Source organism: Mustela lutreola, chromosome 1 (genome assembly GCF_030435805.1).
Source record: "Mustela lutreola isolate mMusLut2 chromosome 1, mMusLut2.pri, whole genome shotgun sequence".
Classification (NCBI taxonomy): Eukaryota; Metazoa; Chordata; class Mammalia; order Carnivora; family Mustelidae; genus Mustela; species Mustela lutreola.
This window is the reverse complement of record NC_081290.1, coordinates 279,444,203-279,579,616: the sequence shown is the minus strand read 5'-3', so window position 1 is coordinate 279,579,616 and position 135,414 is coordinate 279,444,203. Positions and strand designations below refer to the sequence as shown.

General features: G+C 37.7%; 3 protein-coding genes and 1 long non-coding RNA gene across 6 annotated transcripts; all 4 read right to left on the bottom strand.

Annotated features, from left to right (window-relative positions):
• Positions 1-6,489: 6,489 nt before the first annotated feature.
• Positions 6,490-14,001, bottom strand: LOC131822715 (uncharacterized). The gene is made up of 3 exons (XR_009350293.1): positions 13,948-14,001; positions 12,768-12,911; positions 6,490-6,551 (listed from the first exon to the last, which is right to left on the bottom strand). It is a non-coding gene; the product is annotated as an uncharacterized LOC131822715 (long non-coding RNA).
• A 15,208-nt stretch (positions 14,002-29,209) lies between these two features.
• LOC131822714 (membrane-spanning 4-domains subfamily A member 5-like) lies at positions 29,210-55,398 on the bottom strand. Its single transcript, XM_059159007.1, has 7 exons — positions 55,191-55,398; positions 53,478-53,531; positions 49,057-49,200; positions 42,575-42,631; positions 34,695-34,814; positions 32,221-32,338; positions 29,210-29,359 (listed from the first exon to the last, which is right to left on the bottom strand). Exons 2-6 carry the CDS (start codon positions 53,523-53,525, stop codon positions 32,231-32,233), a joined length of 477 nt encoding a protein of 158 aa, XP_059014990.1. The 5' UTR covers positions 53,526-53,531; positions 55,191-55,398; the 3' UTR covers positions 29,210-29,359; positions 32,221-32,230.
• A 16,263-nt stretch (positions 55,399-71,661) lies between these two features.
• MS4A13 (membrane spanning 4-domains A13) lies at positions 71,662-91,344 on the bottom strand. Of its 3 annotated transcripts, none has more exons than XM_059143630.1 (7): positions 91,320-91,344; positions 88,946-89,064; positions 87,043-87,157; positions 82,922-82,965; positions 81,900-82,019; positions 77,139-77,234; positions 71,662-72,312 (listed from the first exon to the last, which is right to left on the bottom strand). In XM_059143630.1, the coding sequence occupies exons 2-7, from the start codon at positions 88,997-88,999 to the stop codon at positions 72,253-72,255; spliced, it is 489 nt and encodes a 162-aa protein (XP_058999613.1). In that variant the 5' UTR covers positions 89,000-89,064; positions 91,320-91,344; the 3' UTR covers positions 71,662-72,252. The 3 variants fall into 3 exon arrangements, with proteins under 3 accessions (XP_058999613.1, XP_058999594.1, XP_058999603.1); XM_059143611.1 differs by lacking the exon at positions 87,043-87,157 and adding an exon at positions 86,454-86,594 and having other exon boundaries at positions 82,922-82,978; XM_059143620.1 differs by lacking the exon at positions 87,043-87,157 and adding an exon at positions 86,454-86,594 and having other exon boundaries at positions 82,922-82,978; positions 88,946-89,061.
• Positions 91,345-95,136: 3,792 nt separating this feature from the next.
• On the bottom strand, positions 95,137-117,800 carry MS4A12 (membrane spanning 4-domains A12). Its single transcript, XM_059143599.1, has 7 exons — positions 117,662-117,800; positions 108,824-109,103; positions 105,212-105,349; positions 104,552-104,608; positions 102,905-103,021; positions 98,149-98,259; positions 95,137-97,961 (listed from the first exon to the last, which is right to left on the bottom strand). The coding sequence occupies exons 2-7, from the start codon at positions 109,085-109,087 to the stop codon at positions 97,860-97,862; spliced, it is 789 nt and encodes a 262-aa protein (XP_058999582.1). The 5' UTR covers positions 109,088-109,103; positions 117,662-117,800; the 3' UTR covers positions 95,137-97,859.
• Positions 117,801-135,414: the final 17,614 nt, after the last annotated feature.

The window sequence follows — 135,414 nt, the reverse complement described above, 5'->3', positions numbered from 1 at the left end:
CCAACCTCAGTCCTGTTTATCAGCTGAGGGGAGGAATGGGTGAACCCCTCTGGAAAGACTGAACATCACTTGATATTGCTATGCTTTTCTATACACAATTTCTGGCACTCAATAAAAAATTACTAGATAGGTTAAAAGACAGGATCCTATTTTTTTTTTTTAAGACTAGGAAAATCCAATAGAAATAGTCTTATAAGTAATTCAGTTATTGGGATTATTGATACAATTTTTAAAACAGCTATTAATATGTTCAAGAAAATAGGAATGAATGGAGCAGACAGATAAAAAGATAGAGAATTTCACAGAAAAATTAGAACCTAAAAACAGAATTGAATGGAAGCTCTAGATTTGAAGAATATAGTAACTGAAAGAGAAAACTCCATAACTGCATATTAGACACAGAACTAAACAGCATCAGTGACCTGGAGGAAAGGGCAATAGAAAATGATGAAACAAAAGTAGAGTGAGAAAAAATAATAAAAGAAAAAGGAAAAAAAATTGTGAGAAACATGTGGGGATAGTGAAAATATTTAATCTACCTTTAGCTGGAGTCCCAAAAGTAGAGAAGGGGAAGGCAACTTGGCAAAAGCAATATTTGAAGACAAAAAGGCCAACAATTTCCCAAAGTTGATGAAAAGTATTAATTCAGATTCAAGTCCTTATAGATAAATACCTTTGGCTAATCCCAGATAAAATGGATACAAAGCAAAATACATCTAGGTACAGCATAGTGAATTTGTTGGAAACTGAAGGTAAAGGGAACATTGTAAAAGTAGTGTGAGAAAAACAGGCACATCATGTTAAAGGAGCATAGCTAAGGCTCACAGAAACTTCATAATGTCGAAGATGGAATGAAGGTGGAACACAATGACTGACATTTAAAAAGTGCTGAAATAAAATAAAATGTCAATCTAAAATCCATATGCAGTGAAAGATACTTTCAAAGCAAAAGTAGTGTAAGGTTGTTTTTCAGACTGACAAACGCTGAGGGAATATATTGTTCATAATATTTGTGTTGAAAGAAATAATACTAAGGGAAGTTTCTCAGCTAGAGGGAAGGGAATTCCAATCTGAAATGCTGAAATGCAAGAAGAAATGAAAAGAAACAAAGGGTAGATAAGTGAATCTGTCTAAATAAATAGGATGCATTACTTTGTAGAGTATTGCATAGATGTCGATGTAGATGTAGATATAGAGAATTCCATCTTTGATGGGATTCTTGCATATTATCTTATCCTAAATCAGGACTTGCTGCTCACACTCTCTCTTCTGATTTTTACCCTCAGCCTTTGTAGCCTAAGCATTTGTTCCTCCTGCCATATCCTCTAAACAATTTTGGATTCTGAGCTAAGCTATCTGGGTTCAAAGTTCAACTCTATCACATAAAATGTACATCTAAATCTAGGTCTTTAAGAGACAATCTACAGGAACAGAGATTTTGCAAGTAATACTATGTCATTGAATTCACATCTTTCAATACTTACTATGAATGTACAGGGACTAAATGTTCTAGTCAAAAGACATAGGGTATCAGAATGGATTTAAAATAAAAGACCCATCAATATGTTGCTTATAAGAGACTCTTTTAGATCCAAAAATACCTCCACAGTGAAAGTGAGGGGGTAAAGAGCCATTTATCATGCTAATGGACATCAAAACAAAGGATAGAGTTGCCATCCTTGTCAAAATACCAGAAAAGTGTATTTCAAAACAAAGACTGTAATAAGAGATGAAGAAGGACACTATATCATAACAAAAGGGTCTGTCCAACAAGAAGATCTAACAATTGTAAATATTTATGCCTCTAATGTGGGAAAAGCCAAATATATAACCAATTAATAACAAATTAAAGAAACACATTGATAATAATACAATAATAGCAGGGACTGTTAACATCCCATTTATAGCAATGGGCAGATCGCCTAAGCAGAAGATCAACAAGGAAACAAGGACTTTGAATGACACACTGGATCAGATGGACTTAACAGATATATTCAAAGCATTTCATCACAAAACAGCAAAATACACATTCTTCTTGAAAACATATGGAACATTCTCCAGAATAGATCACATACTAGGTCACAAATCAGATCTCAACCAGTACAAAAATACTGAAGTCATCATACCATGCATAGTTTCAGACCACAATGCTATGAAACTTGAAGTCAACCACAAGAAAAAATTTGGAAGGACCACAAATACATGGAAATTAAAGAACATCTTACTAAAGAATGAATGGGTCAACCAGGAAATTGAAGAAGAATTTTAAAAATACATGGAAGTAAATGAAAATGAAAACATGACAGTTCAGAATCTTTGGGATGCAGCAAAGACAGTCCTAAGAAAGAAGTATATAGCAAGACAGGCCTTCCTCAAGAAGCAAGAAAAGTCTCAAATATACAACCTCATCTTACACCTAAAGGAGCTGGAAAAAGAATAGCAAGTAAAGCCTAAATCCACAGGAGAAGAGAAATAAAGATTAAAGCAGAAATCAATGATATAGAAATTAAAAAAAAAAAACAGTAGAACAGATCACTGAAACTAGTAGATGATTCTTTGAAAGAATAAGACTGATAAACTCCTGGACAAACTTATCAAAAAGAAAAGAGAAAGGACTTAAATAAATAAAAACATGAATGAAAGAGGACAGACCATGACCAACACCAAAGAAATACAAACAATTAAGAGAATATTATGAGCAACTATAAGCCAAAAAAGTAGGCATTCTGAAAGAAATGGTAAATTCCTAGAAACATATAAACTACAAAACCCCAAACAGGAAGAAATAGAAAAATTGAACAGACCCATAACAAGCAAAGAAACTGAAGCAGTAGCCAAAAATCTCCAACCAAACAAGAGTCTGGGGCCAGAGGACTTCCCTATGGTATTCTATCAAACATTTAAAGAAGAAATAATACCTGTTCTTCTGAAAATGTTTCAAAACATAGAAATGGAAGGAAAACTTCCAAACTCTTCTTATGAGGCCAGCATAACCTTGATCCCCAAACCAGATAAAGACCCCACTAAAAAGGAGAATTGCAGACCAATTACCCTTGATGACCATGGCTGCAAAAATTCTCACCAAGATACTAGCTAATAGGATCCAATAGTACAATAAAAGGATTACTCACCACGACCAAGTGGTATTTATTCCTCAGCTGTAGGGGTGGTTCAACATCTGCAAATCAATCAATGTAATACAACACATTAATAAAAGAAAGGACAAGAACCATATAATCCTCTCGATGCAGGAAAAGCATTTGACAAAATACAGTATCCTTTCTTGATAAAAACCCTCTGCCCTGTAGGGATAGAGGGAACATACCTCAATATCATATAAGCCATATACAAGAGACCTATAGCAAATATCATCATCACTGGAGAAAAACTGAAAGCTTTTCCCCTAAGGTCAGAAACACAAAACACAACAAAGACGTTCCCTCTCACCACTGTTCTTCAACATAGTACTGGAAGTTGTAGCATAAGCAACGAAACAACAAAAATAAATAAAAGGCATCCAAATCAGTAAAAAACTCACAAAGTTTCAATCTATGAAGTCTACATGATACTCTATGGAGAAAACATAAAGCGTCCACCAAAACATTGCTAAAACTTATACAGGAATTCAGCAAAGTCATAAGATATAAAATCAATGCACAGAAGTCAGTTGCCTTTCTCTACACTAATAATGAGACAAAAGAAAGAGATATCAAGGAATTGATCCCATTTACAATGCACCAAAAACTATAAGATACCTAGGAATAAACCCAATCAAAGAGGTAAAGGATCTGTACTCTGAAAACTATAGAACACTTGGGGCACCTGGGTGGCTCAGTTGGTTGGCTCAGGTCATGATCCCAAGGTCCTAGGCTCCAGTCCAGATCAGGCTCCTTGCTCAGCAGAGTTTACTTATCCCTCTCCCTCTGCCCCTCCCTGCTCTTCCTGCTCTCTCACTTTCTTTTTTATTCTCTCTCTCTCTCAAATAAGTAAATAAAAATCTTAAAAAAAAAAAAACCCAAACTATATAACACTAATGAAAGAAATTGAAGAAGACACAAAGAAATGGAAAAATATTTCATACTCATGGACTGAAAGAATGAACATCATTAAAATGTCTATGCTACCCAAAGCAATCTACACATTCAGTGCAATCCCCACCAGCATTTTTCACAGGGCTGGAACAAACAATCCTAAAATTTGTATGCAACTAGAAAATACCCCGAATAGCCAAAGTAATGTGGAAAAAGAAAACCAAAGCTGGAGGCGTCACAATTCTGGACTTCCAAGCTGTATTACAAAACCGTGACCACCATACAGTATGGTACTGGAACAAAAACAAACACATAGATCAATGGAGCAGAACAGAGAAAACAGAAATGGACCCTTAACTCTATGGTCAACTAATCTTTGACAAAGCAGGAAAGAATATCCAATGGAAAAAAGACAGTTTCTTCAAGAAACAGTGTTGGGAAAATTGGACAGTCACATGCAGAAGAATGAAGCTGGACCACTTTCTTAAACCATACACAAAAATAAACTCAAAATGACAAGAATCCATCAAAATCCTAGAGCAGAACACAGGCAGCAACTTTTTTGACCTCGGCCACAGCAATTTCTTACTAGGCACCTCTCCAAGGGCAACGGAGACAAATGCAAAAATGAAGTATTGGGAGCTCATCAGGATAAAAAGCTTTTGCACAGCAAAGAAAACAGTCAACAAAACTAAAAGAAACCTGCTGAATGGGAGAAGATATTCACAAATGACAGATCAGATAAAGGGCTAGTTTCCAAGATATGTAAAGAAAATATCAAAATCAACATCCCCTGCCCCCAAAACAAATAATCCAATCAAGAAATGGGTAGAAGATATGAAAAGATATTTCTGCAAAGAAGACATCCAAATGGCCAAGAGACATATGAAAAATCACTAAACATCACTCCACATCAGGGAAATACAAATAAAAACCACAGTGAGAATGGCTAAAATTAATAAGTCAGGAAACAACAGATGTTGGTGAGGATATGGAGAAAGGGGTACCCTCTTACACTTTTGGGGGGAAAGCAAACTGGTGCCGTCACTGTGGAAAACAGTATGGAGATTCCTCAAAAAGTTAAAAATAGAACTACCCTATGGCTCAGCATTTGCACTACTGGGTATTTATCCAAAGGATACAAACAGTGATTTGAAGGACACATGCACCCCAATGTTTATAGCAACATATGTTATATGATGTAATGGATAATGTAATCCATTTTGGAGGGTAGTTGGGTAATGGGCATTAAGGAAGGCACATGATGTAACGAGCACTGGGTGTTATATGCAACTGATGAATCACTGAATTCTCCCTCTGAAATTAATAATACAGTATATGTTAACTAAATGAAATTTAAAAAAATTTTAAAAATCTAGATTTAAAGATAAATAAAGATTTAAAGATAGATTTTAATCTATCTTTAGAGACAGCTTTTTTTTTTTATTTATTTATGTTAATCACCACACAGTACATCATAGTTTTTGATATAGTGTTCCATGGCTCATTGTTTGTGTATAACACCCAGTGCTCTGTGCAATCTGTGCCCTCCTTAATACCCATCGCCCGGCTAACCAGCCCCCCAACCCTTGGTTTGTTTCTGAGAGTCCATAGTCTCTCATGATTCATCTCTCCTTCTGATTCCCCACCCCTTCATTTTTCCCTTCCTTCTCCCAATGTTCTCCATGCTATTCCTTATGTTCCACAAATAAGTGAGAAAAGAAGGGCCACATGAACCCCAATGTTCAGAGCAGCAATGTTCATGAGAGCCAGACTGTGGAAAGAGCTGAAATGCCCTTCAACAGATGAATGGATAAAGAAGATGTGGTCCATATATACAATGGAATATTACTCAGCTACCAGAAAGGATGAATACCCAACTTTTGCATCAACATGGATGGAACTGGAGGGGATCTTGCTAAGTGAAAAAAGGCAAGCATAGAAATTCAATTATCTTTAGAGATGGTTGTTGATACTCTTGGTATATAACATAATCCACCCTGATAGGCTTTGTTGTGAGGTAATAGAGAAAAACTCTGAGTAAGGCATCTGGGACATAGAAACCATTTAAAACATCTTAACACTGTTTTAATCACATTTTTTTCCTTACACTGCTTCAAAGTATCCATTTACAAGTTTTCTATCATATTTGATATTTAATTTGAAAAAAATAACATAGCCTATTTAAATTTTCACTTCTGATTTCCTGGATTGCTTCATGCATTCTGTGTTATTTTAATGTTTTATGATTTGTCTCCCTTAATGTTTTATGAAATTAACAAAGGATTTTATTGGGGTCCATCCATTTAAAAAGATTGTGAAGTATTATAAGGCAATATTTTACATTTTAGTATTTTGAATAAATTTCTACTATTTAAGAGGCAGTGATATCCTCTCCTTACCGGTATCCTTGTTTTTGACAAGTTAAATTTTTATCCTTGAAATTGCCTCAATTATTCTTACCAATTTTGGGGAACGTGTCTTCTCTGCTTCTATTGAAAAAATTCCTGATATGATAAACTGAGGAAAAAAAGAGGCACCCGTAAGCAACTTTGTTATTACCTAAGAAATTCCTCTTGACAACTTTTAATTAATTAATAACAAGTTTAATGAAAGGTGTATAAAATGTAACATTACGTTAACTTCATTACTGCTAAATTTAGAATCCATAACAATTTTATTACATTAGAAAATAATTCATAAGTTAGATATTTTTCACTTCTTTGGATTTCCCAAGTATCCACAATGATTGCCGAGAAGGTATATCTAATAACACATTAAATGAGTTATTTGTAGATAATTTTCTAAAAACTGAATCATAAGAAGACTTAATTTTTCAAAGCAAAATGATATTTAATATGGGGATATGAGACCATTTAAATAGGTTTGATGAGGTGTGAGGTAAAAATCCCCGAATTTCTAAAATTCCTAAATGTTTCCTGTCCTTCAGCTCCTTCACTTCCCTGGTGATGTTCTGGCGGTCTCTACTTTGCGAGTGTAATGCAGTTGTAATGCCAAATACCCAGAGTTAGCTCAGACTTCACAAGGTAAGGGCACAGTTTCCAATAAGACTGTGTTCACTTCAGACCCCAGCCATAAGCTTGGGGATTTCCAGACCACCTGGACTTGTGACCAACTGGCTACAAATACAAGTTTCCCCACTACCCACCTCAGGTTTGAGAATTTGCTAGAGTGACTTATAGAACCCAGGAAAGTGCTATACTTAAAATTACAGTGTTATCAGAAAAGGTACACATCAGGACCAGTCGAATGAAGAGATGCCGAGGGTGAGGTCTAGAATGGTCTGAAGCATGAAGCTTCTATGCTCTCAGCATGCATCACCCTCCTGGCACATCAAAGTATATCATCAACCAGGAAACCTACCTAAGCCTCAGTTTCTGCAATTTCATTATGGGGTTACATTAGGTTTCTGTGGTTGGTCTTTCTGGCACAACCAGCTCTTGAACACTCAGGTATGGTGCAAGGGGCCCAGGAATAACCAAGACACTCATATCACTTGGGAAATTTCCCAGGATTCAGGGAGTCAAAGCCAGCCAAATTCTCTATACATCAGAGGGCTCTCTCCCCACTTTTGTCCCAATTATTTTTCGGATTCCTCAAAGAGTAAAGTAGTTTTTAATATTTTTAAAAAGTCCTCCTCTTTCTTGAGGAACCTGGGTTAATTTCTTTCTCTTTTCTCTTCTTTTTCCTTTCCTTTCCTTTCCTCTTTCCTTTTTTTTTTCTCATCCAAAGAGCAATTGAAGTTTGAAAATAATTTGGCTGAAACACCAAAATTCCCATTGTAGTCCTATGGTAGTCCCTGGAAAATCACGTAGTAATAAATCCATGGTTTTCTATTAAAGAGATAGAGGGAGGGAACCATTATTGGGTTAATGTTACACTTGTATTTAGGATGGAATAAAGGAATATTTTTTAATGTGATTTATGTCATGGAGGATAGATACAATTTTACCGGTTTCATTTAGAACTTCTTGTCGATTTTTAAGAAGTTTTTAATTTAAATTCAACTTAGTTAACATATACTGTATTACTAGTTTCATAGGGAGAGTCCAATGTTTCATCAGTTGTATATAACATGCCCATCACCAATTACCCTATGCCTCCAACCCTCTCCCCTCTAGTAACCCTCAATTTTTTCCCTATAGTTAACAGTCTCTTAAGGTTTTCTTCCCTCTCTGTTTTCATCTTATTTTATTTTTCCTTCCCTTCACCTATGTCTCTCTATTTTGTTTCTTAAAATCCATTTATGAATGAAATTTTATGGTGTTTGTCTTTCTCTGACTGACTTATTTCACTTAGCATAATATGCTCTAGTTCCATCCAGGTCATTGCAAGTTTATTTGTATTTTTAAGAGTCTTTGTCTTTCAGAGATGTATGCTGAAATATTTATACATAAAATTATGTGATGTCTAGGAACTGCTTCAGAATAATCTGAGTAAAACAGGGAAAGTGAATGGAAGCAAGACTAAATATGAGCTGATAATTGTCTAAACTAGATACCAAGGAGTCAATATATTCTTCTATTTTTTAATGTTTGAAATTTTCCATAATAAAAGGCTTGGCATGCTAAAAAATAAAGAAACTTCTTGTTGAGTGCATGAGCTTTTATTACTAGAAAATACACACTGTTGCAGTGAGCCCACTCACATGAATGTTTTATAGAATGCTAGTGGAAACTATTTATTAACAAAAATATCATTTAAAAGGCATTTAATCTGCAGTTTAATTTTTGAAATGTAAGAAACACCCCAAAGTCACCTATCCTGAATATCTTATTATTTTCTGGCATTGGTTGGAAAGACAGTTGTTTCTGAAAATCTTTTGCACAGTGAAGGAAACAATCAATAAAACAAAAAGAGAGCCTACTGAATGGGAGAAGTTATTTGCAAATGATATATCCAAGAAGGAGCTAATATCTAAAATATATAACGAACTTACACAAATCAACACCAAAAAACAAGTAATCCAATTAAAAATGGGCAGAAGACATGAACAGATATTGTCCCAAAGAAGAAATTCAGATGGCCAATAGACAAGAAATGATGCTCAACATCACTCATCATTAGGGGAATGCAAATCAAAATCACAATGAGATATAACTTCACACCTATCAGAAAGACTAAAATAAAAAACAAAAGAAACAATAAGTGTTGGTGAAGATGTAGAGAAAAAGGAACCCTTGTGCATTGTTGGTGGAAACGCAAGCTGGTGCAGCCACTGTGGAAGACAGTATATAGGTTCTTCAGAAAATTAAAAATAGAATTAGTATATGGTCCTATAATTCCACAACTGGGAATTTATCCAAAGAATATGAAAAACACTAATTTGGAAAGATGTATGCACCCCTACATTTATTGCAGCATTATTCACAATAGCCAAGATATGGAAGCAACCCAAGTGTTCAACCATAGATGAATGAGGTAAAGAAGTGGTGTGTAACATATAATGGAATATAACTCAGCCATTCAAAAGGTGAAATCTTTCAATTTGCAACAACATGGGTGGATCTAGAGGGCATAATGCTAAGCAAAATAAGTCAGTCAGAGAAAGACAAATATCGTATGATTTCACATCACAAAGGATGTGGAATTTAAGAAAGCAAAATGAAGAAAGGTGAGGAAAAACAAAAAAACAAACTCTTAACTATAGAGAATGAACTGGTAGCTATCAGAGGGGAGGTGGGTGGGCGGGGGGTGGGTGAAATAGGTGAAGGGGATTAAAAGTACCTTTATTGTGATGAGCAGTGAGTAATGTATTGAATTGTTGAATTATTATATTGTGCGCCTGAAACTAATATAACACTGTATGTTAATTATACTTGATTAAAAATAATTTTTAAAAAGATAGTTGTTGTGTATAGTTGTGCATCGAGAATGGTTTTTTCCCCTCCTCCCATTGGTATAGACTGCATGTATGCATGCAGCCTTTCTAAAAAAAGACTATCCACAGTCAGTACTGAGGGCAGTCATGCACGCTCCTTCCTCAGAAACATGGGGCCTTTGACCATCAGAGACTTTCATGTCTTATCAAAATATGAAGAAAATAAAATGGTATGATATGATAGAGGATACCTTGGGGGTTGAATTTGAAGAGGTTTTTCAAAAAGGTCTCTCAGAGAAGGTGACATTGAAGCTGACAATAAGCATCAAAACTTGGGGTATGATCGTCCCCAGGAGAAAAGAAACTGCTCCTGCAAAGGACTTAACCTCAGTGCAAGGGCTCTTCCCTCTGCGAATTCTCCCATTGTTAATGGCCAGATGCTGTAAGTACCTATGGTCCATGTTTCCCTAATAACTCTCAAACATGTTGAAAAAAATTACACACCTATTCATTTGCCTTTTTATTTATATAACCCTCTTAGTTCAAAATTGAATTTAGAAAAACTGCATAAATGCAGGCATTAGGTTTAAAAATTAATAAATAAAGACACTAGGGATAAAAAAGAGTACATAATCAGCTGAGGCCAGGGGTAATTTTAGTCCATGAAATTCTGAGTCTCTGAACAATCAAAGGACTGGACGCAACTTGTCTTTACTCTTGACTCTTAGCTAGTGGCGGCTTTCTTACTGTGTGGTAACATAATAATAGGGCATGAAATTATATGTAAATCAAGCATGGCTCACCGCATTGGGTGAGCAATGCTCTCAATCTCCTCTTGATAATCACCATAACTCTGAGGATAGCTCAGTTAATCACTATATCAGGACAAAAGCATATACTGCACTTGCTCCATTAGCTAACACCACATTATTTTTCTTTTTTGCAGGAAAACTCAATGAAAGAGTTTTCTAAACTTAGGCTCTGTCTTCTGATTCTTTTTAAAAATAATTTCAATCAGGTTTTTAGTGCCCACCTGACAATGAACCTCTTCTTGTCAAGATCACTCACGACCTCAATGTTGCAAGAGCCAATGGCAATTTTAGCTCTTATCTCATCCAACTTGACCTATCTATAGTCATTAAGAGTTGACAGCTCCCTCTTTGACTCTGCCTTCTTCATTTGGCTTCTAGGATGGTATACTCTCCTGTTTTACTCCTCAGTTTTCTTTGTTTGTCCCTCTTCTTCAATCTGAATTCCTAATGCTGGAGATGCCACCGAATCAGACAGCCTGAGTACGCCATAGTCCTCCTCTCCACAAATAAGATAATTTCTTGCTAGAACAACTTCTTGCTAGAATTTTCATCTTGTATCAATGCATGTCATCAGTATGCCAATGACCTTATATTTATAGTTTTTTCCTGAAACTCCAGACTTATGTATATAAGCAGGACACTTGGTATTTCTAATGTCTAAGACATCTTTGATACCTAAAAGGGATTTCAAACCCTACATACCCCAAATTGAACACGTGAAATTCTAACCCCTTTAACTCAGAGACTTATCCATCTCAGTCAATGATAAATTTATTCTTTTAATTGCTTGACTCACTATTTTGAAGACTCATTTATTCCCCCCACCCCCACATCCCATATCCAAGCCATCAGGAAATCTCTGGGGCTCTAATATAAAAATATATCCAGAATTAACTTTTCCTTGTATTACCTCTCTGGTTTGAGCCACTCTACTCTCTCACCTGCTTAACTATAGTCATATCTTTTAAAAGGCTCTTTGCTTGAGCCTTTGCTCCTTTACAATCTTTGGATGGTTCTTTAATATTTAAGTTAGGTCATGTCATTCCTCCGTTCAACACCCTGCAATGGCTCTCAGTGTTATTTGGAGTAATATTACATCTAATGACTGCAGGTCCTTAGATTAACATACTTCCTATCATATAACTGACCTCTTTTCCTACTAATCTCTCTTAGCTCAATTTTCTCCATCCAAACTGGCCATTTGTTCAGTAAATGGTCCATACTTGCTCTCAGCCTAGGGTCCTCTCCTTGTACACTCTTTCTTTTGATATCCCTTGTGGCTTCTCACTTCATCTCCTTCAAGTCTTTGTTCAAATGTCTTTTCTCAATGAAGCTTGAATATCCTATAAAAATTGCAAACTTATACCTTTTTATCCTCCTCTACATTATTTTTCCCACAATACTTTTCTTCTTTTGATACATTATCATTTGCTAGAAGGCAAACTTTACAAGGGTAGAGAATCTTGGTCTCTTTTGTTCACTACTGTAACTGACATACTTAGAACAGAGCTTAGCCTCCATGAGGTAATGAATATTTGCCAAGTGAGTGAAAAATATTCCTGTGAGATAGGCAGGTATTTTTTAGAAGTTTGTGGGAAAACAGAAGGAGATGGAACATTTTAAACCATGCTGTAAGACAATATACATCCCTTGGAAATCCTTGTTGAAGTCTTCCAAATTCCTCTTGGGTCAATAGCCTCTTGCTCTTTCTTTACCTTTTTGCCAAACTATTTTCAAAGTCCATTCTATTGCCCCAACCATTAAGTTCTGGCTCTCAGCTTGCCTATATTATTGGCAAACATGAGTCTTATAAGTAAACATTTACTACCTATCTCAAATGCCCTTGGAGGAAACTTACCATCCTTGTCCCTAATATTCATTCAAGTAAATAGAATTTTTGTATAGAAGAATTTTATAAATAAACTTATCATCTTAAAATAGCTTTAGTAGAATGAGTTTCTTGACAGCAAGAATTGTATATTTTCAACAGGTGGCATCTCTACATTATTGCCTGGCTGCAGAAACTGGCACAAATCCATTGAATAAATGAATGCATGATCATCAGTGAGATAATTTACTCACAAACAAGAATGCCCAAAATGGGTATCCTGACATCAACGTTAAAGGCAGATAATTTATTGAAACTGATTCAAATTCTCTGACATATAAGTATATCCAGAAATATCCCAGAACACAGTGGATCAGACCAATCATTACTTGGGCAGCCTGTAAGAAAAGAATGTCATAATCAGTTACCCAGACATATAAAATTTCAAGAGAGTTACAAATCGGATGATAGAAAGGGCATGGGTGGAGTACAGCTTCTGTGTTTCTGAATCATAGGGGGTCTCTGCCACTACTCCTGTTTAGCTCTAGAAATTACAAAAACTGGGGAGAAGCCAAGATAATGGAGAAAGGTAGCAGCCAAATAGTGCTTGAAATCTCTATAGGTACCTCATACAGGGGTTGGTTATTCATGAGGATTTCCTAGCAATTTGTGGAGGTGTGGTTGCTTTCAAGTAAATCAAAGTGTCTAGGGACTTATTTATGAATGAAGATACGTAGTGCCCTCTAGTTCTGAGAGAACGGTAGTCTCTGCAGGCCTTCTGCCTCTTCTTGTCTTTATGCTCAGTACTAGTTCTTTTTTTCTGATACATTTCTACCATCTCCACTCCTCTCAACCTGATAATGTGACAGTGATTTTCTTCCATTAGCAATTTTGACTTTTGGCACCATGAGAGGATCACTTGCAACCATGCCTGCTGAATCCTAAGATTCTGGTCCCAGGGGTCTTTGGCATTTTCCTAAACCAAGATTTAACTTAGTCCTGGTTTTTAATCTGACTCAAGAGCCCACTAGGTAAGGTATATGATAAAGATGTAGCATGCTAGGTGTGGTTGGGGTGGAGGAGTAGGAGTAGTGCTCCAGAATATCACCTTCCCCAAGATAAATGTACAAGAAGTGTGCCAAGAATGCAATGCTGTGAGATCATCAATGTCTACAAAGCTCTGTGATCTAGATTATCTCTTGAATATACCCCTGACCTCATCATCTTCTTTAGGACCACACAGTGTCAGATTTACTTTAAATCATAAACATACATAGACAAAAGAAAATTATAGGGGTAGGCTTGCTGGAACTCATTCCATCAATTTTCTTTCATTAGGATGTTGAGGCAGAGGAGTCACTGTCGTCTTTTAAAAATATTTGGAACTTGCAATATCAAGGTAGTTTATCCACTTAAGTAGCACTTAGTCCTTACCCCCATCATTCTGGTTTCTTCTTTCAATACAATGTGAGACGATGTCTTATGACCTAAAATATAGAATAAACATAGAGAGAATGAATGGAACATATTTTTAGAGCAAAATATAAAAGAATAAATAGTGACTGCTGGATAAGACACTTAAAAGTTATTGAGAAATTTATTCTTGCATTTTCTAATTTTTCACAATGAAACAATTCTCTGAAATAATTTAAAATAAACCCATTGATATGCTCTCTTGAACATAGCTAATGACCTCTTTAAAAAACTCTAATGCTCCTATTAGATTTTATCCATCATTTATGAACTTTAAAGTCACTCTGAGAATCCTTAGGATTCTTAGAGGCAGACAACAGAATTTAATCTGGCCGGTTTAAGCAAAACAGATATCAGTGAGTTCAAAGAATCACTGGTAAAGCGAAGTTTGTGAGCCAATGCCCAGAGAGAAACCACTGATCTCGACTGAGGAAAAGGTGTCCTTGCTACTTTCCACCCCAGCACTCTAGGGCAGACGGTCAAACCTTCCTGCCTTCCTGGGCCAACACCTGTGTAGGCAACATTGAAGCTCAGTGTAGGGTCTATTTTGTTGTTCTCTTCCAAATTGAACTCTAGTGCAAGAGTAAGTGATTTGCAGACTAGACCACATGACCACCCTCTGACGACAGGGGAGGCTGGAGAATATAACTTCTTTGGATTCAACTTTGAAAAGGTAGCTTTCACAATTTAGCAATGAATAATAATAATAAAAAAAAAGATGTTCAAAGATATGGTACTCACCTCTTGAGTTTAGTACAGGTTAGCATGAGCAATTCTAGCATGCCTCCAAATTAATCCAGCTCATGGGAAGTGTCTAGAAACAACCCATCAAACACTGTAGTGGCTTCTGCCATCTTTATGGCTCATTCAGGCGGGAGACTGAGCTTTGTCTGCCTGCATCTGCCTGACAACTCGAGCAGGTGCTTCTCTTGAGCCCTCCATGACCCCCAATTGTCTAATGGTCGAAATTGAAAATCCCCACCCCTCAACTACAACTTGCTAAAGAATAAAAAAAATACAAAACAATAATCCAAGAGACACAGCTGAGGAACTTAAATCCTTAAGTCCACTCTCTAAACATTTCTAAACTGGGAATCAAATGTGGAAACACCTGTTCAGAATCTTTCACTGGCTCCTTGTTGCCCTCAGGCCTCAGTGAACATGCTTTTATGTGGCACATTAGAGTTGAGTAGGATTTGCCTCAATGTCCTTCTCCCCATCTAGTCCGCCATCCATTCTTGGCCACTGACATTATTATCATGTGGCTTAACTCAGGTTTTTAAAGTGTCTTCCCACATACATCTTTGCTGCTGTTAAAACCTCACAGTGTTGAAATGTCTGGCTCTAGCAATGTATTTTTAAACTGTTGGAACTTGAGAGTTGTTTGCTAAATCCATCTGCCAATAAGATTAAATTTCTATCTATTGATCAACCACACAACCATATTATGTATAAGTGGGCAGATTTGTTGACATCAGTCATGTCACATATGTTTGGGAAGTCAGCCTTAAAGCATAGATTCTCTGGCATTTATTGAGTTAATTTTATCGGAAAAATAGAGTCATTCTCCAGAGCATGGGATCCAAGAAAAAAAGAACAGGCTGCTCGGGACATATGGATGTTAGGTATGGACAATGAGCTCTGGTTTTGATGTTAAGGGTCAGACTGAATTTCTATGGGCAGGGCATAAGGATTGCAGAAAGTGATTCCCAGAAGAGTCACTTCTCACATGGAGAACTCTCTGTGGCTTGCTCCAGGTGAGAAAAGGAAGAATTTACTTATTTAATCATGATTAAAGATTCTTCCAAGTAATACTTGCCAACCCAGCCAGGAAAGGATACACAAACAGAGAAACTCTTAACTCACAGTTCTTGAAAATCAATCATTCCTATTATGAATATGATGTTTATACATTTTCTGTAGCAAAATCTAGTGCACATCTCCTACTAAGCCACAAAGAATATGAGAATATGAGCAAAAGGTGGAGGGCAGGAGTCAATATTGCCACTACTTGTTCCATGACCCTGGGATCCCCAAGTCACTACACTCTATGTTCTCCTTCTGTAAATTAGCCAATCTACCTTCATCTGAGAGGATGCTGTGTGTGTAAAACAGGTCAGTTATTGGAGACACACAATGGAAGAAGGGGTAGTGAAAGGAATACACAGAAAGTAGAATAGTGTATTAATTGGGGTTCTTCCCAACTGTGTTTGGGAAGCACTCTGACTAAGGGGTCATTGGAATACCTGCCCCCTAGGGTAGTTTTATTCTTAGCAACGTGACAACGTGGTTAAGGCTCCCTACACTCACGTGTAGGCTTCTTGGTTCGTATTATCCCATGTGGTGACCTTGGTTCAGGTTCTTGCAGCTCCAACATCTGGATGCGCCGTGTCCTCGATTCAGGGTTTCGCAGCTCCGACATATGGACTGGCGCTACTTCCTCGGTTGAGGCCCTCATCCTCCGTTGCAAGATTCCAACTCTGCGGTTGTGGCCGAGAGCTCGGCGTCAGGGGTCACTGCGCGAGGAACCCCACGTGGACGCCCACAGCGTGGTGAGATCCCTGCAGTTTCACGAAGGCTGCAGGTTACCACGATGAGGGCGGGGTAGTGGGATGACAGCAATGCTGTGCCTCATTGGTTGTGTCAACATCATACTCTGTCTTTGGTGGTTGTGGTTGAAGTTGCCCACAGACTGATCCTGCGATGCTCCTAGCCCTAACTGCAGAGATCCCTCCTTGGAAGAAGCCTCATCATCAGAAGCCCCCTACAACCAAGAATCTTCTATAAGATGTGGTGCATACAATTTCTATGGTTCTCAGTTTATTCTTTTGTAAAGTGTAGATAATATCAGCATGAGTACCTCACAGGCTCATCACATACAGCATTGAAGACAAAGTTGTTTTACAGACATATTCCATTGTTAGAAACATATAGAATGTGTGTGTGTGTGTGTGTGTGTGTGTGTGTATTTTCATGCTGGACCCGATAGATTATTTTTTTATGCTCAGTGTTTAACAACTGTCCTAATACATGATAGGAACAAATCAATGACTACCAAGTCTGGCCTAAATTGTTAAATTATTTGCATCACATGGCTAATATTGAATAGCAGAGGGGACTAATATTTGTCAAATTCCTTTGTGTGGTGTTTTATTGGTTAATTAATTCAAGAAGGTTTCACTGTGCATTGGTATGTGCCAGGCACTGTTCTCAATGCGAGGGATACAGCAATGAAGAAAACAGTTGAAGTACCGTGCCCAGTTGGGGTCATGTATTAAGAAGGGGGGAACCAATAATAAGCAAGATCTATAAGGAAAACTTATACTGTAAAAGTGACCGAGCTAAAGAGAACAATCAAGTACAGAGGGAAACAGGGTATGTGTATAGACGGAAATGTAATGTAGGGCATTCACAAAAGTCCTCCTTACGAACAGGACAGTTGATCAAAAGCTCCAAGAAAGTGAAGGAGAGAACATTGTAAATATCTGGGAAGAGAAAGTGCCCAGGATAAAGAAAGGCAGCAGGACAAGTGTCTGACGCTGCTCAAGGAAGACGGTGTGGCTAGAAGAGGGAGGGAGGAAAGGAAGCCAGATTATACAGGGCCTTATTAGGAGTTTGGCTTTACCTGTGAGAAGGATGAGATACTATTGAAAGTTTTACATTTAATATTTTATCACAGAAAATTTCAAATATGTAGGAAAAAAATATGATGCTCTCACAGACCCATCACCCAGCCTCAGCAATTATACTTTGCAACCTTCTTTTCCATTAATTACCCTTCTTGTTTATTTTTTTCTGGTCCAGGCAACCTATAATTTCACCTTTAAATATTTCAGTGTGTGTTCTAATAGTTGAGTTTTTTAAAAAGAAAATATCATCATTAAACCCAATAAAATTAATAGTTTCTTAATCTTATCTAGTATCTAATTCATACTGAAATTCACTGATTGTCTTAAAAATGTCTTTTTGGGGGTGCCTGGGTGGCTCAGTGGGTTAAAGCCTCTGCCTTCGGCTCAGGTCATGATCCCAGGGTTCTGGGATCGAGCCCCACATCGGGCTCTCTGCTCAGCAGGGAGCCTGCTTCCTCCTCTCTCTCTGCCTGCTTCTCTGCCTACTTGTGATCTCTGTCTGTCAAATAAATAAATAAAATCTTTAAAAAAATGTCTTTTTGTAGTTGGTTACTTTGAATCACTATTCAAATAAGGTCTATTTACTGCATCTGGTTGCTTTATGTTTTAAGTCTTCTAAAAACTTTCAGTTTTCCTCCTTTTTAAAATGCTGTGTATTTACTGAAAAAAGTAGCTAGATCATTTGGCCCTTGTAATTTCCCACATTCTGAATTTATCTAATTGCTTCTATGTGGTGTCATTTAACTTGTTTCTCTATTCTTCATATATCCTATAAACTAGGAGTCATATATAGTGGCTTCACTAGATTTACATTCAGATTTTCTGGCAAAATGCTGGATAGCTGGAGCTATGTACTTCCTTTGTATCATCATGGGAGACAGTTGATTGACTGATTGCCTTGCTTTAGTGATAAAAATTGACGAGTGCAATTAGGTTCTGTCTCGATTTACCCACTACACATTTGCTCATCAATTTAAAAAAGTTTTTCATTTTAATTAAAAAATTAACATATAATGTATTATTTGTTTCAGGGGTAATCTATTGAGATATTTACTTAGATCTATATACCATTGGAGATTCCACAATCATGGTTTTCTTAATCTTATTATTTTCCTTAAGTTATTGTCTGATAGTCTTCTGAAAAGAGTAAATTCCTTTGAGGAATTATTTGATTCTCCAAAAGTAGTGTGTATAAGAAAGTCAAAGGTCAAAGGCATTCTGGAATGGCATAGTAAGGACATGCAAAAATCTGCTTCTCCATAAAAGCAATGAAGACACTGGAAAAAAATTGTCAAAATCAACTTTACAGAATTCTGGAAATTAATCAAAGACTTGCAACAATCTGAGAAGTGTTTATTCAAGAAAAATGGATGACTTTTGGTAATAACCTTTGTGGTATTTTATTTTTATTATTATTTTTTTAATTTTTTATTTTTTATAAACATATATTTTTATCCCCAGGGGTACAGGTCTGTGAATCACCAGGTTTACACACTTCACAGCACTCACCAAAGCACATACCCTCCCCAATGTCCATAATCCCACCCCCTTCTCCCAAACCCCCTCCCCCCAGCAACCCTCAGTTTGATTTGTGAGATTAAGAGTCACTTATGGTTTGTCTCCCCCCAATCCCATCTTGTTTCATTTATTCTTCTCCTACCCACTTAAGCCCCCATGTTGCATCATCACTTCCTCATATCAGGGAGATCATATGATAGTTGTCTACCTTTGTGGTATTTTAATTTGACCTATTTCTGCTCTCATCTTCCTGGTAGCTTTTAAAAACACAGTTTCAGAATGATGATGACTGTGAAAACCAACAGCCAAACAGCCATTAGAGAGGGCAAAACAGATTCAGAATTCTCTCAAAAGTCCCCCTCTCATAGAATTGCCACTATTTGATCAGTATGTCACCTCCTTAGAAAAACCCTATTCACAGTGCTTATCTTTATTTGACCCGATGCAGAGCTTGTTCAATGAGAAAAGCCCTATTCCAGGGTGTTTGTGAAACCAATAGGTGGCTTTTTAAAAACTGTCAATACCAGCCACCTGGAAGCAATACAAGTAATAATATCAGCAAAACAGATTGGATAAAAAACTTAAAAGTGAAAATCTAGGATACTGTAAAGCTCTGACATATCCCTTGACATCTAGCAAGCCCCATGCATGTACAGGGTTATGCAGTGCCAAGGAAAGACCTAAAAAGGCTCTAATCTCTGGATGGCTTTGAGGCTGTGTGTGAATAAGAAGTGAAGGCTAAGGCAGAGTTTTAAGATCCCAAAATGTTGAAGGCATTCTCTGATAACTTGCAGATCCCTTCAATAAGGAGTGGGAAACCTGTAGCTTCAAGCAACTTAAGTATATCTCACTCCAGTCATCAGCTGAGCACTAAGTTAATCAAGCAGAATTTCAATGATTACACATGACAAATACAGACTTTACAAAATTAACCCTAGAAAGCCACTGAACAACAGCAACAACAAATACTAGAACTCTGATAAAAACCCTCAGGAGCTGATTTCCCAAGTTGTCTCGTTATATTGTTTAGAATGTCCAGTTTTCAATGAAAAAATATAACATACAAAGAAACTGGGAAATACGGGCCATAGATGGGGGTGGGGAGGCAATAATAGAAAGAGTTCCTGAGGATGATAAGTCCAATAGAAAATAGAAAAGAAAATAGAAAAGACTTAAATCAGCTATTGTGAATTTATTCAAAGAGCTAAAGAAAACAATACCTAAAGAGTAAAAGGAAAAGTATGAGAACAACATCTCACAAAATAGAGAATATCAATAAAGATACTGAAATTATAAAAATAGACACAACTAGAAACCCTGTAATGGAAAAGTACAATAAATTAAATGAAAAATTCCCCAGAGAAACTCAACAGTAAATTTGAGCAGGCGAAAGAAAGAATTAGAAAACGTAATGTTGGGTTAATTGAAATTATTCAGTCCGATGAGGAGAAACAAAAATAATACAGAAAAATGTACAGAGTCTCAGTGATCTGTATAATATCCAACATACCAATATAGGCATAATGGGAAAGTGAGAAGGAAGGAGAAAGAAAGGGGCATAAAGAATAGTTGAAAAGGTAATAGCCAAAAATTTCCCAAGTTTGATGAAAAATATTAATCCAAGAAGCACAACAAATTCCAAGTAGAGTAAACTCAAGGGGGTCAATATCTAGACACATCAAAGTCAAAACGTTGAAAGCCATCACAGAAAGAGAATCTTGAAAGTAGCAAGAGGAAAAGCAAGTTATGTTCAAGAAATTTTCAGTAAGATTAACATCTGATTTATCTTAAAAACAAGCAAACAAACAAATAAAAACATCTAACTTATCATAAAACATGGAGGTCAGCAGACACTGGAATGGTATCCTCAAAGTCCTGAAAGAAAAGGAATATCAAAATGAATTCTATATACAGCAAAACTAAAAGTAACTTTAAAAATTCCCAGGCATATAAAAACTAAAAGAATTCACTGTTACCAGACCTTCCCTACAAGAAACACTAAAGGGAGTCCTTCATGCTGAAAGAAAAAACACTAGATATTAAGTCAGCTCTACATAAAGAAATAAAAAGCTATTTATAAAGGTTATTATATGACTAAATATAAACTCAATGTAAATATATATATATTTCTAACTCTTATTCTCTTATTTTATTTAAAAGACAATTGTATAAAGCAATAATGAAGAGGAGGGAGAATATCCCAACTCATTCTGTAAAGCCAGTATTATCCTGATACTAAAGCCAAAGACATGACAAAAAAAAAAAAAAAAGAAAAGAAAACTAAAGACCAACATGCCCTATGAATATATACACAAATCCTCAACAAAACAAATCCAGCAACATATAGAAGGGATTATGTACTATGATCAAGCAGGTTTTATCCTAGGAATTCAAGGTTGTTTGATGTCTGAAAATCAATCAAAATAATACACTTGTTCATTGAATAAAGCACAAAAAGCAAATGATCATCGTAACAGATAAAAAAAGCTTTTGAAACAAACACAAACAAACATTCATGATAAAAATACTAAATAAGATAGGGATAGAAGAAAAACTCTTCAACCTGATGAAAGGCATCTATGAAAAATCCACAACTAACATCATTCTTAATGGAGAAAGACTAAATTATTTCTCCTTAAGAGATGAAGATGACAAGGATGGTTATTCTCCCCTCTTCTATTCAAAGTCATACTGAAGGTTCTAGCCAGGCAAATTAGGCAATAGAAAGAAATAAAAAGCATCAGATTAACTAAGAAAGAAGTAAAATTACCTTTGTTCACAGATGACATTATAATGTACATAGAAAATTCTAAAAAATCCACAAAAATTATTAAAACTAATAAGTTCAGCAAACTGGCAGGAAACACATCAATACATAAAATTAACTGCATTTATATACATACATTATGGATCAGAAGACTTACTATTTATAAGGATAGTAATCCTCACATTGATAATCATTATCAAAATCTCAACTGAATTTCTTGCAGAAACTGACAAGCCAGTCCTAAATTAGGGAAATACAAGGGACCCAAAATAGCTTAAATGGTTTTGAAAAAAAGAAAGGTTCATAGTCTTCTTGATTTCAGTTCCTACTAAAAAGCTACAGTAATCAGGACAGTGTGATAATGGCATAAAGATGGACGTAAAAATCCATGGTACAAAATTGAGATTCCAGAAATAAACCCTTACATTTATGGTTTTTGGTAATGCTATTCAGATAATTCAATGGAAGAAAGTATAGGCTTTTCAACAAATGCTGGGAAAACTGGATATCTAAGTGTAAAAAAATGAAGTTTGATTCCTATCCCACAACATATATAAAGTTAATTCAAAATTGACCAAGGACCTAAATGGTAGTGCTAAAACTCTAAAATGTCTAGAATAAAGCATAAGTACAAATATCCATGACCTTGAATTGGGTAACAGATTCTTAGATATGACACTAAGTGCACAAGTGATAAAAGAAAAAAAAATAGATAAATTTGACTTCATCCAAATTAAGAACTTTTATGTAGCAAAGTACACCAACAAGAGAGAAAAAAGACAGCCCACCTAATGGAAGAAAATATTTGCAAATAATATATCGGATAAGGGACTTGCATTGAGAATATGTAAAGAACTCTTACAACTGAACAATAAAAAAGGAAATCTAATTAAAAATTTGGCAAAGGTGCATGAAAAGGTGCTCAATATCACTAATCATCAAGGAAATGCCTATCAAAACCACATGAGATATCAGCTCATATCTGTTAGAATGACTGTTATCAAAAATACAAGAAATATTTTTTCATGTGTCTGATAGCCATTTGTATGTCTTCATTGGAGAAATGTCTGTTCATGTCTTCTGCCCATTTCAAATTAAAACCACATTGAGATACCACCTTACACCACTTAGAATGGCCAAAATTAGCAAGAGAGGAAACAACGTGTGTTGGAGAGGATGTGGAAAAAGGGGAACCCTCTTACACTGTTGGTGGGAATGCAAGTTGGTGAAGTTGGTGCAGCCACTTTGGAGAACAGTGTGGAGATTCCTCAAGAAATTAAAAATAGATCTTCCCTATGACCCTGCAATTGTACTACTGGGTATTTATACCCCAAAGATACAGATGTACTGAAAAGAAGGGCCATCTGTACCCCTCTGTTTATAGCAGCAATGACCATGGTCGCCAAACTGTGGAAAGAACCAAGATGCCCTTCAACAGACGAATGGATAAGGAAGATGTGGTCCATATACACTATGGAGTATTATCCCAGAAAGGATGAATACCCAACTTTTGTATCAACATGGACGGGACTGGAAGAGATTATGCTGAGTGAAATAAGTGAAGTGGAGAGTCAATTATCATGTGGTTTTGCTTATTTGTGGAGCATAACAAATAACATGGAGGACATGAGGAGATGGAGAGGAGAAGGGATTTGAGGGAAATTAGAAGGGGAGATGAACCATGAGAGACTACGGACTCTGAAAAACAATCTGAGGGTTTTGAAGGGGCGGGGGGTGGGAGGTTGGGGGAGCCAGGTGGTGGGTATTATGGAGGGCACGCATTGCATGGAGCACTGGGTGTGGTGCATAAACAGTGAATTCTGTTACGCTGAAAATAAATTAAAAAAAAAAAAAAAAGAAGTTGAACTCATAGTAACAGTAGAATGGTGATAACCAGAGCCTAGAGGATGGGAGAAAAGGGGAGATATTGATCAAAAGGTACAAACTTTCAGTTATAAGATGAGTAAGTTCTAGAGACTTAATGTATAGCATGGTGACGATAGTTAATGTGTTGTAAACTTGAAATTTGCTGAGGCAGTAGATCTCTAGTGTTCTTACTACAAGAAAGAAAAAGGTAACTATAAGAGGTGATTAGTTTGATTATGGTAATTATTTCATAATGTATACATATATCAAAACATCATGTTGCGCACCTTAATATGTATACAATTTTTATTTGTCAAAAAAAACCTAATAAAATCAAAATAAGTAAAAAGAAATACAAGAAATAACAAGTGTTTGTGAGAGTGTGGAGGAAAGGGAACACTTGCACACTGTTAGTGAGAGTGTTAGTGGGTATAGCTACTTTGGAAAACAGTATAAATTCTCCTTAAAAACTTAAAAAAAACAAACAAATGAGCAAATGAAGAAAAAAAAAAAGACAAACTAAAAACCAAACTCTTAAATACAGAGAACAAACTAGAGGTTGCCAGAGAGAAGATGGGTGAGAGGGATGGGTGAAATAAAGGGAATTAAGAATACATTTATCTTAATGAGCACTGAGCAATGTATGGAATTGCTGAATCATTATATTGTACACCTGAAATTAATATAACACTAAATATATTATATTTACATGTAATTACATATAGGACAGGGACATATAGACATATGTGTCTATATATCTATATCTATAGTCATATATACACACATATATAATTAATTATACTTGAATTTAAAAATTGCAAATAGAACTACCATGTGATCTAGCAATTTCACTGCTGGGTATTTATATGAAGGATACGAAATCACTATCTAGGAAAAATATCTGCACCCCCATGTTCATTGCAGCAATATTTACAATAGCCAAGATATGGAAATGCTCTCAGTACCCACGGGCAGATAAATGGATAACAAAAATGTCCCACACACACACACACACACACACACACAAGAATACTATTTACCCATAAAAAGAAGGAAATCCTGCCATTTGTAACAACACAGATGGATCTTGAGGACATTATGCTAAGTGAAATAAGTCAGAAAGAGAAAGGTGAATACTGCATGGTATCACTTATTTGCAGAATTTGAAACAAACAAATAAAGAGACAAAAAAAACCTGCTCATAGATATAAAGAACAGAGTGATGGTTGCCAAAGGTAGGGGCTGGGGCTTGGGCGAAATGGGTGAAGGTTATCAAAACGTACAAACTTCCAGTTATAAGATAAATAAGTCCTGGGGATATAATGTACAACATAGTGACCACAGTTAACAATACTGTACTATGTATTTCAAAGTTCTTAACAGAGTAGATCTTAAAAATTCTCATCACACACACACACACACACACACACACACAAATATATAACTACATGTGGAGATGGATGTTAACTAAACTTATTGTGGCAATCATTTCACCCAAATATACATATATCAACGCATTACATTGTTCACCTAAAACTAATACAATGTTATATTTCAGTTACATCTCAATTTAAAATAATGGCAAAGGATTGGTATTGACAGTCTCCCACACAAATGGCCAGTAGCGTGTAAAAAAATGTTCAGCCTCATTAGTCATTAGGTAAATGCAAATTGAAACCACAATGAGATACCGCTTCACACCCACTAGGATGGCTACAATTTAAAAATCCAGGTAATAAGTGTTGGTGAGGATGGGAAGAAACTGGAACATACAAACATTGCTGATGGAAACGTAAAATTGGGCTGCTCCTTTGGAAAAGTTAAGCAGTTTTTTAAAATGTTAAAAGCAGAGTTCCCATGTGACCTAGAAATTCCTCTCCTAAGTGTATATACCTGAGAACTGAAAACACAAAGCTACCCCCAAATTTTACATAATGTTTATACAATGTTTATATCAGTATTATCCAAAATAGCAAAAAAAAAATGGAAATGACCCAAATGTCCATCTGCTGATGAATGAATAAATAGTATGTAGTATATCCATAAAATGAAGTTTTTGGCAATGAGACAGAACAAACTGATGATTCATTCTATAACATGGACAAGCCTTGAAAACATTATACTAAGTCAAAGAAGTCAGTCACAAGAGAGGTTCCTATGAAATAGCCCAAAGAGACAACCCATTGAGACAGAAAGTATTATCCTGGAGCTGGGATGAGTAGGTCAGGAATTGTTTAAAGGACTGCTAATAGGTTTGGGGTTACTCTTTTGAATAATAAAAATGGTACAATATTAGGTAGTGGTGGTATTGGTAAAACTTCATGAATGTACTAAAAAACTAAGGAACTCTATACTTCAAATAAGTGAATTTTATGATATATGAATTATATCTCAGTGAAATTTCTTTAAAGCAGGATTCATACTTGATTTTATCTCTTTAGTTATGAAGTTTGGGATGAGCACCCTCCAAAAATGACCAGTGATTCTTTCTTCTTTTTTGGAGGCAGAGGGAAAGAGTGGCTTTTTAAATTTTCATATGCTTGATTTGATGACCAGAGTATGATCCAAAGAGTGCTGCTGTCTTCCTTCCCCTAGAATATCAGCTCCATGAGGATGAGGTCTTGACTCTGTTGTTTGCATCTGTGTTCTCAGAAGCAAGAATCATGTCTGGTGCATAGTAGGTAGTCAATAAGTAGTTTTTGATAAAAGAATGGCCCTGTAGCTTCTGATCACTTGGAACTAATTCTCTCTGGTTTTCTAATTTTAATATCTTGCCCTGTGATCACAAATAACGATTCTCTAGTTTTCATGTATTATGACCCTGTCTAGAGCTACTCTTTGTGTTAATCCAGACCAGACTGTGCAGCTGGGGCCCCGTGCTAGGGTGCATGGCCATGGGGCAAAAATTGAGGCTGAATTTTTGGGCTCCCCTTAGAGAGTTGACTCCCCTGGTGCTGGCGTCGATGAGCCAGGAGAAAGGGGCCTCAATTCCTCATTACTGGGCAGAGGGGGACTTATCTTCTAATTCAACCAGAGGGCTTGCCACTGAGCAATGTGAACTCTTTCTGGAAGGGATGCTTTTTTCTAATTCCCACAAAGGCATCTTCTGTGCTGGTAAGCCATGTTTGAAAGCTTTGGCCTCTGGAACCCTATGTTCTTTCAAAATTACTGGCTCTTCTCTGGCATCCCATCCTTCTTCAGGTGGGATCCCACGGATCCAGCTAGTTACCCTCTTATTAGAACTAATGAGTGCACTTTTCCCACGTTGTAATTCTACCATCCCCGTGTGGAATATCATAGGAAAACCCTCACAATCACAACAAATACATGATCTCAAATCTCACTGGCTTCCTCTGTGCTTTTCATCAATTCTTTGACACGGATTTGATCATTTCTGTATCTAATTCCTATACCTCTTAATCCAAATAAGTACTTTACTATCACTCCTCTCTCTTAGATGACTGCCTCACCATTTTTTTTTGAAGGGAAAATAAAGCCTATCTCTTTCTTTCCTTATCTCTCCCCAATATATGTATTTAGCCATTATAACACTTATAGTTACTAATTATAATTATAACCATTATTCCATGTTTACTTGCTGAGAATTAGGTATCCTCCCTCTGTTCTAAAGTGTATGTCTATATGTTCCTGTCCTATTAACCTCACATCCTTTCATGGGTTCGTGATCTTTATCCCAACAATTATTGCTTTCTTCCCAGTATATTCACACCTTACTCCCTATTTTACATTTCCTCTTAACCTATGCATGTACTCAAGTCTCTCCAATTGTAGTTTCTAGTTCATGAGGGTTGACTGAACAGAGGCACCTTCTTCCTCGTATCAACTCCAATAAAAAAAAAAAAATCCCTGTTTCGTGTGTGGTGAGTTTGACTCTGGACTCTGGGAACCAAATGAGGGTTACAGAAGGGAGAGGGTTGGGAAGAAAGGGTAACCAGGTGATGGATATTAAGGAGGGCACATGTGGTGATGAGCACTGGGTGTTATGCACAACTAATGAATCATTGAACACTGCATCAAAAATGAATGATGTACTATATGTTGGCTAATTGAACATAATAAAAATACACAAATAAAATAAAAAAAAATCTCGTTACACTGAAAAATAGGTAATGACATTTTCGATCTATAATATGTGAATCCCTAAAGAACTGAAGAAACAGTGCATAACTTAAAGGTTCTGCAACAGAGGACTCTTTTAAATGGTGGAAGTTCTTGCACTTCATAAGCAAATAATGTATACATATAGCACACAGATATTCCACTCCTGAATTTATTTCCCAAAGAAATTCTTCAAGGGGCAAAGAATTGTAGGCAACATAGATGTCTCTTTCTGGGAAAGTGAGTGTGTAAAATTTCAGATGCATGCTGTAACTACTGGGCTGCATTTAAAATCAATTGATTGATGTACTGATAACAACGTGGATGGATTTTAAAAACATACTGCTGAGAGAAAAAAGTATGTGTGCATGTGTGTATGTGTATAAGCTCCATAAATTACAAATACATGCCTACAGTACAATGCCATGCATTGTCTGGAAATACTTAAAATATGCACGTTATATACAATGGGACAATTGCTCATGGAGGGAAGGAAGTGGGAGTGGGGTATGGGATATGGGGTAAGTTATTTTTTAAAAGTAGAGGAATCCAGGATGCCTGGGTGGCTCAGTTGGTTAAGCAGCTGCCTTCAGCTCAGGTCATGATCCCAGAGTCCTGGGATCGAGTCCCACATCGGGCTCCTTGCTTGGCAGGGAGCCTGCTTCTCCCTCTGCCTCTGCCTGCCATTCTGTCTGCCTGTGCTCGCTCTCTCCCCCTCTCTCTCTCTGATAAATAAATAAAATATTTAAAAAAAAAAATAAAAGTAGAGGAATCCTTACAGATATAAAAATTTCTAATAAGATAATGTACCTAAAATGTTTATAAAACTCAAAGTGTGATTAAACGTAGAGTAAACTTGTGGACAAAAATGTGTAACATTTTGGGAATTGGACTTCCTAGAAAGACTAAAATCCAGGAGATATTCATTTGTGTAGTTTCAATAATGTAAGGAGATTTTAAATTATAATATACTTTTCTCTGCTCTAGGTAGGCTATGCAAATTTTAGCAACAGCTGGTAAGAAATAATTAGAAATTGTGTTTCGAGATAATCTGTTGAGAGACCTTCAAAGGCAATGGGACAACTTTTTATAATTTAATTTCCTTTTCACAATGAAATGATTTCCTTGAGTCAGCATTTAGCATATCATCCTATAATATTAGATCTGAATCTCACTCTAGAAACATGTACCCATTTTTAGAATTTCTCTTGTATGGGAGAATCTCTGACCAGATTCAGTTTGAGATTAATTTATGCTCACCACCCCACACAGAAGAAAAACCATACTTATCAATTTAAATTTTTATTAATGAAATGGGGGAAAGGATATACTCAGGTGGACTTAATTAAAACGCATTTTCCAAGAAGCCTTTTGAACAAAATGAAGTTCTTCATTCACCACTAAACTTTTCTCCTTGACTGAGGTCATAATGGTTCTTTAATATGTAGGAAAAGGATCCCCTTCTGCCATGCACCTGAGGTAAGTTGGATGTTAGTAAATTGAATCATTAATATACTCCAAAATAAAGAATTTCAGGACGTTGAGTAGAATTTAGAAAGAATGCGCATTGGAAAGTTCTTATCCTTGAGTTTTAAAAAATTAATCCATGTGCTTTTGCTGCTTTAAAAAAATTTCCTTCCTCCCTTTTTCCTCTCTCCCTTTCTACTTCTCTTCCTTTTCTTTCTCCCTTCCTTCTTTTTTGTTTCTTTGGGTTGATAGCCAAAAACAATGCTATGTGAATAGATAGATCCCTAAATACAGATTGATCACATAAGAACATATAGCTTTCTACTCAAACTAAATTGCATTATTTAGTGTACTGTTGAATACCTACCAGTTTAAATTCTGAATAGGAAATTATACATTCTTATGTGTCCAACTTATACTTTTTCTTCCAATTTATTCATAGGAGAATTATGAATTTGATGTGTGTGTATGTATGTGTATGTTTATCTTCCTTTTGGCTAGAACCATAATTTCTTTTTTAAATTCTTAGTTTGAATGGTTTTAGAGAAAATGAAAGGCATTCCCATTTTACTGCTTCTCATTTTACTACTTGGCCATCATTTTCTGGTCCCACAAACTTGACCTTTAACTTGGCTTTTTTACCTGGGCCTTCTTATACTCCTATTCTGTCCCTTGACTCTTCCAGCTTTAGATCTACAGTTTCTCCATGGGCAACACCATTTATACCTACAGCTTGGTCAACCACCTATAAATTTATAGCAATCCTCATGCTGAATCTTAATCCTAGACCACTCTAGTTATAGGCTTATATTTCCAGCTTTTACTAGAGGTTTCAACTTAGATGATCCCAAAGCACTTCAAATATTTTTCAAGCTGAACTTATCATCTCACCCACAAAATCATTTCTTTGTCTTTTCTTCCATTTAAGAGTACAACCATAACCCAACTGCCCTGGCCAGGCTGCTGCTGAGAAGCTCTCTCAAATGGGAGAAAAAAATCTGACAATCATTTTGATGTGAAAATTATATATATATATATATGTATATATATATATATATATATATATATATATATATATATATTCTCCTCCTTTTATCCATCTCCCAAAATTAAAATTTAGGCAGGCAACACTTACAAAATGAGAGTTTGTTCTTATAGCACAACATTCATTTCTGTAATAATTTAGACTCAATCTACTTTCTTATCTCCCATGTCCCACCACTGACGGCCACACAGATCATACTCCATACTCATTAATCTACTTACCATTCTATAAATATGCCTTGTTTAGTTTATTATCTTAATCTGCAGATTGCTTTGCTTAAATAATCTCTATTTTGAATTAATCTGATAATTAGGCACAGAGATGGGATTATCTGCAAAAACTTCTCCCTTTGGATTTTCTACTCTCTTGATACTCAGAGGCTATATCTCCATTTTTTACTGCAAAAGGAAATTCCTTTTGAGAATATGTGAGTAAGATGTCATTCCAGAGAAATTAGGGTATTGAAAACCTGAGGGCTGGGTCCCTGATTGCCTTTCAGTAAATTTTCTGTAAAGTTTTCCTCCCCATTGTTAGTTTTTTATATCCTAAGAAACATGTTGCTTGAGGAAGCTTTCGCATATTCTGGTGTTCTATAATTTCCATCATTGTACATTCCACACAGGACACTTTAGCTAGGAATAAAACTTAACAGTCTGTGGTATAGCTTTCAAAGCTGGGATTTACCCATATCATTGTTCCTTACCTCATAGCTTAGATCAAAGGTTTCCTTTGGCCTCTTCCATTTTTTTCCCCACATTATTTGGGCAATTTGTATTTCTGTACTCCTATCAGAACAATGGTTGACTTGATCTCAGTCATTTGTACTTCAGTATGATTGTTTCAGTGCCTATCTTTAGCAGATGCTTGAAGTGGAGGGTGATATTATCTGGGTATCAGTGGCTTCATCCAAGTACTTATGAAGTCTTAGGACCAAGAATATTTGAAAACAGAATCTGTAAGGATCTCCTTCCCTCTTTTCTGCCAAATATTTTTTCTACATCTGTCCAAGACCCCCAGGTCCTAGACATTCTGATTTCTACTTGTCATTTCCTAAATCTCTCTATGTATCTGGTTTAGAATTTACGGACAAATTACTCTCTCCTCTACAATTAACTTAGTGCTCCTTCTGGGTAGTTCTTATAATTGTATTAATCCTGAAGCCTGGACCTTTGGTATGGGCATTGGGGAGGAAAGGACAGATGTATCTTTTACTAAAGTTCTCAGATTCAGTGATGTTGACATCAGTTGGAGATAAAGCTTGTCTTTAGACTTGAAGTAGCTGATGTGGAGGAAGTAGGAGGATGGCTTTTACTAAAAATGGCACTTATACCATCTTTTGCACCTTTCCAGTTATGTCAAAATCACAGTTTCTGAAAACACTAAAGGTTCTGCACTTTGCTACCCAACATGTTCTCTCAAACTTTGAAAACTGTGATTTTTTTAGCATCCCAAATCCCTGCACCTGGTCACAACCTCCACAAAGTTTTTTGTTTGTTTGTTTGTTTGTTTGTTTCCAGTGAAATGTCCGTCAGATTAAACAGACTCGAGCCAGCAAATCACACATCTTCTATCCTGTTCTCTCATGAGGTGCGAACATAAAAATATTATGCAATATGATGTACATTTGTCTAGAGCAAATTATTTACCCTCAATTGTAGAGAAACCCATTTAGTACACAGGAGTGCAGGGTGTTTTCAGCTACCTATAACACAGCTTTGAGAGGACACTAAATTCTTATCAAAACCTTAGTTCGGTTCCTCAAAGAGGGCTCATAGCAGAAGCCACTACCTTCTAATTCGCCAAGGGAGAAACGAGATACTCACCATGTCTTTATTATCTGTGATATTTTGCTTTGTATCCCCAACGGACCACTGTACACGTCAAAAACAACTCGAGGAAGGTGAATAGGAACAGATATTCTGAAAGAATTTTACCACTTCTCTGTTTCCAAAAATAAAATATAGATTCCTTACAGATCTTTATATATTAACACATTAGAAATAATAAGGAATTGTACAATTGCAGGAAGATGAAAAATAAAAGAGAAAAACTACTCGATAGATCCCCATCCCCTAAAGCCATGGGTATTTATTTCTACTTTTCTTGATCATAATGGTAACTGATAATTATTGACAATTAGATTAGGCCAACAATTTTCTGCCAAATGACTAATGAGAATCATCAACTGTGTTTTCCTGGGTGTTGTTGTGGATAAGGAAAGCGAATTTTCACTGAGGCCAATGAGCCTCTGGAGAAGGTGGAACCGAGATACTTTTGAGGTCAAGTGTTACAGAGCTAATCTAACAGAGAGATGTTAAGAATTAGGCCTCTTCTGGGATATGGCGGTATAGAAGAACTTACCGTGAAGGAAAAAAAATGTCTGGGTTTGTGACTCAGGGTCAACAAAGGGCTTATACGTCTTCTGGGGAGGTGGTTTCTTCCTGGGATTATGCCTCTGACTATAAGCCCCAATAGACCTGTGTCCTTGCAGGATAGCTGGATATTTGCAGGATAGAATAATGGAAGCCTGCAACACCCAAAGCACCTTTGTGACAAGGCGACCAAGGGCTACTGGGACCAGTTTTCAATCCTGACACCATATAATAGTAAGTGAAATTATGGGTATGCGATTAGGCCATTGAGATGCTCTGCGATTGTAGCAACTCGGGGTCTGAAGTTCATATGGAATCTCTGGTTCTCAGTGTTCTTGAGTAACTTGAGAGGATCACCAGGAAAGAAATGACCTCAGGAGGGAGACCTCGGATTTCTTGCTAATACAAACATTGGTGGTTTAAGAGATAAATTGGAAAAAGGAAAGAATCAAGGTTATAATTGCACTCCAGCCCAGTAAAATGAGACATTTCTGTTATGCAAATATAATCTTAAGTAATATCTGGACGTTTATTTTTACTTTAAGGTATCCTTCAGGGTAAGTGTCCTAAAATATTAGCATTCCCTGCAGCAGTAAGGTGGCTTTTTGCTGTGTCATATAATGGATTTCTGTTAGAACTCAATTTTGTGTAGTGAAATAACTTGAAATTTAGAGCCTTTTTTTTTTTTTTTTTTTTTTTTACGAGAATGAATGTTCTGCAAGTAAATAGCTCTGACCCTGAACAAGCAGCTTAACATTTCTTAGCTTATTTCTTTAATTGGGTCAGAGACATAAATCATTTCTTGAGGAAGTTTACAATCCCACTTGCTGTAAAATCACTCTCAAAGCTATGTAAAAATAAGAAAAAAATCAGCAAAATGCAAACAAACATATGCTTTGGAACAAGCTAATTGACCAAGAGTTCGGGATGTTGAAGGAAGGGGAGCTTGCCGTATTAGGCTAAGAATTCAAAAACTGGCAACCTCCATAGGGCTCAATTAGAAATTGAGAAAGAAAAGTTGGTTTCTAGGTCTTGGTCAAAAGCCCAGGTCTTTCGACCTTTGTCAAGCAACTGGGTAGATAGAATAGAACGAAAAGAGAGGAATCCACAGAAAAGGCTTTAGAATTATGGTCTTAACTTCTACTCAACTTGCTTAGCACTGATTCTCATCTCCTTGATTTCCTAGCTTCTTCTCCCCTGCACATGAGCAAACCTATATTGTGAAGTACACCGATATCCACAGTTCCACACAGACAGAAACAGAAATAAACACAGATTCTGAAGCACAAACATGGACACACTTAGAAAGACTCACACAGACCTGCTGATGGGCAGACTGACAGACCCAAAGCAGGCAGTCCAAAAATGTCTGATAGTCACGTGCATAGGGATCTGGATATACATACATTCCAAATTATACATCTCTATGGAGTCCAGATTTATTTGCTCTTGACGATTATATCCCCGAAGAACATAAAGCCCTAGGTGTCACAAGTACATAAGGATGTTTTCTCCTTCTTTGAAAATCAAATCATGCTGTAATAAAATTGATCATTTAAGGCCTGGGCAAACTGTCCTCAGAGATGTGGTGACCTTGAAAGAACTGAGCTGCCTATTGTAAAAAGATCTTGGATACCAGGTGAGACCAGAACTGAGTAAAATGCTAAATCACTCAAAATAGATCTATTAATATTTATAATACATTCCGTTTGCTTACTTTGGGCAATCCGAGGTTGAGAAATGTGACCTGTAGTTTGAACCACATTTGTAGTATGTACATGCACCAGATATGTTAAAGGTCACAAGGACATGATAAAGGTCACTGTCATATATTGCACAATACTTAAATACTTGGATCACTCATCAAATAAGTTAAATCTAATTCTAAATTTGTGGTGAGATTTTCACAGAAACTTGGTACTTACCTCTGGCCAAATAGTAGCGTATGTACTCAGACTATACATAATAAACTCAACTGATAGTAAAAGCAGACCACTCACTGCAATGCAGGCACTTAAAATGTTCAGTATTATGGTATAGGACAGCTAAAATAGATAAAAAGAGTCACCTGGTCACTGGACTTTATCCATATACATCACTGTCAAGTATATTCAAGTAGAAGATTTATATAAATTCTGACCTTTTCTGAATAGTAAGGTCATTAAAAGGACCGTCAGAATTGTGGATTTGTCAGGAGCCCAAGAGAACTAAACAATTTTGGAAAAAAATAAGACTTTTGATGTAGCGTGCATATGTTTATTCCTTCCCTGACAAATAATTATTGAATGTTAGTTCTGTACCATGCACACTATCGTCTGTCTTACTAGATGAAGAGGGAGAAAAGTAGTGGTCTCTGCACTCAAGGAAGACCACTGGGGAAGGCAAGCAAGTGCATACTAAATAGAAATAGAAGGGGGCCCTGGGTGGCTCAGTGGGTTAAGCCTCTGCCTTTGGTTCAGATCATGATCTCAGGGTCCTCAGATCAAGCCCTGCATCAGACTCTCTGCTCAGTGAGGAGCCTGATTTCCCCTCTCTCTCTGCCTACTAGTGATCTCTCTCTCTCTGTCAAATAAATAAATAAAATCTTGAAAGAAAATACGAATAGAATGTAAAAGAATGCTAACAGCAGCAACAAAACAATCAAACAAACATGCCGATAAGTTCTGGTCCCCAGAGACCCAATATTCTAGGAGTTTGCCACGATTCATTTAACAGTGCAAGAAGAGGAGTCACAGGGAATTTTGTTGGGAGAGACAGGTGATATTTAGATAAATATTTAGGATTTTATCTTGAAGATGGTGGAGGATGACATTGCTGGTGGTGCCTGCTCTATTTTTAGGTCATACTCCTGTCAGGCTATGTATTTGGGACAATACATATGTATAATGTTGTTGCATGATTACACTTTGTCCATACATGAGGATGTATAAGGGTATCTATGATTTTCAGAGATACATTCTTAGGATGTATAAGGATATCTATGATTAAATATGTATAAGGGTATCTATGATTAAAGTAGGAATTACTGTTAACTTTTTAAACTTATGCCTTTTATTTCTTCTTGACTTACTGCACTGGACAAGAACTCTTGCACAATAGCTTTCTCTCTCTCCCTGACAAATAAATAAATGCAATCTTAAAAAAAGAACTCCTGCACAATATTAAAAAATTTGGTGAAATAATAATTTCTTGCACACTTCTGATCCAAAGGGAAACCATTTAGTCTTTCACCATTAGTGTAATATTAACTATACTGTTTTTTTTTTTTTTTTTGTAAGTGTCCCTTAGCAGGTTGAGGATGTTCCTTTCTATTAATAGTTCAATAAGAGCTTTAAAAAAACATTTTTAAAAGATTTATTTACTTATTTGAGAAAGAGAGAGGGAAAGAGACAGAGAATGAGAGCAGGGGGAGGGGCAGAGGAAGACAGAGAAAAAGTCCCGAGAAGGGCCCGTGCGCAGCTTGGAGCCCAGTGTGGGGCTTGATCCCACAACCCCAAGATCTCACCAGCTGAGCCAAAACCAAGAATCAGACACTTAACTGTATCACTTAGGTACCCCTAAAAAAACTCTCAAACATTTCAAATGATTTTCCTTCATCTCTTTATCTGTTGTTTTCTGAATATTGAACCAAGCTTGCATTCCTGGAATAAATTTCAGTCCATTATGCTTTTAAAAATATCACTGAACATGATTTATGATATTTAAGCATTTTGACATCACCATTCATTACAGATAGTGTTTCTTTTCTTTCAAGGTTCTTGCAAATTTTTGGTGTCAGGATCTTGTTGGACTCCAAAAAGTCAGCTGGGAAATGTTCCTTCCCCTTTCTTTTCTGAAATCTTTTGTGTACCATGTGATATCATTTGTTTATTAAATCCTTGATAAATGTATTACTTAACATGTGTGTCTTGAATTTTCTTCATGGAAAGATTTTTAATGATTAATATAATTCCTTTAACAAATGCGGAGATAATTATGTTTTCTACTTCTTGTTTCTGTTTTGTAAGTTCATTTTTCATGATTTCATAGTATAGTGTCATTTGTAGTATTTCCTTATTTTTTTACTGTCTCTAGGACCTGTAGTGATATTCCATCTTTCATTTCTGATACTGTAATTTGTATTTTATTGTTTTGCCAATTAGTCTTACCAGAGGTTTATCAACCTTATTAATATTTTCAAAGAACACATTTTCAGCTTTGCTAGTTTCTTTATTATTTATCTATTTTCTGTTTTAGTGACATCTGCTCTTTATTATTTCTTACTATTTACTTTGTATTAAATATGTGCTTACTTTTCTAGCTTTTTAAGTTGGAAATTGGATTTTAAACACTTCATCTTTCCTAATATATAGTTCTATGTGTTTTTTTAAAAGATTTATCCAGTTATTTTAGAGAAAGAGCAACAGAGAGCATGTGTGCACGTGTGTGCAGGAAGTGGGGCTGAGGAGGGGCCGAGGGACAGAGAGAGAGTCCTAAGCAGACTCTTCCCTGAGCACAGAGCCCAACGTGGGCCTCAGTCTCACCACCAGAGATCATGACCTGAGCCAAAGCCAAGAATTGGACTCTCAACCAACTGTGCCACCAAGGCACCCCTCTAATATATACTTTCAATGCTGTAAATTTCCTTGAAGCATTGCTTTATCTCAAAAATATTGACATGTAGTGTTTCCATTATTCAGTTCAAAATATTTTCTAAAATTTGTGATTAAATGTGCTGTGTAATTTACAAATATTTGGATCCCTTTTGGACATTTAATAACTGATTTTTAATTTAATTCTATTTCCTCTTAAGTCATTTCTATTTCCATTCAATAGGTTGCCTGTAGTAAGAATAGTAAAACTATTCTACAATATTACATTCAGTCTAGTGAAATTTGTTGTTGCTTCTTTTCTCGTTCAGTGTATGCCATATCTTGATGAATATACACCGTACAGTTTAAAAGAGCATGTGTTCTACAGTCCTTTGGTGTAGTGTGTTTTACAAAGGTAAATGAGGTCAAATGTTTTAATTTTCTACTCCTGGTTTTTGCCCCCTTGTTTTATCAATTACTTAGAGAGACATGTCAAAATCTACTATGATTATGGATTTTTCTATTTCCTCTTTTATTTCCTTAGTTTTTACACCATTTATCTTAAATTTATAATATTAGATACATATACATTTTGGGGAGTTATGTATTCCTGAAGAATTAACATTTATTACACCAAAATGCCTCTATTTCTAGTGACATGTTATGTCTTGACATTTATTGGTCTTTGATTATTGTGACCACATGAGCTTCCTTATGCTCATGTATATACATTCTTTCATGTATTTTTTCCTATTATTACTTGAAATCTATATTTGTCCTTATATTAAAAACAAGCTTCTTACAGACAGTGAATAGTTGGGCATTATTTTTTATCCAACCTGGACTTTTAATTGGAGTGTTTGTCTATTTACATGTGATACGATTACATATCCTATTTTTTTGTTGTTGTTGTTCTTCATTATTCTGTTTGCATTTGGGTTAAAATAGTTTTTAAACTTTTATTTCCTCTGTGGGCTTTTTTATCTGCATATTTTTGTATTATTGAATAGTTTAGGTTCTACTGTATGTATCCTTAATTTTTCACATTTTACTCAATATTATCTCACTTCATATGGAATGTAACAAATTTATAGTACTTTAATTCTTGCCTTAGTGTTATTTTGTAAAATATTATACTCATACATGTTATAATATAGAAAAGACAATAACAGCTTTTAAATTGAGGTATATAATTAGCATACATCATTATATTGGTTTCAGATATACAATATAATGACTCGATATTTGTACATATTACAAAATGAACACCACAATAAGTATAGTTAACATCCATCATCATACATAGTTACAAAAAATTTTATTATTTATATTATTTTAAAATTTATAGGCCAGCATGGTGATTTTTGTACAAGTGCTGGATTCCAAGTTATGGAATTGTTGCTATATTTAGAATGAAGCTTCCCTCAGTTTTTGGACAGCCAGTGATTGCTTATATAAAGTAATTAATGTGCTGTGTATACACAGAAAATAAAATTTTAAATGTTTAAAAAATTGTATTATAGTGATGAGAACTTTTAAGTTTTACTCTCTTAACAACTTTCAAATATACAATACAGTGTTAGTAACAATGTAATTGTCCTATTGCACATCCCTATGACTGGTTTTACAATCGGAAGTATGCACCTTTTGAACTCCCTTCACCCATTCTACAGACCCTCAACCTCCACTTCTGGCAATCACCAATCTGTTTTCTGGGTGTATAATGTTTGCTTATTGGTGTGTGTGTGTGTGTGTGTGTGTGTGTGTGTCTGTGTGTGTGTGTCTGTGAGCACATGTGTGCATATATATATATATATATATATAGAGAGAGAGAGAGAGAGAGAGAGAGAAAGAAAGATTTTTCTAGATCAAATTATACAGTATTTGTCTTTCTCCATTTGATTTATTTCACTTAGTATGATGATGCCCTGGAGGTCCACCCATGTTGTTGCAAATGGCAAAAATTCATTCTTTTTTCTTTTTGTTTTAAAGAGGTAGGGGATTTCACTTTTTAATTTTTTTTTAATTTTTTATTTTTTATAAACATATATTGTTATCCCCAGGGGTACAGGTCTGTGAATCACCAGGTTTACACACTTCACAGCACTCACCAAAGCACACATCCTCCCCAATGTCCATAACCCCACCCCTTCTCCCAACCCCCCTCCCCCCAGCAACCCTCTGTTTTGTGAGATTAAGAGTCACTTATGGTTTGTCTCCCTCCCAATTCCATCTTGTTGTGACAAGATGGATGGAACTAGAGAGTATCATGCTTAGCGAAATAAGTCAAGCAGAGAAAGACAACAATCATATGATCTCCCTGATATGAGGAAGTGGTGATGCAACATGGGGGCTTAAGTGGGTAGAAGAAGAATCAATGAAACAAAAATTCATTCTTTTTCATGAGTGAATTATATTCCATTGAATGAATATATATATATATATATATATGTATATACATATATATATATATATATATATATGAATGACATATATATGTGTGTGTGGGTCTGTGATATATACATCACATTTTGTTTAATCATTCATCTGCCAATGGGCATGTAGGTTATTTTCATATCTTGGCTGTTGTAAATAATGCTGCAGTGAACATAGGGATGCATATATCTTTTCAAGTTAATATTTTTGTTTTCTTCAGATAAATACCTGGAAATGGAATTGCTGGATCGCATGGTAGTTCCATTTTAATTTTTTGATGCTCTTTCATATTGTTTTCTATGGTGACTTTACCAATCATTCCTACCAACAGTACATGAGAGTTTTCTTTTCTCCACTTTTTCACCAACACTTGTTATTTCTTGCTATTTTGATTTTAGCCATTCTGACAGGTGTGAGGTGATGGCTCATTATGGTTTTGATAGACATTGCCTTGGTGTTTAGAGATGCTGAGCTTCTTTTCATTTGAAAACAATAGGTGCTGGTGAGGGTGTGAAGAAAGGAGAACCATCTTGCCCTCTTGGTGGGAATGCAAACCGATGCAGCCACTTTGGAAAACAGTATGGAGGTTCTTCAAAAAATTAAAATGGAACTACCTTGTGATCCAGAAATTGTATTATTATTGTATTTATCAGGTATTTACTCAAATAATACAAAAAAACTAATTCAAAGGGCTACACGTACCCTGATATTTATAGCAGCTTTATCAACAATAGCCAAATTATAGAAACAGCCCAAGTGTCCATCAACTGATGAATGGGTAAGAAGATGTGATATTTTATATATAATGGCATGAAAAGAAATAAAATCTTGTCATTTGCAACAACATGGATGGAGCTAGAGAGTATTATGCTAAGTGAAATAAGTCAGTCAAAGAAAGACAAATTCCATACGATTTCACTCATATGCAGAATTTAAGAAACAAATGAACAAAGGGGGAAAAAAGAGAAGGAGGCAAACCAAGAAAAAGACTCTTCTTTTTTTAAAGAAAATTTTTTTAACACTTTATTTATTTGACAGAGAGAGATCACAAGTAGGCAGAACAGAAGGCAGAGAGAGAGGGGGAAGCAGGCTCCCTGCTGAGCAGAGAACCCGATGTGGGGCTCAATCCCAGGACCCTGAGATCATGACCTGAGCCTAAGGCAGAGGCTTAACCCACTGAGCCACCCAGGCACCCCCAAGAAAAAGACTCTTCACTGTAGAGAACAAACTGACAGTTACCATAAAGTAGGTGGGCGAGAGATGGGTTAAACCAGGGACAGGAATTAATGAGTGCACTTGTGGTGAGCAGCTGGTATTGTATGAAAGTTTTGAATCACTATATTGTACACCTGAAGCTAATATTACACTGTATGTTAATTAACTGGGATTTAAATAAAAACTTTTTTAAAAAGTCAATTTCAATCCTCTGCCCATTTTTAAACTTTTTTTTTTTTTTTTTTTTTTTTGCTATTGAGTTATATTTGATCTTTATATATTTTGGATGTTAACCCCTTATCTGCTATATGATTTGTAACCATTTCTCCCATTACAGAGATCGGCTTTTCCCTTTGTTGATGGTTTTCTTTGCTGTGAAGAAGCTTCTTAATTTGGTATAGTTCCATTTGTTTATTTTCACCTTTTCTGCCTTTGGTTTTGTTGTCAAATCCAAAAAAATCACTGTTAAGATGAGATAGATGGTTTCCTTTCTTTCTTTCTTTTGAGAAGGAGAGGGGGTAGAGAGGCATGGGGAGAGAGAGAATCTTAGTCTCCACACCAGATATGGAGCCCAGCACAGAGCTCACACCATGAGATCACAACCTGAGCCAAAATCAAGAGTTAGATGCTTAACTGAATGAGCCACCCAGGCGCCCCCACATTGGTGTTAATCTAAATTTGCATTTCTGGAATTAGACATGATGTATCATTATTTTTATATTTTTCACAATACTCTATTTGTATTTTTCACAATAGTTTATATTTTATTTGCATATATACATATATATGTATGATTTAGTATTTTTACATCTATGGTCATGAGAGATTTTGGTCTGTAATTTTCTTTTCTTGTAAGATCCTGGTAGAGTTTTAGGATCAATGATATACTATTGTCATAATGGGTTGGGAGGTATTACCTTCTTTTTTCTATTCTCTGGTAGAAATTTGCATAAGGTTTCCAAATATGATTGCAGATTTCTTTTTCTTTTCAATTTTGTCAATTTTATTGTCTTATTTTGAAGCTACATTAATAGGTGAACAGATATTTAGGATATTTATACATTATGTTGGACTAAATCTTTGATTATTATGCAGTGTCCCTTTCTAATAAAAATCTTTGATAATTTTTGCTTTAAAGCCTACTCTGTATAATATTAAAATAGTCTTCCTTTAGTTAAAGTTCACAAGAAATATATCTTTTCCAACGTCTTCTTAGAAGTATGTTTTTAAAATAACAGTGGTGTAAGATGGGGGTCCAATTTCATTGTTCTGCATGTTGTGTATCTGGTTTTCCCAGTACCATTTGTTGGAAACACTATTCTTTCCCAGTTGAGTATTCTTGAGTCCCTTATCGAATATTGGCTGACTGTAAGTGCAGTGATTTAATTCCAGGCTCTTGATTCTGTTCCATGGGTCTGTGTCTATATTATGCCAGCACCATCCAATTTGGATTACTATAGTTTTGTAGTATATCTGATATCTTTCTCAAGGGACTCAGAGAGAATGCTACCTCTTTACTGATCCTCCTTCTTTTGGCAAATAAAACTGTTATCTCTAGAGTTGTTACAAACATTCTGACTTACCAAGAATACTGTACGCCTCCTCTCTACTATTACTGCAAGGGCTCCTGAGAAGATAAACTGGAAACAAAGATCATGTTTATTAATACCCAGCCATGTTTATATATGAACAGTAAGAGAATTATGGAATGCTATAACATGAAGGATATCATCTTAATTCTTTAGGGGGACCATTGAGACAATCGTTCAGAAAATAATTCAAAGGTTCTGTAGTACAGAGATGGAGAAGGCATAAAGTCTCTGTTCAGTAATGTAACATGTCATTAGAACTGGAACCATGGGCACCTCAAGTTGACTTCATAGGGCAAAAAAGTGTCAAACTTTACTTAGATTTTTGTCAGTAATAATTTATTGATCCCATAAGGTGAATGACAAGAAAATATATCCAGTTAATGGATTTACTGATAGACAATATTATATTTTGGTGATTTCACATGCAAGTACTTTTAATATAATGTTAAAAATATTTTAGTAATGGAAAATATAATTCAGAAAATATTTAAGTTTCATTTTACATATTTAAATATAAGATCACATAATGTCTTCTGTGAGTAGCTTGTTCTGAAAATTTCCATCATTTCTAAAACTTGTTAGAAACATGACAGGGTATATCAGAAACTTATTTTTTTTTAATTGATGAAGTTTTATGCATGCATGGAAACTTCCCACAGATTTAAAAAAATTAACTATTCAGTTAGTAGTAAAGAGAAGGAATGTTCTTGCCCCACAAAAAATGGGACCACTAACATGTCAATACTAAGTAGCCTTTTAGTGTCTGGAGGATCTAAATTCGAATTCTTTGTACTTTGTTTTCTATGTGACTCAGTAGGAATTACCTATCCTTTCATTAGTTTTGCTTTTTTCATTGGTAAAATGGGGATTTGTATTTTTCTACCTTTCTGTCTTACAGTGTTGTTGTTGTTGTAATAGTTACATATGGAAGAATTCACTGAGTTATTTATAGCCAGCTTGGTCCTACTGCTTGCACCTGAGGCTCAGAACTGTATTTTTCAGATTTCCTTTCCTTATGTGGCCCCTGAAAGTATTATATTTCATACTGGAAGCAACCTAAATGTTCATTCATTAGATTATTTAAACATAGTAGATTAATATAATGGAATGTTAATCAGCAATAATAATGAATGAATAATTACTGTATCAATAACAAGGATGGGACTCACAATCCCAATTGAGCAAAGAAGCCAGATACCTAATAATACACACTATATGATTCTACTTATATAAAGTTTAAAAACACTTAAAAGAAATATATAATATCTGAAATCAGGTTAATGATTAGGGTAGGAGGGAGAAAGAAGGGACATGAGAGGAACTTCTGAGATCCTAGAATTTTTTCTAAAAAAATTTTTTGACCTGCGTGTTGATACACTGATATAACAATTTTGTGGTAGCTGAGATGTACAATTAAGATTTTAGATTTTTGTGTATGTATGTTTTATTTATATGTTAAAAATTTAAAAACAGGATAACAAACAATAACACCTAACTCACAAAATTCTAACAGCCTTTGATAATTCAGAGAATTAATATAGATGCTAATATACCAAATCTAATTCACTGTCAGCAACTTCCTTTTGGAATATCTTACAATGAGTGAAAAAACTTAAAATTTTTTCTTTCATTGAAATTTTGAGTCAATGTTTTAATAACTTCATGCAAATATTAGTAATCTAATGTCCTCGTGATTGTAGTATTATTTGATATATTAATACAATTGATTACTGTTTTCATTTAGAACCTGTGTATTTAGTACTTTTAAAATTGGATTAAGGTGCTCATTTTTGTTATCTGAGCTATGGTGGCCTCCTAGCTTTCTCAGATCTAATCTCTTACCACTCATAAACTGACAACAGTAAAACAATCTAACCATGGCACTATCTTCAGTCAGAATACTATTGTTCAGGGCTGTCCAATAGAAATGTGATGCAAGGAAAATATGGAATTTTAGGTTTTCCAGTACACCCTAAGAAAAGTAAAATGAAATAAACAAAAGTTGGCAAGGACATGGAGAAAAGGGAATCTTTGTGCACTGTTAGTGTGAATGTAAATTGGTACAACCACTGTGGAAAATACTATGAAGTTTTCTCAAAAAAATAAAAATTATAAAAACCATAGAATGCAGTAATTCCATTCCTGGGTATTTACTCACAGAAAACAAAAACACCAATTCAAAAAGATACAGGCACCCCTATGTTTATTGCAGTATTATTTACAATAGCCAAGATATGAAGGCAACCCAAGTATTCATTGATACATGAATAAAGAAATGATGTGTTTGTGCATGTGCACATACATACACACACACATCAAACAAACACAATGGAATATTACTCAGGCACAAAATGGTATATTTTGCCATTCATGACAACATGGGTGGATATAGAGGGTATTATGCTAAGTGAAATAAGTCATCCTGAAAAAGAAAAATAGATATAATTATACTTATATGTGCAACTTAAAAAACAAAAGAAAAAAAAAACCCAAAAAACCAAACAGACTCTTAATACAGGGAACAAATTGGTGGTTGCCAGAAGGGAGTTGGGTGGGGGATGGGCAAAACAGATGAAGAGATTAAAAGGAACTAACTTCCAGTTATAAAATAAATGAGCCACAAAGATAAAAAGTGAAGCATAGAGAACATAGCCAATAATACTGTAATGATGTTGCATGGTGACAGGTGGTGACTACAATTATAGTGAGCACTGAGTAATGTATAGAATTGTCAAATCAATATGTTGTACACATGAAACATATAACATTGTATGTCAATTATACTTCACTAGTAAAAGAATAGAAAGATTTACAAAAGTGTAAAGAAATAGCAATAAAGTGATTGTTTCAAAGGTTTAATTTTACATAAATATATGAAGAAATAAAAGTAAAATTTAAAAAAGTAAATATAAACATGTGAAATTTATTTTAATAATTTGTATTATATAATCCTAGAGATCTAAAATACTATCATTTCAACATAGAATCAATTCAAAATTGTGCTATATTTTACATTCTTTTTGTGCATATTAAGTTTTAGAACTCTGGTGTGTATTTTATATTGCAGCACTTCTCAGTGTGGTTTAGCCCCATTTTGAGTGCTCAGTAGCTACCTGTGACCCGTGGCTGCTGTACTAGACAGTGAAGCTCTAGCCCTGGGTCATCTTCTATATTTTCACCCACTTACTGGGTAATCTCAACCAGTTTGATGGGTTTCAAAATCTACCTGCCAGTGACTCCCAGGCTCATACCTGGAGCCTAGCTCTTTCTTCCAAACTCTAGAGTCTATATCTAACAAGCTACTCAGGATCTCCAGTTGAGAATTAAACAGATATCTCAAACTCTAAAGGTTCAAAACAAACTCATTATCTTCCCTGAAAACCAGCTCTACCCATAGTTTTCCCTTATCACTTGATGACAATCCACTCCTTCTGTTAGCTTAAACCCCACTTGAGCATTCCCCTTAACTTCTCTTATATGCCACACCAATCCATCAGGATATTAAATTAACTCTTAAAATTATGTTATTTTTAACCACTCTCACTACTACCAACCCTGTTTGAGTATCGTCTGGATTTCTTCAGTAGCTAAAGGTCTAAAAGGTCTCCTCGCCCCCCCTTCATTATCTTTAGAACACAGCAGCCAAAGTGATCCTTTTAAAACTTAAGCCAGATGATTTAACTCTGCTCTTCAAACACTATAATAAGTCTGATTTCACATACACTAAAAAGCCAAAGTCCTTACAATGGCTCTTGGAGTCTATGGTATTTGGCCTCCATTATTTTTCTGACATGTTTTTTTTTGTTTTTTTTTGCTACTCTTGTTCTTTCTCACTCAACTTTGGCAATCCTGGCCATACTTTTTAAGGAGTATTGCAGGCACATCAGTCATTGAAGACTTTGTTCTGGCTGATTCCTGTCCTAGAATGTTCTCCAGATTTGGCAAAAACTCACTTTTTCAAATATTTGTTCAAATATCATTGTGGTATTTTGAATTATTGGCCCCAATTCTTTCTTCCAGATAGTAACATATTTCCATACCCTTGCCATGGTCTCATTGTGGTTGGACTATATTTCTTTGTCCCCCAAATTATAAATTGGCCATTTTATTTGCTTTGGCTGAGATGTTAGCAGATGTGAGCCAAGCCGGGGCTGGCAATGTTCCTGTGTGATTAAGGTTGTCTTCCTGATGATTAGTAATGTTGAGCATCTTTTCATCTGTCTGTTCACCATGTGTATGTCTTCTTTGGGAAAATGTTTATTTATTAACCCCCTATCGAATCTATCATTTGCAAATATCTTCTCCCACTCAGTAGGTTGTCTTTTAGTTTTGTTGATGGTTTCCTTTGCTGTGAAAAAGTTATCCTAATGTAGTCTGAATAGTTTTTGTTTTTGTTTCCCTTGCCTTAGAATTCACATCTAGAAAAATATTGCTATAGCCAATGTCAGAGAAATTACTGCCTGTGCTCTCCTCTATGATTGTTATGGTTTCAGGTCTCACATTTAGGTTTTAATCCATTTTGACTATTTTTAAAAAGTCCAGTTTCATTCTTCTACATGTAGCTATCCAGTTTTTCCAGCACCATTTATTAAAGAGACTGTCTTTTCCTCATTGTATATTCTTGCCTCCTTTGCCACAAATTAATTGATCATACAACCATGGGTTTATTTCTGGGCTCTCTATTCTGTTCCATCGATCTATGTGTCTGTTTTTGTCCCAGTATCATACTGTTTTTTAAAAAATTGCTATTTATTTTTAAAATTTCTTTTCAGTGTTCCAGAATTCATTGTTTATGTACCATACCCTGTGTTCCATGCAATACATGCCCTCCATAATACCCACCAGACTGTTTGATTACTACAGCTTTGTAGTATATCTTGAAATCTGGGATAATGATACCTACTGCTTTGTTTTTCTTTCTCAGGATTACTTTGGCTACTCAGGGTCTTTTGTGGTCTCATACAAATGTTAGTATTACTTGTTTCTAATTTTGTAAAAACTGCTGCTGTTTTTTTTTTAATAGGGATTGAATTGAACCTCTAGGTTACATTGAATACATAGACATTTTAACAATACTAATTCTTCCAATCCATGAGCACAGTATATCTCTCCATTTGTTTGTGTTGCCTTCAGTTTCTTTCATAAATGCTTTATACTTTTCAGAGTATAGGTCTTTCACCTCTTTGGCTGAATTTATTCCTAGGTATATTTTATGTTTTTTTTTTTTTTTTTTTGGTGCAATTGTAAATGGTGTTGTTAATTTCTCTTATTGCTACTTTGTTATTAGTGTTATTAGTATATAGAAATTTTATTGATTTATGGATAATAGCTATGTATCCTGTAAGTGTACTGAATTCATTTATTACTTCTAGTAGGTTTTGGTGGAGTCTTTACAATTTTCTTTGTATACAATCATATCATCATGTGACAGTTTAACTTCTTAGTTACCAATATGGATGCTCCTTATTTCTTTTTCTTGCCTTATTGCTATGGCTAGGACTTCCAGTACTATGTTGAGTAATATGCACAGGGGGTAAGTGTCCCTAACCTCCACATTATTCAAGGGTCAACTGTACTTTTGGTTGTGTGCCACTGAGTTTTGTCATGGCTTCTCTATAACAATAGATTACTAATAGTAATTTTTTTCAATGAGGACTGCTTCTAACATCCAATTAAAAAAAAATAACTTGTATGCTTTTGTTGCTTTCCCAGAACCTTCACTCCCCTTACTCTACTTTTTCTGTTTTACTGCTATAGCCTTATCATATTCCAACACACTATCCCTGCTAGAATAAAGCTCTGGGGTCTGTTTTGTTTGTTATAGTTCCGGCACCAAGAACAGGACACATAGTGGGTAATCAGTAAGTACTGGCTAAATGACTAAATTTCAAGTGTATTATTATTATTATTATTATTAAGATTTTTACTCAGGATTTTGTGGGGATAATGTTGCATCATCCACCATACTCTCAGACATGATAAAATTTTCTTTAGAGATTTCTCTTTAATTCTGTCAAATTCTTCTTGGACCAACAGAACAAAAAGATTTCATTTTTCTTTCCCTACTTAAATTCTATATGTCCTACATTTCCCTACCAATTATGATTTCTCATTTTACTTGTCCCACTTGCAAAATAAATGACCTATGGGTAGTGGAATGGTCATCAACCATTTTCTATTTTCTCCAAATGCCCCCTGTGCATCTTACTATTGTACCCCTTATCCAAAGAGCATGTAAAAGTGTCCCTTTAACAAAGGCATATTCTTATTATGAAAGAATGTTACTGGTAAAAATCTAGGTTTTTTTTTTTTCATTCTGATATATTCCTTTTCAACTAGATATAAGAATTCATTCATTGAAAATAGGGATTGTGAATTTTTTCTGTTCTGACACACTGCTTGCTTCAGAAACAGTTATTAAATATGATGAATAAATTAATGAATAACAACCAGGGAGCAGATTATTCACTTACACATGGAGATGACCAATATGGGTACCCTGTTACTGCTGAGAGAGGAATATATGATTTTTCAAATGCAGAAGGTTGTGAGAGAAACAAATATGTCCACAGCAGTCCCACGCCATAAATGTTCAGACCAGTCATTATTTCTATAGCCTGGAAGAAAAGAATGCCACTAATTACTTACTACTTTTCAGGCCCAACCTTAGAAAGGAAAACATCAAGAAAAAGTAAAGATGGAGAAGGCAGATGACAACTTTTTAAGATTCTCAACACTTAATTCAAATGAGGAAGTTTTCTTATCATTTCAGAACAGTTTTAAGATGCAGCAACTATTTACATGCCCCATAAAACTGTACTAGGGGCTTGTTTATCTACTTGGTTCAAGTGGTCATATGGCATGAGCCCTCGAGCCCTGGAAGAACTGATCTCCCTCAATATTCGTCAGTGGCTATGCGGCCAACAATCCACATCTGCAGACACAGCTCTTGTATCAGGCTTGGTATTTCTGATCTTATGTGCCCTTCTCTCATCTTCCCAAAATTTGATTCCTTCTGTTCTACCCGCCCTCAAGTCATTTGTAACTATGGTTTATAGCAGAGTCTGCTGTGCTTTATAAAGAAGAGTCAAAGAAAGATAGTGAACCCTTGGGATTCCTGGTTTCCTAGAACTCTTTCTAGGAATCATTATCAGGTATGGAATTTGAGGAGGATCTCTGTCCACTGAAGCCAGATCAGTTGTGATAGTTTGAGTCAAAGGAGGAGGAAAATTAAAAGCTTACTACCTAAAGTCACAACTCACTGTAAGAACTTTCAGTTGGTTTTCAGATAGATGTTTCTCCGGTGTGCTTCCTGCTGGCACAGCTGAATAAACTACTCCTGCCTATATCTCTACCACCCAAACACAGGAGTTAGTCTGAAAAAAACCTGCAGCAGTTATACTGGAGTTCAGAAACTAGCATCTCTTGCCTTACTCATATTTCTGTGAGACCTGGGGACACTGACAACTTTTTTCTCACAGATTCCCTCATACGGGATAACTTTAACTTGAAGTTTGCAATAAACTTCTGTTCTGAAGCGAATTATGAGGCAAATAAAGATGTGGCTAGTTGGTGGGGATATTTCTCTCATTTAGAGAGTACTCTGCCTTCCAAGCAACATATAACTATGCATTTAGTGGCATTTCTGACAGGCTGTGTCTGGGGAAGGAAGCAAGGGGACATTGGAGTAGATAGGTAGTGGAGCTTCATAAAATATGATGACTTTGTCTGAAATCTGAGTTTAGTGAAGGATATAGGATCTTTAAAAACTTTTATTTTTAAATAATTATAAATTCACAGGAATTTTCAGAAATAGTACAGAGAGGTTCTGTGCATGCTGAACCTGGATTCTCCCAATGGTTACATCTCATGTAACTTAGAGTACAATATCAGAATGATGAACTAGACCTTGGTATAATGTCTAAGTCAGGCAGAAACACGTTTCCTACCGTACACCTCCCCCAGCCCCAATCGCCATCAATAGGCTGGAATGACACAACAAACTCTTAGTAGAAAATATAGAGGAGACAAGCTTCATGACGTTGGATTTGGTAATGACTCTTGGAAAAAAATGGATGAATTGAAGTACATCAAAATTTAAAACTGTGCATCAAAGAACACAATCAGCAGAGTGAAAAAGCAACCCATAAAATGGTAGAGAAATTTGTGAATTATGTATCTGATAAGGAGTAAATATCCAGAAAATATAAAGAACTCCTATCACTCAACAATAACAGCAAAAACATACAATCCAATTAAGAAATGAACAAAGGACTTGACATTTCTCTAAAGAAGATATGCAAATGGCCAATAAGAACATGAAAAGATGCTCAACCTCCTAACCAATCATTAGGGAAATGCTAATCAAACCACAGTAAGGTACCACTTTATACCTATTAGAATGGCTATCATCAAAAAAGAATACAAGCATTGAAGGGGATGTGAAGGAATTGGATCCTACTATAGGTAGGGATGTAAAATGCTACTACTACTATGGAAAGTTTCTTAAAGGTTAAACATAGAACAATATGACCCAGCATTTCCATACACACACACACACACACACACACACACACACACACACGAAGAACTGAAAGCAGGGACTCAAAGAGACATTTTACACCTATGTTCATAGCAGCATTATTCACAATAGCCAAGTGTCTATTGACGGATGAATGGATAAACAAAGTGTAGTTATACATACAAGGAAGTATTATTCAGCCTTGAAAAAGAAGGAAATTCTGACTTAAACTAAATCATGGATAAACCTGGGAGACAATATACTAGTTGAAATAAGCTCATCACAAAAGAACAATTGCTACATGATTGCATGTATCTGAGGTACTAGAGCAGTCAAATTCATAGAGACAGAAAGTAGAATTGTTACTGCCAAGTGCTACAGAGAGGGAGAGGGAATAGGGGAGTTATTATTTAGCAGGTATAGAGTTTTAGTTTTGCAAGATGGGAAGAGTTCTGTGGAGGGACAGTGGTGATGGTTGCCCAACAGTGTGGATGTACTTGATGCCTCTGAACCAATACACTTAAAAATGGATTTGATGGTAAATTTTATGCTTATATATTTTAGTATAGTTTATAAAACATATCACTTAAGTCTTTTGCTTCAGCAAGTCTTCTCTTGTACTGTGTTGGCAAGGATATGGGGGCATGGCCACCCATGGCCACTGCTATGTAGGAGTTTGATACCCTATTCATACTCCATTGACACTGTGGGGGAGAGGGGCACCATAGGGTTCCCCACTAAGCCTCTGCGGATATCACCAGGGCTGGTTGAGGTAAAGTCACCACATTATTTCCTCCCCATGTGGCCTCTACTGACACTAGGGTGGGGGTTAGGATAGGGGGCTCATTCCAGCTGAGAGATGATGAAGGCCTTAGCTTCCCACTTAGCTGCCTCCTGATACCACCCTGAGGAAGGGGAGGGACCTTGTTATAGGCAGGTGATGGGGTGACATACATATGTATGTCCCTAGCTCTTCTAGGGACATACATATGTATGTCACCCCATCACCTGCCTATAACAAGGTCCTATAACATATGCCTATAACATATGTATGTCACCCCATCACCTGTCTATAACATAGGCATATAACACCTGCCTATAACATGCCTATATATACACACAGGTGTATATATATCACACAGGTGATATATACAGGTGATACACCCCATCACACACACACACACACACACACACACACACACACACTATATATATATACACTCTTATCCAAGTGTTTTGGTTACAGTTTTCTTGATCACTCAGTTTTGCATAAAGCAAAAAACCAAAAACCAACCAAAAAAAAAAATCACAAAAAAGCCAGGAAACTCACCACCGTGTCATTCCTTGGATTCCAAGGTCCCTAGCTCTTCTGCCTCATCTGTACCTTTCAGAGTTGTCTTATATTTGTTTCAAGTTTTAGCTGCAATCAGTGATAGAAATAGGAAGTGTGTCTACTCCATCTTGTCTAGAGCTGCAAGCTGGGATGTTTTTATTGAATGAAATGAGACCCAAACACTTGGGTAATGGTAGATTTCATTATATGGGCAGTAATGTGGTCAGTAACAGACCTATTTATTCTCAAGATACATTTTAACTGTTCTTCTCAACACCCAGAACAGATAAGTGGGCAAGGGGATTAGGAATCAAAATCTTTAGTATCATAATATTGGGAATGAGGAGATAAAATTCTGGATTCATTGCTTGCTTTAATGTAAACTTCTAGTTCAAGTCTAGCAGAGGATTGGGTAAATCTGAAATAAGTGATTTCAGATCACTTATAAATGATAAGGCATTAACAGACTTGAGATGTTGGGAATATCCTTGGACGAAGCTTTACACCTGATGGTTTGATTCCTAATCTGGCTCTATCACCCAGCAATATGGGTAGATAAGGCAAAGGGATAGACCCTGCTACATCTGATGGGACCTGATTGGGGAAACAGTGGCATGATTAGGGGACGAAGTCAAGAACATAGTGCCATTATGATCAATGTCTACAAAGCTTTATGTCTGCAGTTTCTGAATATAGTTTCCACAATCTGGCCATCTCATTTGGGACCATGTTATCATTAGCTTAGCATGAGATGATTTATTGATGCCCAAAAGGAATTTTCTACTCAAAGGATATTTTCTGGGAGTACGATGAGGTTGTGATGGTTTGGGGTTATGTAAATGTAGTTGATAGATTAATAATCTCTGCTTTATTTAACTTTAGCATGATATACAGCTTATCCAATCAGGCTGCAAGTGGAAAGTGCAGGTATTTACATAACTCTTAACTCTCCTCCATTTGGGAAGATCATAATAGACATGGTTAAAGTCTTTTCATTAGTCTGTAATCATTTACTTGCTCAAGTAGTACTTAGTTCTTACCCCCAACAATCTTGTTTCCTTTCTTATCCACAGATGACGTCTTGGCATTTTTCACTAAAGATACAGAATAGAAATGAAAGGATAAATGTATTTCTCTTTTGTCATAAAATATGAGGACAAATTAATATTATTTTCTTGGGTAAGACACTTAAAATCAAGAGGATAATCTACTTCTAGAGCTGCTAATTTTTCACTGTTTTGTAGTTCCCTGAGAGATGTTTTTCATCAAACCATCAAGATGGTTATCTTGAAAAAATTCAAATAATTATTTCTCAAATAGTTTTATTCATTTGCCATCCTTAAATTGGGCTGCAAGCAAATTGTCTGGGGTGGCTGCTCTGATTCATCAATCCCTCTAGAAATTACCGATGTCCCCGCAGTTTATGGGGTCTGGGAAACTGGACTTCTGTTTGCTGTGTTTTAGTCTCTTACTCTACGCTATTTATTTCCTAATTAAAATCTGGTACAGGGGCACCCAACTGATAGACTCCATTCACATGCCTATATCAGCTGCAAGGGAAGCTGAGAAATAAAGTGTCATATATCCTGTTTTGGAAAGGTAGCTTCACGAGGTAGGGACCCACAAAAATGTAGGAGATGTGTTCAATAGGTAAGCCAAGTAAAACTCATAGATATCTATCATTACAATTGTGGATAACCTTTGAGATTTCTGTAGAACTCCTATGAGTCCTTCCTCGAATGCATATTTAATATCCGTGAGAATTTTTCCCGATAGGGCCAAAGGTGAAGATCTAACTCAAATTGGGTCCATAATGTGCTCTCCCAGGTTATTTGGGCTGGTCTCCATGTGAGAAGATCTAAAACCTTGGGAGCTATGGTGTGTCATGCTCCACCCTAATGGACAAAATGGTAGAGAAAGGGAGTTTTGAGTGTGAGATGAACAGAAAGGACACACAAAAACATGAAGACAGAGGGGAGAAGAACTTCCTGAGTTTCTGATGGCTTTCAATTTTCTCCTTCTAGTTTCTTTTGGAGAGCTGGCTGACTTCTTGCCCTTACCTTATATAAACGTATCTGTTCTTACATTACAATAGTTGTATCTTCATTTTGGTAAAACCAGTAAGAGACAGTTTTTGATTCTTGCTATACAAGTCTTTTTATTTATTTATTTTTAATGGCCCTGTCTTCTCACTTTCCTCACACGCCTTTGAGAACCTGCTCTCCAGGATCTCCAATGTCTGATGGACCTTCTTTTATTCCTCAACCTCTTATCTACAGCCATACCTTAAGTCTAACAACTTTCCCTTCTATTTACATACACCGGCAAATCTTACAATCTGAGTTGCCCCTGAGGGGGACTCTTGACGCTTGACACTCAGAAAATGTAGAAAGGTACAGTGGAAAGAATCAAATTTTGTCCGTAACAAGTTACTACGTGGCCTTGACCGTATCATTTATTCCTTCAAAGGTTGTTTTCTCAGCAGCGAAAACAAAACAACCAAAACCCCAAAACCAAACCCAAACCAAAAGACCCCAAGCCGAAACACCCTGAAGGACTGTGTTGGGGGAGCAAACGGGAGAAACTGGCACAATACTGAGACTCAAACAAGAACCAGCTTTGGGAACGCCTGCTTTCAGAGCGGTCCGCGCCGACCTCGGAGGGGGGGGGGGGGCTCCCTGCGGTCACGTGATCACAGGGGCCGGCGGGGCCGGCGGGGCGTGATCCGCCAGGTGGCGCCCTCAGTGCCCTACCTTTCGGCTCCTCCCGGAGTCCCGGCGGCGGCGCTGGCCCAGCGGGCACCCCCTCCTTGAGCGGCGCCCCTCATCCCCCCCCTCGAGCGGTTCCAACGCCGCGGTTGCGGTCGGGAGCGCGGCGTGGCGGCGCAGCGCGAGGAGTGGCGCGCTGGGGGCCTCCGGGGTCTGCGGAGCGCTGGCCCCCGGAACACTGGCTGGGCGGGAGATGGGGAGCGGAGGAGGAGCCGACACGGGCCAGCCTTTCCCGCCTGTGCCGGCAGGGCACTCTGGCCACCATCCGGGCTGCTCCTGGGCAGACACCGCTCCAGCAAGCAAATATATGTCCTCCTCTCCATTTTTCTGCTACGCTAGCATCAGCAGACATCCTTTCTACACGGTGTCGAGGGAAGAGGACTGGTCAGCAAACCTGGGGTTTGGGTCCTTGACTCTCCTTTTTATTAGATACGTGAAATGCCTGGGCAAAATATTTCCGTTCCCTGTTCTTTAGATTGGTTCCCTGCACAATGAGATAATCCGTGTTCTGTGTACTTCCCACATCCACACTAACTTACTCTGAAAACTGCCATCGGGTTAAGCTTAAAATTTGCCATCATCAGGGACGCCTGTGGCTGAGTTGGTTAAGCGTCTGTCTGCCTTTGGCTCAGGTCACGATATGGGGGTCCTGGATCCAAACCCGCATGGGACTCTAGGGAGTCTGCTTCTCCCTCTCCCTCTGCCTGCAGCTCCCCCTGCTTGTGAGTGCTTCTTGCTCTCCCTCTATCAAAATAAATAAAATATTTTTAAAAATTGCTGTCATTAGTTCCTGACAACTAAGATGTTCAAACCCTAACTTGAGTGCCATCTCCATGAGGCAGATACCATGCAGGACCTTTTTTCTTGAACAAACAAATCACTAAACGCTCAGCGTAAGGGCACTGTGTCTGGCACATGGTAGAAATGAATAAATGAATAGAAGGTCATCCACTCAAATTCCCTCGGTTTATACCGAGTCCCAGTTTGCAGGAATAAATGCTTGGCTTTGACGACTAACTAAAGGCAACCTTTTCACAGGGAGCAGAAGGAACATTTGTTGAGGGTTTCAGTGTCAGGTGTGTTACATATGGTATATTTTGTTGAGCAAATTATTTATTAAACACTGCTGTGTGTCAGGTACTGTTTCACATATTGGGGCTAGAGTAGTGAAGAGAATACGTGCATGTCCCTGAACCTCATAGAGCTTAACTTGGAGGTAGGTGTGGATGGAGGAGACAAGAACCAGTGTTCGGAGGTCAGGGAAATGAATGTGACTTGGTGTAGGAGACAAAAAGCATGGCCACAAAAGGACCTGAAGCGTTCTGGAATCTAAGAAAGAAAATGCAGAGTTATGGGAAAAGCCTCCTGGATGGTCCCTGAAGATGAGCACTGAGCATTGGCCATTAGATTTTGTAATATGAAGGTCCCCTCTGTCATTGTCAGAGAAGTTTTAGGGGAAAGGTGGAGGCCAGACTAACTGGAGTGGATTTGAGAAAGAATAAGAGGAAATAAATGGGAATAGTCAATACGGACAGTTCTTCTGAATTTTATTCTTAAGGGAAGGAAAGAAATGGAGTCATAGTAGAGGCAGAAAGGGTCAAGAGATTTTTGTTTTGTTTTGTTTTGTTTTACATGGAAGAAATATTTACATGTTTAGATGTTGGTAGGGGCAATCCAGAAGAGAGGGAAAACGGAAGTCATCAGCTGAGATGAGAGAGGAGGGGTACGTCTTGTGACCGTGTCCCCTGGCATCTGCCTTCTGGCGTGCACAGACCCCTGTATATTCTCCAGCACTTTCTGTACCTTCTTGGCCTGAAACCTAGTGCTCCTTTGAGGGTAATACATTTTTTTTTTTTTTTAAACACTTGCTCACTCTCTAGAACCATGAATCCTTGGGTAAGGGAGAGTGAAGAAAGCATTTTCTATGAATTCTGCTGAGACTTCGAGACCTACACTGTCCAGTGCAGCAACCACTAGCCACAGGTGGGAATTAGACATTTCAAATGTAGTCTGAATTGACGTGTGTTGTAAGTGTAAAATGCACACCACATTTCGACGACTTGATCTGCTAAAAAGAATGTCAAAAGGCTAAATATTTTTGACATATTGGGCTTATTAAATTTATTATTAATATTAATTTCATTAATCTTTCTGTTTATTTTGTTTTCTGTTTGTTTTTTGAGTGTGGCTGCTAGAAAATTTAAAATTACGCATGTGGCTCATGTTCTATTTCATCTGGGTAGCACTGCTCTAGACCTTTTTAATGTCTTATAAACCACTTCCCTCTTTTAGCTCTTCTCATCTTCTTAATGTCTTTTCTTTACATTTACATAAAATCCTAACAACTTAACACGGCCAAAGAAGTCTGCATGACCTGGCTCTGTCTGTCCTTCCGACACCATCCTTAATCATCTTTTTGATCCATGAGGTCTAACCACACCATCCTCTCAAATCCGTCGATCAGTCCTTCTCAGGACTGCTTCTTCTATTTCCTCTGCTTGGAGCACTTGTCTTCTGACTTTAAAGATGTTTGGCTCCACTTTTTCCTGCTGGTTTTAACCTAAAAGTCTCGTTCTTAGAAAAAAGCATTTATTTCTTATCTAAAATAGTGCCCATGATACACCCCACCTCTCTTCCTATCATCCTGCTGATTTCTTAAAAAGCGTAGCTTAAAATTCTCCCTCCCTTTTTAAAAACCTACGTTTATCATTTATCATCTTTATTGATAAAAACCTCATTTATCATTTTTATTTTTTAAGATTTTATTTATTTGTTTGTCAGAGAGAGAGGGCACAAGCAGGGAGAGTGCCGAGCAGAGGGAGAAGCAGGCTCCCTGCCGAACAAGAGGCCCTATGAGGGACTCGATCCCAGGACTCTGGGATCATGACCTGAGCTGAAGTCGGACACTTAACCAGCTGAGCCACCGAAGTATCCCTCATTTATCTTCTTTAGTTCCATTACTGTAGGGGTCTTGTTTGTCTTGTTTATACCCAGTGTCAAGGGCAGATACCCAAATCTATGCTAAATGAACATAAGCAATAAAAATGGGTTGTATGTATGATAACATAGGAATAGTTAATTTTTTAGTCAAAATCGTACAAATGTGGCTTGGTAGTAATAGAAACTATGTGTAAGTGTTAACTGTAGGGATTAGAAACAAGTGTTTAACGTTAATTTAATGAACAGTTATTGTGGTCAAAACAACTGTGGGATATTTTTGTTTGTTTACTACTGTCTGTCTCATCTTTAGTTTCCAAAATTTGGTTCACTCCTAGTTCTCTTTGGGCTCTAGTGTACTCCCTTCCATGGCCTTATATTTTGGTCTTAGATGATATTCTTCCCTAGGGGCCCTTCTATTTTTATCTTCTACAGAAATCACAGTTAGAAAGATATTGAACTGAACTTAACAATTTAGTTTACAAACTTGAATGGGTTTTGTTTGTTTAATTCTGTGACTTGGTTTTTTAACTCTGAGGGTGCTTTTGAGGAGCTTTACAGGGGTCTTGGGATCTCTAAGATATCATCTGACCACTACTTTGTAAAGTTTCATGCCCGGTTTCTTGTGGACATTTGGATGGCTGGACCTGGGCTTCTCAGTGGGACGTGCCATTTGCATATATAAAGTGTCCTACAATCCTATAAACAACTTCCAAAGCTGAACTTCACCTTAGAAATCTCACTGAGTTCCTAGTCTCATATTTCCAACTTCTTACAAAACGTTTCTCCATATATTCAAAGCAACTAGGATCTGATCTAAATTCACCCTTTTCCTCTATTTCTATTAGTAGCATCTCTATCCAGCTAAGGTTCCAAATCTAAGCAATCTCCAAATCCTTTTGATTTTATCTTTCACATACAGTTTAAATTTTTCCTCCCTGTCTTTGTCTTCTACAGTTCTAGCTGAAGTATGCATCTTTTCTCCTCTGGAAAATCGTGGTAACCTAACCTAGGTAACCCACTTTTAGTAATAACAGCTACTTTAATACCATCCTCCACATTCCAGCTACGAGGAACTCACCAAAAGTCTAATCATGGTTTTATTTATTATGTTTCCGAGGTATTCCATCACCTATAGACCGAAATGCCAACGCCTCAGCGTGTTATTCAAGTGATGTCATATACTGTGTCTATATGACATAGACAAATACTGTCTACCAGTATTTACCACCTTTTCTCCCCAGGTTCACCTTCATCACATTACTTGCCATTCTGCAAATATATCATGCTTTCTTCCCCTTGGTCAGAACAGGTGAAATTGCCTTTGCAATATTAAGTCATTCTGATTAAATCTCTATTTCTGAATGAATCTCATAAAGTTGGGTGAGTAGAGAGATACCTTTAAAAATGTTTAAAAAGGTAAATGTTGAGAGAGTAGAACCGTATAAAGCTTTACTAAATAGCTTCTGTACCAATTCTTCTTAGGATATCTGATGTTCCAACTCTTTAGTTCTAAAACATATGATTTTTAAAGACATTAGAATATCTTGAATTTTTATACACAACAAATTATAAAATATAGGAACCACAGATTTCTTTTTTAAAAAAATATTTTATTTATTTATTTGAGAGAGAGAGAGAGAGCAAGCTAGCCGGGGAAGGGCTGGACAAGAGGGAGAGAGAGGATCTCAGGCAGACTCCCTGCTGAGCACAGAGCCTGATGCAGGGTTTGATCTCACAGCCCTGAGACCAAGACCTGAGCTGAAATCAGAAGTTGGATCTCAACAGACTGAGCCACATAGGTGACCAGGACCATAGATTTCAATGTGCTTTTAATCCTGTGCCTGGGGGTGGTGTGCCAAATGTCCTTGGTCCCTGGGGAATATACATATATGTCAAATAAAGCAGATCTGAGAGTGATAATCATATCTACCTACCTCTATTGTCTCAGGAGAGTGAAGATATAGAAAACAAACTTCTAATTTATTCACAGTTTTGTATAAGAGGGGTGGGTTTTTTTTTTTTTTTTTTACCTTCAATTATAAGCCAAACAAGCAAACAAATAAAACAATGAAGTACACATTTACCTCAGGATTTTTCAATTTTATAGGAAAACTCTGTAGAGAGAACATTTTCAGTTTTCCAATTATATCAATATACTAGCCCTTCCTAATGGGTTTATGTCCTGGTTTACCAGAGAGAAATGAAATACTGATTCTAGCAGTCACCAATGATTAAAATGTTGCTTTTTTGCCCAATAAAACTTTGTGTTCACTCCCAGATGCTGAATAGGAATAAAATACTCTTCCATAGCTTAAAAAGAAAAATGTATTATGTCTATAAATATATAAAAATACTGGGGCATCTGGATGGCTCAGTTGGTTAAGCATCTGACTCTTGGTTTTGGCTCAGGTCATGACCTCATGGGTCCTGAGACTGAGCCCTAAGTAGGGCTCCAGACTCAGCAGGGAGCCTGCTTAGAGACTCTCTCCCTCTGCTCCTTCTCCCTCTCTCTCTTTCACTTGATCTTGGCCAAAAGGCCGAGAAGCGATCTCTCTTTCAATTAAATAAATAAATCTTTTAAAATGTATGTAAATACTTTAAGTATACAATAATGTAAAATTATAGGGAGCTTATAAAATAGGAAAAAGCCCATAATAGCATGATGATTTTATGCATTATTCATATCAGTATCTTTAGTCAGTTATAATTTATAATTTTTTTTAAAGATGTTATATATTTAGAGTTAGAGATAGAGGAAGAGTGCAAGCAGGGGGAGGAGCAGAGGGAAGAGGGACAAGCAGACTCTGCTGAGCACAGATCCTGACTTGGAGCTTGATCCCACAACCCTGGGATCATGACCTGAGCGGAAATCAAGAGTCAAGACACTTAACTGACTGAGCCACTCAGGCACCCCAGTTAAAATTTGTTATTAATAGGTATTATATATTATGTGAGGTTTAAAACTTAAAAATATGCCATAGAGTGTTTGGTGTATTAGACCTGAAAATAATTTTCAGCAGAGTGAGCTGTTAGTCATTTCTCTGTGTAAGTAGATAAAAAAAATGTTATTTCGGAGTGTTATCTTTTTGGATTTTTCTCTGAACCCATATGTATTTCTACAGATATCAGGAAACTGGCATCTAATGAATACAGGGAAAAACACAGCAGAAATTTGAGGGGGGGCATGGAGAGGACTTGACAAAAGATGCCCTTTATAGGTACTTATTAAATTGGCTGTTGAGCAGATAAAGTGAGAGAATTTGTATAGTGGCCAACGGGTATCTGAGAATGGAACTGAGATGGTGACACATTCTCTTTGAATCACAGTTATTAGAACCTCCCTGGTGGACTGAGATGGTCCCAGATTAGATGTGCTTTCACAATGGGCATGACAGGGGAACTCACCAGGAAGGAAGGTATCTGGATGGTGTCTCTAGACTCAACAGAAAGGAGCAACGGAAAGGTTCTTGGAGGCCTCCTTATACTATGCAGGACTAGTTTTCCAGATTCACCAATTGATTCCATAGGTTGACATTTGCTGTTTTCAATCGGAGGGACTGAAATTTAAAAAAATTAACATTAAAATGTATTAAAATTCCTGAGCCTAAATGTGAAATAAATTTAAAATAACAAAATGCTTTGTTTTGTTAAGTTTGCACTTCTGAAGTTATTTAAGCTTAAAGCTACCTTTTAGGACACTGTATGAATTGAAATACCTTCTCTTCTTAGTCTGCGGCTTGCCTTTCCATTTTTTAGTGTACTTTGTTGAGCAGATGTTCCTAATTTAAATGTATATCATTTTATCAATTTTATCAATATTTTTCTCATGGTCAGTGCTTTCTGTATCTATTTAAATAATCTCCACTTGCCTCAAGATCATGAGGATATTCACTTATGTTAAAATCTAAAAGCTAATTGTATTATGTTTTTTAAAATTGTAGTAAAATATATATAACGTGAAATTTATCAGTGAAACTATTTGAAGGGTACGATTCAATGGCATTAAATACATTCACAATGCTACTACCCATAAGCCTAACCTTTTCATCATAAATGCTGTATCCATTAAAATATAACTTCCCCTTTTCTCTCCTTCTAATACCTGGTAACTTTTATTCAGCTTTCTGGTCTCTACGATTTTGACTATGCTAGGTACCTCATGTAATTGGAATCATACATTATTTATCCTTATATATCTGATTTATTTACTGTGTATAATGTTTGCAAGGTTCATTCATGCTGTAGCATGGATCAGAATTTCATTCCTTTGTAAAAATAAATGCTATTTTATTGACTGTACAAATCACCTTTTGTTTAACCATTCATGTGTTGATGAATATTTAGGTTGTTCTCACCTTTTGCCTATTGTGAATAATGTTGCCGTGGATGTTGGTTTACAAGAATCTGCTCGAGCTCCTGTATTCAGTGCCTTGGGACACACACATAGAAGTGGAATTGCTGGAATGTATGGTAAAGCTATGTTTATAATTCCACTGCTCTTCAGAGACTACACATTTTACATTCCCACCAGCAAACCACAAGGGTTTCAAATTTCTGCATACTCATCACATTTGTATTTTTTTTTTATTTTTATTTTTATTTTTTTTTATTTTTTTAAGATTTTTTATTTATTTATTTGACAGAGAGAGATCACAAGTAGGCAGAGAGGCAGGCAGAGAGAGACAGAGAGGAGGAAGCAGGCTCCCTGCTGAGCAGAGAGCCTGATGCGGGACTCGATCCCAGGACCCTGAGATCATGACCTGAGCCGAAGGCAGCGGCTTAACCCACTGAGCCACCCAGGCGCCCTCACATTTGTATTTTATTTATTTATTTAATAATAGCCATCCTAGTGAGTGTGTAGTGATTATCTCGCTGCAGTTTGGCTTTGCATTTTCCTAATGATTAAGGATTAATTGTACCTCTTTGGAGAAATGTTTATTCAAATCCTTTGCCAATTTTTGAATCTTTTGTTGTTGAGTTGGAGTTTTTATACATTCTGGATATTAATCATTTGTCATATATATGATTAGCAAATATTTTCTCCCATTCTGTAGGTTGTTTTTTCACTTTTTTGATAGTGTTTTTGGATGCATAAAAGCTCTTAATTTTGATGTTCTATTTATCTACTCTTTCTTCTGTTGCCCATGCTTTTAGTGTCATTCCCATGAAATGTTGAAAAATCCAATGTCATGAAACTTTTCCCCAATGTTTTTTTCCTAAGAATTTTTCAGTTTTAGCTCTTAGCTTAAGTTTTTGGTCTATCTTGAGTTGATTTTTGTGTATGTATATAAGGTATACATTCTGTGAATGAAATGTGAATATCCAGCATGTGAATATCCAGCTCTCCCAGCACCATTTGTTTGTTTGTTTTTGTATGATGAAAAAAATTGTATTTAGATTTAGCCAGCTGGACTCAGTTTAGATGATCCCAATTTTGCTGGCAACATCAAAGCATCATAGTCAGGGGCCAGTCGAACATAGGCCTTCTTCTCCCCATCAGGCCTGATCAAGGTGTTGACCTTGGCCACATCAGTGTTGTAGAGCTTCTTCACAGCCTGTTTGATCTGGTGCTTGTTGGCCTGGACATCCACAATGAACACAAGTGTGTTGTTGCCTTCTATTTTCTTCATGGCTGACTCAGTAGTTAGGAGGAACTCGATGATGGCATAGTGATTGAGCATGTTTCAAGTGCTCTTTCCAGGGTATTGGGGCTGCCTTGGGAGACGCAGAGTCTTGGGTCGTGGGATCGTAGGTGCTGTGCGGATCTTTTTGTTGTGACTGTGGATGGCTTTCAGCACCACTTTCTTGGCCATCAAAGGCTTTCCTTTGGCTTTGGCTTTGGGAGGGGGTAGGGGCTTCCTTCTCAGCTTTTAGCACCATCTTCGTAAAAGGGATTCCAGCACCATCTTGTTGAAAAAATTGTCCTTTCCCCATTGGATGGTCTTCACACCTTTTTTCAAAAATAAATTGGCCGAATATGTGAAGATTTATTTCTGGTCATCCTATTCTATTCCATCAATCTGTCCATCTTTGTGCAAGCACCACACTATTTTAATCCCTAAGCTGAAATGGCACAAAGAAGTAATTACTATTCACTTATGTGGAAAAAATTTTGAATGTTCCTCAAAAATAATGTGTTAGGCTTTTCTGATACCTTAGGATACATCTTGCTAATGGATGCACAGGATAAATTGAGATAAAACACAGATGCTCAAAGACACAATTCAAAGTTATGGCAGCTTGATGCTGAGATGCTGAGTGTAGTTCTCTAGGGATGGAGCTTGGCAGAGCTGTATTTGCTACTCAGGATGCACAATGCCTCTATAATGGCTCACTGTAAAACAAACACTAAACATTATTTTCACTTTTTGTCCTTGTTAAAGCAAAAATATTCTTTGGATTTCTTTCAGTTAGGAAAAACAGTCATTAATGTAGATATTTTTTTCTTCTTTCTTTTTGTAAAAGTGAGGTGACACAACACAGACTTTTGAAAAGTGGGGGGAATACATGTATAATTTTGTAATATAATTTAAAATCAGGAAGTGTGATGCCTCCACTTTGTTATTTTTTCCTCAAGATTGTTTTGGCTATTTGTGGTCTTTTGTGGTTCCTTACAAATTTTAGGATTGTTCTTTTTCTCTTTCTTAGAAAAATGCCATTGGAATTTTGGTGACTTGTATTGAATCTGTAGATCCCTTTAGGTGGTATGGATATTTAAACATTATTAATTCTTCCTTCCAGGAACATGGGGTATCTTTTCATTTATTTGTGCCTTCTTCAATTTATTTTATCCATGTGCTCAAGTATTCAATGAAAAAATCTTTCACCACCTTGGTTAAATTTCTTCCTAAGTTTTTTATTGTTTTTTGATGCTATTGTAAATGGGATTTTTTAAATTTCTCTTTTGGTTAGTTCATTGTTGCTGTGTAAAAATGCAATGATTTTTATGTTGCTTTTGTATCCTTCAACTTTACTGAGTTCATTTATTAGAGATTTTGTGGAAACTTAAGGGTTTTCTAGTTATGATACCATGTCATATGCAAATAGAGATGATTTTACTTCTTTTCTGATTTGGATGACTTTTATTTCTTTTTCTTGCCTAATTGCTCAGGCTAGGACTTGCAGTACTATGTTGAATGGAGATGGCAAGAGCGAACATCCTTGTAACGTTTTTGATCTTAGAGGAAAAGATTTCAGCTTTTCAACATTGAGTATGATGTTAACTGTGGGTTTGTCATACACAACCTTTATCACATTTGGGTACATTCTTTCTATTCCTAATTTTTGAGAGTTTTTTTTTTTTCTCATAAACGCTATTAAATTTGGTCAAATGCTTTTACCTCAACTACTGAAGTGATTATATGATTTTTGTCCTTCATTATGTTAATATGTTATATCACGTTTATTTATTCAGGTATGGTGAACCATCCTTGTATCCTGAGGATTATCCCACTTGAGCATGATGTATGATCCTTTTAATGTACTCCTGAATTCAGTTTGCTAATATTTTGTTGAAGATTTTTTGCATCTATGTTTAATAGGCATATTCCCTGTAATTCCTTTCTTTGTAATGCAGTTGTCTAGCTTTGGTATCAGTGTAATGCCAGCCTTGTAAAATAAGATTGAAAGTGTTCCTTCTCTTCAATTTTTTTTTGAAGAGGTTGAGAAAAACTGGAGTTAATTATTTAAATATTTGGTAGCATTCAGTGAAGTCTTCTTGTCCTGGGCTTTTGTTGTTTGGGAGTTTACTAATTCAATAGCCTTGCTTATTATTGTTCCATTCAAATTTTCTATTACTTCATGATTCAGTCTTAGTAAGTTGTAGTTTCTAGGAATTTATCAATTTCTTTGAAGTTATCTAATTTGTTGGCATGATTGTACATAGTAGTCTCATGATCATATTTGTTTGGTATCATTTGTAATGTCTCTTATTTCTCTTATAATTTTATTATCTTTTTTCCTTGGTCTAGCTAAGGGTTTATCAATTTTAACTTTTTAAAAATGCAACTCTTGATTCTATTGATCTTCTCTGTTGTCTTTCTAGTCTCCATTTCATTTATTTCCTTACTATATCTTTCCTTCTACTAACTTTGATCTTAGCTTATTCTTCCTTTCTTAGTTTCTTGAAGTATAAAGTTAGGTTATGTTGTTTATTTGAAATTGTTCTTGTTTCTTCATGTAGGCATTGTTTCATAATTTATTTATAGGCTATAAATGTCCCTTTTAGAACTGCTTTAATTGCATCAAATAATTTTTGATATGTTGTTTTTCCATTTCTGTTGTCTCAAGATATTTTTAATTAAAAAGATTTAATAATTAAAAAATGATTTTATTTATTTGACACAGAGAGAGAGATCACAAGTAGGCAGAGAAAGGCAGAGAGAGATGGGGAAGCAGACTCTCTGCTGAGCAGAAAGCCCATGCGGGCCTCCATCTTAGGACTCTGAGATCATGACCTGAGCCGAAGGCAGAGGCTTAACCCACTGAGCCACCCAGGTGCCGCCCAAATTAAATAATTTTTAGATTTATTATTTGACCCATTGATTGTTCAGAAGTGTGTAATATTAAATTAAATATTAAATTCACATTTTGGTGAATTTTTCAGTTTTTCTTATATTGTTGATTTATAGTTTCATATCACTGTCACTGGAAAAGTTGGAAAAGACTTGATATAGTTTGACTTTGGTTAAATTTGTGAAGACTTCTTTTTATAACCTAATATATGGAACTCACCTCTCCTTTAGCTTTCATGATACCACAATTCTCTAATTTTCTTTAATTTCTATGACCACTGCCTAGACTTTGTTATATCTTTTTTTCTTGTCATCAATCTTAAAATTAGGTTTCTCCATGGTTCTTCCCTCAGTACTCTTTACTATTCACTCAGTAATTTCACTCTGGCTGGTTTTATCCATTCTCATATTAAAAGAAATAATTAGGTTGAATTAAATGTACCAAAAGCTGTACATATCAATTATACAGGTAGATGAATTATCCAAAACGAATATCCACTGATGTAAATACTACCATCTCTTGAGAAGCCCCCCTTCAGCCCTTTTTAAACTTTTTACTTTGTAGTAATTACAGATTCATGAAGCTTCACAGAATTATAGATTCACAAATACAGTACAGAGAGGTCCCATGTAGCTTTCACTCAGTATGCCCAGCAGTTTTTGTCTTACATAGTTACAATGCAATATCCAAACTGAAAATGTGATATTGGTACTATGTGTGTATAGAGTTCTAGGTCGATTTTATTATATGTGTAGAGTCATGTAGTCTCTACCACAATCAAGATACAGACCTACTTCATTACCATGAAGATTCTTCCTGATGCTACCCCTTTATAGTCACAACCATCCCCTATCTCCTCACAGTCTCTAACCCGTGGCAGTCATTAACCAAAAAATTGGCTTTTTTCCCCCTCACTAGAATAACACTCTTGAGATCCATTCAAATCCATACATTTGTTAACCCTTTATTAAGAGTTTTTGCATTTGTATTCAAGGGGGATATGGGCTGTAGGTTTGTTTGTTTGTATTTTTGTACTGCCTTTGTAATGTCTAGCCATCAGAGTGATACTGGCTTTCTAGAAAGATGTAAAGTGTTTCCTCCACTTCTATTTTCAGGAAGAGATTGTGTAGAATTGGTGTAAATTTTCCTTAAATATGCGGTAGAATTCTCCAGTGAAACAATGTAGACTTGGCAATTTCTTTTGTGGCTAGTTTTAAATTATCAATTCAATTTTTAAAGTAGTTATAGGGCTAGTCAAATGATCTATTTGATATACATTAGTGAGTGGTGATTACTTGTACTCTTCAAGGGACTGGTTCATTTCATGTAAGTTATTGAATTTATGCACATAGAGTTGTCTGTAGGATTCCTTTTGATGTCTGCAGGATCGATAGTGAAATCTTGTTTCATATATTGTTAGCAATGTGTTTCTTTGACAGTCTTGCTAAAGTTTCGTCAATTTTGTCAATTTTTTCAACAACTAGCTTTTTGTTTCACTTTATTTTTCTGTTTTCAGTTTGATTTCTTATTTTTTCTTTTTCTATCTTATTTTTTATTTCTTTCTGCTTGCTTTGGGTACTTTTTCAAGTTTCCTAAGGTTAGGACTTAGTACTGCATAGATAGATATAATAAAATAAAAATAATTTAACATTTATTAATAAATTTAGATTTAATAATTTAATAAAATTAAAAATAGTAAAAGTAAATATGCTGGGTGGGTGGTTTATGTTTTATTTAACATGTACTCTGATGTTTTTGTCTGCTTGTTCCATCAATTATTAAGAAAAGTTGCTAACATTTTCCCAGTATAACGGGTGGTCTATTCAATATTTTAGTACTTTTCCACCTTTGCTTTATATATCTTAATGATATGTCACTTTTTACATACAAACCTAGAATTATAGCTTCCTGGTGGATTGACACTTTTGATGAGATTTCCTCACCTCAAGACTTTTTCTTGCTTTAATATTTACCCTAATACTAGTTTGTCTACTCTGCTCTATTTTTTTTTTTTCTTGCTTGCTTTCTTTTGGATTTCTCATATTTAATCAGTTTTCTAAATTATCAGGTTGTTATACACTCTTTTATTATTCTTTTAGTGATTAGAGGTTATAGCATGCACCGTACCTCAACTTATTAAGGGCTGTTATAAATCAGTTAAGGTAAGGACCCTACAACACTTTAGCTTCATTTATCACCTGTCTTGTGCTGTTTCAGTTCTTTTCTAAATGTTTTAGTATGCCTAGAGGTTATTATTTATATAGGCACATTCATTTATCTTTACGCAGATATTTATCCTGTTCCATTTTTTTTCCTTCTTCAAGTTTCCATGTGGGATCCTTTCCCTTTTGTCTTCAGAACACTTCCTGAACTTTTCAGATCAGTATTAATGACTTTTGGCATTTATTGTTTTTGTTAACAAATCAACTGCCATTCTCTTTTATAACTGTTCCTTGAAAGTAAATTGTCTTTTCTCCTCATCAACTTTTAAGACTGTTCTCTCTGGCTAGTTTCATGCAGTTTCACTATGATGTGTGATGTATTTGCTTTGTTTAGGATTATAACCTTTCTTGAATCTATTATTTATTTTTTTAATCAACTTGGTTAAATTTCCAGGACATAATCTCGAGTATTACTTGTTTTTAATCTCTCCTCTCATGAAATTTCAAATATGTGGTATTAGAACTTTTCAAGGCCATCTGTATCTTATTCTTTTCCTTCCACATTACATTTTCTGTCATTTTCTTAATGCTCAAGACTGATTTTCCCCTCCATTTTATCTTTTAGCTCACTGATTTCCTCATCAGTTATATCTAGTAGCTGTTACATTCATGTATTTGGATCTTATTTTATGTGATTTCTCATTTCCATTTGATTCATCTTTGTGATTTCCATTTCTCTGCTAAAATCTTGTCATTTAAGGTTTTATAATTCTGTTACTTAGATCATTGTGGGCCTGTGGTTTCTCTTGGATTTCTGTTAATTTTTTTCTTTAAACTCTTGTTTTGATGAAATCTGACATTATGTATGAAAAACTGTCTTGATGCTCAGGACAACACTATCTTCCTCTTGAAATTTTCACTTTGGCAGAATATCACATATGGAGAAGCTCACTTTATTACAATCTGTAACCGAGCTGATTTGGGTCCAAGCATCAGTCTATGAGAGGGAAGGCCCACTTTTTTTCACCTTTACCATTTAGGATATAGCCCTTGGAGAGAACACAACAGAAAATTTTGGTGTTTATGAGCTTCTCACACTTCAGTGAGCCTGAACTCCAATTAATTGTCTTTACAACCCAGAAGAACACTGGAAGCTCTTCCCACCTTTTAAAATATTTTTTGTTACATTACGTTAGTCACCAGACCATATACATCATTAGTTTTTGATGCAATGTTCCATGATTCACTGTGTATAATACCCAGGGCTCCTGTTTGCGATTCAGGAAATGCATCTTGGAGAAAAGCTATGTTGAAAGCCTGGACTGTATCTTGTCTTCAACTCTGGAATCTTGACTCCTTAAATCCTAGCTCCCTTAAATCCTAGATCTCAGATACCCTCCAACAGATGGTGTTTTTAAAATTCTGGCTTGCTTTTGTTGTGTTCTTTCCAAGAACCTAGTTCTTAATTGTTGAAAGTGGAAGGTCATTTCTACATCTTTACCACCAAAATCAATCAACATATAGCTAATTTTTATTCAACCCCAGGTATTTTATTCAACCTCAGGTAAGTATTTCAACTGCCTAATAGATAGCTCTACTTTAATGTCTCCTAATGATCTCAAATTCAATTTATCCAAAACAGAACTTATCACAGTTCATTCAATCCTCCCATGTCTTCTACATTTTGTATCACTGTAGGTATCACTCATCCAGGAACTGGGGAGTGAAGATTATTTTTTTCCTTTTATAGTTATGTCTGCTCAGTCATCACAGCTAAAACTTACCCTCTTTTTCATTGCTTGTCTGACTCATTGCAACAGTGATCCATTACTCTCTCCTACACTCTAGCTGTTCTTATCAAATTTATCCTTTCTAATGCATTTCCACCTAATTAATAATTTTTCCTCAAAGTAAATCCAAGCCTATCATTTCCTACTTAAAAATTCCTCAAGGGCTTCCCATTACCTGCAGGATATGGTTCAGTTCAATACAGTCATCAGTCCATCAATATTTGATAATTTGATTTAGCATCTGGCTTCTTACCTCTCCAATTTTCACTTGACCTATTCCTTCCTGTCATTGTGTTTTAATGAATATATTTATTTTAGCTACTGGAATATACTATGGCCTTTTCCCACATTTTGGGTTTTGCATGAGCTAATTTTATTTGAATTGTTTTCCCACCTTCCAGTCTGCTTTGTAAACTAGAATTAATCCCCTGCTGAGAGGCTGTATCCATCACAAAGCTTTATTCCCTCTCCCTCTTATTTTCTAACAAAAGGATTGTTATCTCTTCTGTGCCACTTCAATTTTCTTCATACTTATGTTAATATATATATCACACTGCATAGTCTGTATTTGTTACCTGTTTCTTTCTTCCCTAAAACAAAAACTCTTTGTGGTGAGGATGCTCATTAATCTTTGATACTCCTGACTTTAATATAGTCATTGGCACAACGGAAGACACTCAATATGTGTTGAACTGATAGACGTAAGTTAACCACTGAAATTCTTAGGCCCATGAAATTTTTTGTAGTATTAGATAACAACTGATGAAACCAATTGAGAGACAAGGCAGAAAATTAAAACAAAACAAAACAAAACAAAACAACACAGCAGCACATTTAAAAGATCTGGATGAACTCAGTGGCATGATTAATACTGCTGAGCAAGGCTCTCTGGCACTGTTTCCTATTAGACGAGAGGTGGAATCTGAATTCAGAACAGGTTTTTGGGAAATTCTCCTTATTATGGAAAAGCCACTCGTTTGCTTTGAAAAACAATTGAACAGATGGTCGAGGCAATGGTAAGAAGTAATAAGCAAGGGAAATGAAAGGGAAGGAAGACAGTAGAGACTTTCAGGGCAGAAAGGAACTTTAATGAGGAGAGGAGTAGTCAAAGAAGAACAATGAAAGGATTATGGGTTGGATGACTTTTGATTTGTACTTTGTTCAGGTAGAAGCTAGTTCAGGTAGAAGAACTCATTCTGAAATGTACTCTTCACTTGTAGGGGCATAAATTATTTAAAGTTTTCCTGAGAATTACACAGTATTGTGCTCCAAGTCTTTACTGCCTGTACTTGAGACATTTTGCTTGTCCTCTAGAGACAATCACAAATCTTTTTTATAGAGCAAAAGCTCTATTAGGGAGAGTTGATAGCTTTAGAGTTACACAGAGTTGACAGGTACAGAGTACCTAGAAAATAAATTTCTCCTTGTAATAATATATCTAAGTAGGGAAAAGCTTTCTACTTGGAGCCTACAAAAATATGTGCAGAGAAATTTCTCAAATACCAAGAAGAAAAATCCAACTTGTTTGTATTTTCTTTTGCACAAAATCTGTGGGCTTTGTAGCAGCCTTGTTATGCAGAGATATCATTAGGGCCCACGTCAGGTATGAGCACCAGGAGAAATCTCACATTTCTAAGGTTTTTAAAAAGTGCTCTCAGCTTCCTCTGTAACAGCTGTGAGAGTATCTTCATCATGATGATTCTGAAAAAAAAATTAACTTCTTATAAATCTTATCATTCTTCCTAAGATCATACATGTAACAATTACTTAATTAAAAAAAAAATGGTACTGATGTTTATAGAATAAAATGTTAAAGTGCCATGTGTCCTCTTTGTGTCCCAATTGTACTTCAAACTACTCCCTTAATTCCTACTAGACATTTGAAACTTTTTTTTTTAAGTAGGCTTCACACCCAGTGTGGAGCCCAGCATGGGGCTTGAACTCACAACCCTGAGATCAACCTGACCTGAAATCAACAGCTGGATGCTCAACCAACTGAGCCACACAGGGGCCCCAGACACTTGTGACTTTTTGGTATACTTCCAAACTATAACAACAACAAAAAATTCTTCTTGAACATGAACAGATGCCAGCATTCCAAAAGTTACCCTGTCATGATATTTCCCAGTTATTACCCATTTCTTCCTTCCAAAAGTAACTTTTTTTTCTTTTACTTTTAGGTAATTAATCTTTTCTTTTCTTTCCAGTTTCACTAGCTTGCATCCCTCTGTAAACATTGTAGTTGAGTATTAGTTTTGCCTGGTTTCAAACTTCATCTGAATGGAATCATAAATTATGCATTCTTTGGGCCTGTCTATACTTAACATTATGTATGTGAGAATCATCCTTATTGTAAGTACAGGTATAGTTCATTTTAATTACTATGCAGAATTTAACAGAGTTATATACTTCAATATACTCACCATTCACCCATTTGCAGCGTTTCCATTTTGGGACTATTATGAATACTATTGGCATTTTCCTGGAAGTGTATCTTAATACATATGCATACATATTTCTGTTGTGTATATGCTAAAAACTAAAATTACTTATAAGGTATGCACATCTTAACTTTCCATAAAAATGCCCCAAAAGTTTTTGAAGTTGTTGTAATAATTTAAATTCCAAGTAGGAGTGAAAGATTTCTTTTATCCATCAGCATTATTATCAGTTAGAATTGTATTTTGAAACTTAATCATTCTGTTAGGAAATGAATATCTCAGTGTGGTTTTATTTTAATGTTATTGAAATGGCTGGATTTATGCCTAATACCTTGCTTTTAAATTCCTATAGGTCTTGTGTCTTTTATGTTCCTCCTTTGCCTATTACTACTTTCTAGATATTATCTTAATTTGTTATCTTATTATACATTTTGAGTGTTCTTAGTTTTTAGTTCTTAGTCTAGGAATTAGAATTTGCATCTTAATTTATCACAGACTGCTTCAGGTACCTGCTACTTTAATTCCAGTAAAATATAGAAACTTCATTCTCATGTAGCTTCATCCTTCCACCTTCCTTTGTGATACTGCTGTCATATATAGTACACCTAGATGTTATGTACTCAACAATACAGTGCTGTAATTTTTAATTTTATAAATTTTTATAAAATTTCCTAAAATTTCAGAGGAAAAAGGGAACAATATATATCTATAGAATAGGGGTTGGCAAACTCTGGAATATGGACCCAATTGAGTCCACTAACTGTTTTGTAAAGTTCAACTGAAACAAAGCCATATCTACTCATTTATATATTGTCTATGGCTGCTTTCAAGCTATAAGGTAGAGTTGCGTAGTTGTGACAGATGGAATTAAGTTTGGTAATAACATGACTTTAAAATAAGGAGTTAATTTTGGATTATCTGGATGGACCCAATGCAATTTATGCAATTGTCTTTTCAATCAGCTAAGAGAAGCACAAAAGGTGTATTTATATATTTTTTATAGTCATCTGCAATAATTACCTTTAATGATGTTCTTTATTTCTTCATGTATTTTTGAGTACTATCGGATACCACTTCTTTTCAGACTAAAGAACTTCCTTTAGTGCTTCTTGTAAGGCAGTTCTCTTAGCCATGCATTCTGTCTGCTCATCTGTGTATGTCTTTATTTGCCCTCCATGTGTGAATGGTTAAAAGATCCAGAATTCATGCTTGACTGCCTTCCTCCAACACTTTGGTGTGCCATGTCATTGCCTTCAGGTCTCTGTTGTTGTTGATGAGAAGTCATCTATTTTAATCCTACTGTGGTTCTATTGTATAGGAAATCATTCTTCTCTTCCTGCCTTTAAGATTTTCCCTCTTTTTTAGTTCAGTTTGGTTCTCAGGTGTCTAGGAGTGAGTATCTTTGTGCTTATTCTAATTGGACGTTATTGAGTTTCTTTCTTATGAGGAATATTTTTCATCAAATTTAGGAAAATTTTGGCCATTATTTCTTCAAGTATTTTTCCTGTTCCCTCATTTTCTGGGATTCTCATTATGCATATGTTAGTGTATTGGGTGGTGTCCCAAAGATCTCTGAGGTGTTATTAATTTTTCTTCTTTTTATTTCATGATCTTCAGATTGGATGATCTGTATCATTCTATCATGTTTACTAATTTTGTCTTCTGTCAGCACAAATCTGCTACTCAGCCCCTCTGGTGGGTTTTTCGTTTCAGTAACTGTATTCCTAAAGTGGATTTCTATTTGGTTCTTTTTAATAATTAGTATCTCTTTTATTTATATTAATACTTAGTAAAAATTAATAGCTTTATTGAGGTATAACTGTTATACAAAAAACTGTATGTATTAAATGGGTGCAATTAAACAAATTTAAACATATATGAACACTATGATACCATCACCAGAATCAAGGTAATAGACATTCATACTCTTGTTTGAGGAATCATTATTTTTAATGTTAATTAACATGTTAATTTTTTAACACTTTTTTCTTTAGTTCTTTGAAGTCTTTGTGAAGCCCAACATTTGTCATTCTCTTCCCCCCCCAAAACTGTAGCTACTGTTTTTTTTTTCATTTTATATAATTTTTTATTTTTTATAAACATATATTTTTATCCCCAGGGGTACAGGTCTGTGAATCACCAGGTTTACACACTTCACAGCACTCACCAAAGCACATACCCTCCCCAATGTCCATAATCCCACCCCCTTCTCCCAAACCCCCTCCCCCCAGCAACCCTCAGTTTGTTTTGTGAGATTAAGAGTCACTTATGGTTTGTCTCCCTCCCAATCCCATCTTGTTTCATTGATTCTTCTCATACCCACTTAAGCCCCCATGTTGCATCACCATGTAGCTACTGTTTTTTTAAGTGTATATGTCACCATTTCCTGTTCTTTGCATGTCATTATTTTTGTTGTTGTTGAAAATGGATATTTTAGATAAGATATTGTAGAGACTTTGGATTCTGATTCTCTTATCTTTCCCCCAGAGTGGTTGTTATAACTGCCTTTTGTGACTTGCCTGTACTAATTTTGTGGAGCCTGTGTCCCTTGCAGTGTTTGGCCTTTGATATGTTTACTTATGTTTTTCATTTTTTTAAATTCATGGGTTTTGTTTTTGTTTTAAAGGTTTTATTTATTTATTTTACAGAGATCACAAGTAGGCAGAGAGGCAGGCAGAGAGATAGGGGGAAGCAGGCTCCCTGCTGAGCAGAGAGCCCGATGGGGGGGCTCGATCCCAGGACCCTGGGACCATGACCAGAGCTGAAGGCAGAGGCTTCAACCCACTGAGCCACCCAGGCGCCCTGATGTTTTTGTTTTTAAGATGCATTTAATGGGGTTTTCCCCTGGTCAGCATAAGTAGGTACCAATGACTAGTCAGAGGTTGTGCTTAAACACTATGTAAAGGGCTTCACCGTGTCCCCCTAAAGTTCATATGTTGAAGTCCTAACTCCCAGTGCCTCATAATTTGACTCTATTTGGAGATCGAGTCTTTATAAAACAGTAATGAAATCATAATAAAATCATTAGGGTGAACTTTAATCCAATCCAAATATTTACTAGTCTTACATGTAAACATCATTGATTATAATTTATACACACATAAATACAGATATATATTTACTTGTTAATTGTCATTCTTCTCCACTGAAAAGAAAACTTCCTGATGGCAGGGATGTTGTCTTGTTAATGATTGCATCCTTAGTGCCTATTACAATGCCTAGGAAATAGCAGGCCCTCCATAAATATTTGTGAAAGAATGAATGTGTAGATATCTAGTTTCTTTTTTCTTTTTCTTGAGTGAGAAAGAGAGAGCATAGCATGCAAGAGCGAGGTGGAGAGCAGCAGAGAAAGAGAGACAGAATCCTAAGCAGGCTCCACATGTAGTGCAGAGCCCTATGCAGGCTTCCATCTCATGACCCTGAGATCATGACCTGATTGGAAATCAAGAGTTGCCTTAACCAGTTGAGCTACCCAGGCACCCTGATATCTAGTTTTATTTAAAGCTTGTATAAAATAATCATTCTCATAAACTTTTGTGGTATGTTATCAAACTTGTCATTACACTTCTAGGAATCAACTATCTACAGAAATACTAGTTTTACATGTAAAGATTATTTTTTATAATAAAAAAAAAAAAACAAAATGAAAAAAAGCCAAAGATGCAGCAAGAAAAAAAGTCAAAATAAATACTAAGGAAAAATATGATTGTTTTGTTTTATAATGAAAAGATGTTTATGATAGTTGGGAAAAATCATGTGATAACACGAATATGATTACATAATTAGTATACAAGAAAACTGTGTATAGTGTGTCTGTGTGTGTGTTTGTGTCTTTTTGTTTAGATTTGGATGTGTGGGTATGATGAGGACTACAGTAAGAGGGACAATAATTTTTATTCTATAATTTTACTTTATAGTTTCATGTATTATTTTTGTAACTTTATAAACAATAAAAATAAGAGAAATAAAGGAAATATTGTGACATATTCCCATTTCATGAGTTTTAACATATTGTATCATCTCCTTATAGAGTGTATGTGCTAGAAATCAGCAACTCTTGACTTGCCAGAATAGATAAACACTTACCAAATCAATACAGCCAAAGATTGAGTAAGTTAATGCAATAGAAAATTCCAAGGGGTAAGATATCAGTAAAATCCGTGAAACTTCCCTTCCAAGTTTCTGAAACCAGAGAATAGGGAGAAATCTTGCATTACTATCTTTAATAAGTGTAAATATGTTCGCAGAACAGCTCCTACTATGAGTGTCAAGGAAAATAGGAAAAATAAATAAGCTGCTTAGACCATTCGGCTTCCCTAGTCATCTCTACTACTTTGCCTTCCACTCCACTTTTCCTACACTTAATTCCCCCTGCTCATTATCTTCAGCTTCCACTGGTGGTCTTCGTCACTCAGCATTCTTGTCTCACTTCTTATAACTCCTCATTCTCGTTATTCTCTTCATGACAGAGTCTCTATCTGTTGGGGTTAATGTAGAGCATGAAATCATCCCTAATACCTGGCTTACTAAAATGTAAACAAGTGGCCGCTGGGAGCAAGGGAAGGTTTTGGAGAGGGGTGAGGGGTGTAGGACTTTGGAATGCCGAGGCCTGTGTGACCACTCTGCCACTGGAATGCTGTGGGAGTTGCCTTTCTGGAAGCTTAGCCCAAAAAACCTTCCTGTGACCTAAAAGATGTATTCACTATCCTTTAGGCTATGTTTAGTAGGACTCGAAGAACACACAGGTTAGCATATCCTATCTTTCCCATAAACAGATCCTCCTAGTTCCAGTAAAACCCCTTGTCACACATTACGTGTATGAGAAACAGTGACAAAGATTTGTGATTATCCTGAAGGACCAATAAAGCTGGGAGCAAAGAAGCACAAAGGGTCTTTGTCTCTGAGCGCTGACCCCCTTTCCTCGTCTTTTTCATGGCAAAGTCTGGAGTAATCTTTCAATTGTCTGCAGAGGGATTGCTGGCCATCCCCGACATCTATCCAAGCTCTTAGGTCAGTAAGATTTGACTCTCTGTCTCCAGTGATAAGATGGCTACTAAGAGATTTTATCAAGCAATTCTCATGTATTAAAACAACGGTTATTAATTACAAACTTACTTAAATTTGTATGTGTGGTGATAAAAATCTTACATAGAAATTGCTGTAGCGTGATGTGGAAGGATGAATAAATCCTCAAACAACAACATCTCCCTTGAAAATAAAGAGTGACTATGATTTTGCTGGGATAATAAAGCAGATCCCTTCTACTGCAATCAGAAAGATATTTTCAACTACATATCAGGATGAATGATATTGGTTCCAATCCTGAAAATAAATGTAGTTTTTTGTGCTGGCTGTAGAAAGACAAGAATGACATTCAGACCTGGAAATAATAACATTACAATCTCTCTCCTTCAATTCTTTCTCTTCCTCCTTTTGTTTTTGTTGGGTTTATTTAATATCTTTTATGCAAGAAACTATTAGGTGGTAGGGAGTATATGGTAAGAATGAGATGACAGAAAATTCTTGCTTTCTCAAAGTTTATATTCAAGTAGAAAAGACAGAAAGATAATATAAAATAACATATAATAAGGTCAAATATGTCAGAATGGATAAAAACTTGCTCAGGAATTTTAGGGGCAGGAAGTTTGTCCTAAGCCATTTGTATCCAGGAAGTCTTCATAAAAGGCAAGACATTAAAAATAAGAGTAAGACCAAGAAACAAAGGAGGGAAGCAACATTCTAGGCAGCTTTAAATTCTCATTTACTAGTTTTTTTGTGACATGTTCTAGAAAAAATGTAATAGCATACATTAAAAGTGTGATAAAATAATTAATGGAGACATAAAGTAGAAAAATAATAAAGCTAAAATACGTATCACATGACCTATGGTTTGATAATGTGAGGGGGAAAATGCATGGAAGAATGAACATGTTTTAAGAAAATGATAAAGCGAGTTGAACTCAGGTAACTCAGTATAACTCAGGTATAAGGAGTGTATGATAGTAACAGGAAGATAAAGAAAATACTATAGAGGGTTTGAAATATCAAGTTACCTTATCAGAATTATGATTTAATTTTGTTGGCAGAAACACAATAATAGTAGCATTTTAGCTGGGAAGTACTGGTGACTTCTTTGTTGCCAAGACTGTAAAAAGTCATTTTGTCCACATTCCTTAACTTGTATATGTTAGTGTTATTCTTAAATTCTGCCCCTGTAAATAGCAAGATATCTGCCAGAGAAGTTCAAACAGGCAAACAACGGAGAGAATGACTGAATTAAGCCTTTGAGTGCAGCAGAAGTCAGTAAGTGCCCCTTTTCTTGCTTAAGTCGATTTGGGTTGTATTTTCTATCACTTACAACTAGGAGAGCCCTAGTTAATAAAAATTAAAGTAAATACTAAACAGTAATTGATATTTGGGAAGATAGTGGAGAGAGAAGGGTGAAGGATTACTTCAAGGTTTTCAGCTTTAGAGGCTGAAATAAGGGAGTTGTGCAGCACAGTACTTTTGAGAGACAAATATTTTCTGTTTTATATCTGTTGAATTTGAGATGGTGACAACAGAAGCATATCAAAGTGGAAGCATCAAGCTGGCGCTATATGCAAACAATGAACTGTGGAACACTACATCAAAAACTAAAGATGTACTGTATGGTGACTAAGATAACAATAAAAAATTTTAAAAAAGAAAATGAAGCAGCAATTAAAAAAATAAAAAATAAAAGAATAACAGGACTGGAGTCTGGCAGACAAACAGTTTAATAGGTATGTGTTAACACTTTCTCTATTGACACAGAAAGAGACTAAGGAACAAGGGCGCCTGGGTGGCTCAGATGGTTAAACGTCTGCCTTCTGCTCAGGTCATGATCCCAGGGTCCTGGGATCAAGCCCTGCATCGGGCTCCCTGCTCCTTGGCGAGCCTGCTTCTACCTTTGCCTCTGCCTCTCTCTGTGTGTCTCTCTGTCTCTCATGAATAAATAAATAGAACTTAAAAAAAAAAAAAAGAAAGAAACAAAGGAACAGGGAAGTTAAGAAACTTGTCCACAAGGTCACTCACTGACAGTGAGTACTGATGACAGTGTTTAGATAAAATCAGTCTGGTTCTGGATTTAGATTATCAACTATTTTGCTATAAGAGAAGTATGCTTCAGAGACATGCACTTTTTGGGATAGCTGAACCTACCTGGGAACACTGATAACTTGATGAGTTTATGGGTTTAGCCAAACAGCTTGTTTTTATTGGAAAAGCTGTCATGTGGCAAATCTTGTAAAAGGTTGGTGCCTTAGTAAATGCAGGAATAGTATTCTGTAATGCCTCTAAGAGAAGACTGTGGATTAGAGATGTCGGTCTAATATATAAGTTCATTCAAGTAATTGATCACTGCAAACAAAAATAAAACTTGTGCATTTGGGAGACTGTGAAATTGATCATTAATACTGAGTTCAGATAAATACAGTCTACAATGGTTTGTAATGGTGTTTACAAAAGGTGAGTCCTGGAAATTATGTCATTATTATCTTAAACTGATAATTATAAGCTTGTGAATAAGAGTGGGCAACTAAATAATTTGATATAATCCTCCACTTAATAACCTAATTATTCCTCCTTATCTCTGCCACCAGAATTAAAACTGAAGATTCCCAGAATGAATTTCTAGGGAAAATGGAGAATTTCTTACAATGTATAGGGAAAATCTGATGCATACTCATTTAAATCAATCATTACACACAGTTCATTTGGGGGTGCTATTGTATCTTCTCTCATCCTTTCATTGTTTTCTAGGTTTTTGTTTTTCATGCTTGGATTCCCTCCACTGATGGTCCCTTTATAATACAGTGCAGGTATAGAGAGAGGAAAGTTGATATAGGGGAAGCAGGAAGATTATGCCTCATCTACAATGAGTCTTCTCATTAGAATTATTTTTGAATTGGAACTTTCAAGTTGCTATTTTTTGTTTTATTGTTCAATAATAAAGAGGAGCTCTACTCTAATATATTCTCATTTCAAAGTCTTTTGCAGCACTAATATTCTGTAATTCTGAATTTAAAGCCAATAAAATTGAAATACAGTTATTTCTCTGCTACAAAGTATGGGATTGGATATTTAGTTAAATGGAAACAAGACAGATTCACACACATTTAGCATTTGACTACATAAAGCAAAATTCATGTGAGACACAAAAACAATCTTTGTATGAGGATGCCTGGGTGGCTCAGCTGGTTGAACATCCGACTCTTGATTTTGGCTCTGGTGACGATCTTAGGGTTTGGTCTCGGGATGGAGCCACACATCGGGCTCCACACTTAGTAGAGAGTCTGCTTGAGGACCCTCTCTCTCCCTCTCCCCCCACTTGTGTGCTCTCTCTCTTTCTAAAATAAATAAATAAATAAATAAATAAATAAATAAATCTCAAAAAAATTGGCTGTATATGAAAAGCTCTGTGTTAAACCAGAAATTACCAGGTGTCTACAATATATGCATTAGTTGCAGAATTATTTTGTTGATTTTGGGAATGGTTTTAAGATCACTTTAAGGATATGCTTTTATTTCATTAAGAGAATCATCAGTGACCCTATGCCTAATGCATACACACTTATCACTGAAGCCTTCACATCATCTACTTGCTTTATTTTAATTGGGCAGTCAGGAATTCAAACATTCTATTAATATTTACCAAAAAATCATGTTAGAATTACTTTGGAATTGAAACTTTCAATCAAGAGCTTACTACTTAAAACAAAAGATTTCTTAAAGACTAATAAAAGCCTTATTTTACTTCCAAAGGCTTTAAAACCTTGGAAGAGAATTGTTCGAAATTAAGATGTTCCTAAAGAATTGGTCACTTACTGCTTGTCCATAATTCCTATATGACACGGAATTAAAAGAAGACAACTCAATTGCTGTTAGAATTGATGCAATAACTGCAACAATTATGCAGAAGATGTTCATGATAAAAGCAAATGTAATCTGAAAAGAAGATACATGGTAAATTTGTTAGTTTGTATTGCCGAAAAAAAATCATTTCGTCAGAACTCTAATCTAGTTTCTGGAGCTTTAGAGGTCTGGAATGCTTGCCACTTGGATAAAATATTTTCCGCGTTTATATGAAACCCAACTAATCTGGAAGGAACAGTGAAATATCACATCAATAAGTATCAATTTTCAATTTGGGCTAAAAGATGTTGTATTTTACAATCTTCTGAGTCATGAGGAAGAAAGATTGTTAAGATAGGATTTGAACAAAAGGAGATTCACCATAAAATAGAAAAAGAAACAAAAATAAAGATGGAAAATGATTACCTATAGAAATAAGCCAAAGAAGATGCAGTGATTTTTAATCTAGGATTTTCATTCTCTAGGGGAATCAATCAATAATTTTGGATATGTTTTTATCTGTATAATTATGAGATCAGACTCACTGATTTCTTAACTCTAGGAGTCTAAGATATTTTTCTTACCAGTATTTTACCTATACCATGGATGGATCTTCTGGACAGATCCTCTATTTTAATATAAGATATAATACTGTTCTCAAACCTAATAGTTTAGGAAAATGAAGTTTTATAGTAATATTATATCTATATATAAAGGCATTATTAGGTTCTATTAAATTCTGTCTACTAGTAAAGTTTATACAATATTAAAATAAGGTAGAATACCAAACCAAAAAACCCTATATTAAATTTAGAACATTTACACAATGATTCTAATTTAGAAAGTTTGTCCACATTAAGTTATGAGTTCTTAGCTTTTCACTTAATTCTTTATTTTACAAGTAAGGTAAATTCCTTCATTGCTCAGATACTCACTAAAATCTGCTTAGTTTTGTGACAAGTGATTTCTAGGATACCCGAAGCATCTCCACTTACCACGCCTTGAGTCTGATGCCTTACTGCTCTTATTATGGAGACTCCTGTAATGATAAACTGGATATAAAAACATATTTATAAATATTCATTGATAATGCTCATCAACTTAAGATGTATTTTTAACAACTCTCTCTTCCACATCTGTTATTTTTAGAATACTAAGAGTAACAAGATATAAAGAAGTTTCAGTAGAAGGGGTCGGGACAAGTTTCCATCATATAGTCATGAACTGAAAGCTAATAGCCGGGTCACTAATCATAGAAACATAGGAGACAGTGGGCAGAATTCAGGTTGTGGTGTGTACCAAAGATGACTCAAAGAGTCCCAAATCAGGAGCCAAGTTTGCTTATATCTGTGCCTGCTTTCTGAACTCATCTGATTATCATTTCAAATGCTATCCTTCCTAATAAAATGAAGCCACTGATTGCAATTACTGTATGCATATCTAAATGTGAAAAGTGGTTTCATGAGTCTATTCCAAACTGTGTTTGTACACAGTTAAGACTGTGGCCATTACTAAGTAACAACTGTAACTCATGTTTTGGTCTCTTTTTTTTTTTTTTTAAAGAGTTTCCATTATTTCATACCAGGGTACTTTATTTCCCAGAAGTATAAAGTTATGCCATATTGTTTGGAGGTGAGCTACATAATTCCTTTGGAACATTCCTTTTGTCCTATCTGTTTTAGTGAATTCACAAAGATCTAAATCAAAGAACAATCTGTGGAAAAACAGCATTCATGCTATACCATTTATAGGGAGACCAAATCTTTTTTTTTTTTTTTAATAATTTTTTATTTTTTATAAACATATATTTTTATCCCCAGGGGTACAGGTCTGTGAATCACCAGGTTTACACACTTCACAGCACTCACCAAAGCACATACCCTCCCCAAGGTCCATAATCCCACCCCCTTCTCCCAAACCCCCTCCCCCCAGCAACCCTCAGTTTGTTTTGTGAGATTAAGAGTCACTTATGGTTTGAGGGAGACCAAATCTTAAAGCTTACTAACTCCTCTAGGATAACTTAAATTTACACACACAGCACTTCATTCTGTAATAAAAGCTGAGATTTCTAAGGAGGTACACAGTGAGAGGAAGAGCTAATATGAGTTGAATTACAAACTAGAGTGCTTTGTAGCTAGATTAGCAAACCATGTGCTTCACAAAATGCCTTTCAAAGTTTATGAGAGTTTTCCATTGGATTTAATTTAGCTGAAATTCTAGATAATTTATTCTAAGAGCTACACATGTTATTTTTATAACATGTACAATTAAACACTGAGGGACATGAATCATTTATCTGGATTTTGTCTGCAAATTCACTATTGTTTTCTAAAGCAATGCTTTGACCCTTGTGAGCCAATGTACAAAGAGGAACTCCTAGAGGTCACTACTTTCTCTGCAGCTCTCTCAAGTGGCGGCCATTTTCTCTTACAGCCCTTATACCACTGTTTCTGTGTAAGTGGTCTCCTTGCTCCTTATTACTTCCAATGCTTGTCTCTCCCCCAGCTTTGAAGCAAATGTCATCAGATTCTATCACCCACTATCTAGCCTGGTTGAAGTTGATTTGGTCACTCTAGTCTTGGTGATTTTAATTCCTATCTTACTAACACTTCTTAGACCTTGGTGTGTGTGTGTGTGTGTGTGTGTGTGTGTGTGTGTGATCCTTCTAACACCTTGGTATTACAGTTCTTTGAATTTCTCTTCTCTAATCCTCCGACCCCATCTTATCTCAGTCGCTCACTCCCATATTCATTCTCTTGTGTTTGTTTCTGCCAATAAGTATGACATCTTCCAAATCTCAATTCCAAGTATCTCACTAGGACTACTAGTTTCTATCTTTCTACATCAGGTTCTGTAGTATCCCAACTTTAACAATCCTTTGAACCCATCTGCATCTATGATCAAGCCCCTCACTTCCATTATATTCTTTCCTTCACCAGTTTAAATTCCATGGTTAACTATTACACTCACTTATATACACTTTCAACTCCTTTGCACCATTCTTGTTTGATCACAGATGCACGGTTAAACCCAAATTCTGATTAAATGCAGGTTTCCTTCTCACTGAATGCCTGAACCCATGCAGCCAAACGGGACCTGAGAAAGACACACAACCATTTGACCCACATCTCACTACACACACCCTGTTCCTAAAGCTTAAATGAGCTCTTTATCTTAGTGGAAGTCAGACTACATTTCTACAATGCATACGCTCTCTTTTTCTAGATGACCATTTTAAACCCTCCCTTCAAACAACCAGTTTATTATCCAATTTTCATTCTCAGCCCATAATCTGGCTTCCTAATTCACGGAGATATTTGAAGTCATAGGAAGGGAAGTTCCACAAGCTCCCAATATCCCATCTACCTACCTATCAAAATTTGTCCTTTCTCTTTGCTCCTCTACCTTTCCATCCTGTTACCCACCTTGGCGCTATTTACATTAAAGATGGATAATTTTTTCTTATAAGGGTTAGCTTGTAATTTGTGGGATATTTATGCATGTTCTTGGCTTCTGCCTACTAGATGCCCACCCCTGCTGTGAAAACCAAAAATGTCTCCAGACATCACCAAATGTCCTCTAAGGGGTAAAATCACCTCTAGTTGAGATCCACTGCTAGACATGAACTGTCCATGAACCCAAGTATTTGTGTATTTAAAAACATCATCTCTTGCCTACTCCAGTGCAGGATTCTATTAATCTCTCCTTTTCTCCATTTATTTCACATTGATTTTTGCTCTTCTGGTTCAATCCCATCATAAAAGACATGATACTTCCAACTTACTGAAACAAATAAGAAACCTTGTCTTGACCCAAACTTCCTCCCGCTACTACCTCATTTCTCAATGCCACATTACACCAGAGTCCTTCAAGGACTTTTATTTGCTGTCTCTATAGTTCTTCTCCTTCCATTAGTTCTTAAACCAACTCCAGTCAGGTTTTGCCTCACCATTCTACTGAAACTACTTGTCAAGTTTATGGCTGGGTTCCACATTGCTAACTCCAACGGTCAATTCTCAGCCTTTTTTGGCAAAATAACAGAATTTAATATAGTTTATCTTTCCCTATTTGTTTGCTCAGCTTTGAGGATGCCATACTCTTCAACTATTCCTACTGCCTTATGGTTATCTAGAAACCACAGAAGAATGCAGGTAATGACAAGTTTAGAGAATGTGTGAGTATAGACTCGTTGTGTGAAGAAGGTAAAGACCCTAAATATGAAAATTAACTATGCTAATGGATATTATGGTTAAGATTCTTTGTCTTTCACATATATAAAGTCAATCCAACCTATGGTTGTCATTGTTTATTCCTTCCTGTTTCCACATCTCTTTTAATAGCCCTGGTAAGTTAAAGGTACTAAGGAAACATGTGCTGAAAAAGGAATTTGATTTTGAATAAATTACCAACATGAGATTTACTTACATAATTCTCCTGAAATCTCTGTTTAAAAACTGTTCCCTATCTTCCACTACTGGCATGAATAGTATTTACTGAATGATTAAATCATAAATATATTCTACTCACAATAACTCCCCATAAAGAACATCCTGCTTTGTAAGTTATAGGTTCATATGTCCCAAAGACTCCTCTAATTTGTCCCATATACAAAATCAATAGGAAATACCACATGAAAACATGAAATATGCCAATCATAATCTGGACAGCCTGTGAGAAGAAAATGATATTAGTACCAAAACCATGTAATTTATAACACAGCTCCAATAAATGTTAACTGTAAGAAATATTCAATACTTTATGAAAGATAAAAGTTAAATAGGAATGCACTTACCATGTATTTTCTGGACTGGTTAGCCCCCAAAGCAAGCCCTAACCAGGAAGTACTGAGGTTTACCAAATAGGAATCAGTGATTCTTGGAGCATCATACTGTTCAATAATAATTCTAGTCAATTCTCCCACAGAAAGGTTGACAATCTCTTACTACTGCTATCCTTTCTACCTATAGAGCAATGGCATGAGAAGAGAACACTGAAGGTATTTGGGGCAAAATATGGTTACTACGCTATTTGGATGCAGGAAGCCATTTATCCAATATGTTCTTGTACATTAGTAATTTTAAGGTTGAACCACTTTTTGCATCTTTTAAAGGTTTACCTTTGCCTCCAAGGCATACTTGGTATGTATCTTTATCACAAGCATGCTGGGGTGAGGTACAATCCAACACAGAGATACAAAGAATATCGTGTAGACTTGCTTGTACCAGGTCTTCCTATTGGATAGGGGAAAGGTTGGTGGAGGGGAGAATTATTACTCAACTTTAATTTTTAAGAAGATAACTATAATCCAAAAAAAATTTATATGTGAACTAATATTTCACATACTGAATCACATTTTTAATTACGCTTTAAAAATTTCAGAGGATTGGGCACCTAGCTGGATCAGTCAGTGAAGCATGTGATGCCTGATCTCAGGGTCATGAGTTCAAGCCTCATGATGGTTGTGGAGCCTACTTAATTAAAACAAATAAATGTAAAAATCTTGGATGTAATATTATTTTTACTTGAATATAAACTTTAACAGGAAGCTATTTAATGCTTTAATAGTTCCAGCTCCTTACAAAGGAAATAGTCTAAAAACACATAAATGCAATCAGATAATATTAAAGATACATTTTAGAGAATTCTCTTTATAGAAAGACCATTGTTACTTTTTCAGTAACAATCTTACCCATTTTTATACATTTAGATTTCAGATTTCCTCTGCACTGCCATTTGAAAAAATGGCATTTTCTTCAGAGATTCTTTGGATTTGATTGGCAGAATATCTTTACTAGATAGATAAGCCCTCGAGAGACTGAATTTAGTTATCTCACTGTTGTACCAACCTCTACAAGCGGGAGCCCAGGAAATATCTCTTGAATAAGCACATCAGAATGAAGGACATTAATTTCACTTGACTTTCCCAACTCTTAAGTGAAGTTGAAAAGTAGTGTCTCCCTTTATAATTGGGGCTGTCCTATATAATACTATGAAATATCCTAGTAACCATATTAGAAAGCAAGGCTGCTAGTGTGTGGAGAAGAACAAGATGGATTTTCTTATTTAAAAATTGTTCTTAACCTAGAGCCAAAAAATGGCATTTCAGGAGGTCATAGGCCTCTTCCCCACACACAAAAATATGAGTGCAAAGGATTACAATATGTATATGAAGCTGGGGAGAAGATTCAGAGCTTCCTTCCTATGTCAGAAAGGGTCTGTGACTCCCAAGACATTAAGAACCTCAGCTGAACAGTCAGGTGGGAGACAATCTTCACAGCGACCAAGTTCGAAGGAAAAGTTCACATCCAGTAGAAAAGTTCTTTCTCTTTCAGATGGGAAAGAGCATGATCTTCATAATTCCTTGGTATTACTAAGAGATAGCTAAGCTCTCTGTTTATAATTGAAGAGACAAATTAATAATCATTCTATCGCATAGAAATCAATACAGTAATAGAAAGAGATCAACAAGAGATCTTTCTTCCAGTTTAAAAAAAAAACAACACTTCTTTTTCTTTTATTCCTTTTTGGGATTTCTCTAGCACCCTATGTATGTTGGCTTAGTCAATATGCTTATATATAAGCACATATTTGTGTATGAAGAGACATGAGATCAGTCAAAATTTGTAGGAGACAATCAGTATTAAAAAAATTTTGGGGGGGGGGTGAGGGGAAGTGGGAGATACAGGGAGATTTCAGTTATGGAATGAACAAGTCACAGAAATAAAAGGTACAGCAGAGGGAATACAGTCAATGATCTTGTTACAGCATCGTATGGTGACAAACGGTAGCTACCTCTGCTTGTGGTGAGCAGAGCATAATGTACAGCGAGGCTGAGTCACAATGTTGTATACCTGAAACTGATGTACCATTGTGTGTCAACTATATTCAAAAACAATTTCTTAAACCCATTTTTACCCTTTGACTTAACCAAATATGCACCTTCCCAGATTCACGAATAATCCTTAGTAAACTGAAATAGTACATATTCTTGAATTTAGTCAAATTGAAGTCTTACTTACCCCTAGAGTAAGACTATCTGCTGCAGAGAGTTTTGAACATACACATCGAGCCATACTACCAGCATTTCCTCTAGATGATTATGCTTCTAATCTTTGGTGAAATTTTTATTAACAAACTTCTACAAAACAATACAAAACACATATACACACATTGCTCAGAAGAAAATACTTAAGTTTGATTCTTTTCCCACTGTTTTACAACCACCTCCCAAACTCTGAAGCAACTGTTTTCTTCTTTTTGTGCCTAAGTTTGTAGAGGCATCAGCTGGCATCTACCTGTTCTGAATAATGGCCTCCATAAGTGAAAAGCCTCTCCTTACAACTAAAAAGTATAGGCATATTACAGTTATTTTCTCTGAGTAGTAAGCAGTGGCCCTGGATGATAAAATATAAAGAACACTTAGGAAACGATGTTAGGGAATTTTCGGTAACGCTTTTAACAACTTATTTGCAATTCATAATGCCTTCAATGCAATTCATAATGCCATGTTCACATTTCAAAACCAAATTCTTATACTTGAATTCATCATGGGCTCATGATTTTTTTTTTCTGTCACACACTTGCTATCTAGTTCTTTATATGAAAGAACTTTTTCTACCGTCAGACAACTTACCAAAGTTGCTTCCACAATCCTCAAGATTCTCCTAGAAGTTCTTTTGTTGTTATTGTTTCTTTTTTTTCCCACTGAAGGCTTCTTCTAGGAGTTCTTTCATTATTGTTTCTTCCCCTCTCGCCCTCCCTTTTTTCTGCATTTCTCCCTGGTGTTCAGAAAACCTGGCTAATAACTGTATCCTTTGTGGATCTGACATTACATTGTTCTCCATCTTCTAACATGTCATACCTCAGTCAATAACATGAATCATGTCACTTAGGTGATAATGTAATGGATGATCTTAAACCCTGAATCTTGGCCTTTTTGAGAGGCAGGTTTGAGTAAATGAACTCTCATTCCCTGTACCCTTCAAATCTCATGATTTGATTATTTTAATGAGTCTTTGGTTTCTAAAATTCATTTTCTCTCTGTCTCTTAATTCTATAAAGTACAGAGACAGAAAAAAGCTAGGTTAAGACTATAAGAGCTATTGGCAGTAGAGAAAACAATATGTTAAGTACAATAACTTAAGTATAAATAATAGGTTTTATATATTAAACAGCACCTTTGAGAAATACCGAAGAAAGTGTACCGGTCTAAAGGTAACCAAGATTAATCATTCCGTCATGCTCAAATAAAAGGCACAGAATTACAGAATTTATATATAAAGTAACTAGGAAGTCCTATCTAGATTGCTAGTGTCACTTTTGAGAAAAAAAGGAAAATAATACAAAATAATTAGTCCTTTTCTTTATGTATAAAAATTCTCACAGCTGATAGTGGAAGCACCAGGAGCAGAATATTTAGCATCCTATAGTCTCTCTCCTTCAGGCCCCCATGAAAGCCACCCCAGCTGAAGTATTCATTGACGTACCATGAAAAAACAGATTGTGTGTGTGTTTAAAAATCTTTAGCTTAAATGTTGGAAGAAAATAAGAAATTCTACACTTAATTCCTGTAAATAAATTTATTCATTTCTGGAATAAATGACAGTTAGAATTTTTTAGAAAAACATTCTACGGTCAGTTACTCTAGAACCCACTGAAGTATCTCATTTTTGTAAAAAAAAAAAAAATTAAAAAATAAAAAAATAAAAATTAATAATTTGTTTCTATTCTCTGGTGCTTTCATCACTAATCAAAAAGCAGCTGCAGAACAAGTCCTTAGTCCTCATTCCCAACCCTATCCTCATTCTTTACTCTTGCCTTAAGACAGAGAAATTCGGAAACAGTCACCGAGAGCTCACGTCTAGAAGCCACTGCTCCATCTTTAGCAGGGATGCGACTCCTGTCTTCAGAATAAGGTTCAAACTCTTCAGCAGGGCCCATAAAGCCCTTCATGAGCTGTTCCCTGCCCACTTTCTCAGCCTCATCCCAAGCCCTTCCCGGGGTTTCTGCCCTAATAGCTCCGACAGCACCCTTCTTGGGGAAGCGTCCTCTGCCCCAGAGTCTATTAGTACTCCTCTCCTTGCTCCCCTACGCTCCATCACAGTGTTGTCTACCTAACTCTGAATGAGCAGGTCTGGCTCCCAAGGCAGGGTCACTTCCTGGGACCCAAGGAATTCATTTCCGCACGTCCAGGGCTAGTCCTGGGCTGCGACTCACGGACGCACACGTGGTGAAGTGGACTGGACTGGACGCACAGCGGGGGGCTGATGCCCAGCGTCCGCACAAGGATGCATGGGGCAGGCGAGGGAAGGTAGGGGGCCCCGAATTCTGTCTCTGCCACCCTTTTCGGCTTTTAACATTTGAGAAATACCGTAAGCAAAGCGACATCATTACCCTTCATTGTACTTGTTCAAAGTCCTAAGGATCGAGTTACGCCCTTTCAGGTCCAGGTCCAGGCTCAGGGGGGCGGAGTCCCCGCGCTGGATGGTCCTCTCGCCCAGGAGACCTCCTCCAGCACCCCGTCCAGGTCTTTCTGCCAGTGCCCAGGCCCGGATCAAGAGGCAGATCTCCGGGGTAGTGTCCTCAGGGCCAGGTCACCAGACCTTGCCTGGCAAGCATCACTGAAGGTTCAAGGAGCCCAGGCCCCAGCAGGCCCTCAGGCTCCTCAGGCCACGCGGGCCTCCAACGGCAGCAGCTGAAGCACTGTCTTCGTGCGCCTGCGCAGCCCACGCCTGCTACGTGGCGGGGCGGGGCGGGGGGGTGCGTGTGCGCAGACTCATTAGGGCTTTGCGGACCACGTGGTCAGACTCGTGTGAGAACTACCGCTTGGTGTCTGGAGAAATGGCTTCTTCAAGTATCCGTTGGTGATGTCGGCCCTTCTGGTGCCTCCGCCAGGGTCACTGATGAAAAGTCGGTCCTTCACCTTCTCTGTCCTCAGAGGGAAATTGTAGTGCAGATACCTTTTAGGAGGTGTAAATATTGAAAAAGGTAGCTGAGTCCATGACTACCCTCTGCCCTTTTTGTCTTTTAAACGTAAGGCGCCAACGAAGAAAAATGAAGAGACTAGTTGGCAAGACATCAGGACGACTTTTCATCCACCTGCTGAGGTGAGTCAACTTTTCAGGTTAGACCTGGTATCAGTTTTCTGTTTGATGTGCAGAGTCCTTAAAACGACGTGTGTGAAAAGATGTGTAAAGAAGTAGCGGTAGCAGCGGGCAGATACACAAGGGGCCGATGAGGGGTCTGAGCAAACATGGATTCAGACTGAGAATGGTCGGGGGCAGCTCATGAGCAGGCGCTAGGGGAAAGGTTTCTTTCTAGAAGATGTGGAAGCAAAGCAAGGGAATTATAGGTTAGACAGCTGTCTTTCTTGAGCGCTGGGGTTGGTTGTTCTTAAGTTTAATTTTCTCGGGCTGGAGTACGTTGATTCTGGCTTTGGTTTCAGTTTGTTCATGTAGGCTCTCAAGGCCTTAGAGCCACTCTGGTCTAAAGGCCTCCTTGTGTAGCTGCTTTCCCACGTTGGCTTATCTTACTTAAACTGCGCCATTGTTATTACTTGAACTGGTGAAAATACGGACCCCTGGGGAGGTTAGAGATCTTGTTCATAGTCACACGGCTTATAAACGTGCAAGTTGGGGTTCTGATTCCAGCAGTCTAGCTCCAGAACCTGTACCCCTTTGCTTTCTTTGGCCTCCTTCAGGAAGAGCTGTGCTGTATGACCGTCGCAGAATTGGTGAAATTACGAGGTCTGGGCATGGTTCTCAGCACTAGTTCTGACTGTGTGCACTCCATCGTACTACTCTTGGACTTTTGTTTTCTCTTCTTTCAGTGTAAGGCCTTGATGCTCCTGAAAATACTTATGCAACAGGATGCTCCAGAGTCGGGGGCTCTGATGCGCATGCCTTCAAGAATTCCTCAAGTTGTTTCATCTTCTCAGCTCAAGCACGATGTTTCTGGTGCCAGGATGCCAGGCTCAGGAGCACGCTCTTCACCCAATTTTGCAGTCATTAACCTTTTGATTGCCAGTACATCCATTTCAAAGACAGTTCTCTCAAATAGACGAATTGCCATCTGTATTACACAGCTACTAACAAAACAACTAGGGAAAAAATGGGCCACTCCACCTCCGAAGTTTCCGTTTTAGAAAGTTCTCTGTGATTAACATAGATAACTAATCACTTGAAGGACCCTGCTTTTCCCTTCCTGTGCCTTAATTCCTGCTCTTATGTCTTAAATTCACCCATAAAGAGCAAACCCAAGAAACTGTGGGTACACTACCTTCAACCCTAATAAAGGCGGAACCCCGGGTTTGTACTTTCTCTCTGTCCCTCTCCCTTGCTACAGGACTGACTTGTGAGTAGTATGTCCTGTACTTCAACGTTTCCCGATGGTTGTTGCTGAGGTGCAACTTACAATTACAGTAAGAACCACAAGGGTCAGTCCAGCCACATCACTTGTTCCATAGGAGGCACATCCGTGGGGGCCACCATGAGTTGTAGGGCTCAGGTGAAGGCCTTAAGGCACTCAGGTCAATAGCATCACTATCAATAGGCTGAGACCAACAGAACTAGACATTGCAGTTAGCATTCTTTGACTACATGAAGCAACATTTGGCCAAAAAGTCTGTACCAGATTATAAATGTTGCTAAGTTCTTAGGTGAGTGGCAGGTATTTTGAAAACAAAGTCAAACTGCGAGTGAGGTTTAACCTGGGTAGGGTCCATGAGTGGAGAAAGAGATTGGTGGAACCTATTGAGGACAGGTGAGCCAGCTGGTTGAACTGAATAAAGGGATATGTCCATTTTTATTTTATTATTATTTATTATTATTTTTAAAGATTTTACTTATTTGAGAAATATTTATATTTCTTGAGTGAAGTCTTTGTACTCAAACCCAGCATTTATTACTTGTAAATAATTACCTGCTGGTGGGGAGAGGCAAAGGGAGAGGGAGAAGCAAACACCCTCCTGAGCCAGGTACCCATAGTCATGATCATTGTGGGGCAAGGGATATTCAGTTTTTGAGTGAAGTCAGGGAACTGAGGAGTGGAGTAGAGGTGGGTTTGGGGAGAAGAGTGAACATTGTGAAAATATAAATTGCCTTGTCCAGAAGAAGGAAGTCTGGAGAGAGGAAGGCTTTGTTTGTTTTACTTGAAAAATGAAGGGAGAACGGCAAAAATTAGCCAGTTTTAAGAAAATGCTGATGTCTACGTCCTCTCCATCCTGTGAGAATTCAGACACACTGGCAATGTGGCCACATTTGTCTGGCTTGCCCCTGATCTGCTCAAGTACCTCTTAGTTCTTTGCAAATCCCCACTTCCAGAGTATTTCTGGGAGTCCCTGGAATTTTCACATTGTTCTGTAGCACAGCAGCCATTTTCCATCTGCATCTTTGTCTTCCCTGATTCAGATCACTTCTACAAATAGAGGCCTGGCTACTCTTGGCACCTCCCTCCCAGTCACCCAAATTTAAGATGAGTTTGGCCAGCATCTGCTTCATGGGACAAGGGGACAGTTGTGACAGATTTTTAAAGGGATTTAACAACTGCAAAATATACTCTGGAAAAAGCTTTCAGAAAGTGTAGGCCAGGCGTGATTCAATGATATGTATGTATCTATGATGTGTTTGTACATTCTTGAATGATAACTCTGAACCCATGCATTTCATGAGATCTTGACCTAACTCTTAGAATTTAGAGTTGGTTGATGGTCTGGAGCCCTGGAAATCTAATAATAACCAGTGTTTTTCTGAAGAGGGAAGACACTAAATACAGGATGCGCTTGGGTTTTCCTTGTATGGTTTCAGTTATATTTCTTGAGTGAGGAATTGGTACTCAAATCCAACATTTATTACTTTGATGTGAAAAAAGCATATGTATACTGGCATTAAGATAAAGCCTGATCTATCCTGTTTTATATTACTCTAATTAAAAAATATGTAAAATCTTAGTTTTAGGTAATGGCTTAGCACAGTGTTTGGTCATGAAGTAGTAATATATTTTTTTGAGCAAATGAATGCATAAATTAGTAAGTTTTTAGATAATCCAGAATGAAAATCCATAAAGCCTTCAATAATTTAGGATCAGTATTTTAAGTAACTTAGTATTAGTATTAATAATAAGCATATGACTTCTGTGCTGGAGTATAGTATTTCTACTCTAGTCACTTTCTTAGGTCTTAGGTCACAGGTTCATTTTTAGAAAGCTTAGAAGATTTAACTTAAAATTAAAGTCTGATTTTATTTTTCACAGGAAGTCTAACACTTAGATGACATAAGTATCCAAGGAATAGAATTTTTGTTTTTCTCAAGCACACAGAATAGTGCCCTGTAGAGTAGGCACTAAATCAATTTTGATTAGTCAATGAATGAATACTTTACCCAGTTGCATAAAAACATGATTACATTGTTTGAAATGAATCCACTACATAAGAATATTATGCTTACAGCATAGTTAAAATTGTAAAGGTAGGCAGTCTTGTTTTTTACAGTGTAAGAAGCCTCAACTTAAAATACAATCTTGGGTGGTTGAAACCCAAATCTATTAGCATCTTTTAACTCTCTAGCCAAAAGAGGAGTTGGGGGCCAAATCAATTGACACTCTAGATATTGAGTTAAGGGACTCTCAGGTGAGATTAAAAGTCACAGGGTAACTTTCAGGTGGCAAGTGCTGAAAGTAATCGTATTATATTACTAAACCCCTTTTCACCCACCAGAGAGTTAGGTAGTTCCTTCCACATTTACCACAGGTTTTCTGTTGAGAAACAGGTTTGTTTGTTTTCTTGTTTTGGAGCTACAAATCTCTGCTTCTATCCCAGACAATAAGAAGAGTGGGAGTAATGGTTAGGAGCACTGCCTGAACTTGGGAGCCGGACTGCCTGGGTTCAAATTCATCCTTCAATCTTTGCTAACTGCTCATCCTAATGACAAGATTTAATCTCTCTGCTTTAGTTTTCTCATCTGGAAAGGATGCTGATTATAGTACCTGTTTCACAGAGATCTTGTGAGCACTAAGTATATTAATTTGTGTAAGTGTCTAGGGATGTGCCTAGCATATAGAGTAGGCTAAATATTTGCTGTTACCATTAGTACTACTACTAAAGTAAAATGAAAAATAGAATGTGTTTGATGGAAATTTATTTTAAAAATCAACTTTGCTAGAAATGCTTCTCTTCTGTAAAGCAAGTCTTACTTTTTAAGTCATTTATGTGGATTTGTAGTATGCCACTCCTACAGCCATTTTGGGAGCACTATTTAGTTCCTAGACCCTCAGACCATAGAGCATATGTCTTTATTTTCACTTAGCTGCCAAGCTTCATGGTGAAGGACACAGCATTCCTGATCACCCAAACTGCTAAACAGTTGGGACCCAGGCAGAGGAGGAAATTTGGAACTATGTAATGTTCCCCTGACATAATACATCTGCTTTCCCAGGTACAGGAATTCCATTCTTCTCATCTGCCTCTTCCTTGATTTTGATTTCTCTACCTTTTCTTTCCCTATCTGTTTTGTTCCATTTGGCTTTTAAAAATAACTCTCAAGCTTCAAAAATGGGTGATACTTTGCTATTTCCAAACTGTTTTCACATAATGTTGTCTTATTTGATCTTTCCAACAGCTCTATGGAGAAAGGCAGATAAAAATATTTGACCAATCTATCTGTACTTTTTCCCCTTCTCTTCTTAATCCAGTTTAGATTCATAGTCCATCATTGCAGTAATACTTCTGAAGATACCCCACACTTTTTTGCCCCTTTGGTATTTTATCATCCCCTCTTGCAAAACCCTAATCCTGGACAAAACCAAATTGGCCCTGTATCTGGATTCACATCTGAGCGATCAAGTCTTGACGAAGCAATCAGTTTGTTTGTGCTATAAATGTGTGACCACTTCTTTAAATGTGCCCTTGGTACAGCCTGGCAGTCCTCATCTGTTTCTCTGATCAGTTTATTCTCTATTTCCATTGCTTATCCAAAATCACCCTTTCTGTTCAATATTCTCATTCTACACATGACCCCCACCTTGGGCATGACCTCACTTCTGCTTTGATGGGGATGACATGAGCCATTATAATGGAGCCTCCTACATACTCCGTACCATCTCTGCAAACCTACTGATATAGGCAACAATGACATCCTCCTTTCTTTCATGCAGATAAACCACCCTTCCTCATGACTTAGGTCATGCCTTCCATGTACACTTTTGATTTCTTGATACTTAGACTGCAATCATCCCTTTTCTCTCCTATATTCAGTAGCTTTCTAGTGCATTTTTATTGTTCCCATTGGCTTTTAAACATGCCCATTTTTTTTTCCCATTTCAGAAACAAAACAGCCATAATCTGGATAAAACTCCCCCAGTGTACCATCCTTGGTCTGATCTTGTCCCCTTGCGAATGAGTTTAATGAACATGAAAAATACTCTGTAAATAGAAAGCTTTGTAGCTATCCAGGAGGCAGGATTTGATGAAATCAATGTACAAAGTACTGTGAGCCATTTTCAGTCTTCTGGTCATCCATCTCCCCAGTGTGGTAGTGGTATGTAGGAAGAAACAGTGGCAGGGAAATACATGCAGTTATCATTAATGACAAACTAAGAAAAATCTCAAACACAGTCTTGAAAGATGAGCAATCATCGTGGACAGCAGAGACCAGCTTCTTAAGTTCCTGCAGAGCAGTTTAACTTCATGAGATTGCTTGCTGCTTCTTTTTGTTTTTAGCCAAATTCTTTTATATGATTTTTTAAAATTTATTTTAGGGGGAGGGGGAGCAGGTGTGCACAAGAATGGGTAGGGTAGAAGGAGAGGGAGAGAGAATCTGAAGTTGACTCTGCACTGAGTGTGAAGCCTGACATGAGGCTCGGTCCCAGGATCACAACCTAAGTGGAAACCAAGAGTGATGCTCAACTGATTGCACCACCCAGGCGCCTCTCCTTGTTGTGTTAAGTGGCACGAGTGAGGTGGCCATCATTTCTGGGAGGAGCTGAGAAAACCCCTCGTTCCAAAGGACTGACTGTATACACGTTGGGAATAACCAGGACAGGCTGGAATGAACAAAACAAGCAGCATTATTACTACAATCCTATTCCGTCCCGTGCCCCACCCCATCCCCACCCCATGACTCAAGGACAAAGTGCGCTCTTGTTAACCCGCAGTGGGACTTGGCTGACACTTGTCTGTATTTCCCCAGCACACACTCAGAGTATTTTACAGAGAAAAGGCCCAGCTCACCCTGTTGGTTTTGGTGATTGCTTGTTTGGCAAAATAGGCTGTAGTGCAATTTGTGCAGAATTCCAAGACAGAGAAGATAATCAGCATGGCTGCAATTCCTTTCCCAGAAAGCTGCAATCAGGGAAAAACATACCAAAATCTTGACTAATCACACAAGCTTCACAAAGTTTTTGACTCATCAAATGTGCCATTCTCCTGCTCAACTTCATGATTGTTTTTTTATTATCATCAAATGCTTATTTTAGGGGAATGTGAATTAATTTTGAATTTTCTGCCAGAAAATGCCAGAAGAATTTCTTTTTCTCCACCAGACTATTTAAAAACATTATAAAGGAAGTACCCTTTTTTCCTTTGTGATGGCTTTCTTGTTTTTATAAAAATGTTACCTCCTTATTTAAAAAAATCAAGCTATGTAGAAAACAGTCTTCCCTAGGGGTGCCTGGGTGACTCAGTGGGTTAAAGCCTTTGACTTCGGCTCAGGTTATGATCCCAGGGTCCTGGGATGGAGCCTGGCATTGGGCTCTCTGCTCAGCAGGGAGCCTACTTCCTCCTTTCTCTCTCTCTCTCTCTTTCTCTCTGCGTGCCTCTTTGCCTACTTGTGATCTCTGTCAAATATATAAAATCTTAAAAAAACTCATGCCTAATGTCACTGCCTAGAAATAAGCAAAATTGAAATTTGTTGTCTATTATTCCCGGTCTCTATGTAGAGGCTGAAAGGCAGATAGAGAAATGGCTGCATGGAGTGACGGCAAGAGAGAAAGCATCACGAAAGAGGCGATGAGAGAAAGAAAGAGATAGAAACATTGTTCTTGAAGAATGGAATGGTTTTGTACTTGCTATTTTGGAGTAAAAGTATTACTTGATCTTTGAAAGAATAGAAATAGGTAAATTAAGTCTGCCAGAGTTAAAAGTTTAGGAATCCATGAAGAAGCTGAAGTACTTTTAAACCGAATTTCCATTTTAGGCAGTATGAAGTGATTGCTATGAAAAATGAGGCAAGTGGAACTCTCATTTGACATCTCTCTTTTCTTCCCTCTCTTTACATCCCAGTTTTTGGTATTTTTGTGGTTTTTCATGTTTTTTTGGTGGAGGGTGCTGGGTGAACATCAAAAGCTTTATACTCACTTCTATAGCTGTTATTTCTTCAGTTTTTCAGTCTTACAGTCTTAGATGAATATTTAAATGGTCTCATGTCCTCTTATCTCTTTACGTAGTTTCTCCCTGCCTTTCTGAATCTTGATTTAATTTAACCCCTATGTGGTGTAATATTCTCTTTTTTTTTAAGCACCAGTGTGTTATCATTGTTTACTGAGAGTATCTTGTTTTTGCTTATATGCTTGTACAAGAATTTTAAAGGTTGATATTCAGGATCTATAAAGAACTCCTCAAACTCAACACACACAAAACAGACAATTATATTAAAAAAATGGGCAGAAGATATGAATAGACACTTCTCCAATGAAGACATACAAATGGCTATCAGACACATGAAAAAATGTTCATCATCACTAGCCATCAGGGAGATTCAAATTAAAACCACATTGAGATATCACCTTACACCAGTTAGAATAGCCAAAATTAGCAAGACAGGAAACAACATGTGTTGGAGGGGATGTGGAGAAAGGGGAACCCTCTTCCACTGTTGGTGGGAATGCAAGTTGGTGCAGCCACTTTGGAGAACAGTGTGGAGATTCCTCAAGAAATTAAAAATAGAGCTTCCCTATGAATCTGCAATTGCACTACTGGGTATTTACCCCAAAGATACAGATGTAGTGAAAAGAAGGGCCATCTGTACCCCAGTGTTTATAGCAGCAATGGCCACGGTCGCCAAACTGTGGAAAGAATCAAGATGCCCTTCAATGGACGAATGGATAAGGAAGATGTGGTCCATATACACCATGGAGTATGATGCCTCCATCAGAAAGGATAAATACCCAACTTTTGTATCAACATGGATGGGACTGGAAGAGATTATGCTGAGTGAAATAAGTCAAGCAGAGAGAGTCAATTATCATATGGTTTCACTTATTTGTGGAGCATAACAAATAGCATGGAGGACAAGGGGAGGTGGAGAGGAGAAGGGAGTTGGGGGAAATTGGAAGGGGAGGTGAACCATGAGAGACTATGGACTCTGAAAAACAATCTGAGGGTTTTGAAGAGGGAGGGGAGGTTGGGGGAATTGGAGAGGACACAGATTGCATGGAGCACTGGGTGTGGTACAAAACAATGAATACATTACTTTTAATCTGCTAGAGGATGAAAAAGAATGTTGGTAATACAGTAGACATTAATAATTTTATTTAATTCCAAAATAAGTTAGAAAATATATTTGGTAATTACCTTGCTCAATTTCTCTAATGTTAACCATTTCTAGAAGGTAATAAACACTCAATAAATGTTAGTGTTTGTTAAAAAAAAAAAAAGAATTTTATTGGATGTGTTATTCTTGAGTCACAGTTTCTGTTCATCAAAACTTTGTGACATTGCTTCATTATTTTCCCCCATTGAATGTTGCTGTGATGGGGACTGAATCATACTGATTTTTTTTCCAGCTCATAGGTATTGGATTTTTATCCCTAAAATCTTAAAGAACCCTTTGTTCTTTATCATTGTGATAAAGACTCATAGGGAGTCTTCTATAGATAATTGGATATAGATATAGATAATTGGATAATATTTCTTCCATTTTTTTTCTTCCATTTTTAAAAATCTATACCACTGATGTGCTATGGTATAACATGGTTTGTCCTGCTACTTGGTATTTCCTTTTGTTGTCTCTGTGTTAAATTGAAAAATGTGTACCTAGAATTGAATTGAATATCAGTTCCTGAAACCCAGTGCTATGTCTGGGACATGTGGTAATCACAGATGAGAGTCACTGTATCATAGCACAGGAATTTGAGCTAAAATTTGAGGGTGTGGCTTTCCAGACAAGTAAGGAATCTAACCATGATAATGAGGAAACTCAGTGTATTCCTGATTTATGTGACTCACATTCAAACCAGGGCACATCTTGTGAGGAAGAAGGAAGGCACATGTGTTTGCATGCATTTTATTATCTGACATGTCTTTTATTCCAATCAACTGAATTGTATCTTTTTCTCAGAATAAGCAATAGGCATCTGAGTGCTTCTGCTGACCAATGGGAATCTTAAATCTTCTTTCCTTTTTCCTTCCCTTTATCCTTTCATTTGTTCCTTTAGTCACTCTAAGGTATTTGGATAGTTTCCCTACCATTTTTTTTTCCTCAATTTTCTCGTTCTTAAAGTGAACAATTGTATATAGGCTTTACTTTTGTTTGGATATAGTATAGGTAAGTTTTCCTTGATTGTGTTTCTACTTAACTACATTGATTTTGTCTTTCTTATTTCCAGTTTCAATTTCAGAGACAGATACTGTTTTATGTTCATTTTACTGAATGCTAACCATGCAGCTGTAGCAGTGAAAGAGATGATTTAGCTGGCACTGAGCACAATTCTTGCTATTGAATGTAGACTTCGCCTTCTCTTTCTTTTGAGAAATGTCTATACTAATACCTGCTACAAGACCAGAGGTATATTCTGTTCCTATGGATTTCTGCTAATTTCTCCACGTTATCAAGGGGTACTGATAGATGTTAATTCTGGTGCTCTGCTTTTCTTGAGGTCCTGGGGTGCTACACAAGGGCTTTTGTCATTCAAATTTTGCTTTATACTTTCTTTTTTTTTTTTTTTAAGATTTTATTTATTAGAGAGTGAGTGAGTGCATGAGCAGAGGGAGGGGAGAGGAAGAGGGACAGGCAGACTCCTGGTCGGGTGGTGAGCTGGATGCAGAGCTCAGTCCTAGGATCCTGAGATCATGAACTGAGCCAAAGTCAGTCACTTAACTAAGCCACCCAGATGCCCCTGCTTTATACTTTCTTAGAACTGGCTGCTTTCCACTTAAGTCTTCTTAGCTCTAGATTGGAGAACCTTAGTGAGACTTGTCCGTATTTTTTGGTGTCCTGCTTTTCTTAGGTTTGTTTCTGGGGAATAGAAGACAGGATTAGGTGATGTACTTTCTTCTACTACCTCGAGACACAGCAGACTCTTTTGGTTTTTTACTTGGATGCTAATTTAAAAGGTAGTTTTTGAGTAATTTTTGTTTCTTGGTTTGGTATTATAGAGGATAAATTTTGTGTTCTTGCTCTTTCCTTCTTACTTACCAAGAAGTTGCCTCATATTCTTGCCCTCTTATAAGTGCTTCTGTACACTTTCTCCACTCTTGGGGTAATTGTCAGAGTCTATGCTTTGTCTAATGTGATTATGAATGAACAGTTCTGTCTTGAGAACATTCAGAGGCACGTGTTTCATTTTGAAGTTGTTTCATTCTTTGAGTTTCTCTAATGAAAGTGAAATGTCCTTGTTGTAGCCAGTTGCCCCTCATCCCATACTTACTCTAAAATAAAACTATGCAATAACTTGACTATCTTATTTACATAGAGTTTAAAATTTTTGGAAAATTCTATCTGGGTATCTTTAAGTGTCCTTAGGTGTTGTCCCATTGTTCACGTGATTAACAGTGAGACCAATAAAGGATGTCCTTTCTGCCCGACTTTGTCTGTAGAGATAGCCCTCCCACTTTTTCTGCAGTCCTAGAGATCACATGATCAGAAATAGGGCTGGAATAGAAAAAAGGATTTTCCACTAGGGCTACTATACAGTCATCAGAGGTGAAAAAAATGGACCCTCTGTGCGAGAATGTAGGGGAGGCACATGGTAGATCATGGGATACTTACAACTGCCCAGTAGTCTTGGTTGGGTAGGCCATTGATGCTCACATCCACCAGCAGCAGAATCACTCCGATGAAGGCAAAGAAAGTACTGACAATGTTCATTCCTAAGCTGCTTTTGATCTAATGGAGATGACAGGAAAAATAAATCATATAGGAGAAAAAAATTGAATAAGTAAGAAACAGTTAATGTAATGGTTCTTAATCTTTGAAATCTTGAAAAAATTTTTGAAATTAAGATGACTTTTCTTTCCTTTGCCTTTCTGAGTTTTCATGAAAACTACTCTGTATGCAGCCTAAATGTAGTGTACTTCTGAAATCGGTAGAAAAATGTAAATAATACAAAGTAGAAGCTAATCTGTTGGGGTTGCCTAAAAGCCTCACACACAATAACAATTTTTTCCCCTTTAAAGTAATAAAACAACAAATAAACCATTAATGAGCATTTTTCTGTGACAGGCACTGTGTTTAAATCATTTAAATACAGTATCTCATGAAGCTCTTACAACGACCATATGATGTAATACTATGTAGCATCCAGTTTTATAGATGGAAAAGTATGTATGCAAAAACATCTTTGCTGATGAAATTAGAAATTGATGAAAACCCTGAAGTCTTTCTAGGGACTAGATTAAAAAATCCAGATTTAGAATGAGGAACTCATTGGGCTTTTGTGGGTAGAAGTGTAGGGTAGAGTACAAAACTTTCTTGTTTCTACAAGAAGATTTTGACATGTTCTGTGCTGGGACAACATCAGAAAGATCCGTAAATCGTCCAGAGAAAGGATGGTCTACTTTTTTTTTTTTTTATTACAACAGAAGTGGTTAATTGGGATTAGGTTGATTTAGTTTAGTTTAGCCCGGTCTTTAATCTCTAGCCTAATGTTTAGTGTCTAGTTTAGTGTCTGTTCTAGCCTCTAGTCTAGTCTCTGGTATCTAGGAGAACACGAACAGCGTGATTCTGTGTTCCCATTTTTCCATTCTTTCCTCTTGTGCTGGAGTAAATATAATCTTGAAGCCACCTCTGCTCTAGTTGTCACCATTTCTTGGCAAATCATTTTCTTTCTCCTGTTTCAGAAGTAGACCAGGAAATTGCAAAAGTTGGAGAGCTGTGACCAAGAAAATTGAGAGACCTGTCTCAGTGATTATTTTTATAAACTCTTTTTGTGTATCCAGTTGGTGCTGTTAGTGATGATTTAACATAAAACAAAAGTCAAATCTGAGTAAAAATAGGCAATATGTGCAAATAAAAAATAAAAATACAAACCAAGGCAGAACTGAGAAATGGCAAATGAATAATAGAGTCTTTGATAGTGAAGCGGCAGGTGGGTATTTCCTGGCTCCTATATTCTGCTTTGGGCTTCCCCTAATTCAGTGCGACCCAACTGAGCCAGGTAGCCTTTAGGGTAAAGCTCAACAACCTTATCTATACCACTTCTCACTTTTGTGATTGAAGAATCAGAAGGGGCATTTCTGAGGGGCAAATTTTGTGGACCATGCTGAGGCACACATACCATGGAGGCAATCAGTAGAAGTAGTTTTGGGAAAAAGTGCTTCCCTTTGCATTTGTTGAATCCACTTTCTCAATTTTCCTCTCCAAATCAATTAAATGAATCTTCAGAAGAGTTTAATAAGTAGAAACATTCTGACTTACCAGAGTAGGAGAAAGCTTCTTGGATGCCAGTATAGAGAGAGTACCCGTAGTAATGAACTGTAGAAACAGACACATTTATTTATGAAAGATGGGTTCTTCAGTCCTGGAGCTTCTCTCTTTGTAGGAAAGACTGGTCTATTTATATTCATCTAGTTTACCTATCAAAAATTCCTCTCATACTTCTCCATTTTTCTGGAGAAATCTTCAGAAATTGTTTCAATTTGACTTCTCCCTTTTTTTCTCCCCTTAGTTTCTTACATGTAAGGAGCTTATTCTTTTGTGAGCTTACCTTGTGCTGACGGTCTGTGAACTCGTAGCTCAGTCTCTTGTCATTATCAGTTGCATAGTTTTAATCATGCTCCCCATCACCTCCTTTTGCCTCTCTCTACCCAATGCATACATTTCCATCTTAAATGTAAACAGGAAGTAAAAATTTGGCTTCTTGGTTACTGGATCAGGGTAAACTTGAGGGTATGAGTTTAAGCTGCAGGTTAAAATGGAGAACAGAAGCTCTCCCTTATTTATACCCAACCAGAGCTGTTATTTCTCAATTTTTCAGATGATCAGATGTGAGGCTGATGAGAAAATGAGCTATGCATAGGCTAGGAGTAGCTGTCCTCAATAAACTGAGATGGATAAGTGTTGTAGCAGCTTACTCACAGAGATGCCACCCCAGAACGGATATCCACTAATAAGAGCAAGGGAAGCAAATCCCAAAACTGATCCATAAACGGAGTACATGAAGCCCAAGATAGTTCCGAAACCAATGTGCATCAATCCAATCATGATCTGGATTGCCTGAAAAAAGAAAACAGACATTTTAAAGTTGTTTCTTCATTTACAGTCACTAATGAGACATTCCTGACATTGCTGCTGTTGCTTATTTATTGTACCCTCTGTCAAGATCCATGAATGTCCTTTAGGCATACATACCTTTACAGCAGGAGGTGAGCCATGAAGAATTTGGCATATACTGGCACAGGGCCTTCCTCGTGGGCCTCGTTTGAGGTGTTTGGGTGGCTTGTAAGGGTGGCCAAGGAGAGCTCTTCAGAAGGTGCTACTGACTAAGCATGCATTGGTGTCTCCGAAGAGCCTCTAAAAGACTCTCTGAAGAAATGCTTTAATTGTGACTTTGATGGCTATTTCAGATGGACCTGTTCTCTGCTTGGGAGATTCCAGTTATGAGGATGATATCATGAAGGAAGTCACAAGGGGTTTACGGGGCATTAACTACATGCTTGAGAGTAGTCTCAACACTTTACATTTATTTTTTCATGTAATCTTCCCAGCAGCTGGATAGAGACACAAAGATGCCTGTTTCTGTCTTCTCAGGCTGCTACAAGAAAGTACTTCGCTACCCTCTGGGTAGCTTATAAACAATAGAAATGTTTTGCTACAGTTCCAGAGGCTGGGAGGTTCTAAGTTCAAAGTACCAGCGTGGTTGCCTTTTAGTGAGGGCCCTCCCCCTGGCTCCTAATGGTGCCTCCTCACTGTGTCTTCACATAGTGGAGAAAGGTTCACGATCTCCCAGGAGCCTTTTTCATATGCCCGTTCCTGAGAGCTCCACCTTCTACTAGTAAGTACCTCCTCAAGGCCCATGTCCTAACACTATCATTGTTAGGGTTAGGATTTCAACATAGGAGTTTTGGGAGGTCATTCAGAGCATAGCAGTGTCCATATGGTTACTGAGGGGCCGCAAATTGATTCCAGAACACATGCCTTTTAACTATTAAATACAGCTTTCCCTCGGGCTCAGCTCCAGCTCTTCCATGAAGTTGTCTTGAGTATATTAGTCAATTTCAGCTATCTTTTCTCTTTCTAAATTTCTGTTTTATCTTATGTAAATTAGACATCTTATTACTTGGTTTTGTAAGAATTTTTATTGTTCTTTTTTTTAATTGCAGGCATGTAAATATTTTCTTATTGGCCAAGACATATTCTCAAAGATGAGATCTATTTTATACCTCTTAGGGCACCTTATTTCATCCTGAATAAACATATTTGTGGAAAGTAAGTGTTTCTAGTTTGGGCCAGAAGCTAACTGTAGGTTTACCATTGGTTTCTTCCCAAGCTTACATCTTACCTGTCCAAGAAAACTGCAGATACAAACATTGCTGTGTTTATTTCTTTAATAACTTGCTATTGAATACAGTTATTAAGTTGAAACAGTTGGAAAAAATCACAGCTTCCTAAATAATGCTAAGAGATTAATATTTTCTTTGACTAATGAATTTCTTTGAGAATAATAAAAACTATGAATCTTCTTGAAAAACTCTTGTCACACATTCATACAGACACACAAAATCTTGTTACACATCCATACATACACACACAATACTGTTGCACAGGACTTCAGAGGTGTCACAGGCTAAAGCCAGTCATGGATCTCAGTTAAAGAACTCCTGAATTAGGCATTATAATCGGTTGTTACAAACTCTTCCTTAGAGCAGCAATTGAGTCATCTGGCCAAAGACTTCTTATTCTCATCCTTGCCTTCATCTTGATGACAGTCAGATACTGGATTAGTACTGGCTTACTTTTCTCTTAGTATAACACTGGCTATACCATTTACTTACCATACTTGCCTGCAGGCCAGACAGTAATTTGGACTTTTGGCCACTGAACAACTTTGAGTTCTGAATTAATTAAGGCAGATGCTCCCCATCCTACCACCTAAAGTCCCTGCATTGTTGTGGTGACTGGGAGCTACTAATAGCCTAAGTGTATAATCTTTAGGGAGAAGTATTCTGCCAGCTGGAACTTTTAAAAGTAAAACAGCATCTGTCACTTTAAAGTGCTGTTCTTGAGTACCTCTTCGTTGCCAGGCAGAATGCTCCAGTGTTAGAGTACAAACCAGGACTTCTGTCTTCCAGACTCACAAGGTCTGGCCTCCACCCTTCCTCTGTTCTCCTCGAGGCTACAGCCTCCCTCCATCATACTGTTCTACTTTACTGGCCTCCTCCCTGTTCATCAAACACAGCACCCACATCTTCCTCTAATGATCCTCTCAACTTTGCCTGGAAGCTCTTGTCCTGGTATCTGTGTCGCTCGCTCTTCCCTTCATGTCTTTGCTCAAATGTCATCTTCTAAGGAAAGCCTCCTCTGATCAACTTGAAATTGCTCCCCATACCCTTCACTGCCTGGTACTAACCAGCCCTTTTACACTTTATTCTGTCCACATCATTTATCACCTTCTAACACATCGTGTACTTTAGTTCTGTTTTATGTTTATAGTCTGAGCCTGCAATTCTGATCTAGATGAGGGCACCTGTGTGGGGTTGGCTTTGTGGGGTCCCAGTTTGTCCCTTTGCTCAGTGGGAGCAGGGGATTTTCTTTCTCTGCCAGGAGGAGAATCAAAGCCACCCTCCAAGCCTAGATCTGTCTGCTAGAGAGTGCAATGTTTATTTTTACTTTTCTAAAGTGGTAAAACCTGAAATAGTAGTAAGTAAGTACTTAGTACTTACTTACTAAGTAGTACTAAGATGACTGGACGAGTTTCTGGTACGTAAGGGGCACTCAGTATAACCTACTGAATGCTCTAGCAGAGAAGTTAGAACTGCACACAGGAGAGACAGTACTGTGGAGTGGAATTGTTAGTGGCATGAATGGCGTATCTGGAAAGCACAGTAAAAACTATAACAGTTCTCTCTGTGCATGTGGAATCTTCATCTACAAGTAGATACAATACTTACATAAACAAGATTATTAGTGTTTGAAGTGCCCTTTGTAGAAGTAGCATGGCAGTTAAGTCATAACGTCTGCACAGGCCCTGGGTGAAAGGCACAGCAAATGGAATGGCTGTGAATTCTTTCCAACCCAGTTCCCCCAGACTGCCCATTTATAGTTGCTTCGGTTTTGAAGGTAGCTATCAATGTTCATTTTAATGTGAATTCACCTGTATACACAAATACCAGGCTTGCAACTAATCTGAGACAGGATCGAGGGTGCCCAAAGTGTCCTTTGCAGAAGTGAGATCAAGCTAGAAGTAGCGGTGTTTCCATAATGTCAGTGTTACTGAATTATCCTGCTGGGAAGAGTACTTTGTCACCTGTTAGAGTCTTGCTTGAATCTAAAATAAATTGAATTCAGGGTAAAGTCTATATGCAGATGAATTATTTCTGCCTTAAAGGGACACAGTTTCCATTAACGTTCAGAACTTTTTAATGATTGGATGTAGGTCATGAGATCATAAACTTTTCTCCACCTATTACTTATAGGTACAATATAACCTTGAAAATGCAAAATTGGAATTCTCACTGTAAGTAGACTTACCCCTAATATCTTTGCTTCTTCTCTAAAGTTTGTGATTGCTGTTCCTAAGGCTGGGTTTAGCACCTGTGTATTTCCTTGACCTTGATGACTGTTGGTGATGATTCCTGGAGACCCGAGGAAGGGAGGCTGGCCACTCTGAGCTTGGTTTCCCAGGTGTATGAAACCCACAGGTTGTTGAAAGCCAGGAGCCATGATGCTGTTTGGCGGGTAAGGATTGAGTACGGTTTCATACATTCGGGGCTGGGTTGTTGCCTGGGATGACATCACTGTGTCCTAAGTACTACAAAAACATAACAAACTGATTAATTTACCCACAAAAAAAGTTAAAGAAAATCTTGTCAAATGTCAAATACTATATAAATACTATAGAGCAAGTGAGCAAATAATAGGCAATGACGACCAACGTAAACATGAACCTCTTTAGACTTTGGAATCTGTATACCCTGGGTTCAAAGGAAGTGAAGGAGGGGAAGACAGGAGTGACTTTATTTTCCAGTTCCTATTTGATTTGGTAAAGTATTTATGTATATTCTTCCCTGAGTTTATTGCATCTGAAGGACAACAGAGGGAGGGAAGAGATGGTAGTAGGCAGAATAATGCATCTTCCTTCCCCCGGAAATGTCCATATTCTAATTGAGGAAGCCATGAGTGCATTTGGTTTCATGACAAAGGGGATTTAAAGTTGCAAATGATATAGGTATGACAGTCAGCTAACCTTAAAACAGGAAGATTTCCTGGGTTATTTGGGTGGGTCTAGCGTAATCACAAAGTCCTTTAAAGTGGAAGAGGGATGTAAAAGAGAGTCAAAGAGATGTGGTGATGGAAGCAGGGTCAGAGAGATGCTGTGCTGCTAGCTTTGAAGATGGAGGAAGGGTCTGGGAGCGGAGTACTAAGGTGGCCTCTAGAAGCCAGAGAAAAAACCAAAAACAAACTTCTTCCTAGAGCCTCTGGAAAAGAATGCATCTCTACCAACAGTGTGGTCTTAGCTTAGTGAAACTGGTGGCCTACGGAACTGTCTGACAATGAATTTGTGTTGTTTTAAGCTGCTAAATTTGTGGTAATTTTTTGCAGCAGTAAATGGAAAACTAATGGCACCAAATACATAAATGGATGGTAAGAAAGGGAGCCTACAGTAAAATTATTTGTAACTACTTTTCCAAGTAGGTATTTCACATATGACCAATTAAATTGTCTTTTTCTTTAGGAAGAATTCTCTTGAGATTCATGATTCATTTTTGTCTTTCAGAAGCACAGAGTATCTCAGGTCCATTTTGGCCAAGAGGAATTTTTTTTTTTTTTTTTTTTTTTTGGAATTCAATTAGGACAACTAATATGGACATCAATCACTATTTATCCTTGAAAAAAATTATGACACCTAAAAATGTTTGTCTTCAGGAAGGAAAAGGAAAAAGGATGTTTTCTTTTCTGAAACATCCTCCCCGAACAATTTTCTTGTACACCATAAATATTAAGAAGGAGTTCTGAATGCCTTCATCACTGTATGAAGTATGAGTAGTCCACTGGCATGTTGCACCACTGGCATTTTAACAGGGACACTTGTTCAGACTGTGTCCTAGAATCCTGAAATTTCAGAGCCATTCCAGTCATACTGTCTTTTACCCTTGGTTTGTAGAAGAGAAATTGAAGCAATACAAGTTAAATGCTGTGATCAAGGTCACATAGAAAACATGTGGCAGAGCCTGGACTAGAAAATTGAGCTCTTGGCTGTGAAGTACCCCCCTCCCCCCGCCACCCACGCTGCTCACTCTGGACGCTTGCAGAACTGGTGTTCCAGGCCAGCCTTGGTGAACTGACTCTGTCCTTAAAACCACCCAGCAGCAAACCTGCTGTCTTCTCATGCTGTGGGGAAGACTAGAAACCAGTCTCACTTTCTGATGATTCAATAATTAAGTTAGTAAGGCCTCTTCTTGTGAGCCTTGAGTGAGCTGTCTAGAGAACTAACATTTTATTAAACCCTCACTATGGGCATAGTAGGGGCTGTACAGTGTCATGCTTTAGAGCATGAATTTGGGATTAGAATCCTGGCTCTGATATCAGCTCTGTATGTTTGGCAAGTTCATTAAACTCTTTTTCTTGTCTGTGAAATGAGGATCCTAAGAGTACCTTCTTTATACGTTTACTTTGCGTACTAAGGAGTTAGTCCATGTAAAGTTCTTAGAATTGTACCTGTTGTAACTGTGTGGTTGGCTACATTATTGCTTAGTGGGTCAGGTATATTCTCTCTCTTAGTCTTTAAAACCTCCAGTGAGGCAGGTACTAATATCCTCCCCGTGTTAACAGTGAGAGAATTGCATCAGAACCTGTACCCACAAACCTTAATTCTAAGCTGCTGGGATGCTAGATACAACTGAAAAAGGTTGAGGACTCAATGGAAAGGTGGGAAGCACATTTTGGAAATCTCTGATTACAAAGAGATTACTTTTTCATAGTGGAAACAAATTTTAATTCACAAAAGTTTATTTTAAACAAATAGTTCCATAGCTGTGATTCTTGGAGTAACTCCCTATGACTCTCTAATAGCATTTGAGAATAGGAGGTTTCATAACCCATGCATGTGGTGTCTGTGGCCACTTAGTGCTCAAATGTTACCAATCTGCCATCTCCCTAATCCCCAATCCGCTACTTTAATAACCCTGGGGCCTTGATCAATTTTCTTATCTAAATCCATGTTAGTCCCTATGTCTCAGCTATAAAATGAGACTAAGGATGTCATAGTAACTGGTGTGGAGGTAGTTAAGAATGTGGAGTAGTAGGGTTACCCTGTGTTTGCCTTGCCTTTTGATCACAGCTAAACCAACATCCAGCTATTGTGAACAACTAGGAAGATGATCTGAGGATTAAGGAAATAATCTCCGCAGAGGGAGAGAACACAGTGGGTGTGAGGTTGAGAGCTGTGAATTGGAGAGGAAAGCCTCATGGCCGTGATGGGAAGGGAACACTTTTTGTGGAGCAAAGTCAGGGAGAGGGAGAACGTGAGAGATAGGGACTGCAGGATAGGGACCTCAGGATAAGCTGCAATGAGGAGATCGCCTGGGTCGCCCCGGGAAAGATCGCTCCCCTTCCTGGAGTACATTTGATGAACACTCATGAAAGAAATTGAAGAAGACACAAAAAGATACAAGACCATTCCATGCTCTTGGATCGGAAGAATAAACATTGTTAAAATGTCTGTACTGCCTAGAGCAATCTATGCTTTTAATGCCATTCCGATCAAAATTTCACTGGTATTTTTCAAAGAGCTGGAGCAAATAATCCTAAAATTTGTATGGAATCAGAAGAGACCCTGAATTGCTAAGGAAATGTTGAAAAACAAAAATAAAGCTGGCAGCATCACATTACCTGATTTCAAGCTTTAGTACAAAGCTGTAATCACCAAAACAGCATGGTACTGGCATAAAAACAGACACATAGACAAGTGGAACAGAGTAGAGAGCTCAGATATGGACCGTCAACTCTATGGCCAAATAATCTTTGACAAAGCAGGAAAAAATATACAGTGGAAAAAAGACAGTCCTTCAATAAATAGTGCTGGGAAAATTGGACAGCTATATGTAGAAGAATGAAACTCCACCATTCTCTTACATCATACACAAAGATAAACTCGAAATGGATAAAAGACCTCAACATGAGACAGGAATCCATCAGAATCCTAGAGGAGAACATAGGCAGCAACCTCTTCGATATCAGTCACAGCAACTTCTTTCAAGATATGTCTCCAAAGGCAAAGGAAACAAAGGTGAAAGTGAACTTTTGGGACTTCATCAAGATCAAAAGCTTCTGCACAGCAAAGGAAACAGTCAACAAAACAAAGAGGCAACCCACGGAATGGGAGAAGATATTTGCAAATGACAGTACAGACAAAAGGTTGATATCCAGGATCTATAAAGAACTTCTCAAACTCAGCACACAACAAAACAGATAATCATGTCAAAAAATGGGCAGAAGATATGAATAGACACTTCTCCAATGAAGACATACAAATGGCTATCAGACACATGAAAAAATGTTCATCATCACTAGCCATCAGGGAGATTCAAATTAAAACCACATTGAGATACCACCTTATACCACTTAGAATGGCCAAAATTAGCAAGACAGGAAACACCGTGTGTTGGAGAGGATGTGGAGAAAGGGGAATGCTCTGACACTGTTGGTGGGAATGCAAGTTGGTGCAGCCACTTTGGAGAACAGTGTGGAGATTCCTTAAGAAATTAAAAATAGAGCTTCCCTATGAATCTGCAATTGCACTGGGTATTTACCCCAAAGATACAGATGTAGTGAAAAGAAGGGCCATCTGTACCCCAGTGTTTATAGCAGCAATGGCCACGGTCGCCAAACTATGGAAAGAACCAAGATACCCTTCAATGGACGAATGGATAAGGAAGATGTGGTCCATACACACTATGGAGTATGATGTCTCCCTCAGAAAGGATGAATACCTAACATTTGTAGCAACATGGACGGGACTGGAATTGCTTATGCTGAGTGAAATAAGTCAAGCAGAGAGAGTCGATTATCATATGGTTTCACTTATTTGTGGAGCATAACAAATAACATGGAGGACCAGGGGAGATGGAGAGGAGAAGGGAGTTGAGGGAAATTGGAAGGGGAGGTGAACCATGAGAGACTATGGACTCTGAAAAACAACCTGAGGGTTTTGAAGGGGCGGGGTTTGGGAGGTTGGGGGATCCAGGTGGTGGGTATTGGAGAGGGCACGTATTGCATGGAGCACTGGGTGTAGTGCAAAAACAATGAATTCTGTTACGCTGAAAAAAAAAAAACAACGTATTTTGCCTCTCCAAGGACAGAAGTCCAGCTGGAAGCCAAGAGCAGTGCTCAATAGCAGGGTCAGATGTGTGTGTGGAAGGCAGAAAACCTCTTAAATATTCACCATGAACCCACAATAGGCTTAAACCTCTGTGTGCATGCCGAGTGGCTGCTTTTCTGTGGCAGAGCTGAGCAGAGAGCAGAGACATGGGCAGATCACAGACAAACCGGCTGCTGATTTCCAGTGTCTGCCACAGTAGATTCAAGCCTCTTTCTGATTGCTTTTCTGGGACAGGATGGAATAGGGGACCGAGTTGCACATAGATTGCTGATAACCTGGTTCCAGGTTTTCACTGAGTGTTACAGTAAACTCTGGCCTCCATGCATGCACTGTGCAACTGCTTTTCAGGGACAGGACAGTGCTGGCCATGCTGCGAGGCTCTCCTCTGAAGTTGGGAGGCCAGGCCTTGCCAGGCCTTTTAAAACTTGGGAGTTTTGCATCCAAGCCACCAGCCAGAGATAAAATGTAAGAGCTCTGTGGTGCCAGGTGTGCTGATGGCCCAGAAACAGATAGGTTAAGGGCAGGGAACTGATGAAAGTCCAGGCCACAGGAGATTGGTCACTTTTATGAGAGGGCCTCCTGAAAAGCAGTGACCGGTAGTTCTGCTCCCTGGGAGAAGAGGGCTGGGTGACACCATATTCTTCTTCCTCCACTATGCCCCACCCCCCAGCACAGTCTGACTTCAGAGAGAAACACAGCATCTCCAGTGGAGGCTGGAGTCCCCTACACTAAACCCCGCCTCCTGGCAGGGGCATCTTTACAAGGGCAGCTTAGTTTGTGAGCCACCTGAGCAGGCTTCTCCCTCTGCATGTACCAAGTCTACTCATGAAAGAATGCTCCAAAATGTCGGCATCTGGTAAATATGACCAGGCTTGCTTCCTTTAAAATATATATATTTTTTACATTTGTACATTTGTACTGGACCACTTTCTTACACCATACACAGAAATAAACTCAAAATGGGTGAAAGACTTAAATATGAGACAGTAATTGATCAGAATCCTAGAGGAGAACACAGGCTGCAACTTCTTTGACCTTGGCCACAGCAGCTTCTTACTAAACAGTCTCCAAAGGCAAGGAATATGAAAGCAAAAACAAAGTATTGGGACCTAATCAGGATAAAAAGCTTTTGCACAGCAAAGTGAACAATCAATAGAACTAGAAGTCAACCTCAGTGGGAGAAGATATTTGCAAATGACTTATCAGATAAAGGGCTAGTATCCAAAATCTGTAAAGAACTTACCCAATTCAGCATCCAAAAAAACAATCCAATCAAGAAATGGGCAGAAGGCATGAACTGATGGTTCTTTAAAAGACATACAAATGGCTAATAGACACATGAAAAAATGTTCAACATGATTTGGCGTCAGGAAAATACAATTCAAAAGCACAATGAGTTACCACCTCGCACTGTCCAGAATGGCTAAAATGAACAAGTCAGGAAACAACAAATGTTGGTGAGGATAGAGAAGAAAGGGAACCCTCTTACACTGTTGGTGGGAATGCAAACTGGTGCAGCCACTTTGGAAATAGTATGGAGGTTCCTCAAAAAGTAAAAAAAAAAAAAGTAAAAAATAGTAAAATTGTTTTGACCCAGCAATTGTACTACTAGGTATTTATCCAAGGGATACAAACATAGCGATTTGAAGGGCCACATGTATTCTGATGTTTATAGCAGCAATGTCCAAAATAGCTAAAAAATGGAAAGAGCCAAGATGTCTGTCTATTGAGAGATTAATGTATAAAATTGTGATATATGTATATAATGGAATATTACTCAGCCATCAAAAGGGATGAAATCTTGGCCTTTTGCAATGATGTGGATAGAAATAGAGGGTACTATGCTAAGCAAAATAAATCAGTCAGAGAAAAAAAATACAATAGGATTTCATTCATATGTGCAATTTAAGGAACAAAACAGAGGAACGTAGGGGAAGGGGGGAAAATATAAGACCAAAACCGAGAGGGAGGCAAACGATGAGAGAGTCTTAACTATAGGAAACAGGTTTGCTGGAGGGGAGGTGTGTGGGGGATGGGCTAACTAGGTGATGGGCATTAAGGATGGCACTTGACGTAAGGAGCACTGGGTGTTATATGCAACTGAAAAATCACTAAATTCTACCCCAGAAACTAAAAATAAGTGTATGTTAACTAAATTAAATTTAAAAAAAAAGTAGAAGAAAACTCAAAGTGGCCAGTATGAAGATCAGATAATCCTAATTCCTATTAAGCTGTTGAAACTGCCCAGCCTATGGTAAGGTCTTCATAAAAGGTAGCTATCCTTCTGTTATCAGAGCCTAAAGCTAGGTTTCAGAAGTAGATATCATCGGCATATGAAAAGTTTATAATGGAGATTAGACTCAAAAGGTCAATGCCAACACCAAGGAGATAGGAAATGAGAGTTTAGGATACAGAAATTAACCAGACCAAGATTTTTCTTGAGTTTTTTTTTTTTTTTTTTTAAGTATTAAAGCAATTAAACAGTTTCTGCGTGTATGTGATCTCATTACCTCCTTCGTTTCCTGTTTTATTTGTTTCATCGAGAAATTTAATATGAAACCTGTGGCTTCTCATTTAATTATCAACATTTTAAAATTTAATATCTGCTATTTACTTTCTGGACTAAGCCCTGTCCTATAAGTTCCATATAGAATCCAGATTATTAATAATTTATAACGATCATGCTAGTCTCAGATTTTTACAGGGTTGGGTTCGGGTTTTATAACAAGAATTAAAGAGCTGAGCCAGTCTCGATCCTTTGACTTTATACCAAAATGACTTAATGTGTAAACTGCTCTACTGGTTACATAGTTTGGCACAGAGGGAGGGAAAAATGCTTGCGGGAATAACTAAGAAATTATTCTGTTGAAATGAGGGTAGTCCTGGAAATGATGGAAGAAAAGGGAAACCAATGAATAGACTGTTTTCATTGATTGCACCTATCATGGAATTTTTTTCTTGACTGTTGGTAAAATACTTACTATCAGTTGTCTTTTCATCTAAACATTAGAGCAACTGTAATTATTTTTAAACCCAAGAAACACATCAGAAAATAAGTCTGATGAGATCAGAAGGACAGTACTGATAAAGGACAGAAGGACAAATAAAAATTGGAATAATTTACTTTATTCCAGTTTCTTTATTCCTTCCAAATGAATGTCGCTTTTAACAGTATAGGGTGAATATGACTGCAGTTTTTGAGAAGAGGTTGTAGCAGACAGGGTAGCATAATACCAAATCATTTCTACTGTGTCACCCAAGTACATACATGAATAAAAATACCGACTTAGTGAAAATTAGTGCTATTCCCCACCTATTTTTGTTTTTCCCCCCATAACAAAGCACCTTAATTAAAATATGCTACCAACGCAATGCTCCAGTGTTTCTGGTCCTGTGGTAGCTACATTATCACTCACACTGGGACATTCCTTCCCCTTCTTGATTAATATTTATAGAATGGCATACATTCGAACCTTCTACGTGTCACCTCTCTTGGCATGAACATATTTTTTTAAAAGATTTTATTTATTTATTTGATAGCGAGAGAGCAAAAGCAGAGGGGGCAGCGGAGGGAGCGGGAGAAGCAGGCTCCCCACTGAGCAGGGAGCCTGATGTGGGGCTAGCTCTCAGGACTCTAGGACCCTGACCTGAGCTGAAGGCAGACACTTGACTGACTGAGCCACGCAGGTGCCCCTGATTTTTTAATTTTGTTTTTTGAAGTATCTTTTACCTGTGTTAGAGCAACTGACATTCTTTTTTAAAAATTTCTGTCTGGTTTTCATTTATCCCTTGTTTCTTTTCCTGTTTCATCCCTCTCCTGATTTCTTTTCCCTTCATCTATCTACTTGGCCTAATTTAAGAGTCAATATTTGGCTTCATCCCTCCAACCTAGAGAATGAGATGCTGCAGAGAACCCACACAGACCAGCCCTGCTGGTTATGCCCATTATTCTGGGTGAAAAAGGTAGACAAATAAGTCAATAGACTTACTCTGTTCCTTTGGCACCTGTCTGCTTTCTCTTCTCCAAGTTCTGTGCCAGTTGGAAATGTTTATCTGGGTATTATAGGTACTTTTTACTTCCTCGTGTCAATCCAGCCTGTCTCCTATCTTTATTTAATTCCAAAGTCCTTCTACCCTTGATGTTCTTCTGCCCAAAGTGGATATATAGTCCCAGTTGTAAACTTTGTAATATGCTTGCTCTGCCTTTGGTTTCATCCCCTTTCTCCTGGGAAGCATTTTCTGACACACCCAAACACTTAAGTAGGTATTTTCTCCAACCCCTTTGTACTTTCTGATACTCGGTGTAACATCATACCGCATTTCAATGCCTTTTAAGTTAGAGGAATAAGATTGGAAAATGTAGATAATAAAAAAAAAAGAGAAAGAAAAAAGCATCCATACTCCCACCACTCACACATAATGATATTTTCATTTAGATTTTGTTTTGTTTTTACATCTTTTTTTTTGTTTTTGTTATCTTTTGTTTGTAAATATATATTTTACAGAGAGACATTTATAATTTTGTGAAATCACCAAAGTAGGATCATCTCATAGCTAAGTTTTATAACCTGCTTTTGTAGCTTAATGTTTTATAAACAGCTTTTCATGTCAATAAACACCCAAGTACTGGAATTCATAATAGTGGCATGCTACTACATTTTGGGGAAATGTCTTATTACATTTCAATAACTTATCTTCAAGCCTGTCTCAGATTGACTGAATGCCTTAAGGGCAGAGATACTGGGGTGGGGTCAATGTCCCATCCCTAGCCCTAAGTATTATACAGTGTCTCAACCAGGATTAGATTCAATGAATATATGTTGAACGAGTTAGTAGAATGAATAGATTCCTCTTCCAGGTTTTCCCTCCTATATATATTATTAAAGGTTTTCTTTCTCTTGTGATTTTATATTTTTATGTATTTTTCTAAAATGGAAAAACACCTGCTGAAGATTTATTGATGCTATGAGCTAGAAAAGTGACAGTTTCAGAAAATAACATTGCTCAAAGGATGAAGGTGAGTGAAGGGACAAGAAATCAACATTGTTTTAGAAAGACTGCAGAGTCATAGTAACTGACTGGCAAGTGTCTCATGTATACCATGATTCGTGTTATCCAGACAGTGGAAAAAGAATGGTAAAAATCAAAGGTGGGGTTTTTTGTTTGTTTCTGTGTTTTGGTTTTTTTTTTTTTTTTTTTAAGATTTTTTTTTTTGTTTGACAGAGAGAGACGCAGCAAGAGAGGGAACACAAGCAGAGGGAGTAGGAGAGGGAAATGCATGCTTCCCGCCAAGCAGGGAGCCCGATGTGAGGTTTGATCCCAGGACCCTGGGATCATGACCTGAGCTGAAGACTGACACTTAACGACTGAGATAAATGGTGTATTTTTAAAACCTAGAATGCCCTCCCTTCTCTTTTGGTCTTCCAGACCCACCTCCATGCAGTAAATCTTATTTCATAAGACTTCTGCATTGTTCTTTTGTTGTGGAAAAATCTGAAGCGACCAAGGAAACCGCAGGCAGCACACAGAAATCTGGGAGAACATAGCTTTATTTTTGCCGGCGAGCTCAGCGGGATCGTTTCCCAAAGGCTGAGCACCCAACAAGGTTAGGGGTGAGTTTTTATGGTTACGAGTGATGGGGGATGGTAACGGGATGTTTTCACTGTCCCTCGGGGTAGACTGGCCCCCTTCATGTGGAAGTATGATCTATATGGAGGTGTCTCAGGAGAGTGCTAAATTATCCCAGTGGACTTGTCTTTCCTTTTCTTAACCAAACAGAATGGTCATTTGGTCTTTCTTCTGCCTCAGCAGGAGCAATGGAGAACAGGGGACAGGAAGGGGCTGGGACCCGGGGGTCTCTATCTGCCTCATGTGCTCCCCTTAATGATCTGCAGGGGTAACCTAGAGATCATCAACATCTAGATTTAAGGGACTATATCCTCAGAGGGCGAGGATACGCGCTGTCATGTGTTGAGAGACAGTATTTCTGATGAAACGGACAAGGCTGTAGGGTAACTAGAGGAGACAAGGACTGAGGGTAACTAGGAGGAGTAGGGCCTACTAGGGGTAATAGCCATGATGTCCATGATTGTGGATTGAAACCCCAAGACATGAGTTCTCCACGACGCTAGATGCATTCCAGCTGGAGCTCGCGAACCTTGGAAGTGACGATCTCGGACTGGTTGACGTAGTAGCAGCAGTCCTCCTGTACGAAGGGACAGGTTCCTCCCTTCTCAGCTGTGAGGAGATCTAGGGCTCACTGATTCTGGAGGGGTATTGCCTCCAGACTGGAGAGTTGTGTCTGGAGGGATGTTAATGAATCTGCTATGCGTTCCGTGTCATCATTGAGTTCCTGTGAAAGCTTGAAGTAAAAGTTAAGGGAAGTCCTGAGGCCCGTTGCGCCAGTAGGTATGCCCGCAAAGACTTCGGCCTGCAGGAGGAATGATAAGACTACTGCCCGTCAGCTTTGGTGGTGAAGAGAAACCCAGGGCTGGAACTGAAACTCTACGTATAGTGAGACAGAGGGGGACAGAAACACAAGTATGCAACCAGAAGGGGCGTTACTGCGTTACTTTCATTGTGGCACATAAAGAGAAGGTTGTTTTCACAGGACAGGAAGATACCTGGCGGCGGTGAGGGGGGGGGGTGTTGCAGTAAAGTAGGGGAGCTGTGAAATTCTGGCAGCCCAGGTTTGGGGCCTTGGTGCAGCCAGGGAGGAAGAAAGCATGTTAGATTATTAGCTGGAAGCAGCGGGGCTAAGTTTTGTACAGGGCCAAAACTCACAGGGCTTGTATTATTGGGCAACGGCCAGTTAGGAGGGATGGGGATGCTGAAGAAAGCTGATCAAGCCAAGGGGAGACAGACCCAGCAGATGGAACCAGTAGGGGAATGGGTCAAGTTGAGCCATAAGTGGTAGGAGGTGTTTTAAGAGCTGGCAAGTATAGTTTTGAATGGTTGGCCCCGGAGGAGTGGGCTTTATAGAAGAGAACCTGGACGGTGGAGGGTGTCTGTCCCAGCAGAGAGTGAGAAGTTGTTCCAGAGTCCTTCCTGGGAACATACAGATGCAGTCCCTGGCGTCATGGCCAGTCCCACTAGGAGCCTCCACAGTTCTGTGGGGGTAATTGTGAGTGTTTGGTTGGCCTGGGACATGTAAACCGGGGAGACTCGAAGCTTGCCTGATGTCACCCATGGGGCTATGGTCTCACCACCCCATTGGTCACAAAAGTTTTTCCCGCATTTTTCTAACCCCTGGTCTGGGCAAAGGTATATCTGGTGTCCCTGTTCTTTACATAGCCTCCCTTCAAGCACTAGTTCCTTGTATGGAATTGACATAGAGATATCTGGAAGGTGGTACACTCGCCAGTGGTTTGGTTATGAAGGACTTTGTCCTGGCCTTCCAAAGTCTGGGTTAATTTTCAGTTGTATGTTGTTGGGTTAGTGGGGGTCCCTGGTTGGCCGAGGCAGAGGAAACTTAGTAGCCATAACATGAGGCTCCAGCTGGGTTGAGAAAGGAAAGGATGTACTTTAGAGTTTAGGGGCCCTTCTTGAGAGTGATCTTCAGAGGGTTTGATGGCGACAGATGTGGGATCCAGGTAGCTTGGTCTGGGTTTGCCATTTTCACTCATGAATGGTGGATCCATGGTGTGATATTGGTAACCTTGAGGACAGTGGGAGTTACGAGAATTACTGTATGTGGGCCAGTCCAGATTTGGTGAGGGGGTTCCTGTCTTTTACGCAGGCCTCATCTCCAGGGTGGAAGGAATGGACATGGAGTCCTAGGGATATAGGGGCCCTCTCTAATATGTGGGTGTGTAATTCTGCGATGATTTTTCTTAGGGATAACAGTTGGTCTTGGAGGCACATGTCTCCTAAGATGTTAAGAGTGCCTGGCAAAGAAGACAACAGGCAGGGGTGGCCTGCCATAGAATATTTCAAATGGCCCTGAGGGGTATAGCAGGAGCAGAGTACTGCTAAGGAAAGTAGATCTGTCCACCCTAAGGAGGTCTCAGCATGTAATTTGGATAGGGTTTCCTTGAGGGTATGGTTCATATGCTCTGCTTTCCCTGAGCTCTGAGGCTGGTAGGCTGTGTGGAGTTTCCAGTGTTGAGGGCTGAAGTTAGCTCTCATAGAACTTCAAAGATAAAGGCTGGGCCATTGTCACTATGTAGGGTAAGCAGATCCTGCACCAAGGCACGATCTGCCAGAGGAGTACTGTGGTGACTTCTCTGGCCTTCTCAGTATGGGTTGGATATGCCTCCACCTATCCTGAGAAGGTGCAGACCAGAACTGGCAGATATTTTATACCTCAGTAAGGAGTCATCTTTCTGAAGTCCACTTTCAGGTCTTCGAAGGGAGCTGTCATTGTGTGCTGTACTCCAGGGGACCGGGAAAGTCCAGTTTTTGGGTTGGGTCTAGCACAAGTGGCACACCGATCTGTGACCAACTTGCATAAGGTTGCAAGTCTGGTGATGTAGAAATGTTCTGCCAGCAGTTTTTCAAGCCCTGTTTTTCCCAAATGTGAAGTTGAATGTTGTTCAGTGACGGCATAGGGGGTGAAGTTTGCTGGAATGAATAAGCGCCCATCTGGGAGGATTCACCACCCTTGGGGATGGTGAATGGCTCCCTCGGTTTTGGCCCAGTCATCTTCAGCTGCTGTACAAGTAGGTTTTCGTAAGAAGGGGGTAACGGATGCTATAATAGCAGGTTGTCCATCTTGGGCAGCTTCCTTGGCTGCCTGGTCAGATAAGTGGTTCCCTATAGCTGGCATGGCATCTCCTTTTTGGTGTCCCCAACAGTGGATGATGACTAAGCTCCGGGGCACCCATATGGCTTCTGACAACTGAAGGATCTCATTTTTGTTCTTGATGGTTTTTCCATCGGATGCGAGGAGTCCTCTTTGTAGATTGCCCTTGTATATGAAGAGTGACAGAGGCATATCTTGAGTCAGTATATATGTTGACATTTTTGTCCTTAGTAAGAGTGCTCGGATGAGGGCCCAGAGTTCAGCTCTCTGAGCTGACCATCCCGCAGGGAGTGCTTTAGCTTCTAGGACTTCTGTAGCCATGGTAATGATGTAACTCACTTTTCTTAGGCCATTGCTTAGGAAGCTGCTACCATCAGTGTACAGGGTAAGGTCAGCGTTTGTCAGAGGTGAGTCCTGCAGGTCCAGCTGGGTGGTGTAGACTTCAGTTATGATTTCCAGACAGTTATGTTCTGGTTCCCCTTCTGCTGTTGGGAGGTAAGTGGCTGGGTTGAGGGCCTGCACAGTCTGTAGGTTTATGTGAGGGTTTTCTAGAAGTAGCCCTTGATATTGAGTGAGCCTGGCATTTGATACCCATTTCTGACTCTGACTGCTCAGAAGAGTGATCACTGAGTGGGGAAATTTTATTGTGAGCTGTTGTCCTAAAGTGAACTTGTCAGCCTCCTTGATGAGAAGTGTGGCGGCTGCCAAGGCCCATAGGCAAGGGGCCTTATGGAGGCAACAGGGTCTAATTTCTTTGAAAGATATGCAGTGGGCTTTTCACAAAGGCCTATTGGTTAGGTTAGAAGTCTTAAGGCAATTTTGTTCTTTTCATGAACGCTCAGGCAGGAGGGTTTCCCAGTATCAGGTAGGCCTAGGGCTGGGGCCCTTCCAAGTAAGTCCTTGAGTTCCTTGAAAGCCTTTTCTTGTCTATCTTCCCATTGTAGAGGCTGATTATCTGGTCCCATTAGTGAATCATACAGGGGCCTGGCTATGACTGAGAACCCTGGTATCCAGATTCTACAGAATCCTGCAGCCCCCAGGAACTCACACAAAGCTCGTTTGGTGGTGGGCCGTGGAAGGTTAGTTATCACAGCCTTTTGTTCAGTGCTGAGGGCCCGTCTTCTTGAGTTATCATGCATCCTAAGTATTTGACCTCTTGTCTACATAATTGAGCCTTCTCCCAGGATGCTTGATATCCTCTTTTTGATAAATGATGTAGGATGTTGAGTGTTGCTCGGTGGCAGGTTTCCTTAGTTGGGCTGGCGATGAGAAGGTCGTCAACATATTGGAGTACTGTGCAGCTAGTTCATTCCCTGGGGAAGTCAGCCAAGTCAGAGGCCAGGGCTTCACTAAATATTGTTGGTGAGTTTTTAAACCCCTGTGGATGTCTGGTCCAGGTGAGTTGCATCTGGCATCCCAAGCTGACATCAGTCCATTCAAAGGCAAAGAGAGGTTGACTTATGGGGGCTAGGCGAATACAGAAAAAGCCTCGATCCTTTAGTTTGAGGCAGGTAAACCAGGCAATGTCCGGCGGGATCTGACTTACGAGGGTATAGCGGTTTGGCACCACTGGGTTGTAGAGTCTGAGCAACCTGGTGTATGGCACACAAATCCTAGATGGATTGGTAGTCACCGTCGGGCTTTTTGACTGGGAGCAAGGGAGTGTTCCAGGGAGACTGGCATTTGACTAGAATGCCTGCTTCTTTTAGTCGCTCTAGGTGGGCCTATATGCCTATTTTGGGCTTTCTGTGAGATTGGATACTGCCTTTGCTGTTGCGGCTATGTTCCAGCCTTTAGTTCTATAATGAGTGGATCTCGCCAGATGGCAAGTCTTGGGAAGGTTATCATCTGCCCATACATTGGGGACTGCAGTCTGGTAGGTCTTGGGGTTTGTCTCTAGGTATTCTTGTTCGAACAGTCTCCATTTTTTGTCTTGGGGTGTATTGAGGGACAAGATGAGTCAAGGTCCGGCGGGGTTTAGACTCCTGGTGTCCTGTCCAGAAGATTCAAAGGAGATTTGTGCTCCTAATTTTGAAAGCTGATCTCATCCCAGTAAAGGGAGTGGGCAGTCTGGAACATATAGAAATTCATGGGACACAATGTGTCTGCCTAGCTTACAAGTTCGGGATTGGCAAAAGGATTGGCTTGTGGCTCGATCCCCTGTGGCACCATGATGGTTACAGTTCGTTCTGTAAGGGGTGCCACTGGTGTAGTTACTACCGAGTGTTCTGCCCTGATGTTCACCATGAAAGTGATTTTCTGGCCCCCCACATTTACATCAACCATGGGCTCTTGGGGGCCTAATGTTAATGAGCCCAGTCCCCATCAGTCAGAGTCTTCGTTGGCTAGTCCAGTAAAGTCTGGATCCCGGTCTGCCTAGGTTTCAGGTCGGGTGGAGGATTTGCATGGTTTTGGCCTTTAATTTGGGCATTCGTTCTTCCAGTGCCTCATTTCATTGCAATGTGTGCACTGGTCCTTTTTGAGGGTTCTACCTTGTTGAGGCTGTCCTCAACAGGGCTAGGGGTCCCCGGGTTCCTATTGTTGGTCCAGCAGGGCAGAGGTTCTCCTGGGTCCAGGAGAACCCAGCTTTGGGTCCACCAAAATCAGCAGGGCACGCCTAAACCCTAGGGTAGTACGCCATTGTCCTCCGAGACCCGTCTCCAGTCCCACACCAGTGGCACGATGGGCCAGTGCAGTTGGGTTTCCTGGTCGGGGACTTAATGTTGCAGAAAATCTGAAGCAACTGAGGAAACTCAAGTGCACATGGAAATTTGGGAGAACTCAGCTTTATTATTGCTGGTGGGCTCAGCGGTATGGTTCCCAAAGGCTGAGCACTGGACAGGGCTAGGGGTGAGTTTTTATGGTTATGGATGATGGGGGATAGTAATGGGATGTTTTCAAGGTCTCTCAGGGCTGATTGGCCCCCTTTATGTGGAAGTATAATCTATGCAGAGGCGTCTCAAGAGAGTGCTAAATCATCCCTGGGGCCTTGTTTTTTTTTTCTTTTCTTAACCAAACAGGATGGTCATTTGGTCTTTTATTCCGCCTCAACAGGAGTAATGGAGAGCAGGAGGCAGGAAGGGGCTGGGGCCCTGGGATGTCTATCCTCCTCGAGAACTCAACTGTATACCCAGAGACCTGTTACTATAATTTAAGTACAATGAAAACACTTCTCTAGTTAGCTTTTCTATTACTTTAGAAAATATCAAGTCTGGGGAAATTGTGAAGCTGGATTCCTAAGAAAGGAATCAACAGTCCAGTTTTAGATAAGATCCAGAGAGGCGTGGACTGAAGTTGATTTTGTGTGGGTATGAGGCTCCCCTGGGTTCCGCGGGTGGGGTGGAGTAACAGGACCACTGGCCAGGGACACAGCCCTCTACCTCAGTGCTTCACAAACTAGCTCTGAAAAAAAAAACCATTAAAATTTTTTTCTTTCAATCCATTGAGAGCTAACAATTTTGGAAAATATGAAAAAAATGATTTACTAGGAAAAAACAGAAAAAGGAACAATTCAATTCAAGCACAGTTCTTTTGTTAGAGTCAGTTGGCATAAAATTATAATAAATTTAGTCTAAACATAGGAAAATAAAAAACAGTCACAAACTTGAAAGCTTTGATTCATAGACAATTAATATTACATTGTACATAACTTTGTGCCTTTTCAAAATTGTAGCCAAGGGTTGGATGCTCAACCCACTATGCCATCCAGGTGCCCCTGGTGGGATATAGATAGGATCAGAAGGTGACTGGTTGTGGCTTTTTGCAGATATGTTAATATCAAAATCATCCACCATTTCCTTGCTAGCTGTTGTTAAATTAGATTACCTGCCATCACTGTTTGTGATCTCTGTGTTTTTCTAACTTTCTGACATTTCCTTTTGCCCTTTCATCTTTTTATTGAAAAACATCTTGCAGCCCTTTTGGCATAGAAATACTCAGATTATTCCCTGTGTTTGTCTGAGTCTCAGGTCCTTAGGAGCCAACCAGGATGAGGGCAGTTAGTCAGAGGCAGAGTGTGTTCTTGAATGGAGGCATGGGGCTTCCAGGGTTGCAGCTTATTATAAGGCTTAGAAGCTGGGTTTGGGTGGTTTCTGAGCCCAAGCGTGGCCTCAAGGGACAAGTGCAGTATGAAGTAATTTGACATAATGGTGACAGATTTCACCATCAGATATCCTTCGTGGTTATTATTATTATTTTTTTCATTTCACTTTTAATTCTTTCTGGAATATCAGGAAATTAGTTAGCTTGGAACCTTGGGAGGCAAGAAAAAAATCTCTTTGTCATGCAGTTTTGGAGTATAGTTGAGGTTCATTGAGGTGGAGTCGGGAGCCAAAGATCAAGAAAACTCTTGAGATGTCTTTGGTGCAAAATGGTGGTTTATTAAAGTGCAGGGAAAAGACCGGTGGGCGGGAGTGGTGGTTAATTATATACTATGGGGTTGGGGGACTAATGAAAAAGGGAGGTTTCTAAAAGAACCTTCATATGCTAACAAAGACTTACAGGATACCAGAGGCCTTGTCATTGTCAAGTTAAGGTTGTTTACCCCTCTGGCATTAACATTAAGATAGTTGGGAACTTCCTGGAGGAACTTTACACTCTGCCCCTTCAGGTATCTGTCAATGGGCTGCAGAGTATAAGGACATTTAATTGTACCTACATTTCCTTCTGGAAGCTAGGTTATTGATAGAAATGCTTTGTTCTTGTAGATTGCTAAGACATTTGTAAATTGAAGGAGACTCTTATTTTGCAGGATTGTGTTCTCTATAAGTTTAACTATTTGTTTTTCCTTTCCTTAGCTTTAGGACAGCCAGGAGTACAAGGGGAATGCCACATATGTCCCATCTGGGAGAGGGGGTCGTAGGGGTTCAGCTTCTGCTTTGTCCTCAGCTTGTTTTCTGTTCACTCATCACTTGTGCTTCTCCCCTGACATTGTGTGATCCTACAAAGTGATGAACACTTGGGAGTCTTATAGCAGTGCTTGCTCTGTATGTCTCCTTGGGTCAAATTTCTTGATCCTAAAGAAAGTATTTGTCTACTAAAGGCCTTGATTTCTACTAGGAATGGATTAATTGCTTTTGTGATGCTAGTCAACTAGGAAAGTACTGAAGAACAGAGCATGTTTTAGAATACACTAGGGGTTCACTGAGGGCCAATTCAGCACCAGATACTGCCTCATGTTCTGAGAGAACAGGACAGACAGTACTTTCACACCCTTAGGGGCTGCGTCTTTTAGGGGCTCCTCTTTCTCCTGTTCTGCATGAAATCTTCAACTGAGCTGGCAGGCCCAAGTTTCCTAGGAGAGTATCTTCTCATCAGAACCTTCTGGTTCATGGCATAAGTAAGGGCAAAGGTTACAGACATTATCAGATACTTATATCCTGTTCATGTAAGGGTGGAGGATGTTTCTGAAATATTAGTACCTTCCATTTCACCAGTGGACACTGATTTCTAACATGCCACTGACATAGTTTGTGGATGTTGCTGAGAAAGAATTCCTGAGATCTCTTTGGTGCAAAAAGGTGATTTTATTGAAGCATAGGAATGAAAGCTGGGGCTCTGGCTTGTGAGGAATGGCTGATTAGATACTTGGGAGTTGGAGGAGGTAAGGAAAAAGTGAGGTGTCCAAAAGACTTTCTTATGCTAAAAAGCCCCTTCTAGTTACTGGAGGCCTGACTATTATCAAGCTAAGGTTGTTTTTTTCCTCTAGCAAAGCATTAACATTAAGGTAATTAGAAGTTTCCTGGAGGAATGTCATACAGATCCCACCAGGGAGTTGTGCTAGGAGCTTGCAGCTTTGTCAGCCCGTGCTTTGTCCCCAGCTTGCCTTCTGCTCCCTCAACACCAGTGCTATGATTTTCAAGAAAAATTATGACATTTATTGCTGTAATTAGCATAGTGTCTAATGTCAATCACTACAACTAATTGCCTCTGAAGAATGGATTTCATAATTATAAATGCCCTTTAGCTATCACCATTTCTAATTTAAATGGTAGCTACGTTGGTTTCTAGCTTAATGCAGCTAAAAAGTAACCATTATTACATCGCACTGTAGTGTTTGAGTTATGGATAATGTAATCCTAGACCTTACCCACAGACACTCAGATTGAATGGATCTGAAATGGGGTTCAGAATTTTTATTTTATTATTTATTTCTTACTTTTTTTAAGATTTTATTTATTTATTTGACAGAAAGACAGCAAGAGAGGAAACACAAGCAGGGGGAGTGGGAGAGGGAGAAGCAGGTTTCCTGCCAAGCAAGGAGCCCAATGCAGGACTGGATCCCAGGACCCTGGGATTATGACCTGGGCCGAAGGCAGACATTTAACGACTGAGCTATCCAGGCGCCCTGGGGTTCAGAATTTTTTAATAACCATTCCAGTTGAAGGGAACCACTATATTTTGAGAATCACTGGATTATTATAGAAGAAGAAGCACAGAAAACTAGAAAAAGCTATAGCATCAGGTAAGCAAAGTAAATAGTTTTCATTCCGTGAATACTATTTAGTAATAAAGAATAATAAACTGTTGGTGCATACAACTGACGAATCTCTGGGGTTTTATGTTGAGTGAAAAAAGCCAATCTCAGAAGGTTATATACTGTGTAATTCTGATGAGGGAACAGAAGGCTGGCTGAGGACAAAGCAAAAGCTGACACCCTGCAATCTTCCCCCACCCCCCTCCTGAGTGGGACATATGTGACATTCTTTAGGAATCTCCCAACTATCTTAATAGCTTGTTAAAAAGGGAAAAATAATTTTGACAATGGCAAGGCCTCCGGTATCTGGTATCTTGTAGGTCCTCTTTAGCATATGAAAGTTCTGTTGAAACCTCCCTTTCCTTCCCCCACCCCCATGGTATATAACCTGCCACCCCTCACAACGCTGACACAGCAGCTCTTTCTGTCCATGGGTCCTGTCCTCATGCTTTACTAAACCACCATTTTGCACCAAAGATGTCTCAAGAATTCCTTCTTGATCACCAGCTCTGGACCTCACCCCACCGAACCTCACTTCTATTCTAAAACTTCATCATTTGGCGCCCAATGTGGGGCTGAGTCTTTACATTTAGACTCTAAGCTTCAGTGCAAAATTGGTGAGTACTTTGTCTCGTCTTTCTTTAGTCTCATTTCAGGGGCTTTTCAAGGAGTATGGTCTTACTGGAACACTTGCATGTTGATTTCTCAGGCTGTAATCCTCTAGCCTGTGGCTACTCTACAGGGAGGAGAACATCTGCCTTTTGGTTGTTAGTACCCTGGCCAGAATTGCAATAAGACCCAGAAACTTGATGCCCTCTCTCTGTTCCTGTTCTTATACGGAATTGTCTGTCTTGGGCATGAGACAGCCACCTAAGTCACCAGGACAGCTGCCAATCGTAAAACTCCTGTGTGAGGTTTCCTCCTGATTGATCTATTGTGATCCCCTCCACATCCCTGGTCTAGCCACTTCTGGCTATAGGACCTCTGCAGGGAGCCGGCTGAAACCAGTACCCAATTGAATTAAAACCTAACTGGTGATCGTTTCCTAGGGAAGTTGGCTGTAAGGACCACATGTGTTGGAATGTTGCTCAGACCTTGATGGATTTCAGTCTTTATTGTTTCTGGTTAGTGTCCTCTACTAACTACTTAGAGCTACGAAATTGGGTAATTCCCCCTTGCCAAGTTTGTCTAGTATTTTCATGGGTTAAAATGGCAAAGAAGTATGCAACCTTCACGACAGACGATGGCAAGGCATGGTATTTTAGTCCATTCACCAGGCACCCATTGGCAGCTTAGGATGTGATGGGGTAGGGTAGGGGAGCCGGCACCCCTCCAGGGCCTTTTACAGCAGGTATGCCTTTATGGGGAGGCAGGATCATGATCAATAGTGATGTCTTGTTGAGGGACGCCTTTGGTCACTTTTGCACATAGCAACCTCTGCATGGGATACCACTCAGGAGTTGGGGGGGATTTGATAATGGACGTTCTTTACTTTTCTGGGAGCATGGCTCCTTCAGTTCCCAAGGACTCTACTTTGGAGTGCCTTTTAACCCACTGGAAATAATTCAGATTGCAAAACTTAGGAAAGGACTGAACTCCTGGAACACTGCATGGCCTCAGTGGGATCTGTCAGGATCTGTCAGGATCTGTTTCCTCCTCTGCAGGAAACAGGGCAAATGAACCTAGGATACCTTCATTGCTCATACCTAGGCCTTCATTGCTCTACACCAGGACCCTGACCTAAGGGCCTCTTGCAGAATGTGTTTGCCCAAATGGGTCAGCTCATTAACTCCCTCCTGACATACTGGATGATAATGAGCTAAATAAGCTGTCTCCTAGTAAACACAGGTTGCTGGAGGTTATATAGGTCATCACTAGCAAAGGGGACTCTGACTTTATCTCTGTTTCTCCTAATAGATGTGGGGGCTTCTCCCTCACTTACCTCTCATATTAATGGCTATAACTGGAGCCAACTGGGGTTCGTCTAACTTGAGACGGAGACTTTAAGGAATATTCCCAAGCAGCTGCTGCAACTCCCTTTGTTTTGGGAAAATTCCCTGTCTTCTCTGGCCCAATGTGGACTGTCTAACCCCTCCCACCCTTGTTGGAGGGAGAGCATGGGATCTGGAGCTGATGACCTCTAAAACTTCAAATCCTTTCTCTGCATTCTGGCAGCACTTTGTTTCTTCTATCTCCCCCTTCTCCTATTTCTGCACCAACTTGGGTGAGGCCTGGGCAACTGGCCTGCATACCATCCTTGGTGTCTCCTGCACTACGGATCCTTCTCTCTTCACTGTCAAGGAGCAAAAAGAGCACCCCTGGACCTAACACCTCCCATTCCAAATTTCCCCACCTGTGTCTCAGGGAAACATTGAAAGTAGGGTGGGCCCAGGTGGAGTGTAAATCAGTATTTGAACTAAGTTAAGTTTGTTGGTTTAATTAAGACAGACATGTCTTTTAATTTATCAGCAGTAGACATGAAACTTTTATTCTGTCAAGGTTTACTGATGGTCAAATATGCTCATATTATCTCTGTTGCAATTTGTTAGCAAAAAGATGACTAAACTGATGGTTAATTGTTTCAAAGTTTTCATGGGTAATTGTTAACCTTTTACAGAGTCTCTGGTAACCTGAAAGTTTAAAGTTTTGCTTGGATGACAAATGGAATTAAATTTGTTGGACTTCTAGGTCTTTTCAAATAGGATAAAATGCTAAGTCATTAATTACTTTATGTAGGTTTGTGCTTTTGACTTCTTACTGCAAAGAAACTAAGAATATTTAAATCTGTTGGTAAACATGTTTTGTACTTAACTGATTCATAAATTTGCCATCTAGAGAATTCTGGTGTAATAGTTCACAATTGGTTAATAACTGACTAGAGACAAAGGTGTTTCTAAGAGCACAAAATTCTGTTAACTGTAAGATTGATGGGAATAAGGGAAACAACTCTGTATGTGGAAAAGTAGGAGATATGTAAGAAAGATTCAAGGAATGGAAATGATTTTTGTTGAAGGTAAAAGGTAATTTGTCCTAAATGAGATGGTTGTTTGGAAGGAAATGGCTTGAGACAAAACCTGAATGCAAAGGAAAGTTAGTAGGAGGTTTGTGAAGGGAAAACTTCAGAAAGAGAGTTTTGGGTGTGGTCAGGACAGACTAGGTTTAAAACAAATGGGTTTTAAAGTGCATGGATATAAGATTGAAATACTCTCTGTTCAAAAAGACCAAGTTTTCTTAAATTAGTTGATCTGCTGTTAAGAAGAAAATGTAAACAGTTGTTTCCTCTTTGTCCAGAAAAACCATTTTCCACATTTTGCCTATATCAGGTTTTTAACATCCCTAATTATATTTAGTCATGTGCCTAAATGATCCTTCTCTGATTTTATAGGATACCTGCCCCCCCCCAACCTTAGCTTTTCCATTATTAATAAAATATTTTTTTGTGGGTGTAGTCTCTCACAAAATGTTCATGTTTTTTAGACAATCAAAGCAAAGGAGCTTCTGTAGAAACTGATTTCTGCCAATTATTGGAATATAGAATATTTCAGAGATAAGAGTCATCATTTAAGTGTAAAGAACATAGTCAAACAAAGAAGTCAACTCTTAGAAATTTTCTATTGCACACATTTGCATCCATCTAAGAGTGAATATCTAAATCTAAACTTTTTTTATTTTTAAAAATACCTCCAGAACCTCTGTTAAGAACCACTCATATATCTAATTTCACTGAGTATGTCACATCATTGTTGGTAGGATGCACCGTTTTTTAATAAAACACTAAGGAAATAAAGTGATGTCACTTAACCTGTAACTCTGCGAGATTTCAAAGAAGTTACAATGTGAAAAAAAGGTGAATTATAGATGGATAGAAGATGGTACATCCTTAGAAGGCAGACAGATTTTCCTTTTTAGCCTTAGGACAGACAGTAGGAGAAGTTTATTGTCACACTGATTTGTGAATCCCAGAGGCTCTCTTACTAGCCCTGTGACTTTGAGAAGTGACATTTCTTTAAACTCCATTTCTTCATCTGAAAATGGAATCACACCCACTGTAGTTGGGTGGCGGCGAGGAATAAATAATTTACTGGTTGTAATGCTTCTGCCCTAATGCCTGTTACATGGTGTATATTTAACAAAAGGCAGTTTCTCTTCTCCTTATTTTAACCAATATATTTCTTGTATTAATTTAAATCCATTTCCTCCTTTCGGTCCTGTCATGTGCTGGCATAGTTCCAGCAAAGCTCTTTTTTTTTTTTTTTTTTTTTTTTGCCACTGCTGTTCCTTTGCTCTTTGTCCTCATTCCTGACCTGCTGGTTGAAATGTAGACTTCAGTGATTCATTACCTGACTGATTCATTATGGACTTCGATGATTCGTTACCTGACTGAATTATTACCTGAACTGCTCTGCATCTAGACATAAGCAAGATGAGCTCATTTTTTTCTGGATGTCTCATCTAGTCCTTGGTTTTACCTCCTCTTAAGATACCTTTTGCTACCATCATAATCTCTTATTGACTGTAAAATCTCTTGCAGCACCTCATTCTCTGCTGAATATCCAAAAAGAGCAATTCTCATTTCTTCTATGATGGATAGTAGCTTAGCTCAGCAAGGTTATCCCCGCCTCATTCAGCGTCTCCCTCTTTCTTAGGTAATGCTGTAGAATGCTGTTAAATATTGGCTTCCCGTTTTCTCTTTTTTCTCTGATAACATTCTACTCCTGTCTTCTTTAACTCATTGTATCTTTCCTGTCACCTGCTCTATTCTCTTTTAAAATGATTTCTTTCTTATCTCTCTTATTTCATTTATGCACATATTATAGCATCCTTTAAAGGTGCCCCCTCCAAAAAAAAAGAAAAAAGAAAAACAAAGAAGAAAAAAGAAGAAAAGAAAAAGAGAAGTGGAGAGGGGGAGAAAAAGGAATATAACTTTATTCCACACTATTTGAGTCTTGTGGTTTGTTATGTCTTGCATTTCCACTATGCTTTAAATATTTGATATTATTAATTTACTAAAAGCATAAACAAAGGTAAAAAACATTTTAGGCAAATAAAATAAAAAGGGGAAATTCAATTAATATATTAGAATGCTATTTCATTTCACTAACAATAAGAAATTATCAAGATGACATACTGTTTTTTACTTAATGAATTAATAAGGAAGAGGGTGTGAAAGAGTGTGGTGATTTATTACAATTATTATACATGTCTCTTTTAGGGGAACAGTACATCTTATCTACAAACTATAGAACAAATTGTCACACATGAAAAGTATTGAAATACCTTTGATTCAATATTTCACTGACTTCTAATGCAAGTTTCTTTAATAAATGGATAAAAGAAGAATAAAATTGAACATATTTTAGTAGTTAAGTGAGAAAACACATACCTAGATATATAGACAGCTAGGTAGAGTGTAGAGCTACAGTCATTTGTAATGCTCACCAACGGGATAGTTGGGTAAAATAATTTTGGCATTTCTTGTGATGGACTATTATGTAGCCATTAAAATAAGTATATGGAAAGATAAAAATATATACATGAAACCCATTATAGAGGTACCTGGGTGGCTCAATCTGTTAAACCTCTGCCTTCAGCTCAGGTTATAATCTCAGGGTCCTGAGATTGAGTCCTGCCCTAGGCTCCTTGCTCAGTAGGGAGTCTGCTTCCCCTTTCCCTTTGCTGCTCCCCCTGCTCATGCTCTCTCTCTCAAATAAAATCTTTTTTTTTAATAAAGAAATCCATTACAAATATTATATAGAGATAAGCATATGTCTTTTGATTGATATGAATATAAGTAACCATATAAGGAACTGCTTTTCAGCCATCATTATTTAATAGATGTTTGAGGACCTTCTCTGTAGCACACACTCTACATTCTGGAGGTTCAGTGATGACCACTGCAGTCAAGTCCCAGCTCTTAGGCATTTGTGTTCTCAGAAGGAGAAATGAACAAATAAAGGCATATCAGATTGTGGCAAACCAGTGCCAGGCAGAGAATTACAACGAAGTGGAAGTGTCTAGAGAACAAGGTGAAAGTTGGAAGGTCAGAAAAGACCTTTAGATTTTATGTTGTCTTTTTTCCCCATCATATCTTCAAAATTCTTGAAATAATGTCTTTCTGATGAAAAGGGTATTTTAGAAATGGCTTAAAGTGATAAGAAGTTACCTAAGTTCTTTTAATTACTTGGGTTCCACAGAAGGGATATAGATCAGTGGTCCTCAAACCAAAGCACCTTAAAATCACGTGAGAGTTTTTAAAATTTCAACTTTAAATAAAATGCATGTGTCTGCTTCATGTAATAAGTTTTAATAAAATTTTCTTGTGAAAATCTTGTGACTTGGATTGTTCCTGCCATAAACTTAGACTCACTGCAGCTGTTTCCTGCAAATGTAAAAGCGTAACTTTTAACAAGTTTCATTTCCCACGAAGGTGAAAGCACCGAGTGGTGGCTGGATCTCTCGGCAGCTCTTTTACTGAAGAAGCCGTCGAAATAGTGCCAGAGTTATGTACACGATGAGAGCTTCTA

What these genes read in the sequence shown, in the direction of transcription:
- LOC131822714 (XM_059159007.1), bottom strand. Translation starts at nt 53,525, where the DNA reads ATGCCAAGACGTCATCTGTGGATAAGAAAGGAAACAAGATTGTTGGGG. An exon ending in CATATTGGTCATCTCCATGT is followed by an intron (nt 42,632 to 49,056) that starts GTAAGTGAATAA and finishes CTTTGTTTCCAG; the next exon opens with TTTATCTTCTCAGGAGCCCT. An exon ending in ACGCTACTATTTGGCCAGAG is followed by an intron (nt 32,339 to 34,694) that starts GTAAGTACCAAG and finishes TTTTGGAAACAG; the next exon opens with AGAAGTGGTAAAATTCTTTC.
- MS4A13 (XM_059143611.1), bottom strand. Translation starts at nt 88,999, where the DNA reads ATGGCTCGATGTGTATGTTCAAAACTCTCTGCAGCAGATAGTCTTACT. An exon ending in ATAGGAATTATGGACAAGCA is followed by an intron (nt 77,235 to 81,899) that starts GTAAGTGACCAA and finishes CTCTGGTTTCAG; the next exon opens with AAACTTGGAAGGGAAGTTTC. An exon ending in TCTTTGGCTGTATTGATTTG is followed by an intron (nt 72,313 to 77,138) that starts GTAAGTGTTTAT and finishes TTTTTTTTTCAG; the next exon opens with AATCATCATGATGAAGATAC.
- MS4A12 (XM_059143599.1), bottom strand. Translation starts at nt 109,087, where the DNA reads ATGTCATCCCAGGCAACAACCCAGCCCCGAATGTATGAAACCGTACTC. An exon ending in CGTTCTGGGGTGGCATCTCT is followed by an intron (nt 104,609 to 105,211) that starts GTGAGTAAGCTG and finishes CTGTTTCTACAG; the next exon opens with TTCATTACTACGGGTACTCT. An exon ending in AGAAGCTTTCTCCTACTCTG is followed by an intron (nt 103,022 to 104,551) that starts GTAAGTCAGAAT and finishes CATCTCCATTAG; the next exon opens with ATCAAAAGCAGCTTAGGAAT.